Raw genomic sequence first — 144,179 nt, forward strand, 5'->3', positions numbered from 1 at the left:
TTGTTTGCCTTTAAATTATTTCCCTCATAGCAGTTTTCAAACTAGTTAGGATGACCAAACACTCGAAGCCATGATGCCCTTTACATAGCACCATGAATTACTGAGATACTTAATTCCAACATAAAATTATACAAGCTAGGAACGATTTTACCGGCAGAAAATACAAGTTTATTATGGCTTCCACATCTCAAAAATACTACTACTATCCATAAAACATTTATTAAACCACATTTCATAGCAGGATAACAAATAGCACAATTTGAGCCAAGCCAGCCATCTAGAAAGGCATGACTCAAAGACTAATGGGGATTTGAGACAACTGCTCAGGTTTAACTTCCTCCTCTTCCCTGTAATTTGCTTTTGTCTGATCTTAGCTCCCAGGGTCTGACTTTGCTGACTTGAAACCTGTTCAACTTCACATGGCCCAACATGATCCGAGCTACGCACTCCTGTCTCTGCACGTGCTGGCCAGCCCCAGGAGCGGGGAAAGGGGGTCTCCAAGTGCTCTAGAAATCTAGGCCAGGTAGGGATGCAAGGAGGCAGGGTTAGTGCAGAAAAGAGGAACAGTGTCCCTTGCTCCTAACTCTGACATGCGATAGGTGCTCAATAAAGGTACTGATTGAAAAAGGCATCTCCAAAGGTGAGCTTGGGAGCAAAAGGGGCAGATCAGATTAAGAAAGGATGTGATGCCAAGTTATGAGTTATTAGGTTGGTGCAAGTCATTGTGGTGTTTGCCATTCTTTTTCACCTTTTAAGCTGCCATGACTTTTTGCACCAACCAAATAAATGGACAAGCAGGCTCTCCAGAGTTGCCTCGGAGCCTGGCAGGGCACTAAGCCAGTTTGGACAATTTGTTTATATTGTATCTTATTCCACAAAGACTCTGAAAAGTTAAGTGACGGTAGCTTAGAGTTTAAAAACGTAGCGCATGCGACTCCTTTTCTAAACCCTAGAAAGTTCTCTAGGGTTAAGGGAAGTCTTGGACACTAAAGGGCACGTTTTCTTTTTGTGGCTGCAATTTAGTAGAAAGCCAAAAACACAGGAGTCCTTCCGTCCTGTAAACTTGGGTCCGTTTATTTCATCAACATATCTCTACACATAGGGAATGATTTTGGAGAAAATTAGCGACACACAGGTCCACCAAAAAAGTTATTGAACAACAGATGAGCAGCTGTTTGTTTTTCACTAAACCGTTTGCTTCTCGTTCACTTGTTTGGCGATCTCTATGAGGGAGGCAAGTGGTGGTTGGAATTAACCTTTTCAAATTAGTAAATAACTAAGGTTTGAATGTTACATTGTGCTTAGCCATCATATAATTTGGACATAGAGCACACCGAACTAGATAGTTTGAAAAAAATACACAGTTGAATCTAGAAATTCCCACTGAAATTTCTCCTTTTCCTTTATGGGATGTTGAGAATGAACTTTTCAATGTCTTGTTGCCCATTGTCAGAACATTTCAGCATTGGGCCAGCTAGGAAATATTCTCTGCCCCCCACCTTTTGGCTTAACTTATAATTCACCATAACTTGTATCTATTGAACATTATTGTATTAGGGGCTTCATAGAGTTATCTTATTTGACTCTCTTCACAGACCTATGAGGTATTATCCCCATTTTGGAAACAAGAGAAAAAAGGTGCAGAAAGGTTCATTTGCCCAAGGTTGTGTGGCTACTAAGTGGCCAAACCACACTCCTCTGCCTCCCAGTTGGTGACCCGTCACAGGGCTTTGCTATTCCCAGGAGATGGACCCTCTGCTTTGTAAGGAGGCCTTGGCACTCCAAGGACACTCCAAGGACACGGCCCACAGGGCTCACAGGATGCTGCGGTACCTCCACCTCTGCGCCTCCTGCCGTCCTCCTCTGTGGCCCCTGGAGACTGTTGAGCAGCAGCCATGGTCCAGTCTTGGGCTCATCCCTTTGGCTGGATTCCTCTTCCCACAGCTGCCCCTCGGATATTGATTTGCTCCTCAAGGCTTGCTCCTCACTTCAAGTTTTGCTCAGACATCACTTCAGGGAGGCTTTCCTGACGACTTGAATTACGACTGCAGCCCCAGCCTCCCCACTGCCTTTACCGTACTTGTACTCCCATGTCCCTACCACTTCCTAGTACACGTGAACTCCGAGAGTAGGGATAGGATTTTTTGTCTTTTTCTGGGTCTATCTCTGACACCTGGATTAGTGCCTGGTACAAAGTAGACACTATCTGCTCAATAAGTGGACAAACTATGAACCTACTAGTCATTGCTATTGCTAACTCCTGTAACAATTTAATGTTCAGAAATAGGAGGGCTAGATAAAAATGTAGTTTTAAGGAGACCACTAGTACAAATCTTTATACAGAATTTATAATAGGCCATGTGTGTACATTTAGGCCTCTCGGTAACTTCTTGTGGGTTTTCTTTTCAGCAGATTTAAAAACAAAAGTTTTATTTTGAGGTTTGAACTTCCTAATCCAACTCAAATGTTGTATGTATCTAAAATGTTACACATAGCATATATTTGTTATCTATATAAATCTACTTATTTTATTAAAATATAGAGAACAAAAAAAACATTATGTTTCCATTGAAAAAAAATTTTAAACAGTGCCAGTTATGCAAAAGCATTATTGTTAATTGGGGGAGAAACACAGCTCTTGTTTCCTTGAAAGAAATGTATTATAAAATAGTTTTCATGAAACATTTCAAATATCATAAGCTCACATGAAAATTTTGCTTGACTGTCACCCAACTGGGGGGACTTCACTAGGAAATGTACAATGTACTTAAGAATTGAGTATCTGTACTTAACTGTGGGCAGAACAGCCGTACATAATTTATCATGAAAATACCTTTTCTGTTTAGAGAATAAATTTATTTCAGTATGGTCTCATACAATATACGTATTGCTAATTCAAATCCTTATTGTAAAGAGTTGCTATATGTGTACATGCATACATAAATTGCATTTCTGGGCCAAGGTATTACAAATAGCATATTATTTCTTTTTATACATGAAAATTTGGAGGATTTATTAAAATTCTGAAATCTAGTAAACCTATTAATTGAAACACTTTTTCTTCCAGGAGAAATTATCCTAGCATTTGTCAAACTATTACCTTAGACAAAAAACAAAACAAAACAAGGTTTACAAGCACTTTCTCCCTCCCTTCTTCTTTCTTACTCTTTTGTGCTTGAGATTACTCTCAGGTATTCAAAAATAAATTACTTCATTGCCACCTGTGACTGAGAGGAGCACAGCCTAAGGCCTATGTTAATTAGCAAATTTTAAAAGAAATACAAGCCTTAAATATCCTGCTACATAATTACAATTTGGTTTGTATATTAAACAGACATTACCGTTTGGGCAGTAAATATAGAAGAACATGATTCAGATGTATTGAAGAATAAAGTATTTCACATTTCTTGCACACATCTGAAGTCTCTGCACCCCTTTCATTAAGCATCTGAACTTTTACAATAACTACCTATACTATTTTTTCATGGTTTCTTGAATGTTGTCATCAGGAACAGTTTTTGTAAACCACACTGTATTACTATATTAGTATTGCTCTTAGCACTGTTTCAATTTCCTTACACCATGGCTTTATTACACTAATAGTTTTATGTCAACAATCTATAATAAAGTGAAAAGCTTTACTTTTATGGTGTTCTCTTTGATTCATTCTTGTTCACGGTTACGGGGTTCCTAGAAGTCCAGGAATCAAACTGGTATTATTATATTAAAAATAAAAAACCCAACAAAATAGTAATTTTCTAATTGCTTTACCCTCCTTTACACAATTATCATCCTAATGCTGCCAAATGTAAATTTTTCAGGTAACTGAAATATATATATAATACATCTTTAGTTTTCACACATCTTTTGAAAAATTTACTCCTTACTGGTCTTGTTCGGCAGAGTAGCATCCATTTAACTATTTCTTGATTCAATCATCTATGGACACCTATTACTACACTAAGTTATAACATAAGCATGTCTGTACCTTAGGGCTTTGCGGTACAAGGCAATCTACCCATATGCACCATACAACCCCTATCACTGCAGATTTAATCAAGTTCTTCGAAGTCTCCCTTAAGGGGCCAGTGTACTTCCCCTGCTGCCTGACACCTCCCACCCCTCACTTGGTTGTGCCTAATCTGGCTTGGGCTTGGACATGTGATTTAAGTGGAGTAGTTACGATAATGTATTCATTATGTAAGGTTCTTCACGAGACTTGCAGGATTATCCCAGGAGGAAAAGACAACAGCTTTTGCTTATAGACTTTTGTGGCATCTATGTGGCAAAGAGACTTCTTAGAGTTTCTGTGAGCTTAAATTATATTTTAATTATGTTTGCGTTTTTAGTTCTTCCTACAATTTCCTGAACATTTATTGCTTAAAAATATTTAAGTAAAAAATGTTCCTAAATCAAATTTTAATTTCCATAAATGTCTAGAGCAATGGCTACAAATAACATGAAATTTGAATTGTGTTCTTTGGCAGTCTGTTCAGAGAAATGTGGACCAGATCTTAATACTGGGAATTATGAAGAGTTGCCAATACGTTTTCTAGTGAGAAGCATTTACTTTCCAGTGTTCATGGTGATAAGAAGGTTGATAGTTCAAACAATTTATTGCTGCTTTATAGTATACATAATTAAATGAAGAAACATGTTAAACTCAAGGGAATTTTTATAGGTTACTTGCAATTGTTATTGCAGGCAACAACTTGTACATGATTTTATTTCCAAATCCACAAAAAACAAATTTTATACAAATCAGCACTGTAAAAATGTCAATTACAGCCCCGGAGGCTTTGCTGGCAGAATAATTGTCTAAATTCTAGAATATGGGAAACAGGATTTTTTCTGAATTCGTCTTTTTTTTCCATTTTCTTTTCTTTTTTTTTATAAAAAATTTACAAGTGAAATGTTACTACAAAACTTTTTATAAGGAATTTTTGCAAAACATTTACATTTTACCATCAACTATTTCTGTTTTAAAATCATTATGTAGATTTAATACCCTATGCTGCACATCAATTTATGTGGGATGACAACCTAGTGACATGCATAAAAAAACACCACAAGGCATTAAAATGAAGACTTAAATACAAATATTGTTGCAATAAAACAGTTATAAAATTGAAAAATAGGACCTAAACATCATGCTTATCTAAGTTTGACAAATTAAGTTTTTCTCCTAGATTACACACTTTTATTACTGCTCTCATGAGAGTGTGATAAATAATGACTTAACATCAAGTTCTAATGTAATCAGCAACACATACACAAACCTAACCAAAAAAAGAATACTGTAAGAAAAAACTATTCTAACACTGGAGTTCTACCATGATAAATATATAGCTTTGCACTGATAATTACAATAAAGAAAAGTTTTATAACAGTGGCCAAGGGAATGAACAGTGAAATGCCATTAAACAAGACTACTGCACATCTGTGCCCTATTACTTATAACAGCTATATCCCACTGAGTCAAATAAAGGACAGTGAAATTTACGATTCATATAAGACAGAAAAGTGGATTCAGAATGGTATGCAGAACAGACTGTCAAAATATTTCTAATTTCAGTGGTGAAATGTGCACCTGCTAACACAAATTAATATATTTTATATGCTATAAAGCTATCCAGACTCAGTTTGTTAAATTTATAATAGGCCTCATTGTTGATTAAAAAATAACTTCCATTTCTGAAGAGCATACACAGGTATGCATTAAAACTGGTTCATGGGATAACGGTGCAGAGAGCTCATACTTGCTATTATCAACAACACAAAGTGTCACTCTGAGAAAACATGATTCGAACATTAGGAAACTTTCTTTGCATAAAAAAATTTATAGCACTGATTGTGTAGCATAATGATAGATAAAATATGTATTTGATGTTTCAGCTCCTATATAATAAAATTAAAATTAACACTACCAAATGCTCCTCTGTACCAAACAAAACAGACTCTGATGTTTTAAAGCCAGATACATCAGTTGTTAAGAGTACATTAAATAAAATATACAAAACAATTTACAAAATCCAACTAAAATTTAAAGACTTTGTTACAAGTCTACAAAAGCTTTAAGAAACTTGAAATTTATAACCACAGTGTAAAAATTTTTTTTTCCTTTAATCTCAAAGCTTTTTTATACAAACTGAAAGCACAAAAGACCTTCAGTTTTATATAACGCTACAAAGGGCTGGCCTAAAGTGTACATAGTGTAAACAGTGATCATTACAGTATTTCTCCTTCATCAAAAATACAAGAAACGTCACAATTTTGGAAGAGAATTCACATGAGTAGTACTTTTCCTGAAATAATAGAGAACACACAAGAAAACATGTACCTAAAACAGTCCCCAAACTAATGATGTTAATAAACAAAGTAGTTAAAAACTTCAGTTTTCAAATGGTCAATTTCAATTCCACTATGATTCTGTGTAAACACATTTTTAAAATATGAAATATCTTACTAATATTTAAGCTATTGATATAATCCAAACTTTTTTTCATATGAAACTTTTGGCCATCTTTCCTATAAGACCCTTGCATAAAAGAAATACATTGTTTTCTTTAGTCACTTACTTGACTAAAAATTATTCTGATTTTTAAAAAATAATTTTTGTTTCATAATTATCACGTCTGTTATACATTTGTTAGGTTGTCTTTTTAAGCAAAATTCAGTTATTAACGTAACAAAGACATTACTGTGTTGTAAATTCTTCATCAGCCTTCTAACACAGTACTAGAAATAAAATGGAATTGGCTAGTTTTTAGTAGAAAGGATAACGAAAATTATAATGTAGTTAAATGATAATTTTCTGCTAGCCTCAAAAAAAGTATGATAATTCTCTTTGGCTACCCAGTCAAAGCATAAAGAATTCTGCACATTGTCAACATAACTCATATTTACAGAATATGAAACTACAGAACAATTTATACTCTATGCAAATATTTCCAATATAAACATTTAAAATGAATTTTGTGGTACAACCGAGGGTTAGGAATATCATCAATCCTAACTTCAAAACCTTACATGTTAAGTTGCCTTTTATTTTTCAGAAGCTTTTTTGGGTTCTGTTTTAACCATTTCCCCCCCTCCCAGTATTTTCTTAAGGTTTCAATCTAAAATTTAACCTAAGGTTTAGCTCTAAGTTCCTCTTGTGTCTCCAAATGGAGAAAGTAATTAAACTTCACTGATTGTCTGCATACACACTACTATAATGTAGTGGTAATAAAGATCTGAGATGCATCTCAGATTACTTTTTTGGAACTTAACTAATTTAGCTGTTGAAGAATTCTAACATTTAGAAAAGACGGCCAAAACTACTTTCAGTTGATTTTCCAAAAATCAAGGTAAGGGAATAAAGTATTGTTCCTATCATCAGTTAGCTATCTTGTTTTCTGTGCTATAGAAAAAAAAATTCAAGTAAATTATTACTGACTGAATTAATAAAAAAGTATTTCAAAGAAAACAAGTCCAATTAAGGTCCAGCCTGCAAACTACTGAGATCTGTCTTTCTCAACATGTTAACACATGATGTTACAAGAGGGCAAGATTCATTTTAAACATTATGTGACACATTTCCAAATAACTACAACTTACAGTATGGAGGAAATACTTTTTTCTCTGTTTCCAGTATCAGTTTGCTTTCTGTATTTTTAAAAATTCAACACTTCACATGTTAATCCCAAATCTTGGAATAAAGAAGCCAAGAATGAAAATATGATTTCCTACTCTGTAATCCACTTGACCAGCCCATTTCCAGATTTTCAAAGGCGTGTAAACTTAAGTGCAGCACTAGAGGTCTCTGTTATAAATAACTTTTCAGAATTCTTCCATGTTGGCTGAAACATTAGGTGTTGCTGGGTTTGAATCTTGAGAAATGGCTGCAACTGTGACAATTCTTGGGGAGCCAAGCACCTCTGTAACAGATGAGTCCAGTTCTCCCGAGGTAACAATGGCAAGAGCTGTCCCACCACCTTTCTTATTCTGATGCGTTTTGACATGTTTGGAGAGATGATCACTCCGCATAAACCTTTTAGAACATTCTGGGCATTCAAATCTCTTTTCACCTAAACAGAAAAATAGTAAATAAGTAGTAATTCACTTTTTAAAAATGAAATCATAACTTTAAATTAATTTCTCTTCTAGTCATAGTACACTTTCGTTTAACTTTTGACTAGTTGCAAAATACTTCATTTTTATTTTAAAATACTATCAAACAAGTAGTGCAGTGTGAAGAGCATGTGATTGGGAATAAAAGACCTGAGTTAAAGTCCTGGTTTTGCTAAGCACTGGAAATAAAAGTGGGAACAAGTAAAATAACCACTCTGGGCCTCAGTTTCCCCATCTACAAAATAAAAGGATTTCTAACAGATGATCTCAAAAATCTCTTCCAGGTATAATAACACATAATATTCAAGTTTCATGTCTACTCTTCCTTAAAAACTACTGTCTGGGTTTTGGTTATAATGCCTAAAGAAATGAAAGTATTTTAGAACTATTTCAAATAAAATCAGTTAATAATTTAATAGTGTATTGAGTTTCCTCACAAGGCAAAACATTAGAGTCGGACAAATACTACATTTCAACCAACAGACTTTTTAGGTCTCATTGAATAAGACTGTCAGGTTCTACTACACAATGTGATGCTTAAATAGGTCTCTTTAAAATATAAGATAGTTCTACTGGAACTAACCACTTCTATACTCTGGAATAAAAACTAAGTAAATGTTAACCAAAAAAAAAAAAAAAAAAAAAAAGCCATTTCAATTTTGTGTAGAATGGGACACACAAAATTTGGTCAACTGGTATATAGTGATGTTCACAACGGATCAACTACTACGTTTCCTCCTTCCTTCTAAAATTGTTACTTAAGGGAATGAAACGTTTTCTCAGTCTGACAGTAGAACTTGGATAATAAGAAAGTTCAGTTCAGCTGACTTCTTTACTTGGCCCTGCTTTTGACTTACCAATAGAAAATCTATAGGTTCAAGTTTGTCCATGTCAGATATTTTCCCCTCTTCTTTATGTGTTTGCTTTTATTTTTTAAAAAATTGCATTTGCAGTATCTCATTGAACTTTTCTTTCTTTCAGTCTTGAAAAATTAAATAAAAGGATAAATAAATGGTTTATACAAAATTCTCAAAGACATTAAAAATAAAGGCAGTTAAGCTTTAAAGTAAAGTGACTTGCATTTTATGGATGCTGACACCTACATAAGGACAAAAAAACAATTAAACGAGGATTTAAGTTTGGGATCAATTTTGAACTCCTTTATCTTTCAAGTTTCCCATCTGATTTCAAAAGAAAAATCTCTGTTTACAAATTCTGAAGCTGGAAGAAATCTTAAAGATCTTATTTTACATTTTCATTTTATTGATGAGCAAGTTGAGGCTCAGAAATTAATTTGCTTGGGAGTCATACAACTTATTAATATCAGCAGGATTCAAGGCACCCGATTTTCAGGTTGGGCTTTTTAATGCTACATCACAAGAGTGCAACTAGAGACCTCTGTTCTTTTACAGCAACAATGACCAAGAATAATCAGAACGAAATCAGGTGGTGATGGCCTGACGGTATAAGATCATTCAGCAAGCAGTGAATCAACTGGGGAATCAACCTACATAGTGGCTGTTTAATAAGTATTTGTTAACTGTGATGTTCATGAACTCAGTCATTTTTCAACAAATATTTGTGGAATACTTGTAACGTGCCAGGCACTGGTGATACAAAAATAAACAAGTGAGAATCTCTGACTTTAAGAAGCTTCCATTATCTTAAGATAGTCGTAAGCAACCATGTGGAGCTATGGATAAGCTTGTTAAGAAATCTAATGAAAAAAAGAAAGGGGGGAGGAGGAGGAAGAAAAGGAAGAGGAGGAGGAGGAGAAAAAGGAGGAGAAGGAAAAGAAGGAGGAGAAGAAGAGAAGGCGAGAGGGAGAGGAGGAGCAAAAAGGGAGAGAAATCTAAGTGCTGAGCCACTCCATGGCAAACTGTAAGATAAAAGAGCAATGACGGTGACATGGTTTGTGTATGGATTTTCTATTGTCTACTCCTAAGTGGTGTGGCCAATAAATTTCAAACAATGAAAGTTGGCTAGAATCTCAAAATAAGTAAATTATGCTGTACAATTAAACTATCATTAGGGGAATGACATTTTAGTTTATTATCCTTTTCCACAGAGAAGTGTGTTTTCTGTGGTGTCAGACAATTTCTAAATCTCCTACTCTAAGCAAACATTATCATTATATTTTATCTCAAGGAGGAACAATTTTTGTACTATTAGGTTGGTGCAAAAGTAATTTCGGTTTTTGCAATTATTTTTAACCTTTTAAACTACAATTACATTTGCACCAACCTAATAATTATACATACTACGGTATCATTTCATTATTTTATAATTATTCTTAGGTTAATACATTTTATAACTAATGCAATTAATTACTGAAACTTGGTATGAGTTTATTTATGGTAGAATGGCCCCCCAAATATGTCCACACACTAATCCCTGGAACTTGTTTTATTACATGGTAAAAGGAATGTTAACTAAGAGTCAGAGGTTAATATAGGGAGATTATTCAGAAATAGCTGGGTGGGCCCAATGTAATCACATGAATTCTTAAAAAGCAGAGAGCTTCCTTCAGCTGCAGTCAAAGAGTTGAAAGAGAAATCAGAGAAATTGGAAGTTGAAGAGAGACTTGATCTGCTGTTGGAGGGGGGCCACATGGAAAGTAAGAGAAGGAATGTTAGCAGCCTCCAGAGCAAACACACCAGCTCCAGCTGATAGCTGGCAAGGAAAGAAGATGCCCCATCCTACAACAGAACTGGGTTGGCAGCGTGAGTGATATGAAAGCAGATTCTTCCCCAGAGCCTTCTATAAGGAACACAGCCCAGCCGACAACTTAATCTCTACTTTGTGAGATGCTAAGCAGACGCAGGCCAAGCTTATTTAAACTTCTGACTTAAAGAAACTGTGACATAACAAATGTGTGTGGTCTTAAGCTGCTGAATTTGTGGTAACTTGTTATGGCAGCAGTAGAAAACTAATAGATATATAAGATATAACCTTGAAAAAATTAAACCCTAATAAGAAAATAAATTATAGCTGATACATTTAATGGTTCAAGATCTGTGAAACATCTTCATTAAAGTATCTAAAGCATGTGAAGGACAAATTCCAAATTTTATTTCTCACAGATGAAAAAAGTAAAGGGATTAAGAAGCACAAATTGGTAGTTAAAAAATAGTCATGGGGATGTAAAGTAAAGCACAGGGGATACAGTTAATAACATGGTAATAATTACGTATAGTGCCAGGTGGGTACTAGGCTAGTCAGGGGGATCACTTCGTAAATTATATAAATGTCTAATCCTACATGGTACACCTGAAACTAATATAATATTGAATGTCAACTGTAATTTAAAAACATTTTCAAACTGGGGGGTGGAGGGGAAGGTGAAGAGGAATAAGAGGTTCAAATTTCCACGTGTAAAACAACTAAGTCATGGAGATGTAATGTACAGCAGAGGGAATACAGTCAATAATATTGTGATAGCGTGGGTACAGTGTCAGATGGTTGCTGGACTTATCATGGTGATCACTTCCTTAGGTATATACATGTTGGATAACTATGGTGTATACCTGAAACTAATATAGTATTATGTTAGTTAATAAATTAGTTAACATAGTTAACATATTAATAAAAATCTTAAAAAATACAGTATTTTAAAATAATTTAAATAGAAGATTCACATTTAGAAACTACATTAGATGACTTCCTAACATGATATTCTTAACAGTACTTTCTCTCAGAAAAAATGTGCTGAGATTTTCAAGTGGAATCATAGATTTAAGGGATGACTGGACCTAATCAGATCTTTTAAGCTTTATTTATAGGAAGTAACCATCAAGAGCCAATTATAGCTATCATAGTTCTGCCTATAACCTGGTTTTTAAAATGTTACCCTCAAGCCTAAGCTAGTACAATGTACAAAGCATTTTTTGAATTATTAATGTTATTTCCAAATCTGTCATTTGATAACATACTTCCATATTTATAAATTAAAATTCATTTCAGGAGCGGACTAAGGGACTGTACTCATTTCCTAGGGCTTCCAAAAGAAAATACCACAAACTGGGCAGCTTAAAGTAACAGATACTTATTTCCTCACAGTTCTGGAGGCTAGACGTCTAAAATCAAGGTGTCAGCAGGGAAATGTTTCACCAGAGGCTCTAGGGAGGAATCCTTGTGGGCCTCATGCTAGCTTCTGGTGACTTCTGCTAATTCCTGGCACTCACTGCCTTGCAGCTGCATCTCTCCATCGGTGCCTCTGTCTTCACCTGGCCTTTCCCCTATGTCTCTGTGTCTTCTCTCCTTGTTATACAGTCATTAGTCATTGGGTTTAGGGCCCACTAGGTCCCAAAATCTAAGTGCCAAGCACAGTATCACCTCATCTTAATTCATTTAATCTGCAAAGAACCTATTTCAATTAAGGTCACATTAACAGACACCAGAGTAAGGACTTGAACCCATCTTTCTGGGAGACACCATTCAACCCCATTCACAGAAAATTGTAAATGTCTGCAATTTGTTATAGCCAACTGAAAAACACCTTTTGCTCCATAAGTAACTTTCACCAAATGCCCATGTGTAGCATATATACAATTTCTTATGAAAAATAACCAGACTTACATATAATTTACATTACAAAAATCAATTTTTGATTTGTTCTAAGAAACCTAATTATTCACACTGAGAGACCTGTAGGCCCTGGATCCCCGCCACCCCCCAACGCCCTGAACCCATCAGTCCCTACTGCATGCTCTTAGTAGGCCCAACCTAGAATATCTAAATGAATCGCTTCATGAATACCCTCAATTCTCTTCTATCATTACCTGTGGATAAAGGTAAATTAAAAGGGGGAAGGATGATAATTTGAGAGAAATCATTTGGCTTAAATTTTCTTGAAGTAAAAGACTGGGAGCAAAGGAAGATTGAGTGGGAGTTACAAAGTAAAAAAGACTTAAGAAGGTTTAGGTAATTATTAAAGTATTGAGGAAACTGACAAAAAAGAATACAACTGATAGGCTATTCTGAGAGACTGGCCAACATATGAGACCATGAATTTACAGGGACATCGATTTGCATAATGAGTAATTTTTCATTTCCTCTTTCAGCAATTATCTAGTCAAATACAGAAGGCCTTTGGCCATTTCATTATAAATGTTTTCTTTTTAAAGCAATCTTACCTAGGCTAATAGTTTTAACTATCATCTATAAATACCGTTTCCCTGAAGATAAGACCTAGCCAGACAATCAGCTCTAATGCGTCTTTTGAAGCAAAAATTAATGTAAGACCCGGTCTTATATTATGTAAGACCCGGTCTTATATTACAGTAAAATAAGACAGGGTCTCATATTAATTTTTGCTCCAGACACATTAGAGCTGATTGTCCAGCTAAGTCTTATTTTCGGGGAGACACGGTATGTGCCTACATCAAGATCCAAATTCCTCAACTCAACTGTGAATTTGACATCTCCTTGATGTGCCACAAGCAGCATCATTCAACATGTCACGAACAGAACTCATCAACTCTCTTTCTAATCCTTACAATTCTTTAGAACTAAAGGCGGGGAGGGGTGTAGGGTACAGCATCAGGAATACAGTCAAATACTGTAATAACTATGTGTAGTGTCGGATGGGTACTAGGTTTATCAGGGTGAGAGATGGGAGGGGGTTGAGGAGCAGGGTGAAAAATGTGAAGGAATAAGAAGTACAGATTGGTAGTTACAGAGCAGTCCTGGGCATGTACAGTAAAGCATAGAGAATTCAGTCCATGATACGGTAATAACTATGTATAGTGCCAGGTGGGTACTAGACTAGTCAGGGGGATCACGTCTTAAATTATGTACATGTCTAACCACTTCACTGTACACCTAAAATTAACATAAAATAATACTGAATGTCAACTATAATTGAAAAATTGTAAAAGGTGGGGGAAAGGTGAAGGAAGGAGAATAACAGGTTCAAATTTCCAGGTATAAAACAACTAAGTCATGGGGGTGTCATGTACAGCATAGGGAAAAAATCAATAATCCTGTGATAGAATGGTACAGTGTCAGATGCTTGCTGGACTAGCATGATCATCACTTCTTTAGGTATATAAATGTTCAGTAACTATGGTGTATACCTGAAACTAATATAACATTGTAGATTAGTTAATTTTAATAAAAAAAAATCTTTAAAAATTAGGAAAAAAAAGAAATGGGGGGTGGGGGGGACAAAAACCATGAAAAAGGTAATGTCAGCAAAGACGGTGATCTCCAAAAATTCCTCCTCTGTGAAAAGAATCAGAAAACTGAACAAAAACTATCAAAATCAACCCTCTCAAACTCTGGAAGTTAATAAAGGCTTACAGTACCTCAGGGAGTGTTTATTAAAGAAAAATGGCCGAATCTTAGTAAGAACAGAAAGCTCTGTGGTGTTTTAATTTACATAATTCCATTTTCTGCTCTCCAGCAGCCTGGAAGCCACCAGAGGAAGCAGAACAGAGCTGGAGCTTTTTCAAAACCTCATTCCCAGAATTATCATTATTTGATCTGCTTAGTGGTTCTTTGAAAGACGCCATGTATAAGACTGTTGTATTTAACCTGACTTGAAGGTAGCCCAATGGGAAAAGTCGTCTTCTGAGTGTGGAGAAGGATGTATTTGTCTAGAACAATTACAAGCAAGTGTTTTAACTTCATGGATGACAGAGATAATAAATAATACTTGAGACTAACAATAAATAAACTAAACAAAAGCTTAAAAGGAAAAGCTGGGAGATACGATATCCACAGGGGCTTTGAAAAGCTCTGGCATACTCCTAGAAAAACACATACATGCTTAGGGCTGTGAGCCTGCTCAGTTAAGGCCCAAGGCCAAACTCTCACTTGTGCCTAACCTTTGAGGTTCTATGTAAGCAGGAAGTGAAGGCTCATGCAGAGTCGTCAACTATCTGGCTGAGTGTTGAAGGGGGCCCCATCATTCACACAGAGCCTCTCAGCAAAGGAGATTTATTGGTCCCAGGCATTTAAAGAAAGAATATTTGAAGAAATGTCTGAAAACTTCTCAAATTTGATGAAAAACATTAACCTACATATCCAAGAAGCTCCATTAATTCCAAGTAGGTTAAATGCAAGTAAGACACATAATAATCAAAACGTCTAAAGTAAAAAACAGAAAATCTAGAAAGCAAGAAGAGAAAAGTGGGTCTTACCTATAAGGGATCGTTAAATAAGAATAATTACTGATTTTTCATCAGAGATCACAGAAGCCAGAAAGCAGTGGGATGATAGATTCAAAGAGATCAAAGAAAAAAACCTGTCAACCAAGAATTCTATATGCAGCAAAATGTTCCAAAAATTAAAACAATTAAGATATTCCCAGATTAATAAAAAATGAAAATATGTTCTGCTAGCACATCTCCACCTATAAAAAATACTGAAGGAAGTCCCTCAGACTGAAATGAAAAGGCACTAGATGGTAACTTAAATATACATAAAGAAATAAAGATCACCAGGTAAGGTAATGATATGTTAAATATAAAAAACAGTATAAATGCATTTTTTATTTGACTGATTTTTTTTTCTCCTTTTTATCTGGTTTAAAACACAGCTGCATAAAGCAATGATTATAAATTGGTGTTGATGGGTATATAATGTACAAAGATGTAACTGATGAGAGTAACAGCAAATGGGGAGGCAGAGCTATACACGAGAAAAGTTAGTATTAATCCAAACTAGATGATTATGTGATGTGAATTATAATCCCCAAAGCAGGCAACCACTAAGAAAATAACTAAAAAATATGTATGTATGGTAAAAGAAATGACAAGGGAATTAAAATAACATGAGAAAATTTTATTTAACACAAAATGTCAGTAATAGAGGAATACAGAAACAAAAAAGATATAAGACATTTAGAAAATAAATACCAGAATGGCAGAAGTCCTTATCGGTGATTGTATTAATTATAAATGTATTAAACTCCCCAATTAAAAGGCAGAAATTGAAAGAATGGATTTAAAAACATGATCCAACTATGTGCTACCTAAACGAGGCTCATCTTAAAACTCAGACACAAATAAGCTAAAAGGATGGAAAAAAGATATACCATGCAAACAGAGAGCTAAAATGGCTATACTAATATCAGCCCAATAAGATAAAAATTGTTACCAGAGACAAAGAAGGACACTTACTGTGATAAAGAGTCACTCTAATAAGAAGATATAACAATTACGAATATATATATATATATATATATATATATATATATATATATATATACCTAACAACAGAGCCCAAAACTATAAAAAGCAAAATTTACAGAATTGAAGGGAAACTGACAATTCTACAATATACTTATTCTTCTCCTGTATTCTCCATTTCAATTGGTAGTAGTTACTATTGGTACCCAATTGTCTTTTCTATAGGTCCCATTAAAAATCCTCTAGAGAGTAAGTTTTTGTTTCAGCAGGCAATCAACCCATTTAGGTTCAGACTAAAAATTCTATCTTGCCTTCTTTGAGTAGTAATCCCAATATTAATCCATTTTCAAAGACTTTGTTATACTGTTTGGGTCTGTCCACCACATGCAGGGAGTCAGGTGGTAGTTTATAAAATAGTTCAGATCTTGAGGCCTCTGCTATGGTTCTTTGGTTCTGTTCTGTGCATGGGCAGCTCTTATGTTGTTACATGGAGAAAATTAGAGCTCACCATCTATAAATCTCTCCAAAATTTCCTTCATGTTTTTCAACCCCCAGGTGTCCCTTTTCATCATTTCTCTGGCCAGAAAGCCAAAATTCTTGAGGCCTCCTGTACCATCATGTATATACACCACAACCTCCATCGCCTTTAGAATAAAATGGCAAGAGAGAAAAATAATGGTGATTCCCCTCACACTCCCTGGTAAACAAGGGCCCCATTTCCTGGTTCCCCTGGCTAGAGATACAGTCTTTTCTCAGGTTTTAGATGCCTGCACTGCTACGGCAGTGCAACCTACAAACAGAGTTAGTTGGTCTTGGAGCACAGGGGCCTCTTCTCCCAGTTCTCTGGCAGGATATACATGGCTTCTCCTAGACCATTTGATGCCTACACCTGCTATTCAGTGAAAGGGTCAAAGCTGTGGAACAACTGAGGGAAGAAACTCACTTGTGTTATGCATTATTGTACAACACTGATTGTGTTAAATTTCTGCAAACTAAAATCGAGATTATCACGGAAGAGGACATATTCTAAAAGAGAGCTAATCTGTCTTCCGTAGAACTCAGCAGGAGTCTGGGACTCAAAATGGTGGGAGAAACACATGGAGCATAAAACAGTAAATTAAAGTCTGTACATGGAACATTAACTCTATTATCAAAAAACTGGGGCAAGATATTTGAGGATTTGTGTTTAAAGAAATGTGGCCTAGCACTTTATTACTGTATTTTGGTAATTAGGTGTCTTCCAGTGTAAGATACAGTGCCCCTATCCAAATTGCCTAAAATAAAAGCCACCAGTTCATAAAACTCCCATAATCCTTCACTTAAACATATTCACCAATCATCACCAATTTGAACAAAAGCCAAGAATTGCTGCACAAGTCAGAAAAGCCTTGATACAAAGAAAAGGTAAGATACAGACAAAAAAATCCTGAAGGAAACATACGTATTAAAATTTTCTAGCTGGAAAACTCAAAAGACTCTCATCAAGCTCCTGCATCCATACAATGAGTAGAGGATGCAATGAAAAAGAAACAATAAAAAGCAAGATGGAATCTAAACTCAATAGACATATTTGAAGATAAGTTAAAGAATCTCTTAGCAAATAAAAGAAAAAGGTAAAAAGACAAGACAAGAAGACAAGGAAAGCTGTAAGATATTTTTAAAAAAATCAACACAGGGAGTCCAGCATACATCTAGTAAGAGTCCAAAAAGAATAGAAAATAAAAAGGAGAGAGTGAGAGTTGAGATGGGGATGGGTGGGAGAGAACCCAGAGCTGACGAGTCCAACCAGTCTGTACAATAAATGAAAACCACTGACTACATACAGAATTATAAAATTAATAGAACATCAAAGGTTAAAACAAAGCTCTAACAATTAAAATTGAATGGTGGCATGTCAAAAGGACAGAGGAGACGATCTAAAACAACTTCCATGGCCAAAGATGGAATGATTTGAGCAGGAAAATAATAATAGTATTGGATTATAACCCCAAAAATACTCACAGTGATATAAATGACCAAAAACCCAAATAATTGGGAAAGAAGGTATAAACCTTCCTTCCACAAGAACTAAAACTAAAAACTGTGCAAGTAATGAGAGAATAGAAAATGATCTTTAGAACACCACAGTAATAATTGCTGCAGGAAAGATATAATGAAGAATGCTAAAAGTGAAACCTTGGTATTTTCTTTAAAGAGAAACAGGATATTTAGGCAGACTCAAAAAAAAAATCTCAAAAATATTTACTAAATTCTTACTAAAAAGTATTTACTTTATATGAAAACTGGTTGTTTACATATGAAGCCACAAAATCTCTGATACTCCTCCAGCCAGAAGGTGGAGCTTACTTTGCCTGCCCTTGAGCGTGGACTGGACTTAGTGATTTGCTTCTAATAAACAGAGGATGGAAAGAATAAAATAACTTCACAGTGGAGATAACCTGGCACACACTATCTTAACCAATTTATCAAGGTTAACGTCACCAATAATAAGACATATTGATATCACATCCTCCCTGATATAATGTGATGAGAAGGGAAATAATGTCTGTGATATTCTTCCCAACAGCAATTCATAACCTCAATCTAATCATGAGAAAATATCAGACGAACCTAAATCGAGGGATACTCTACAGAATACCTCATCCTCAAAAGTGTCATGATAAGAAAGGTCAAGGAAAGAATAAGAAAATTTTAGATTGCAGTAAACTAAGGAGTCATGATGGAAAAATGCAACCTAGTATTCTAGACTGAATCCTGGAACAGAAAAAGTATGTTTGTGGGAAAGTCTGCAGTTTAGTTAATAGTATTGTTCCAATGTTAATTTTTCAGTTTTTTTAAGATATTGTGGTTATGAAAGACGTTAATTTTGGAGGAAGCTGGGTAAACGGAATGAGAACTCTATACTATCTCTGCAACTCTTCCGTAAGTGTAAAATTATGTCAAAATAAAAAGTTACAAATAAATATATCAAGCAAGCAAGCTCTTAAAAGTTGAAGGGGAAAATTAGGTCACCTATAAAAAACAAGAAAAGAGTAACGACAGACTTCTTATTAGTACAACATGCAAGAAGACAACAGAGCAGTGTCATTAATGTTTGGAGTGAATTTTCAACCTAGAACTCTGCATTAGCCAAACCATCAACTAAGCTGAAAAGCAAAATAATGACATTTCAGACAAACTTACTTCCCCATGCATTTTTATAGAAGGCATTTCAGAATGTTTTCCAGCAACCGAGGCAGTAAACTGAGAAAAATGAAGATATGACATCTTGAGAACACTGGCTCCAAACCAAAAGAGCAGGGAAGAAAAGTCTCAAGATTATAGCTGTGCAGAAGCCCTAGAGTGGAAGTCTATGTTTGATCAGAAAGCTGGAGGCCTCTAGGAATGAGGAAAAAATGGATGAAGTTTATACTGTTCTTGAAAAGCTAAAATAAAAGTTGAAATAACAATACAAGGTGGGGGCGGGGGAAGACAATTAGAAACTTCACACACACATTCACACACACACAAACACAGGAAAGAATATGTAATCACAGTACATTGAAGTCATAACATAATTATTGTTCACTAATTTTCAAACCTTAAGAACAAAGCCTATTGAAAAGAGTGTAAGTATTTTAACATTCAGAGAAAGAGAAGGTAGTACAAATTAAGGTGAGAGAAGTGAAGAAATCAAAGGGATGGGGAATGAAGAACAGACATGGTAATATCGTATCACAGAGCAGTGAGTCAAGAGACAATGTCAGGCCTGCAGTTAAAAAAAAAAATTTTTGTTTTGAATGTCATCAGATGGTGCAAAGTGAGGTAAATTCTTAACTCTTAATACAAGAGTTAATAAACAGATAGTATTTAAAATTGATAGATCAATAAATAACAGCATAAGCATATTATTTAAATATATGGCAGCCATCACAGGAAGAATAAAAATGTAGTAGTTAAAAGATTAAATATCGTTTTCTCTGGGGAGAAGCAAAGAGTCACAGGGGTGAGGCAAAGAGTCTCCTCAACACTGTAAGCTCTTCTATATGATTTGATTTTTAAATACCATATGCTTGGAAACTTTTAAAAAATTTATTTTACAAAAAACAAGAAAGTCTGTACTATTTTCAGCAGTGAATAAAAAATAACTCATTTATTAATTCATCGCCAAGGTATTGATGAGGTTCTCCATAGCATAGTGGTTGGATATTAAATTAAACATGGTTCTTGCCATGAATGGTGAAGGCTTTCAATTCAACATATTAAATGTTTAATCAATACTTATTTATGTCAAAAGATGTTGTTTCATATTCTTTTCAACAACTTTAATAAATAATACTTAGAAGTTTCTATATTAAATTTTTAAAAAATACATACACTGATATTAAGCCTAACATTTTTCAGAATAGCATTTAATTAAACACTGAGAGTAAGCTTCAAGTACGTTCAATTCTGAATTATTTAAGCTAGTAGAAAATGATAACGGTGTATATCATTTTTTAAAAAATGCCTCCATATCATTAATCTTTGGTTTTGAAGTGCATGTGTATATAAATCCTTGGATAAATCCGTTCTGTGCATCTGTATGAGTGCGCATGTGTGACAGAGAGGGACCCTAGAAAGTCCCTGTTTCTCAAACAAAATGATGAAATCACAATGTGAGGTTCCAAATTAAAGAAAGCAGGATTTTTCTTCACTTCCCTAATCTGTCTTACTGCTAAGTCAGGGTGGAAATACCACATCACCTCATATTTTTCTAAAACAGAAATCAGCATTGTTATGGGATTCATTTTTAATCACACCATATTGGCCAATATGAATGGTGAGGTGGCATTAGAAGCCCCAATGCAATACCATACAGAAAACTTTTTCAAATTAAAATTCTTAGTTTTAGCATAATGCTAATTAAGGGATTAGGATACTAAGACTCATCTGTGTTACTAATTTTGTGTATATCAAACTAAGTAACCTTTTCCTTATCACTTTTAATAAAATTAACAACTATTTTTTCTTCTCTGAGTCTATTTTCTAGTCTGTTTAATGGAACTGATTTATATCTCAAGTGTTACTGTTTGAACCAAATGAGATAATAATATATCTGAAACATCTGCTATATGGTAGCTGATCAATAAATGTCAGTTCTATTTCGCCTTCTGTCCTACATGTACCTTGGTACAAGTTAAAGTTTAATTCAAAACTCTATCCAAATTATTAATTTATTCAATAATTATTGAGTCCAAAATGTATATTAGACATGTTTAAATAGAGAGGGTCAGTGTTCTATGCAAAAAAAGAAAATTGCCCTACCAGATTCAAGACTTAAATAGGCCTTTGGTAATTCAATCGTGTAGAAACTAACAAACAGATAAAAGTTTAAAAAACAGACAACCCTGAAACTGAGCCACTGTTGAAAGGGACATTAATACCGGGGGTGCCAAAAAAATGTACAGAAGTGGACACTTTGGTCAACGCTGCTCAAGCAGTGGTTTGCCGTAATCAGAAGTGTCTAGACGTGATGGTAACCACTTTGAGCACCTCTTGTAATTGCAGAAGTTAAACATGACTTGTATTCATCTTTTGTTATCGGTATATATTGAATATTACAATTTTAATCCAGTTTTTTCCTTTCTTAAAATGTATATACATTTTTTTTGGCAACCTCTGTATAAGAGAGAGGCCAAATCAATGAAGAACGGGCTATTCAAAAAATGGCCTTCCACATGGAAGTAAAAAGTACATTCCCATTTCATTCCATCATCAAGAAGATTTTGACTGATAAAAGACCAAATTTTTTAAAAAAGAAAAAAAACACCTTAAAGCCATTAGAAGAAAATGTTTTTAGAAACTTGATGATCTTGGAACAAGACAGATTTCATTTTTTAAAAAAGCAAACGACAAAAGAATATACTTAAATATTCTACTTGACTTAATAAAAATGTAAAACTTCCATATGACAAAACATAGCACAAAGACAAAAGACTGGCAACATATGGGAAAACTGCAATATATAAATCAGTAAGAAAAAGGAAAACAACAAAAAGAAAAATGAGCAAAGGAAATAACAGAAAAAGAAATATAAATGACCAATAAATCTATAAAAAGATGCTTAATCTCAGTAAAATTAATCATTTTAGATTGACAACAACTTTCAATGCCTGACACTACTGAGTACTGGTGAACACACAGCAAAGTAAAACCTCTCAATCACTGCTAGTGAAATAGAGATGGTAACAGCCACTTTAGATTCTTTAGTGAGTATCCAACATATACATTCTTTATGATCCAATACTTATACTTCTCAGCCTGTGACCAGCAAAAAACTAGCAATAATCTAAACAGTGTCAAAAATGGATTAATACAGTGTAGTAGTCACGGGACAGATACTGTATAGCAGTTAAAAGAAATACACACATATACATACATATAATTGTGTACATATATATGAACTTGGATAGATCTCAAAACAAGTAAAATTATAATACTGTAATATATCAATTACATAAATCTTCACAGTATACACAAAACAATGTTACATATATATCCATGAACAATATACGTAAGAGTATTAAAACTGTACTATCTATAAACTTTGAGTTCATATAGTAGCTGCTGTCTTTAAGAGGTACCGTTTCCCCGAAAATAAGACCGAGCCAGACAATCAGTTCTAATGCGTCTCTTAGAGCAAAAATTAATATAAGACCTGGTATTGTATGGTGTGGTGTGGTGTGGTATTGTGTGTTGTGTTGTGTTGTGTTGTATTGTATTGTATTGTATTATATTATACCGGGTCTTATAGTAAAATAAGACCAGGTCTTATATTAATTTTTGCTCCAATAATGCTCCGAAAGACGCATTAAAGCTGACTGTCCGGCTAGGTCTTATTTTTGGGAAAACACAGTAGGACAGATGATATCAACTTTATATGATTTGTTTTATTAAAAAAATAACACAATATATAACATATTAACAGTTGTCAATTCTGAGTGAGAGTTGGGTGAGTATTTTGTTCTATTACTCTGGATACTTCAATTTTCAGGATTGCAAAAAAACTAATAAAAGTCACCAATAAGATCATAATTCAACTCTACTCATCTATTTAAATACTGAAAAAAATAATACATGTGAATTCAACATGCTGAGAATACAAGGTAAGTGGAATAAATTCCAGGCCCTGTAATTATGCTTGATAAAACTTACAAAAAAATGGAATAAAATATATCTCAGAAATGAGGTAAAGAATCTTAATCTTAAACATCTTCCATATAATCGCTAAAGTGAATCTCTCTTTTAATTTCCCTATTTCCAATCTGATAGCTAACTATCACTAAAATTTTCATCTGAGCACTGAAAAAATAAGCAAACAGTACAAGTCCTAAAATAAACCAACTAACCTGTATGGGTTCTTCTGTGTCTCTGAAGCTCATCACTTCTTGTGAATCTTTTGCCACAAAACATCCAGTTGCACACAAAAGGTCTTTCTCCAGTATGCCAGCGAAGATGTGCTCGTAGGTGAGATGTTTTGCCATAAACTTTTCCACATCCTTCAATATGACAGATATGCTGTTTCTTTTTTCCTGGTTCATTACTGCCTCTAAAAAAATAAAAAACCAAACATTAATTACACACTAATAATTATGGAAAAATAAAAGGGAATCAAGGTAATTAAATGACGCTTTTCTGAATGTTTTTTTTTTAATCATGATGCCTTGACTGTAGTAAAAAATCAGAAACATTTCAATTAAAAAAAAAGAAATGGGGTTGTGTACTAAACTCAAAAATGCTATGAAAACACATTAATCTCAGAGTTTATGTTCTGCCATGGACTTCATATTCATTTCTTAGTAAGCTCTTCCCTTGGGGTAAAATAAAACTCTAAGCCTTTTAAGACACTTATAAATTCTTCTCTAAAATACCAAAGGGTGGTATCCCCCCATTTAAAAGTATAAAATTCAGAATTTTAATTTTAGCAAGACAGTGTGACAAGCTCCATGGACCTATACCCCAGTGAAACGGGTGAAAATTATGAAAAGCAAACGAAACAAATACCATTTAGTCCCTGGATATGGCCCTTGGCGCATGCGGCAAATAAACATTCATTCATGAAAACCAAATAGAACTTGGTATGAGCAGCAGAAGAATGGAATTTAAACCAAGACACTCCCTCTCTCCCTCCCCTCTTGCGCGTCCCTAGACCTAGAAACACTGCAGACTGGTGCAGCCAAGAACAGGGCTGCTTCTCCTCTCACCTTCCAGTCGGAGGGTTACCTCCCCAGGAGAGGCAGGACGTCCGCATTTCTCATTCTACTCCCAGCTACCTGTTGCTGAGGCTAAGTTCCAGGTCAGTGCGGCTACAGACAGGGAACACCCTTCTTCCATACAAACCTAACTCCTGAGACACAGGCTCTACCTTGGATAGGGCATGACAAAAATACTGGGGTCCAGATCATTCTTGACCCAGCTCATCTGCAGTTCATGAACCAGAGGTCCTGAAGCAGGGCCTGGTTGGCATCGCCATAGTAGAGGCCTCGCAAGTGCCTGGCCTCACCTTGCCTTGACCTACCTACAGCTGAACAATAGATCATCCCCTTGTGGTTTGAGCTTGGAATGTCCCCTGTCCCAGTTCCCAGTTTTAGAATATTAGCCTGAAACTTATGACTAATACCCTTAGACTTACTGATCACAATCTCTATGGTCTAGCATTCTTTCCAGGCTACTCCCATTCTTGTCCCTGGGAGAAGCACGTTGCCAGAGGGAAAGCTCCATGCAGACCCCCAGAACCGCCGGATTTCCCCTTAAATATCCTAAGCCGCTCTGAGAATGTTAAAGCAGTTTTTGAAGGCATTAACCTGCGGACTTCTCAGATCACCGGTGCTCTGACAATAAACATTTATCCTATAATATTTATCATATATCCTATGTCAGTCTACTGAACGGTGCAGGCAGCACAAGCCCCGGACTTGGTTGCCTTCCGGTTTCAGTCCCAAGCCAGGAAAGGCAGCCAAGAAAACCTAAGGCTACTGCTGCCTGCCCCTCATCCCAAGCCCCCTCCCCACCGCCACGAAGTGCTCAGCACCTAGAGCACGGATGTCCTTTATAGAGAAATGGGCCAACTGTCTCAATCCCCAGTTCAAGAGCTGACACAGATTTGGGCCAGAGGGAGAGCACGCCATAAAACAGAGCTCCAGATGCCTCCCCCGACACCCAATGACTTCATTTGCAACAAAGTGTGGAGAAGTTTGAGCCTCAGGGAGACTCTTAAAAACAGTGGAGATTGTTGCAAAAGGCCAAATGGGAAGAGACTAACAGATTCATTGGAGAAATAGGCTAAACTACGGGCTGGCTTAGGCTGACAGAGAAGCCAGAAAAGAGGCAGCTGGGAGGAGCGTTCCAGGGTCAGAATAAATCCCAAACACAGACCTAGTGGTCCAGCACTTGCACTTAAAGGAATCTGACTGGATCAGTCTGTGAAGGAATATATGCTCCAGGGCATTGGTGAAAACAATAGAGCAATCAGCTGGCAATGAGTGGACTTGAACAGCTGGGTGTGGTCAGGGAAAGAGACAGTCACCAAGATCCCTGCCAAAACCACTGTCATCCCAGAGTCTCCATTAGAATACTGGTCTGCATTCATGAAGGAGCACCGTGCTTCATACTGGGGGGATATTGAGGGGTGTGGGTCTATAAAATAATCTAGTCAGTCAATAAATAAACAAAACAACAAGAAACTGGGGGTGGGGGATGGTAGGGGGGCAGTACTAAGAGTTGCTATATTATCTAAACTGTGCAGTTTCCAACCAAAAATTATGAGATGCAAAAAAAACAACAAACAAACAAACAAAAAAAAAAACAAAACAAGTGTGTGACCCATACACCAGAAAAGCAGCAGGGAGGAGAAACTGCCTGTGAGAGCAACCAGATTTAACAAGACTTAAAAGTTTCCATTTGTGGTGACAGAGCCCCAGAGAGTAGTTTACAGGCTCTCGGCCTCATGTGGAAGGGTGCTGGCTCGCGTAGTGGATGGCCGTCGGCTGGGGCTGGTTGGCCGTCAGCTGTAGCCAGTTGGCCAACTGGCTGCTAATATAACTGCTGCGGCTACAGAGGAGAGCTGAGGATTGCCGAGGAGAGCCGAGGAGAGGAGCAGAGTCGAGGAGAGTCGTCGGTCGGTTGGCAGAAAACGGACAGCAGGTCGTACGTCCAGTGAACCCAGCCTCCAGTGAGACCATAGTGGTATGACTCCCCTACCTATGGCTCCGTGGGTGTTCCTTTTTGGCCTCACCATATCCTGTGTTCTTATGTGGGGAGCGGGACCAGAGACCCCGCAGGCTACCCCGCACGACACCATTATTAATATGTTCAAAGAACTAAAGGACACCATGATTAAAGAAGCAAAGCAAGGTATAATGACCATGTCATATCAAATAAAGAATATCAATAGTTAGAAATGGTTTTAAAAAGAACCAAGTGGAAACTCTAGAGATGAAAAGTACAACTGAAACGAAAAATTCGGTAGAGGTATTCAAGAGAAGGAAGAAATAGAGCAGGGGCGGCAGGATGGCTCAGTTGGTTAGAGCGAGAGCTCTGAACAGGATTGCCGGTTCAATTCCCACATGGGATGGTGGGCTGCGCCCCCTGCAACTAAAGATTGAAAACAACGACTGGACTTGGAGCTGAGCTGCGCCCTCCACAACTAGATTGAAGGACAATGACCTGGAGCTGATACGCCCTGGAGAAACACTCTGTTCCCCACATTCCCCAATTAAAAAAAAAAAGAAAAAAGAAATACAGCGGTTGAATATAGATCAACAGAGATTATGCAATCCAAAAACAGACAAGAGAAAGAACAAAGAAAAATGAATTGTGTCACAGAAATGGTAGGGGAGGGCAGGGCGAAAGGAGAGAAGGGGAGGAGAGGAGAGAGAAGAGAGGAAAGGAGATTGAGAGCAGAAAAAAATATTCAAAAAAATAAAGGCTGAAAACATGTTGAAGAACATTATTCTGCACATGCAGGAAGCTCAAGCAACTCCAAGTAGGATAAATGCAAAGATTCACAAATAGACACTTCATATTAAAACTCTTGAAACATAAATAAAAGGACAAAATCCTGAAAGCAGCAAGAGAAAAATGTCTTCTTACTTACAAGGGAAACCTACCAGGATTTAAAACCGACTTCTAAGCAGAAACAATGGAGTTTAGAAAACAGTGGGAAAACATTCAAAATACTCAAACCAAAAAACTTCAAACAAGAATCTTATATCCAGCAAAATAAAGATATTCCCAGATAAATGAAAACTGACAGAATTTGTTGCTAGCCGACCTGCTTTGAAAGAAATACTACTGAAGGAAGTTCTTCAGGTTGAAAGCAAATGAACCCAAAAAGTAATTCAAATGCAAACAAAGAAACAAAAGAGCACCACCAATGGTAATTATGTAAGTATAAAGAACAATATAACTGCATATTTATTCTCTTAGCTGATTTAAAAAGCAATTTTATAAAACAATATGTATAAAATGTATTGTTAAGCCTATAACATTATAGAAATGCAATATATGTAATATCTTTGCCAATAATAGCACAAAAGAGGTGGATAGGAGCAAAGCTGTATTGGGCTAAGGAAATGACTCGATGGGAACAATTCACAAGAACAAATAAAGAGAACTAGTAGTGATACGATAACATAGGAAAAGCTATATATACTTGCTTGCCTTCTCTCCACTTGTTTAAAAAGATGTAAAATTATATAAAGTAATAATTATAACAATGCATTGTTGGGTTTGTAATCCTTATTGATGCATAACAATACCACAAAAAAAACGTAAATGAATAGACCTATATAAGGGTAACCTTTCTATAACTCACTGGAATTAAATTACTATAAATCTTACACTGATTATCTATTAAGATGTACACTGTAACGCCTAGAGCAACCACTAAGGAAATAAAATAATAGTGAAAAAGTCATTAATTAAATTAGAATGCTAAATTACAAATTAAAATGCTAGCTATATTATATTCACACACTGCAGAAGAAAGTGAAGGAGGAATAGAGGAATAAAAAAAAGAAATGACATGGAAAACAAGTAAAATGGTGGACTTAAATTCAACTACATCAGTAACATCAAATGTGAATGGATTATACAATCCAATCTAAAGGCAGATTTTCTCAGATTGGATTTTTTAAAAAAACAAGATCAAACTGTATGCTGTCTACAAGTAACACACTTTACATTCAAAGATACAAAGAGATTGAAACAAAAACTGCAGAAAAAGGTTATCATGTGAACAACTACCACAAGAATGCTGGAGTGGCTACACTAACATCAGACAAAACAAAAGATGTTACTAGACATAAAGAGGGAGCTTTGATAAGAATAAATGGGTCAATCCATCAGTAAGACATAACAATTATAAATATACATGCACATACACAAGAGTAACAAGACAGCACCAAAAAAGACGAAGTAAAAACTAACAGAAATGAACGGAGAAATAGACAATTCAACAATAATAGTTGGACATTCAGTACCGGTACTTTACTTTCAATGATATTTTCATAGAACAAAAACAATTCTATGCCAATCACTTAAAAAATTTAGATATGATGGACAATTTCCTAGAAAGACACAAAGTACCAAAACTGACTCAAGAACAAATAATAATAAAAAAACCCGTAATAAGAGACTAAATCAGTCAGTGCCAAAAAACTACCCATGACCATAAAAATGAAATCTTACCATCTGAGACAACATGGATGGACCTGGAAGGTGTTAGGCAAAGTGAAATAAGTCAAAGATAAATACCGTATGATCTGACTTATATATAGAATCGCAAGAACATTTTAATACATGAACAACAGAAACAGATGCAGGGAACAAGCTGATGGTTGCCAGATGGGAGTGGAGTTGGGTGGTGGGGTGAAAAAGGTGAAGGGATTAAAAAGTACAAATTGGTAGTTATGAAATATTCATGGGATGTAAAGTAAGGCATAGGGAATATAATCAATAATGTGGTGATGACTATGTTTGGTGCCAACATAACATATTTGACTATGTTGACTAGGTGGGTACTAGTCAGAGGGATCACTTCATCAATTATATAAATGTCTAACCACTATGCTGTACTTCTGAAACTAATATAAAATAAACTAAACATCAACTGAATTGAAAAATTTAAAAGAGGGGGAGGAAGGTGAAGGGGAATAAGGGATTTAAATTTCCAGGTATAAAACAAATAAGTCATGGGGATGTAATGTACAGCATAGGGAATATACCGTATTTTGTCATGTATAACGTTTGGGTACTTTTTTGACCAAATTTGTGAGGGAATAATAAGGATGCGCATTATACATGGGTAGTACTAATTCCGTATCTATATAAATGTTTTTAATTCTTTTATTTATGCTTATGAGTTAAAAGTGTAACTCTACAAACCAATAACAATATCCGTATGCAAAATAGTACCCTGGAATACAATCATCAGTTTTGTTGAACTTATGAACTTGCAATGAGAAAGAGTTCTTAGCCTTCAATGATGCATAAGTATCGCAAATATATTACCGGTACATAAAATTTCTTGTACCTTGTATCTGTTCTTGTGTTTTGTAATTATTTATTATATAAAATTTCTTGTACCATAATATGTTAAAAAATAAATGCTAAAATTCCTTTACAATAGAAAGTAACAACACAAAAAACAAGCACCTGAAATGTAAACAAACAAAAATTTGAATTGAAAAATTAAAATGAAAGATTTTATTTTTTTTGCAAGTTTGGGCCAAAAACGTGGGTGCGCATTATACACAGCAAAATCAGTAGTCAATACTATTGTGATAGCGTTGTACATCGTCAGACGGTTGCTGGACCTATCATGGTGATCATCACTTCTTCAGGTATATAAAGGTTGAATAACTATGGTGTACACTTGAAACTAATATAATATTGTATGTTAGCTATATTTTAATAAAAATCTTTTTTAAAATTATAGCACAGTATTTTGCAGTTGTAGCTGTAAACAAGATAAACTTGACAGGAATTCAACCAGGTAAGCGTAGCCAGCTGCAAAAAAGAAATCAATGTTAATTAACCAATCAAATAGTGTATATAAGCAATGGCTAAACCTCCCTTCTGGGAGACAGAGCTTTGGATGTGAATCCCATCTCCTTTACTTGCTGCAAGTAAATAAAACTATTGACCAAAAAAAACACACAACAATAACATGAGAAAAGCCAGACAGCTTCACTAGTGAATTCTTTTAAAAAATAAAACTGGAGGGAACACTTCCCAACTAATTATATGAGGCCACTATTACCCTTAACAAACAACTACAGACCAATATCTTTCATGAACACAGATGCAGAAATCCTCACCAAAATACTAGCAAACCAAATCCAGCAACATATAAAATATAAACCGTGACCAAGCCGGATTTAACCCCATGAATGTAAAAGTCCTTTAACACCAACAATCAATTAATATAATATACATATTGACAGAATTAAACAAAAACATGACCATCTCAACAGATGCAGAAAAGCTTGGACACAATCCAACACCCTTTCAAGATAAAAATATTCAACACAGTAGGAACAGAGGGTGCTTCCGTAACTCAATTAAGGGCATATATGAAAAACCCAGAGCTAATATCATACATAATGGTAAAAGACTAGATGCTTCTCCCCTAAGATTAGGAACAAAAAAGTGATGTCCACTTTCACCACTTTCATTCAACATGTACTGTAGGTTCTGGATAGAACAATTAAGTGAGAAAAAGAAATCAAAGTCATCGAGAATGGAAAGGACAAAATAAAATTGTCTCTATTTGCAGATGACATGGTCTTACATATTAAAAACCCTAAGGAATCTACTGAAAAACTATTAGGACTAATGAAAGAGTTCAGCAAGATTTCAGGATACAAGATCAATATACAAAAATTAATTGTATTTTTATACATTTGCAATGAACAATCAAGAAAACAGTTCCATTTTCAACAGCTCAAAGAAAAAATATTCAGGAATAAATTTAACGAAAAAGCGTAAACCTTATACTCTGAACACTACAAAACAGTGTTGAAAGAAATTAGAGAAGATCTAAATAAACAGAAAAACACATACCACATATACAGAAGACTCAATACTGTTAAGTTGGCAATATTCTTAAACTGATCTAAAGATTCAATGCCACCCCATCAGAATCCCATCTGCTTCTTTGTAGAAACTGACAAGTTGATTCTAAAAATTCACATATTGCAAATGTCCCTGTAGAGGCAAAACAATACTGAAAAAGAATAACAAAGTTGGAGGACTCATACTTCTCAATTTCAAAAGTTATTACAAAGCCAAAGTAATTAAGACCAAGCGGTACTGGCATAGCTAGATATATAAATCAATGGAATAGAATTGAGAGTCCAGAAACAAACCTATGTGTCTATGGTCAACTGATTTTTAACAAGGATGCCATGACCATTCAATACATGGGGAAAGGACAGTCTTCTCAACAAATGGCGTTGGATAAAAACTTACCTCACACCATATAAATAATTTAACCCCAAACTGATAAAAGACCTAAAGGTAAGAGCAAATGCTATAAAACTCTCCCAAGAAAATTAGGAATCTTTGTGACCTCAGATTTGGCAATGGATTCTTAGATATGACATGAAAAGTAGAAGAATGCTAATACATGCTATAATATGGATAAACCTTGAAAACATTATGCTAAGTGAATGAAACCAGTCATATTACTATATGACTCCATTTATATGAATGTTCAGAATAGGTAAATCTATAGAGACAGAAATAATTTAGCGGTTGCCTAGAGCTGGGAGGGCTGGGAAATGGGGTAGGTGGTGGCTAAAGAATACAGTTTCCTTTGGGGGGGTGACAAAAATGTGTTAAAATGAATTGTGATGATGGATGCACAACTCTGAATATATGAAAAACTGAAATGTATACTTTAAACGAGTGAAATGTATACTTTAAACGAGTTTTATGACAATAAAGTTTAAAGTTTACATGATAAATGAAAAAAGTAAACCATTAAAAAAAGCACAAGGTACAAGGTAGAGGACCACTGAAATCCCCTTCCGAGAATAGCTCAATTTAATCTGATTCATAACAATATTATATCTCAACTTCTGGACTACAAAGCTAGTGATGTTCTAATGATCAAAGTACCCAGCCAATGGCGTGGTCGTAACTATTTTATGCCCTCGAGAGAGACAAAGTTGGTGACAGCATTTACCTTCCTTCTCCTTCCCTACAATTAGGACAGGAACAGGCCACTCTCCGAAGCCTCTTGCCAGGCTGTACCTCTTGATCAGAAGCTTGCTGGCCTTGCTGCAAATGCACTTGTGTGAGTTGGTCAGGACTAACAGCACCTATCGTTGCATTAGCAATGCCTCCCACTGCTACAGTTACAGGAGCTATCGTAGCTTGTTGGACTTTTACTCCATCTTGTCCTTGCTGCTGACCTAAAAATGGAGGGGGAAAAGAATATTATAATGGTTTCTATTCCTCAAGAAAAGATTAAAGAAAAAAATTCCATGTGGACATTTTAAAGCTACTGTATTTGTTCTGATATAAAATCTATGTAAAGTACAAAAGCAAAGGGATTAATGATTTTATACTCTGTCAATCCTCCTAAAACATAATAGTCTTACTTGAGTAGCTCAGGCTGCCTCTCTTCTGGTTGGTGGGACCACATACATAAACATTTAACCCTCTTGTGGCTTAACTTCTCCATCGTAAAATGAAGATAATAATACTTGCCACCTACCTACCTCCCCGAAGTGCTGTGAGGATTCATGAGACATTATTTGAAAAGCACTTTGAGATCCTCAGATGAAAGATGCTATACAAATACATAGCATTATTATTACCGTTTCCACAGTAAGTGGCGTATCTCAGTCACTCCAAGAAAATGAATGAAAAGTCACTAAAAGGATTAGGTTTTACGAACATTTCTCCTTCTTAAAATACTTCAAATTTAAGCAAACATCTCTTTACTGATGAGTCTTTTTTCTTATACACATTGAGTTAAGTAAGTTTTTTTAAAATGCAAAATCACCCATGATTATCACGTATGGTTACTATCTTCATAAAACACATTCAGGACATTATACTTTGGTCACTCCTGTTATAAAGCTTAGACTTCACCTCTCAGGTTAGCACATATACCAACCTGGCTTCTTCTTAGGGGAAAATGTGATAACTAATACATAATAGCTGTTTCCATGACTTAGATGGATCCTGAAGCACACGACTATGCCTTATAATTAATTACCCTTTCTTTTAACACCTCTGCTTTTCAGGCGTGGGGATGTTAAGCATGTGAATGGACAGAAAAGAAAATAGCTCTTTATGAAGGAATGCTCCCACCTCAGAGAGTTGATATAGATTAAATAAGTTAAATTTTACAAACCCCTTATCACAGTGCCTGGCACAGAACTGTTCACTATATGTTAGCTATTACTACTACTAATTCCACCGAGTTGGGTGGCAATACAAGAATAAAATATGGTAACAGAAATAAACATGTGAGTACTGCGTATCAAAAAGGGGCTGCATATGTAGTACCTTAAACGTGTAACAACCAAGAAGAAACAATAAAAATTAGCAAGTGAGAAAATAACACATATTTTCTAAATAAAATTAAACCTCGGCCTCTGCCAACCAAAGTCAACCTCACCCTCTGTGTATTCACAGCACTCAAACCTTTGGTAGCACCGATAACTCTAATACCAATGAAAAATAGATACTGTGTCACTGCTTTAGTAAGGATACAGATTTTAGTTCTTCTACTGAAGTTTAAATTTTGGTTGATCTTTGAATTAACAAGGTGCGGTGGGTAAAGCAAGGCAAGGTAAGTCCTAAGTTGTGAATTCATGTCCCCTTCGGTAACCGTGTACTTAGAAATCCCGTTTCCTTATTTCTAATAATGCTGCTGACCTCCCTCAAATTCCTGTCTCTTATCTACCTTAAAAAGTTGCTTATGGAGTGATTCCCCCGATCACTATATTGTTTTGTACACCTGAAACTATTTTTTAAAAAAGTGAAAAAAGAGTTGTTTATAAAGATCAAGTTGATTTCTGGGGGCAGCCAGATGGCTCAGTTGGTTAAGAGCGCGGTGCTCTTAACAAGGTTGCCGGTTCGATCCCCACATGGGCCACTGTGAGCTGCACCCTCCACAACTAGATTGAAACAACTACTTGACTTGGAGCTGATGGGTCCTGGAAAAACACACTTAAGTAAAATAAAAGTTATAAACATCAAGTTGATGTCTTAGTGGGTAAAGACTTTGTAAGTTGTAAAGTGATACATAAATGTAAAGTATAATGCCTCATTGCATTGTTTGAGCACATAGGAATTTTTTTTTACACATCCAGTAAACCCAGATGCCTTAAGGATGACCTTGGCTAAGCAAACTATTCAAACTACTTGTATATCTGGAAGCACAGTGATACACATACTCAGTTTACCACAAAAACATGCACTGCTAGAAACAGAAGTTCTTTCTGAACCAGCACTATACACGGTCTTGTTTTTTAAAGTCTTTATAGCACGGTCCCTATGGAGAAGCAGGAAATTTAAGTTAGCAAGTATTCTTTATATCCCCTGACGTCACGAGTTATTTCTGGCTATAATTCTTCCAGCTACTTCATACAACAGCTGGCCATTCCTTTCAGGATGCAATGATATTTACGATAGCCTTCATGTCAAAAAACTGCTAGGGATCCCTAGCTGATCATTCGCCTCGGATCCCTTGGCCATTTCCTCAGGCCTCCATACTGTGAGCATTTATCTGTTCAATGCCTAAACACTGCAATGAATGATATTCAGCAAATGATATTTGAATGTATATATTTAAGCCTGACAACTCTCTTGACTTCTTTACCTAGATGTCCCAGACAGTTCAGGTTCAACACACCTCAATACTCCTTTTCTCTCATTTCCACGGTTACCAGTCAAGTACAAGCCACCACCCTCCTTACCAAGGCCCTGTTCAAGTTGAACTCTACCAGCCTCTCAGACCTCATCATGTAGTGTGAGCCTCTCCCCCTTGCTCACTATGCTCCTGATACACTGGGCTTTTATTCTGGCCCTCAAATAAATCAAGCTCATTTCCTTCTTTGGGCCTTTGCACACACTCTCCAGGCTGGGTGGGGATGCCTTTGCACCCAGATACTCACAAAGCTGACTCCTTAGTAATATTCTGCTCTCAGTTCAAATCTCTCCTCTTTAGAAATGTCATTCCTGACCACATCATCTAAAATGATTCCCTTTAATCCATTTCTATAGCATCGCCAAGTTATGCCTTCTTTTCTTTAAATTATCCTTTTATTATTGTTTTCTGTCTTTTCCTCTCTTCTGAATGTTGAGTATCCTGAGAACAGGGACATTGCCTGTGGTTGTTCACTGCTGTATCTCCAATATGTGGAACAGTGCCCAACATACAGTAGCCACTTAATAAGTTTAATAAAATTTAAAAATGAATGCACCTTCAAATCTTGCTTCTATTAATGTTCCTGTTTTGGTAAATGCTATTACTACTCTCCTTATTACCCACACTCAAAACCCTAAAAAGTCAACTTTTAGGCTACTTGTCCTTTACTAATTATATCCATGTGACAGCCAAGTTAAAAGGTACAGAAGAGCATAACAGCTCTTGCATCCATCTCATCTTTCTGTTGTCAGGACAATCACCCTGGTCCACGTCGGTCCTTGTTACTTTGGGCCTTTACCGGCCTAAATGAGGGCCCATGCCACCTAGCTCACCCTTCAAACTGCTGCCAGAAAATTTTTTAAAATGCTGTTCTGATTACTTCACTTCCATGCTCACTAACTTTCCATTGTCCCCTGTTGATCAAAGTCTGGTATTCTAAGGACTCCAGCACCAGGACTTGGCTCCTGGCTCACAGACTTTCTCCTAATGGCTGGGTCCAATGTGCCTTTTCTCAGCGAGCAGCACTACAGGATAGTTGCTCCACTGACCGCGCTGTCCTTGAAAACTGACTGAGCTAACGCGCTTTTCCGGTGAGCTCCTTTTATCAGCATTGAAATCTAAACCTACCGTCACATTCTTCAAAGATTTAACTACACTGGTTGCCTTTACTCCTCATTTCCCACTTTCTCCTCAAACTTCTGAAATTAGGAGTCCAACCCATCACTCTGCTAAAATCATGACAGCACTAACAATTCCTTTGCTAGGAAACTCAAAGATGGTCTTCCCTTTGACCTTATTTCACCTCTCTGGAGCAACTGCAGCTGCTCATCTCACTTTCTTCCTGCAGGGTCCCCTTCCTTGCGTTTCTGATACTACTCCCCCTGGTGTTCCTCCTACTACTCTGACCACACCCACATCAGCGTCTTTCCTGGGCTACTCTTCAAGGTTCTGACTTCTCTTATTCTAACTCTCTCCTTGGGTTATCTCATCCACTTTCATAACCTTTACTACTATATGTATATAGTAGTAAAGCTGTCGTCTCCCAAATCTACCTTCTGCTCAAATACCTCTCACGAGTGTCAAACTCTTAATGTCATCTGCCAGGAAACATCTCCACCCAGATTTCTCAAAGGCAATCCGTCTAGAAATCAGACAGGTCATCCCATTTTCCTACACTAGCTCTTTGTCACTGCCCAAATGGAAGTCGTTCTTGAATCCCCTCCATCTCTTTCATCCACCACCACAACAATAACAATAGCTATCATTTTATACTTTACTGGGTGCCTCACGTATATTACTTTATTAACTCCTCACGTCCCTCTGCGTTGAGTATTGCTGTCCCAATTTTAAGTTGAGAACGCTGAGGTTCACAAACACGTAAGGTCACAGAATAGCTAAGTGACAGCTGGAACTTGAACCCAGTTCTAGATGACTTCAAAGGCTCCTCTTCCCACTACATGTATTACTCATGCTGATCAGTAGTCCTTATTGAGTCTAGCTCTTCAGAACCTCTCAGATGTGTGCATGTTCTCCATCCCTGTTGCCTGTGTGCGTTAGGACAGGTCCTTACCACCATTACACCAGCTCTGCCCTTTCCAATCCCCACACTGCACGTACAAATCCAGTGCCCCCCAAAAATCAATGGGCCCTCGATGCATTCGCAATGTCAACATTTCTTAGCACAGTATGCAAAGCGCTTCATAATCTACCTCTTGCTTACTTTCATAACTTCATCTCTTGCCACTCCGCCTTCATTCCCACTGTCAACATGAGCTCCTCATGTATTTCCTTTAATGTTCCATGCCTGATTGTTTCTGGGCCTCTGAATACTGTAGCTGGAATCTAACCCATTCTCCCATTCCAAAGCTCCCTCTCTCTTGATCTGACAAAAGCCAACTCATCTTAAAGAAATTGGTGCACGTGTCATTCCCTGTGGGAAGTTTTCCTGATAAATGCCTTTCTAAATCTATCTCAGATATCTCTTTCCTAGTTTCCAATATCCTCTGCATAATCTTATCATCTCAATGGACAAACTATATGGTGAATTCACACTACAAATGCCTGCTTGTCTTTCCAATTAGATGGCATATTGTTGTCTTTGAGGAACTAAGTACATCTCCCTTTGTTTTCCATCCCTAAAAGTATCCTGCCTGGGTATGTTAAGACTGATGAACAAATGATTGGGCCCCTGTGGTAGCGGATGCTGTCTCAGTGTTGAGCTAAAATTATGAGTATAGGAATTTCTCCTAAAGTGTGACAGTTTTTACAGAATGAATTGGATATAGCGTAACTTATTAACTAGACAATGAAATGCACATTACTGAGATCACTACTAGTTATAATTCAATCAGGAAAATTAGGACTGAAATAAAAAATAAGCACAGGGAAAAGCTGTTACATTGAAGAAGCAGCTGGCTTGTTGGAATGACTTTGTGTTCAATTTTTCAAGTAAAAATTGATGATAAAGATGTTAAAGATGTTAAAAATATATAAGAAGCTATGCCAATGATAGTGCTGGTCATAATGGGAAAGATTAGTCATTATAGAAACAGTGTTTTTATAGTCATAGAACACCTTCAGTATTGAAATGTCTGGAAGAAAACCGTTATTTATTAATGCTCTTCTAAAACTATACTCTCTAACCTCTCTCTTACCACTGAAACTGTTTTATAACATAATTTTATAAATAACTCAAAATTTCTTGGTAATGTAACCTCTTCCTTCCATGCTGCCAGAGTTAAAAAACACTCCAAGGCTGCTTACAGAGACCAAGCCATCTTTCTTATTTCTTTGTTTTGTTCTGTCTCCCTTTTTCAAATACAGAAACTGGGCCAAGGGTAATTGGGGGCAGTTGGTTAGTAGGTGGCATATTAGATTGCTAGATACTCAGCAACACTAGAAGGGGTATTCAGGAGAAATTCTGTTTCTTGCATATTTTCCTTTAGCACCAGCTGTAGTGGTCCTTTGCCCAATACAGTAGTAAGATCTGAGAACTGTATTTAAGCTAAGAGGAAGAAGAGAAAGCAGATTTGACTAAAGGAAGATAGTATTTTCCATACAGACTAACCTAGTTCTCTGGATTTTTGAGGAAGAGGACCCCTAAGCCAATTCTTGACTTGAATTTCAGTACACTTAACTACGAGACCTCAGGGATTGGATGAATTAGAATTTGAGTATTCTTGGTTTCTCTAATCAGATACCATATCATTCTATCACAGTATTAATCAAATTATTTCTAACAAAAGCTGCTCAGGACAGAGGACCTCTGTGTGTTTTTTGTGTCCTTTGGCTATCAAAGTTCCTAGCACACTGGAAGTATTCAATGAATGTTTCTTAAATAAAGTGAATGGTAATCTAAAATGCACATAAACACAGAAGATTACTTACAAAAGTAGGTCAGCAATAGATCACAGGACTACTAGATGATTCCCAGCCTGCAAAAGACATGCTACATAGGTGGCAAGACAGTAAGACATGGACACTTCCCACAATCACAATTCTGCTCTGCTTCACTGATCTGGAATTCAGATCACTTAGGAGTATGTTCTAGAGTATAAATCACAACCTGCCACTGAAACTACTGTTTCTGTTCTGTCAGGTATCAGATTTATCCTATAACATGTGTTACCCACATTCAACAATAACTGTTTTGAATAGTATTATAAAGTATACTTTTTAAAAAGTACAACTAAACTTGCCACTTAATAAGGGAATGGGATAAGATTTCTCCATTTCCACTTATTTTGAAGAAGGTAAATACAGCTTATTATCTCACACACACACACACACACACACACACTTTTTTCCTTCTAATGTTAACAATGTATGATCACCATAGAAAAGTATGAAGGGGCAAATAAAATTATCCATAGATTATCACTATTATTATCATTTTGGTATATTTGCTCCTAATCTTGTTCCATGCATTTTGATAATGACGCAATTCTACTACATAAACAATTCTATGTCTGCTCTGTATTTATTTACTAAATACTTCCAAGTTACTATAAATTCTTTTAAGATAATATAATGGTTGCACAATATTCCATCATATGCTATACCATAATTTATAAAAATTACCCTAGTATTAGTTTATTTTGAAACACTCATTACTGGTAACATAAAAGCTATAAATAATGAGCAACTTGAACAAAAACATTTTTCCTTATTACTTGCAAAGAAGAGTCCTAGAAGTGAGATTACTAGGTCAAAGAATATGAAACACTGATAAGACTTTACATACAGATTACAAAATTATAGTAGATAAATATATGTGTGTGTGTGTGTGTGTGGAGAGAGAGAGAGCTGCATTAATTTGTATTTCTACTAAATGTATGTGTACAAAGAAATTCAGTAAGATTTTTAAAAAATTAGTAGACAAAAAAATTGGTATTTCACTGTGATTTTTAATGGAAGTGATTCTACTCTCACTTCTAATATTCTATATATCCTGAAGGTATAAGCCAATGAAATAAGATAAAGAATAGATCTATGTAAGGAAAAAAACTTCAGAAAATCAGAAAGTTTTTAGAGTAAATAAGACATTTCAGCAAGATGACCAAATACAAGAGCAACTAAAAAAACAAGTTTCCTTCTATACCAACAAATTCACAAAGTCAAAGAAAAGATATTCCATGTACAACAGAAACAGTAACCACAAATACCCAAGGATCAATCTAATTAGAAATGTTGAGGAAGAAGATTTAATAAAGGACAGAAGACCCGAATAGAGAGAAATACATATTCTTATTTGAGAAGAATCCTTATAAATGTGTTAATTTTTCTAAAATTAATCTATATAAAGTGAATGAAATTAGAAATTAATACATTTTCCACAGAACTCTACTAGCTGATTCAACATGTGCAAGATCGGCCAAGACAATTTTGAAAAAGTAGAATAGTACAATAAAGATATGTTAAAAGCCATAGGAATTAAAACAATGTGGTAATGGCTTAAAAGTAGGGTAACAGAACTGAATACAGGGTGTAAAGTAGACGCATGTATGCATGAAAATTTAGTGTATGATAAAAATGACACCCTTGAAATCAGAAGGAAAAGAAGGAAACAAGTGTATTGCCTTGGGATGATTGGCTATCTGGGTGTGCACAGGGGTGAGGGTGGGGCAAAGAAATTAAGATAATCTCACGCCAGTCACAAAAGTAAACTGCAAATAGGCTTGTACTTAAACAACAGCAACAAAACCTAAATGTAAAAATAAAACTCGTAACACAAAAACAACAAAAAAATATTAGAAGAAAATACAGAATAAACACAGGATCTTTTAAACAAGACCCCAAAACAAAAGACAAAATACTGATAAATTTGACCATTATCAGAATTTAAAATTTCTTAAGACAAGTATACAACTCCACCTATCAACTGCTTAGATCAAAATCTTCGAGGGTAGCTCAGTTGGTTAGAGTGTGGTGCTGAGAACACCACGGTTGCCGGTTCGATTGCCACATGGGCCACCGTGAGCTGTGACCTCCTTAAAAAAAAATCTTCGGAGTAACCCTTATTCTTGATTCCTGTCTTTCTCTCATACTCTATTACCCACCTTGCTACCGGCTCCTTCAAAGCAGATCCAGGATGCATTTCTCCACCAGCTCCACTGCTCACCCCTTAGTCCAAGCCACCATTTCCTCTTACTTGATTACTGCCTAACAGGTCTCCCTGCCACCACTGCCCTCCTTTTTAAGTTCATTCTTAACACAGTTCCCAGAAGAATCATTCTAAAACGTAAATCAGATCATGTCATTTTTCTGCTTAAAATCGTACCAAGGGGTCCCATTTCATTCAGAGTGAAAGCCAAAGGCCTTATTCTCATCCACAATGCCCCATATAAACTGGCCACCCCTCACTTCTCCAATCTCATCCCCCAGCTCACTCTCAACTTCAACCACACTGGCCTCTGTACTATTCCTTGAAGACACCAGGCCTGGTCCCAATTTAGGAGGCGTTTGCACTCTGACCTCTGTATCTCTGCCTAGCCATGACCTTTCCCGGAGCATGTGCATGGTCGACTTTCTTCCTTCAAGTCTTTGGTCTAATATTATCTTCTCACTGTGCCCTGCTAATCCTGACTGCCCTATTTTGTTTTAAATACAGCCTCTTGCCCCCAGGAGTCTCATTCCCCGTACACTCTGCTTAATTTTTCTTTTCCATAGACCACCAAAGGATGGATGCACTGCAGTAGTGTTCAACAGTAAAAAATCAGAAACAACCTAAGTAATGTGAATTGGGGAACAGTCGAATAACAGTGCACGAGTTACACAATAGGAACGTTCTATAGTAGTTAAAAAGAATGACAGAAATCTTTATGTACTAACCTAAGATAGACCTCTAAAACATATGGTTGAATGAAACAAAGTCACTGATGTTTACACTGTGATATATACCATTACACATATTATGTATTTCCTACAATGACATTCACATGTAATAAATAAATGGGAAAAAGTCTGAAAGGATATATAACAAACTGATTAAGAATGCTTCTAAAAAGGTGTCTGAGATTGGAGTGTAGTCAGCAGAAGCTTTAGACTTACGTAAACTGGCTGCACTTTTTTTTAACAAGAAAAATGTTTCCATATATTACTAGCATACCTAGAGATTAATTGTAAAAGGAAAAGATGTTCCTAATTAATAGACCAATATGGCATTTTATTATTGCTTTTATCTGCATTTATTTATGCCTAATGGAGTTGGACATTTTTTCAAATATTTGTTGGCCATTTGAATACTCTTTCTGAATCATGTGTTCATTTCATGTCCTTTGCCATTTATCTACGAAGGCTCAGGTCTTTTCTTTTGAATACTCCATTTATTAAGAAACCTTTGCCTCATTTGTTGAAAATATTTTACGTGGTATATAAATTTTAACCATATACATTTAAACCAAAGGAAATATGGCTTGGTCAACCCGTTAAGTCAGCTATAAATGACATTTTTAAAAATTCTGATACCTTAATAACATTTAAACACAATAGGAACACAGGTGGTAAAGTAGAAATAATAATAAAAGATGAAGGTAAAGCCTTATTGTCCATTTCCTTCAACTGTCTCTGACTTGACTCTTTTAGCACATCACACCAACACTTTGAGGTAAGTAGGACAGCTAGTATTCCCATTTTATAGATAAGAAAAATATAATCCAACTGCTCATTTCTTCTTATGGAAAAAAATGATTTGCAAGATTTTCCTTACACTGAATAGTAGGTAACATTATTGTGTATGTAAAATAGACCCACAGATTTAAAAAATGAATCAAAACCAACTATCTATCTGTAAAAAATTAACCCAACTACCATTCACTGAAAATGACCTATTTAATAATAGTAAAGTAGCAGTAAAATAGTACTTTAGGTACATGTGTTTTTTGCACATAGCCTAGGAAATAAGGTTATCTCATAGCATTGATCAGAAAAAAAACAAAAACTGTTGATTTCTGTAATATAAAACATGCCATGGAGGGCTAGGACTGCTTATCATTCTGAACAATCGCAAAATGATTGTTAACTCAGCCTATTTAGGTTTATTTCCTCTACAGAATAAACTTGGGGAGTCTGCCTGAACAGATGTCTAAGGGCCTCTGAAGATATATACAGGAAAGCAAATATGTCTCTTCACTGAAAATAAATTTCAATAAATACAGTCTGAAGTAGAATTTGGTTGGCTTTATAATCTGACTTAAAACAATGAGGCTGTCTATTCCTAAACGTAAAAAGATAACCAGGTATGCCTACGGCTGGGGGGTACTGGGAGGAAAAATGGGAAGAGATGGTTAATGCGTCTGCAGTTTCTTTGTGAGATGATGAAACTGTCCTAAAATTAGACCATGGTGATGGTTGTACAACTCTGTGAATATACTAAAAGCCATTGAGTGTAAATTTTAAATGGCTGTATTGTATGGTACCTGAATCATACCTCAAGAAAACTGTTTAAAAAAAAAGATTAGAAAAAAAATTCTACTTTTGTTGATTCTAAATCTCAACTAGTGGTTCTCAATGGAGGTAATTTTGTCTTCTAGGGGACATATGGAAATGCCAGAGATAATTCTGGTTGTCAAAACTTGGGGAACTAACACTGGGCCTCAGTCGGGAGAGCCAGGGATGCTGCTAAACGTCTTACCATGCACCAGACAGGCCTCCAAAACAAAGAATTACCTGGACTAAAATGTCAAGGGCGCTTAAGTGAAGAAATGCTTCTTAAATGGAGCTTCCAAATAACTACTGATCCTGGCTCTCATTTATTCATATCTTTATAAACAATTGTAACTAAAATCAAATATATGAAAAATTAAAATGTAGTACACTTGTATGAATGATAATCTATATAAACTATAAACTACATGAGTCTCCATTAAAAAAACAAGAAACTATATGACTATGAAATAACAATTTTACAGAGAGTGATATAAATTTAGGAATAGGCTTTGACAGCTTTGACAGATATATGATTGCATAGATTCCACAGTATAGTGGTAATAAAAAGTAATATTCCGAGTTTGGAAATCATACTTATTAATTACAAAGTACTTCTTTACCTTATTCAAGAGCTATGTGTTTTTCTACACATGAACTATAAACTGAGAATATTAAGAAATAACTGAGTGCTCTCTGCACTTCTTAAATGAAGGTGAACTGTATTAGCCAATGACGTCCAGGACTGTTTACATCCCCTGGGTCATGTTAATTTGTAAACCAATGCCGAGTTACTGAGTAGGCACAACAAACAGTTCAGCGGAGACTACAGAGTAAGCAGAGCCTACAGAGTAAGCAGAGCTTTGGCAGATCTAAGTTCTAATTCTCTCTGCAGTTTCTTCCTTTGAGGACCCAGGAGTGGTGGGAATTAACTGAGATAATACACTTAGCACACTATGTCTAGAATAGGATACATACATAAGAAAACACATAAGAAATTGAGTAATTTATTAAGTACAATACTTAAGAACATTCTGATTTCTGTAAGTCTTAGATGTCTGGATGAAAATCTAGTGTACAATTGAGATTTATTCATTCAACAAACATTTCCTGAGTACTCCCTATGTGCTCAGCACCACTTCACTCAATGCCAAGATTGTTCAAAACCCACTTCACTGATATGGTTTGATGGTTATAATTTGACTTGGAGACGGATCTATCGCTCTATCTATCTATCTAATCTATCTATCTATCTTTATCTAATCTGTCTGTCTCTGTCTGTCTGTCTGTCTATCTATCTGTCTATAATGCTTTATAAAACAGTACTACAGTCGTCACTAGGATTATAAACTTCCCAAGTGTCACACCAAGATTTGAAGACACTGCTAATAAACATCAGCATGTAAAAACTGTTCCTGACAAAAAGGAATATTAAATATTATAGATTAAAAGTCATTGCACAAATAATTTTCCGTATTATTGTAACTAAAGTTTAATTTTAAGATGCTCTTCGCGAGGAAACCCAATGACATTTAATGTTCAGCATAGAGTATGGAAAAAAGTAAATGGTAAGAATTTATCACCATTTATCTAGAACTATCATATTTTCAAAAAGACACTAATTAGAAAGCAACAATATTCCAGTTTAGAGAGATAAACTCTACAGTAGTGGACACAGCTTCAATCCCGAGGAAAATCATAATGACCACCATCAGGCACCACATGAGGCCCTTTTACCTGTCTCACACGTAACCTGCTGAGATAGGTTATTATTCGGAAAGGCAATCTCCTTCCTGATGCTGATTCCATGTTCACCAATTAATTTGATTATTATTTGGTTTCTCAAGTACCTTGACACAAGAAATAGAAGATTAAGAGCATTCCAGTAACTGGAAAGATTTATCTCTTAGTTTATATTAAAAATAAAAGACAAAAGAAACAAAACAAAAACCACTATTCTAGTTTATAAATAAGCCTCTTGTAAATCCTAAATTTACACAGCAATTTGTCTAGAATTTGAACATGAAAACCAGTTCCTAAAATTGCAAAGCTAAGAACTAAATCACAGGTCTATTCTGACCCTATCAAAGAACACTCCAGGGAAGCCCTACTCTAAAATAGGAGAACTACCTAACCATATTAACTTCAAACAATTATACACACACACACTTAACCATGCAATAAACAATTTAATTTAAAAGCATGTTAACAACTTTTAGAGCTTATATAAGCAAATAGCTTGCAAGTTATGCAAAAACATATAAAATATACATTGAATCATAACAATTGAATGTGCCGATATAAGACTGCGAAAGCAGTGGCAGAGACTCCCAAATAATGCCTCAGCGATCGGTGATAGCCTGGTGTCACCGGGAAGTTAACAGACCTCTACAAATGCCTGTTTAAAAAATATGACATTGCCTCTAAAATAAGTTTAAGTATTTAAGTGTGTCCCAGTCATTTTTTAGAGTCCATGTTCCACAGAAAATCTTGTTTATTTTCTTACACTTTACTTGCACCAGTATTGTTCCTGACTTTTTTATGATGAAAATATCTGATGTTAGTTTGTAATAAAAGTTCACATTTTCCTCCAAAAGTACTGGGCTATAGCATAGTATTAGGCAATTCTCAAGGTTACAAGTTAACAACTGGCACACAAATAAAAGGACTCAATGTGTATATATTTTTCCTCCTCATAATCTAGACACACAAATAATCCAACTTGTATAAAGCAGCTCCAGTCATGTATTCAGTTCAATTTACGATATAAGCATTTACTGAGTGCCCTCCATGGGTTAGGAATATACAGACAAGTAAGGCAGGAGCTGGAAAGAAAAGCTCAGTCAAAACAAAGACATCCACTTCTCTCTGACTTCTCTGACTTCTAGTTATTGCTATTTATTCTGGCCTTTATCCAGATTAACGGTCAACTCTTCTCAACTCTTTGTCCATATAGGGAAAAGTTTATGTTGTAGAAACCCTTCCCAGTAGGCAAACGATGGCACCCAGAAGAATCTGAATATTTCCTTTAAACAGAATCACACACCAAAAAAACCAAAAAAACTAAATTCATTTCCTACATACCATTCATTCTTTAATGAACTATACTCATTTAAGATGGTGGTGGAAAATATCAAGGGAAAACCTGACTACATCTATGTGGAATTTTAATATACGGTTTCCGAAGATTTAAAGCTTATTCTAGTTCTTTGGAGGTAAACGGAGTCACCCAGGTAGTCCTCAACTAATGTGGTCTCTGTCACAAACTTTATCCTACGTTAGGCTTTCTCACTTCTTGAAAATGAAATAAATGTATTAAAGTTTTTAACAACTTGAAAGGTCTGCAACTGGAAATCTATGGAAGTTTTGAGGAAGCGAAAAGGAATGCATAATCAAATCTGGGTTTTAGGAAAACTCTGGAATGTCAGGCATGTGACAGAAAAGCACAGGGCAGAGAAGCCAGGGAAGAAGTAATTTTACCTTCTAGATGATGAGGCCCTGAAAAAGAATACTGACAAGAGAAAGGAAAAACTGGATATAAGAGTAATATTTATAATAATAGTAAGTAGCCGCCAGCACTCAGTGAAAACTTTCCTGTGTTCTAAGCACTGAGCAAAGCACTTTACATGTATTATCCCACTAAAGTAACATGATTATTGAGATTGTACAAATGAGGACATTCATACCCAGAGAAACACTTGATCAAGATTTAAGTGGCAAAACCAAGACTTGAATCAAGATCTAATTTCAAGATTTAGGCATAAAACTACAAACTTTAGTTAAAATCACTGTTATAAATATCAAATCAGACTATAAGAATAGAATTTGGGTGTGGGTCACAAGCAGGAGGATGAGCCCTCTGACTGAGACAAAGGAACCCAGGAGGGGAAGCAGGTTTGGAAATAAAAAATCAGTCCTACACTCAAGACACTTTGAACAGCAGAATCCCAGCTCAAACTCTCCCCAATTAGAACTGCTCCACCTCCAAGTCAAGCTGGCCACTGCCTCTTCTCTGACCTGTCATTTAACCTTCTGCCATTCTTCCTCCCGATGCTTCTTCATCCTCACCTAGTTCTCTGGTCATGTGACTGGACATACACTAAATCCAGGAACCCTCCTCCGGCTTCCTTTGGCACCTTTGCTAATCCCTTGCATCTTTTGAACTTCTGCCATATCTGCTGGTAATTCTCCTTAGAAAACAATTTGATTTAATCTACTACTGCTTCAGAAAACACGTTCAATTTTCCCCTTAGTCTCCACTCTCTCTCCACACTTCCCTCTCTACGACCTCTGCGTTCCTACTGAACCAATCTCCTTGGAACTCGATTAGCCTCCTCTCCTCTGTTTGCACACTGTGCATCTAAAATGTAAATGTGACCGCGTCAGTCCACTTCTTGAGGTCCCTACAGGTTCCCCACAGCTTTCACGATACCGTTTAAATTCCTTCTTATGGCAAGGGAAAAATCTCCATGACCTGTCCCCTTGCCATCATGACCACAGCACATGAACTCTTGGTCTGAACACGAAACTACCTGTAGGTCCCCGATCACGTCATACTATTATGGGTGCCTCTGACCTTTTGCCCGGAAGATCCTTTTCTCTGCCAACCTGGCTAATTTCTAGTCATCCTACCTGAGCTATTCTGTATCACCTCCTCAAGGAAACCGTCCTCACAAATTCCCTCCTCTGATTATACCATACACGTCTGTGTTCCCACAGAAGACAGGTCCTTCTACTTAAAGCATTATCACATTGTATCATAACTAACTTGATTTCTAAGCCCAGCACCCCTGCTCCAATTACATACTTACGTACTCTTTAATGCCTTCTTTAGCATCCCGGTGGACGTACCTAGCACAGTACTTGGCAAAAAATAGGCCCCAATAGATATTTAGTAAGTGAATGAACATAATCACTGTCTTGAAAAGCCTTTATCAGCCCCCATGATACTGTCCTCTTCCTGTTTTCATCAAACTTTTCCAAAGTGTATCCTACACTTGCTAGGTCAATATTTTCACCACTCACTCATCCATTTCAATGCTTTCAGTCTAACTATAGCATTCCCTAAGCTTTATAAAGAAATATTGTCCTATAGAACTTTCTGCAATAATAAAAATATAGTGTATCAGCCCTATCTGATATGGAAGCCTCTAACCACATGTGGCTAATTAGTTATTGAAGTGTGGTTACCGCAACTGAGGAAATAAAGTTTTGATTCTAATTAATTTTACCTTAACTAGTCACATGTGGCTGTTGGCCTTCATACTGAATAGCATAGTTCTCAGGTCGTATCAAATGATTCAAACACAAAATCTAGTGGACTTTTCTCAACATTCATTCTCCAAGTCTCTTTTCCAACATTCAACACTCTGAGATTGCTCTTAGCTGTGGACATACCACCATTTTCTTTTCCTCTCTCTAACTGCTCTCACTTTTTTTGACTCAACTTTATCCTTTTGTCCCCAAAAGATTGAGTGTAACCCTAAGGCTAGTTCTCATCCTTCTGCACTTCAAATAAAAAACCATCATCCTCATCTATTTCAAACTGCCGTAATGTCAACACCATCTATCTCTATGTAGAAGACTTCCACATCTAGAATGTTAACTCTGATCCCTCTTCTCAGATCCAATCTCCAAGTGCAAACTGGACACCTCCAACGGAATGTTTGACAATTAACTCAAATTTAACAAATATCAAATTCATATTCATCGCCTTCTTTTTCTCAATGTCATTTATGTTAATGGTACAATCATTCTCATGGTCACCTAGGCTCAAACTCTTAAGAATTATGCTTAAGTTATTTTTCCTCTCTATATCCATGCATCAAATCCTGTCAATTATTTTCTTAAAGTCTCTTGAATCACACACTTTATACCCAAGTTTATATTTCTCATTAGTGATATGTGAACTAACTCTATTGTCCCACAATTGGCCTTCCTGTTTCTCCTATGTCTGCTAGATAATAAAACTAAAACAGCACGTTATAAATAAAACTTCCCCTCCCCTAACCCGCCAAAAATACATTCACACACTCCTTCAATGACTTGTCACCTGTCCTTGATCTGACATTGTCATTCTATAACCAGACTCCTACCAATCTTGCCAACTTCATCTTCTACCATGTCCCTCAAAGTCTCCACTAACTTAAATGGTCTACCAATCTTTAAGTATGCAAAGCATATTCCAGCGTCCTCTGTTTTGCACCTGTTACTTCTTCAGCCTATAATGCCTTCCTTCTTTATTTATGTTTTTGCTTTTGGCTTTCCTTTCCTTCAAGCCTCTTAGGCTTCACGAAGTCTTTAATTTCTGCCCTGGATCTCAGTGACATTTTCCTGCTCTTAATTTCAATATAATTACCTTTTACCATTCCTCTACTTTTGGTTAATGCCATTGTACTATTATTTCTGTGTACTGTCCTTAATTTTAACGAATATTCTGCTTCTTCAACTAAGACAGAAGCTTTTAGAGAAAGGCAAGGGCTGGATATGTCTTATATCATCTTTATATTCTAGGAAATTAGCTTTGTTCCTACACTTACTAGGAACTTAAGGAATAATCACACACATAAAAAAACAGATAAGTAGTTGAGAGGTTGCAAGTAATAAGAAAAAAGAGAAAATCGGCATCCAGTGATGCTAACTAAATGGGTAAAACAGGAAATAATAGGGGAAAAAAGCAATCTAACATGAGAACAGAGAATATGGGGAAAGGCAATCACAGAATCAGGCATTAGTGTACTAACAACCATCTAAAAATAGCAAAATCTAACAATAATCATCAAATGACTCTTAGGATTTTTGTTTTACAGGTAGCAGTTCACCCCAATAAGCAATCCTTGAAATAAATAGGTAAAACATAAGGTTTGTGGTTTAATTCTTTTTTGTTCCCTACAATGGTTTTTATTTTAATGAAACCTGTTATCACGACAAGCCAGTAGCTCCTGTAGGTGAATATGAGGATGCCCAAAACATTAGAATGATCGCGTCAATTGCACAGACTATTACAATTGATCTGTCCAGCCCTGGAAATACAGAACCGGCATTCAGTGCTACAAGGGTAGAGTATGCTCTGTCAGTTCTTAGGGTCACAGCTTAAAATAGTTGCACAGTTCAGGGCCAAGGGAGGCCGGGCCGCCACTGTTAGGCTGTCATGTCTAACCCCATAGATGACTATTTTAAGCTACATCTCTCTACATAGCAAATGGAGCAACCAGGAAATACTAGCTTTCTTCTTTTAAGGGTAGATGAACTAACCCCTGATTTTCTCTAAAAATGTGGAAGGGGATTATTCTAACCACATATGAACCATCCTACATCCTCTATCATGCAATCCAGAACCATCTTCTATTGTGGGGAATTCAGTTCTAGTCATCTCTTTTCACTTCCAATTAAGATGAGAAGAGTATGAGCACATCTTTAAGGGGACAGAGGATTTTTAAAAAAATTATATTGACTTTCTTGGACACAAATATTTAGCATATTTGGGGGCAGGAAGTAATTAGAACATTGTCAAGGAAAAGGTTTTATTCACTTACATGAATTTACAACCTGATTAACTTTTTAAAAACCATTTATAAAAATAAACCTTAGAACTCCTACAACTAACGATATAAAGAAGAGGCCACGCTGAGACTGGAAAAAAGAAACAGACAGGGGAACTGTCTGTGCATTTGATGGAAGAGACTAACCTGAACAATTTAAAGACGTGTGCAAAGAAAGGAATAAACTTCACTGTAAAATTGTAATCAAAGCCTAATTCTTTTAACAAATGATCTCTAAATTTCCTCTTCAACATACTTATAAGAATTCTTAAGTTTAATTATTTGGTCTTTTTAATTTCTTCATCACCATAAAGCTCCAAAAGGCCATGAATTTACAATACCTATATTACTATTTTGCAGACTAGTGGTTTATTTCATTAATTGCTCACAACTAAGATATCTGTCAATATTATTACACACATGTGCATTAAACCATAAAAATGGCAACTGACAGGAAATAAACGATATAAAGTAAAAGAACTAATGGAAAGAAAACTAGTGGATCATATTCATATCCCTTCCCCCTTTGTCACATAAGAGAGTTTAATTATTATTTTACATGTCTATTTTGCTGTCCCTTGAAAAAACTCAATGTGCTTTATCAGCTAGAGCAGACAATGATCTATTCATGATCAAATACTCTTTGACCTGCTTGCTGTGGATGATTCTAGAAAGGAAATGAATATGCAAGTGTTCTTATTTCTAGACCTACTACATATAAACTTAGAGAATGTCTTGGAAAACACAAACCTACATTTAGTTATATTTTTTAGAAAACCTAAAATGTTACTAACTTAAGGTCTCCTAAAGGCTACCAGTGGATTTGCATCACATAAAAATCTTAGTTTTAATTAGTCAACAAAGAACTGAATCATTTAAAAATCCTAAATAGAAAACTATAAAATTTGACAGATTTACAGTACCTGGAGTATGGCTGTCCAGGTGAATATCTAACATCTCAATATGAAAAGGAACTATAATGCTAAAACACAAGAAAAAAATTTAATTGTTTAATGTAACTTTCAGTACCAGTTACAAAACACCAAGTCAATATAAAACTGATACATATCATTAAATAAAATCAGAAGATTTTATTTTACAGAGTATTGAACTTCTCATGCTATCAGGAGAGTAATAAAATGATCATCTTTTATTCAATTAACAAAAAAGGCAAAGCATTCCAAAAGGTGAAATACAAAGTTTCTGTATGCTTACTACAGCTGAAATAAATATTAGTCCTTAAAATAATTGCCAAGTTTTGAAAAATTCCCACATATTCATGGGAAGTGGAATCAAATAATTAAATACAAAGCAAATTCTTTCAATAGAGCTGCATCTATTCAATCAAATATTAATTAAGTACCAACTATATACAAGGTACTGTCAAAGTACAGTGGCGGAGGCCAGGACGATCAGGGTACTATTAGAAGTAGTACAGTGGACCATTGCTTAGTTAGCTCCCATTTATAGCTATTTATTTTCCATTACAGAAGCTGAAAGCTGTGGCAGTAACAGACCAGGTAATAAGAGCTGGCAAGGAAAGGATAGATAGTAAATCTGGCAGGGAATTATTTTTTATTTATTTATTTATTTTTTACACCCATGAGTTCCCAAACCAGAGTATTCTACATCATCCTCTACGATTTAAGGTTATATTATAAAGAAATTGCTAAGTGCTTTATTCTATGATCAAAAATACAATTTTTCTTATGTAGAAAATGAAAAGATCCCTAAGCAGCATCTGACACGCAATTCTAGAACAAGATAGGAGGTAGTACATGAAAGATTTTCGTGGGAAGAGATTTAACACCTTTCCTCAATAAGGTATACCCTATTGAGAAATCATGATTCAATTCAGTTTGTAATCACTTTGACCTTTGAAAGTATAGATATAGAAAAATTCACCTAGGACTTGATTTTCTCAGCAAACTTTCAGCAAGAAGCATAACAATGGTTAATAAAATAAATAAATAAATAAGGTATACCCTGCTTAATTACTTTCTTCAAATGTGGGAAAAAATCAAACTTGATCTAATATTTACAGAAAGACACAGCAATACAGAACACAGCAGAAAGCTATTTCACCCCAAATCTTATATATTTACCTCTTAATATTACGGCTACCAAAAAAATAAAGTGCAAACCAACAATCACATGAAGAAAAACCCACTAAAATTCCTAACTCATTTTTTGGTTAACTATAATCCACTGATCTCTCAACAGCTCCTTCCCATATTATCTCAGTTAAGCATATGATCCCTTGACCCAGTCAAATTTATCATAAAAGTACACATACTGGAAAATGATTACAACAAAGTACCTAAGTTATAAAAGGCCATGACAAGTTTCTAAGTTTGTGACTCTAATACCAAAAACAAAACTAAGAAAAAAGCTGAGATACCAAAATGGGTGAATTTTGGACATAAAATATCTACATTCTACTATTAAAAAGTTTATACAATAAAAATTAAATAATTATATTAAATTTTAGTTTTGCTAGATGAAAAAAAAAAACTGTTCATTGGAACAATTACTTGGCAACCAAACCACTGCCACTTGGGACAGGAAAAAACAAAATTAACTTTAAGACCTATTCCCCTGAGAAACTGAAGAAGCAAGAAAACTTGCCTGTAATTTCTTCCTAATAAAAAAGCTTATGACACTTGCATGTCTACTTAAGCCTCAAGGAGTTAGACCTGACTTGGTCAACAACTAAAAACGTGAACTACATATGCACTTTGGGCCTCAGTTTTTTTTTACTTATAAACAGAAAGAGCTCAACCAAAGATGATCTGTAAAGACAGCTCAGAGATCGGAATTTCTGTAATCTTCCATTGAGGTTAAATAAAAATTTATTTAACATGCATGTATTTATATATTTACCTAAATAAACATTCATATTAATACCATTCTGAAATCTCTATTCAAGTTCTAAAGAAAACTTTAAATTTAGCAATATTTAATTAATACTCTTTCTTAATAAGACTCTTTGCCATAAGAATTATAAAATGCATCAGTAGCCCACTGTTTTAAAATACAATGTATTAACAGAAAATCTGAGACACAGTAAGGCTAACAGATGAGAGAATGCTACTGAAAAGACAGTCTGTTGTTCAGTTCCCAAGAGGAGGGGGCACACCACGCCACAGGGGCCGCATAGGGAGCACCACGGTTGGGCAGGAGGCAGAAGGAGGGGGAGGAATTGTGGGCGAGAGCCATTATTGTGGTTTCCACATGAAGGAAAAGGTGAGGCAGGGGAAACAGGCTTGGGATTGGCTAGTTTAAATAATTTCAGGGGTGGCCGGGTGGCTCAGTTGGTTGGAGCACAGCTCTGAACACCAGGGTTGCCGGTTCGATTCCCACATGGGCCTGTGAGTTGCGGCCTCCACAATTAGATTGAAGACAGTGAGCTGCCGCCGAGCTTCTGGAGAGGTGGCCGATCGCTCAGTTGCTTGGAGCGCAAGCTCCCAACAACAAGGTTGCCGATTCGATTCCCGCATGGGATGGTGGGCTGCGCCCCCTGCAACTAAGGATTGAGGACGGCGACTAGACTTGGAGCTGAGCTGTGCCCTGCAGAACTAGACTGAGTGGCAACGACTTGGAGCTGATGGGCCCTCGAGAAACACTGTTCACCAATATTCCCCAAGAAAATGTATTAAATAAGTAAATAATTTCAGAGGGCTCTGGGACATAGGGACTGTCCCTAGTTGTTCTGGTACCTGGCCTTGGGGTGATTAAAGCAGGGGAACAGTGGCCTGAAGTGTGAGGGAGATAAAGAACGTGGTTGGAGAGTGAGCTCTGGATTGGTTGGTGTGTATCTGAAAAGCACATTCAAGGGGGAGGTATTTACTATCTCTAGGAATTGGTCAACCCTGGAAGGGACAGTCCCTCCAGAGTCAGCAAGACACCAGAATACAGACAATAGAACCTGTAGCTAACACTCCCAATTAAGCTAATAGAGAAGTCTCATTTCTACTGGATATTTATTGAACGTTCACTATATACCAGCATTGCACTATATACAAAAATGACCATGTGATAAAAAATGAGACTGCAAAATGCTAAACACATATTAATTTAAAAGAATAAGGGTGAATTTATACAAATTAACAATGGTTTACATTTGCTTTGGCATTTACAAAATATTTTCACAAGTTACTCCATTAATCCTCAGAAAAGCACTATGCATAGGCAGTTTATCTTCATTTTACAGGTGATTACGACCAACGTTCAGGAAAGGTAAAGGACAGCCCCAAATCACAGGCAGTAACTCGCAGACCAGAGAACTGAAAGCTTGGTTTTGATTCTTGTTCACCGCTATTTTCACCAGCACCACAACATCTCCTTCATTTTAAGTTAAACCTATAGTATTATTATGTACAAACAAATAGCCGTGCTTAACCACTGAGGATTACTCAATGGCCTTTACTGTAACAACTGGACTAACATATGGAAAAGTATGTAGGATTCTTAATAACTAATAAAATATAAATTCTTTACTAGGGGTACCTGTAAGTGGTATTTGAAGGCACAATTATCTTTGGTTTTTGTTTCGTTTTGATTTTTTCAACTTCTGTGTAACAGTAGAATGCTAGTCCTCACAAAACTTTTCTAAGACATGATTTCAAAAACAGCTCTTTTGTTTCACAGTAACCACACGTTATTAAATGTATGTACTTTTAAAAGTGTTTCTATAAATTTGAATTAACTTACCAAATGAAATCCAAAAAAGCGTATTAAAAATTCTTTTGAAATTCCTGTATTTAAAAAAACTCTGGTTTTATCATTAAAAAAAAAAAATTCTTCACAGAAGTAATCCTATAAACGCATCTTGACATTAGTGCAAGCCAGTATTTAAAGAAGTACTTTCTTCCCAAGGTAGCAGCTGGAATCTAATATTCAATCCTATTTGTGCCCATAGCTGTGAGGCTGAAAATGGTGTTCTCCCTGCTTTATAGCTTTAGCAGAAAGTTCTAAAGTTCAAGCAGATGAAGATACTACTGCTCTTAAGAGATCTCTCTGGACTACTAATCAGCTGTCATATTTTTTATGTTCTAAAATCGGAGTAAAAAGTCTTCTCCTTTGCAACTGAGGTACAAAGATCCACCTAACTCCTCTGCTTCTAAATTTCTGTATTTTACACTACTGTCCCTGGGGCAGGCAGACTAGAAGTCTAATTCATGAGATGCCAATAAAATGGATAGGCAGGTAGGGATGGACACTGTAAAGTTGGAGGGCCAGAAGGCAGCAAAATCTTTGGTCTGGAGATCAGGAAGGAATTAGCTTTTGTAAAAGATAGGAGGTAAATTCAACCAGAGCACTCTCTGCAAAGTTACTCTTCAGGGCTATCTATGCTGCTTATTAGCTAAAGAAGCTCTGGCTTAAGCAAGCATACTCCCTGCCTTAAAGGACAGCTGGTCTTGACCAGGCATCTTCAGTGTCTATACCTCCTGGCAAGGGCACTCTGAGTAGTCAGATGAGGTCCCAGATGGTAATCTGAATGCCCAAGGGTTCAGGGCCCTGGCCCTCATCTTTGCTGTTGCTGAAGGCGGGGCACGTGCCTACTTAAAAGGATGGTGGCGAATCATTTTCTAAAATATGCTGTGAATCCTTAAAAATGACTCAAACCTAGATGACTGACCTTCTTTAAAGGACGATAGAATTAGATTCAATATTAGATCTGGCTTCAAAGATTTGCAAAAACAAAAACAAAACCTTCCTTTTTTGAAATACTGACATCTCATTCATAGTTTTACTCCAAAAGTAATCAATTTGATTTAAAAACTAGAAATATTGTTTTCTTCTTGGCTCACTGAAGTAAAATTTAAGCTCAATTGGTTTCAAACATTTGTGCTTAAAATTATAGAATTTTAACACTAAACAAAAATATCTCGAAATACGTCATTTTACAAAATATATATGGCATGCAATCAAAACGTACAGTGAATGGCTAAATCAAAAAAATCTACTACAAAATATACATTGCCATTAATCCGCCTTAAAATACTCCCTCTCGCTTCGAACACACTAATCCCATCGTTCTTGCCACTTTCCGAAGCAGTTCTGGAAGTCCTCTTTGAGTGTCTTTAGTTGCGCTGTCATGGCTGCCTCCGTGTCCTGAATCGATTCAGAACGTTTACCTTTCATGGTCATTTTGATTTTGGGGAAGAGCCAGAAGTCGCACAGTGCTAGATGTGAGTAAGGTGGGTGAGGACACACCGTCATGCTTTTATTTGACAGAAATTGCCATACCAGAAGCGATGTGTGACACAGAGCCTTTCTGTTGCGATCAAAAAATACGGTGAATGCTGCTTCTGAATGCCATCTATGGAAAGGCAGGGATCTTCAATACAGGAAACGGTACATCGAACCTTAGTAAGTGTGTGACAAGTTTCAACTTGTTCGGTGCAGCCAGTCGGGTGTGAGCTATGGTTGAGAGAAGGTGTGTTTTAAAGTGTGCTGTAAATCATCCTCCATCATGACAACGTTCCATATCACACATTGTTTCTGGTATACGGCAATTTCTGTCAAATAAAAACATTACAGTGTGTCCTCATCCAACTTATTCACTGGATCTGGCAGTGTGACTTCTGGCTCTTCCCCAAAGTCAAAATGATTCAGGTTATCAAGGCAGCCACGACAGTGCAACTAAAGATACTCATGAAAGAGGACTCCAGAACTGCTTCTGAAAGTGGCAAGAATGATGGGATAAGTGTGTTTGAAGTGAGGGGGATTATTTTGAGGGGGAGTAATAGTAGTGTGTCTTTTACTGTAATAATATTTTTTATTTAAATATTCATGGTATTGTTTGATCACACCCTGTACATATACAAATACAGCGGTACCTCGGTTTTCAAACGTCTCTGTTGATGAACATTTCAGTTTACGAACACTGTAAATTTTATGGATCTATGGTATCATTAGATAGTAAAATTCATACTAAATTTGCACTTTTAGGGGTTGATTTTAAAGGTATGGAACGGATTAATCCATTTTGCATTACTTTCTATGGGGAAACCATGCCTCGGTTTTCGAATGTTTCAGAACTCTAACAGTCTTCTGGAACGTATTACATTCGAAAACTGAGGTACGACTACATTTCACTGTTTAACAGGAGGAAAAAACCAAGAACTCCATTTCCAAAGGTGACGTAACTATTTAATGATAGCGATAACCTGTACAGATAAAGAACACAGAGCTCTTTTCTTAAATGTCTCAGTTATTTCTGCTCATCACAAACTGCTTATGGAAACATGTTTGCCTTCTAGTATGAAAATTATACATAGTCAGCACCTAGAACCATGTCTGGTATATAGTAGCAGATACTCAAATATTTCTTTTTTATTGTTTATTCACTAGACAACAATAATAAAGTTATAGCACCATCTCTGACAAATGAATTAATGCTACATAAAAATGACATGCAGAATTATATGAAGAACACAAATTCTTATGGCCTTTGGGTTTACATAAAGTCATTTTTTAATGATATTTCCTTTAGAAAGTAAATACATTCCTATCTACTGACATGTAACATACTTATCAAGAAGCAAGTCATGAAATACAGGTCTCATAAATTAATTTGACAATTTTATTAATTTTATCTTAATGTAATTAACATAAACATTAATGTATAGAAATATAAATATTATTACTATATGTTGGTTATATTTAATAAAACTATATTTAATTATATTAAATGTTAATGTTATTGTTTTACAAATGTTAATGACAATAAAACATAAGACTTCTCTATGGCTTATAATTCTGGAATCTCTTTTTAAAAACTCATTCAAAATTGGTTTATAGTACACACATATACTTAATAAAGGAAATGTTATTAGCCTTAAATTCCCATGGTGGATACCAATCAACACAGGATACCACAAAGAAAACTTTTTAAAACTCTAACTCTCTCTGTGGCATATATACCCCGTGCCCCAACAGAGATAAAGAGTAGAGTGCTCAGCTAAAAATACAGGAATCAGTGCCTTATTGAATATACAACAGCAATTACCATAAGATACTTAAGTACTGCTCAGCTGTAAGAGTAAGTGATAGTCCTGCTCAGCTAGACCAGCCTCATACAGTCTTCTCACTTACTACCTGCCTAACATACTGTATGACCTTATATGACCCTAGCTAAGATATTAACCTCTGACAGCCTTGGTTTCCTGTTTTATAACCCATTGTTACATTCTTCACAGAATTGCAAAAATTAAATGAGTTAATACATATAAAATGCTTAAACACCGTAGTGTCTGATACATAAGAGACAAACAATGAATTAATACCACAAATAATCAGAAAACACAGACATAGAAGCATATGGGAGAGACAGTAAGTGGTAATGGTTAAAGCATGGGGCTCTAGAGACAGAATGGGTTTGGTTTATATGGTCTTGAGCAAGTTCTTTACCTCTAGGCCTCAGTTTTTGCACCTGACAATAATACTTAACTTTATAGGATGCTCTGAAGAGTAAATGAATATATCAAGTGCTGCACACAGTATCTGCATACTATAAACATGCAGTGAATGTGAGCCCAAATAGAAAACAAATGTAAGGGTTAAAGAACCCCTTTACTTCTGGTTTAATTCATGAAAGAAAAACTGAATGGTTTCTTTCCTATTAGAACAATATGGAAGTGGGAATTCAGTCCCATGTTGTTCAACCTCACAATGAACACAAGGAGCCTCACAATACGGTGCTGAGTTCCTATTTGCTGACTCAATTGAATGGGTGCAGTCTGCCAGCAGGGAGTCCATGAAATGGATGCAAGTCTATCAAAAGGCTACTGAAACCATTTACCTGCCCTGTCATTAAAATCAATATAGGCACTCACATCTTACCAATGAGGATAAAAGATGCGAGAAATTCTGGAAATAAAAATACAATGCACTTTAACTTTATAAAACGATATTAATAAAACCACTAACTAATCCAATTACTGCTTCAATAAGCGTGTTATAGTTTATAGTATTTATGACAAATATCTGTCCAATGTTAACGTCTCAAATTGGCTCATACGTAGATTTACATATATGGGAGACAAGCAGGATTTAAGTATAATTATTTCTCCTACTATATAAATCCAGTTAGTACTTGTCATCATATGCATCTCGTCGTCCTCTTCCCTCTTCTCCTCAACTCCCTGGCCTAGACACCCTCAACTACAACCGAACAAGGACTTCCCATCGCCTCCCCAAACCCCACACCAGGCACAGGTACCCACTTACCACAGCACAGGTCACTATCTGGGTCCTACACTCCTGTGCAAAAGCAGCTCCGCTTCTGTGGACAAAAAGCTCTGGTAACTTGACTCATTATTTACAGAACTGTACTAAACCCTCTCTTACTGGCCACAGTATGAGGCACCTACATCATAACTTCAGAGGGACAGAAACGACCTGGAAACTTTCAATAACTTTGATTTTTCTCATCAAAACTCCTCTCACTGTTAAGACTCTCACCTGCAACTGTTTACCAAACACATGAAACAATCAGATGTAAATTCCTTTTATTTCATTTTACTAATCACTTTTCCTTTTATGATCATAAACTCTCTCACTCCTTTTCAAGTGTGCATCTCGAATCTATTCCAAGGGTCCGTCCATCCCAGTCTCCTACGAAATCAAAGCTCTGCACCTGTTCACTGTCAGGACTGTATGTACTGAGCGATGTTCAGTGTGTGAGAAAAAGGTATATATGTACGGCCCAGGCCCTGCCTGGAGAAGGTTCACATCCAACTTGAATGTGTACTACAATTTCTTCATCCACGCCTGGACTTTGCAATGCATATAGAAGGCTCTTTAACTGAATTTGCAAACTGCATGTAAAATCCAACATAACCTGAAATGACCCTTCTTGTCCTGACCTAGCAAACTTTTAGTCATTCTTCAAGTCCAAGCTCAGTTACCACCCTCTTCATAAAAACATTCCCACAACCCTACAAGCAGAACTAGTTTTTCCCCCCCTCTGGGATTCTATAATACCTCACTCACAGCCTTTATAAATCAAATGCCACACTGTAATTTAATTAATATAGTTATTAATCATATTCCATTGAATCTAAGATGCAAGTGATCATAAGAAAGAAAAAATTCAGCTAATTAAACTGTGACATGCCTATGATTATAGGGTGTATTCCAATTTCAAAGATATTAAAATGAAAAAAATAGACAAAGTACGTCTTAGAAGCGAAGAAATGCAGTATATCTCCCACAACAGGTAAAATTCTGCGAGGGCAGCAAATACATCTTATTGTTCTTCAGTTTTTCAATGCCCATTACCATGCTGGGTACAGAGTAGAGGAAAAGAACAAGCAAGCCAGATGTTTTCACCTAATCCCTTACCCTTTCTTTCATGTCACCATTCTGTGTACTAAAGAGAAGTTTGACAACCTGTCTTTTATATTAAGCAACTTCACTGTCATACTCTTTCTAGAGGCCACTGTGAATTCATGACTAAATTACAGCAACGACATTCTTTTTATTGGGCTCCTGGTTTATAACTTTTCCATACTTTTATCTACAGAGAAATACTCGAATATTTGCATAACAAGTCTTTCCATTCAATTCCTTCCCCCTACTAGATTCATGTTTTTCAAACTTACTTTTATTATTCTGGCAAACTCTCTTCTTCAAACCAAATGTTAGGAAACAATCCCATAAACACACAACTTCTCTGGCTGAAGCAGGGGCGACAGGCTGTTCACCTGGGGTACGCTGAGCCTCTCTGTGAGACCACTACGTCTCTATGGAGCAGAGAGAGAGAATACCACGCCCTGTGTTAGCTGCAAGCTTCAATGTGAGGCCACCTGGCTCAAGACACCCTCTGTCCTCACCTCTCCACCTGACCCAAAGTCTCAGATGTCCACTTTCCAAACCAACCTTCAAGGCCTTGTTTCAAGTCCTATCTCCAAAACAAAAAAAGCCTACCTTCTTTCCTTCCATCCTTCCTTCCTTCCTGTTTATTCAAATCCACTGATTTCACTTGTCTCTGAGCTTTCATACTCATTTTCCATACCTTAAAACCCAGTACTAAAGTATAAATGCTCACATGCAATTGCAGCTACCATGTAATTGTTTCATATATGCAAGCCTTATCTTCCCAATATAAGCATCCTTTTAAGACAGATTAGTACATTCAGAGCCTAACAGACTGAGAGCACACAGCAGGCATTTAGTTCTCACTACACTGAAACCTACTGCTTCTTTTCCACCTGCACCTCTCCCCATATCCTTGGTTGCACTCCACCGAAACTTTCAGATAGTCCTTTTACACAACTCTCTCTTGTTTAGCGCTGATATTTAACTCAAGCTAATATCCATATCTAAAACTAGTCATTCCCTCACTTTACTATTTCACATTCTTCTAGTAGGTGTTGCTATGTAGAGATTTTAGCAGGTTACCAACTTCCACATACAGTTTTCTTCGTAACATTCAAAGCCTTTTTATACATATTATCTGATCTTTACAACTCTATGAGGTAAAGAGGGAAGGAATTAATACTACAAATTTTAAAGTGAAGAAAGGAATGAGGCTCCTATTGTAACTTGTTTGCTCAGGGTGAACAACTGGGAGTATCATCTGAACAAAAATGTAAAGGTTTGAATTCTTAGTCCTGTTGTATTATGAATTTTAAAATGTCACTTTTTCCTGCTGCCTCAACATCCCCACAAGCAGGCTATGAGCACCCCGCCCAGGGAATCAGATGCACGGTGTGATACGGGTGGCTCCTGCCAGGAGTTTCCCTTCCTAGCTTCCCCTGACAGTGACCTAGTAACAGTAATACACACCAATGAACTCCCCCACACCTTTTCTTGTGTACTCCACCCTGACCCCCCAGTAAAGGCACCTGCCCATGGGTCCTTGCTCTGTTCTCTGCTTCCACCTGTTTGGTTGTGGCAAGTCCCTCCCATGTGACCCTTTCTCTGTGGATAGTGACTCTGTCTCTCCAGGACCCATGAGTATGATAAACTTTTTTTTCCTGTATTTCCTCTTGTGGCCATACCTTGACTGACCAACACAAAACACAAAATACTTGTACTGTAGGAAGCCTCTCAGTACACATGTGTGCAGTAATAATAAACCTACTACTTGAACCACCCCTCCAACCAAGCACAGAGTTCCTGCTCCTAATTTTATTATACCTAAGGAAAGGAGACCCTTCATACACCTGAATTACTACTTTTTCTGTTCAAGAGTCTCAGGTCTCAAATTTTGTTTTAAAAACACCTAGATGCTAGATATTCTGAGCCAAAATGACAGGGATAATGGATTCGCTTACTCCACAGTGTAAATTAACAAATTTGAGGCTGTAAATGCTTCTCAGAGTTTGTAGTCCACTGGGATCTTAGATTTTCCAACTGCTAATTCCACTCAAGAAAAAGTAATCACATCGTTCATACCAAAGTGACAGTATCAGAAACATGACCATGGTTAAAGAGCTACTGACAAAATGTCCTAACTACAAATTCAATGTTGGACACTGAAGTATATGTTTAAAATACTAATGCTTTGGTCATCACCATATAAAAGTGCACATGACCCATAAAAATACAACCTAAGAGCAGTCAGTAAGTCTAACAAATAATGAAGAACAAAAATCTATTAATTTGTGAATTCAAGTACTGCATTTATTCTTTAATAGAATTCACCGTAATCATACAGCTCTTATAAGAAAAATGGTAAGTGTGACCCTCAACCCCTCCCCTCCAATATGTAAACACTTACTCATCTAAGTTTAACTGACTTATAGAGAGCACTCTCACCATGTGATGGATGAAGTACCCCGAACAGGACCATGGACTCAAACATTCACAGAATCTTAAATTTTAGAAATAGACGAAGACTCAGAGTTCATCTAATCAAACTCTCTATACAGTACAAAAAATTCTTCTATATTCTATACTGTCTTTGATAGATGGATATCCAGCCTCTAATGATAGGAAGGTCATAACCTGACGAACGAAGGCTTTGTATTATTGTACAGCTCTAGTCCATGTATATACACAAACACATCACATTCCATTGTTTTCCCAGGGCCAGACAAAACAGAGCTGTTTCAATTTCATAAAACCCAGCCCTTCATATGTCACACTTTCTCTTGTTTTCTTTTAACAACAAAAATGACCAGTCTTCAGTTATTGCTAGTATGAAATGTTTTCTACACTCTTCATTCTGGGACTCCTCCTTGCCCCATTTAAAATGTGCCATCTAATACAGTACACAATAGTACACAATGTTGCAGAAATGGCCTGACAAGCACAAAGTCCAGGAGGAGCTTTATTCTACTCTTAGTTCATATTAAGGTCAATATGCCCCAAATCGTCTTTACTTGTCCTGCTGCCCAGCCAAGTTTTTCATCTTGTAGGTATTCAATGCCCGCAATCCCTTTAAATAGAGGCTCTCACCTGTTGTATTTACCTTGCTAATTCTGGACCAGCATTCTAGCCTATTAAGATCACTCAGAATCACAATTCTATCCCTCTCATAATTATTAGCAGCATCTCCCAGTTTTGTCTCATCTTTGAATTCAGTAAATACACCATCCTTCAAGTATGGTATTTGCGAAAAACGTGAAACAGGACTCTCTCAAGGATAGACTCCCATGCCCTAATACCAGAAGCCTCAACTGAGGTGGACAGCCAACATTTTTCATATAACTGAGTAAGCAAGTGTGAGCCTTTAGAGAAATCATGACTATCAGTACTGAAATCCAGATACACTGTGTTGATATTATTTCCATTGGATCTCATCTGAAACCTCTCAGTAATTCATTCAAGGGACTTTGCTAAGGATGGTTATCAAGCTGATTTGTCTGCAGTTTAGGATTTTTTTTTTAAAGTGATGTGCTTATTCATGCTCAAGTTTTCCATGATGCATAATTTTCAAGTTCCTGAAACTGGCCTGAGTTCCTGCTGATCTCTAGGAGAGCATTCTTCTGGATGATCCAGACTTCCGAAAAGCCTCTGAATGTCCTTCCTCTCCTCACTTACCTTGAACAAATATCTCCGAGTGAGTTACAGCTCTAGTCATTCCCGCTGGAACTGTATTTTCCTTGCTGGTTAACAGAAGAAGAAAGAAGCTCTGCCTTCTCTCTGTCCTCTCCACATTATACCAGTTTGCTCAAGCAATGGGTGTCTCTTGCTTTGACTTAAAGCCATAAGAAACTGTTTAAAATAATTTTAAAAGCCTGACTTTTTTATGGGTTTCTGTTTTCCTGACATTATTCCTAAAATGTCAAGCTGCTTTTTGTTTTCATTCTTAATCCTATGTGCCTCCTTCTATTTTCCACATACAGTATTTTAAAATCTGAGCTTCACACAGAGGTCTCCATGCAACCACACTAGTTTCTACTTACCACTTCTTTTACTACCTTTGGTCATAATTGTCTGTCAGTGCCAGAATATTAGGGCTAGAAGAAACCGTAACTGCATAGTCAGTATTTTAATTTTCAAAATTGCTTACCTTTTAAAGGATTTAAAGTATGCATCAGACACAAAAGGGTGAAAAACAGCCTTTCTCTGTGGACTTATCCTTTTACCTTATGTCACATGAACAAAAGCCTCAGAAGCAGAGATGATTTTAAATCACGGGTCTACCACTTACTGGAGGGCAGATCTGCGTACAGCAATTAGAGCTCAGTGAGGCTCTCTGTAAAGTGGGCACAGTAATACCAATCTTACAAGGATATTGTAGGTTTTAATGAGTTAATATAAATGTCCAGCCCAGCGTTTAACACACACTAGGTAAAAAATAAATGTTTGTTTTCTCCCTCCATAAGTTTCATTTTTTTAAAAAATCCATTTCTAACTATAGTTTGGGAAAAGATACAATATTATCTCAACAGCCTGAGGATTTGCTTACCTTCACAAAGAATTTACTCATCTCTTTAGTATGAATTTGCTCTTTCAAGAAAGAACAAAATAATACCACTTAGGTTCCACCATTAAATTCAATAACAAGGAGACATAAGAGAATTGTACTTTTCACCGGTATCGTATTCAACATACTAAGGCAGAATAATATCCAGTGAAAATAAACAGGCAGTCTTTCTGGAAGAAGACAAACACGCTGGATACTCCCCCTCTGGTCCCTAAACTAAACCTCAGCTACATTTACACACTTACTAGCAAAAGATTAGGATAACAAAACTCTAAATACAGCAGAAAGACACCGAGCACAGAAGCCAAGTTTCTAGCCCTCACTTTGCCACAAAGTACCAGAAAGTCATTCAACCTTTCTGGGCTTCAGTTTCTTCATTTCTAAAATACCACTAAGGAATGAGGGACAGGAAGAGATGGTCAGTTATCTTTAAGTTACCTAGTTAACTACAATTTCATTAAGCCTTTATCTCGCCATATACTTACATGAGCAATTTGTGGTTCAACAGGTTTCCTTTGCCACAATTTGCTCATTCACTAGGTAGCAAAACGACAAGCACTATGAACATCCACTCTCATTTCACACCTAGATGAGAAGAGTACAGAAGAGCCCACACATACATATGCTCTGGTATCAGGCCAGGTTCCCTCTTTCACTGTTAGTCCTTACTATGTCATCCCTACAGTACTTCATGGAGCCCTGCAGAACCTCTGACCCATATTTCTGCTTTTACATAACAGTAAAAACACAAAATTCTTTTATAAATAGACTTCAGCAGCAATACCAAAAGGCTACAACTGGTGAGCAATGACCTCAAAGATCCTTTCAAACTAAAATTCCATGATTTTGTACGTCTGTTATTTCTACAAAATCTATGTATAGCAACTTTATCTTCATTCTTTATCAAGCTTCCTTTTTCTTCCTTCAATTGGCTTGTATACCTGCTCCAATATTCCTTAAGTATTACTTTTTATTTATTCTGATTCAGATTTGAAAAGAGGATGATTAAAACTGTTTCTCTTGCACCTCTCTATCATGAAATCCCTCTCAAAGATGCCCTTTTAAAAATTAATGTGGCTCTACATTGAGTACTTTTTCATCTTCCATGAAAATCTTAAAAATAGGCAACAATACTGTTTTGTCATCGTCAACAAATCTTAAAGGTGATGCTATCCATCATCTAATGGGTAAAACCAACTTGGTAGTTCAGAGCCTAAATCACTTCACAGGGTACAAGACAAAGTTCCTCATAATTAATTCCAATCTATAACAAACAGAATTAGAAGATTTTAGAAAAACAAAATTAAAGGAATAAACCTGACTTCTCTGAAAAAAGAAACCACCACCAAACACAGGGGCATATGTATACATATACAAACATATGTGTGTGTGCATGTAGATGTGTGTATATTTGTATAACGTGTATATATTTTATTAAGATGCCTACTAGGGATACCCAAATTAATAGACTATGTATAGCAAAGAAAAAACATATTTGTATTAAACTTTAAGTCAATTTTCTATTCTCAATAGCTCTAAAAAAAAAGTTTGGTGTAAGAGGTTGCTACTACTGGACTAGGTTTTTAAATTAAATGTAAATGTCAATTATTTTCTTTGGTCCTCATGGTCACCAATAATGAAAAACTGGCCTTCCCATTTCTGGTTTTAGGACATCCACAGGTCTCATTATTTAAATCCCGAACGGAGTAGAGTAACGTAAGAGAGACAAGTTCTCGAAGAGCCAATTTCTTATCCTCAAGTCTGAAGTTCCTTTGTGTGAGAATGAGCATAAAAATGTTAATTGCGCCTAAAATTGACAAAGAAATATCCACACAGCAAGCAAAAGCATGATCTGTTACTGTATGTGATGATTAGGGCCAAAACTCAATCAAATTGCTGGCCAATGAAAGTTAATTACAGATTTAGATCAATGGTTCCTACATATTCTAAATTCTTTAGGAGACAGAACTCCTAAAGTTCATTTATCTAGGGCTGCCAAAGTGCACTGAAGAAACAGGTAGTTCTTTTTGAGCAAACATCGTCCACTTTGCTCACTTAGTTAAAAGAAAAGATGTTTTTAAACCAACAGTACAATGGTTGTTACCTCTGCTCTTATAATAGGATTTCTGCTTTTCCTTTAGTTAAAGTCAAACTCAAAATCCCAACAAGGAACAAACAATAGCATGTAGGGAGTACATGTATTTAGTTCCTACTATAAGTCTAAATGCTAGATGCTCAGCCTGGAACTCAGGATTTCAAGCTGAGACCAAACCACACAAACACATTATGAGGAATACATTATTAAGAAAGCGGTAAAGCGGTTCCCTGTAGGTGGTCACTAACATTCTCATTTCATAAAATCACGTATGAAGCTCCCCAGCTTCAAGAACTGGTTTTACTTAATTTACCTTGTACAACTTTTTTTTTTCTTTTCCGTTTTCAGCCCTTATCATTCAGACCCTTCCCTACCTCCTGAAAAGTATCTCTGAGGATGGATGGTGGAAAACTTCTAGTGCCTTGTTCTTGAGCTAGCTGTTATATTCTATTAAAGCTAACTACTATTAATTTTTTCAAGCCCTGGAAAGGGTTGTCATGAATATTTAGAGCAAATTTTCGCCCATAAATTAAACAATAATGTTCTCCTGGGGGAAGGGACCTAAAATAACCAAAAAGTACTAAATAGTGAATGGAGACACAAAGTTAAAAGACCTGCATTCCCAGGCCTCATTTATAAAGGGACACCAGATGCACCTGCTCATTCTCTCCCTTCTAGAGACAGAAAGTACCCCAGGTCACACTCTTAATGTCTTAAAACTCAAAGTCAAAAAAAATTAATGAAAACAGCTATTTCATTAGCTTCATTAAAACTACTCCAGGGTATTGCTCTCAATTCCAAATTGCTATCTTCTCCATCATCTTCTACACCTTAATTCAGCAAAAATTTGTCAAGCCCCTAGTATGCTAGGAAATAAGGTAAAATCTGCAAACTCGGCCCAGATTAACTGCAAAGATTTGTAGAAATCAGGGTCCAGTTCTGGTCTTTGTAACATGATTGAGCATATCTATTAGAACATAGACCCCTCAATGTCAACAAAATTCAAAATCTTTGGTTTTACGAGAAAAAAACAATTATGCAAAGTTCAAATTTCCTCATATACTTAAGTGCCCCCTGCCACATCATGTAAACTCTTTAAATAAAAAAAATTACCCCTGAAAATGAAGGGCTAAACACACCTGTTGGAAGCAAATGCTCAGCAGGCAGCCAGTCAATATATGTTTGTGGAATAAAAACTGTAAATTGTATCTGCCATCAAAATCCATTCTCTGAGAAACACTTATGAACGAGCTCCACACCCATCTGCTTCCACATTTTGCCTTCTGGTTCACTGCTAATGACTATACCCCTTGGTTTTCACATTTCAGTGAGACTTAGAATCACCTGGAAAGTTTGTTTGAAAAGGCAATTCCCTGACCACATCCCCCCAAAATTACAGTTCTAGAAGCTGGACCCTGTGTTTGTAATAATGCATCATTCAAGTGAATCAGAGTTAGGTGGTCAGATCATACTCTTAGCACCATTGGCTTACCAATGGGCAAGGGCAAAAACTCTAGGTTGTGACTGATGTTAAAGAACAGAATTGATTATATCTAATGTAAATTATAAATTACTCAATTCTCTTAATCAAAATTCACTAACTGATCTTTAAGACAAGACAAAATACAAGTGAAATAACTTTTGCTTTGACAATGCAAACTGACATTCAACCCACCAAAAACACAATTTTCTGAAATACTGAAGTTATTGTCAATGTTTAGAAAAAGAGTAGGAACATAGAAAACTAAGGACCGTAATCCACAGAAACACTTATATAACTGTGCTGTAATAGTTTTAGGGGAAAAAGTACCACACACAAAATACTCCTTGACTAGATTACGGTCCTGTCAACACAGGAGCCATTAGCCACATGTGCCTGTTTAAATTAAAAGTAAACAAAATTTAACATCAGTTTCTCAGTTGCACAAGTCACATTTTAAGGGCTCAATAGCCACACATGGCTAGTGGCTAATACGTTGGATAAAACAGATTAGACCATCTCCATCACCACAGAAAATTCAACTGGATAACTGTGGTTTAGAGGTAATGGGTTTACACGAAACATGTAATCTCTGTTCTCCCGAATCAGAGAATTCTATCCAGCAATTTCCAATTTTAAATATATACATCTACTTTAGGTATTAACTGTAAAACAAGAACCTGAGCATAATTTTTCTAAAACTTGTTTCAAGAAAGGTCATTCAAAAGTGATATGCTTATTCATTGCAGATTATCAAAATACAAATATTTAACTAAAGAGGTCTGGAAGTACCAAAGGCACTAAACCCACAATGAGGTTTTCACCAAGTTAGAATCAATGAAAAGTGTTTAATTACTAGAACACAAAAGGTATTAGATAAAATAAGACCAATACAGAGAGATTAAAATACTTGACTAGTTTTCTAAATACTTCAGAAGTATTATTTATATGCAGAATAAATAACTGCTTTATAACTGGTTTTAAAATGACCACAATTAATTCTAATTGGTGACATTTTACTATCTTCATTTTTAATTGCTTTCCATCAACTTCACATTAAAAACACCTATAAACAACATACGACCATAAGATGTACTTAAATATAATTTTATAAGTGAAGGACTATTAACTCAAAAGCCTAAGCAAACCCTGGTTTTAGCAGAAAAGGAGACAAAAGTTAATTTTCAACTTAAAATCATCTCTCAACTGCATCAATATCTAGTTTAAAACAATACTGTATAATAAAACACAAAAGCATGGGCAACAGGATGCTGAAGCATGAGAAGTTAACTCTCAAATTAAGATAATTTAAGCCAGCCTTATTACAAAGTAGAATTAAAACTACAACAGACTCACAAGTGTATACTAATTGAAAGTTAGAACTACTTTCCCTTAAGGAAGATATAATCATTTTGACTAGTTCTTTCCGAAGACTTCAAGTGTACTCCAATATGATCTCTAAATTACAGAAGACAATTATGATTCTAACCAGGAAGTTTTGTTCCATGGAAGAGTTTTATAAAACTAACATATTCATATTTAACACATAAACCTAGCACTAAAATGTACAAATGTGAACAGGTCACATAATGATTACTGAGCTATGGTAGTTGGTATGACATTCCTGTGTATTTTAGATTCCTTATGATTGTTTACTTCAGAGGTCTATGTCAAACCTAAGAATTAGCGAAGAAAAACAGTAACTGATTATTAAAAACTGTATAAATGGATCTTAAAGAGAAAACTGTAGTAACTTACCTGCAACACTAGTGATTGTAACTGGAACTCCTTGCACTTGAACGCCTGCAGCACCCAGATTGGCAACGCTCACAGTCTGAAGGTTAGGCACTGATGCAAGCTGGGCAGTATTCAAAGTTATTGGGGCACCAGCAACAGCCACGGGAGCAATCTGAGCAAGAGTTGTGCCACCACTTGAGGACACTGGGGTGATGGTTAACTGTTGGGATAACCCAGCATTCTGAACTTGCAAATTGGAAAGACTCTGAATATTCTGAACCTGTACAGTTTGCCAACTGATTTGCCCTGAAGGTGTTAAAGTTGGAGCCCTGATAAGCACCTGAGTCGGATTTACTGCTTGAAGTTGAACATTCTGCAAAGGCTGCTGCTGGATGGTCTGAATTGTCTGCCCTGGCTGGAGCTGAAATGACTGTGGTGGAATAGCCTGAATTATCTGTTGCTGAGGCTGTTGGATCTGGATCTGCTGTAAGATAGGCTGGCCTACAATTTGCACCTGCTGAAGAGAATTTGATTGATCCTGTGTGTTCTGTATTCCATTAGACTGAAGCTGACTGGAGCTCTGGGCTTCACACTCAGTAGCAGCAGGTGTTTGAGATTCTTCAACAGTGCGTTCAGAATTACTGGCTGATGTGCTTGCATACTGGCCCGCATCTGCTGAGCTCACCAATGTGTCACTGCTCGTTAGAGATGTTGAAGCAGTGGTTGTGCAGGTAGTGGAGGAGGAGGGCGATTCCGGCATAGTACTGGCGGAAGCAGTGGTGGTGGTGGGTGTGGAAACTAACTGACTCCCATTGGAAGTCCCACTATCAGTAGTAGTAGCAGGCTGGCCGACCTGCCCAGTCCCTCCTCCTGCAGCCACGTTGTTTATCACTGGCAAAGCTAAAGTCACTCCTCCAATGTTAATTGGTAGGGTTGTTACAACTTGAGCCTGAGTACCAGGAAGGGTCTGTAATTGCAGTGGTATTGAAACACCAGGTCTAATTTGGACTGGAACTGTCTGATTTGCCAGGTTTTGAGCAAGAATATTCCCAGAAGCTGTCCTGTTAGCAGCTGTGAGTATAGCTTGATTACTACCTGCAGAAATGAGCTGAATTTGACCCTGCAAATCCTGTAGAGATGAACTACTGGTTGGATTGATCTGAATTTGCTGACCTTCCACTGTCTGAAGTTGTGGAATCACTTGGTACTGTACACTACCACTTGGGTTTTGTACTTGTATGACTTGAAATTGACCAGGGGTGGAAGAATTACCTGATTTAGTTTTTGTAGGAGATGCACTCCCGTTATTACTGCTGGAAGAACTAGATGAACTAGAAGCTGGTTGAGAAACGTTATTTTCTTTTGAAGCAGGAGGAGTGGAGGCAACAAGTTGCCAAGCGTTCCCAGCAAGTTGTGTTGTTACCAGTTCTAGCTGTTGTGGTTGGTTTTGAAGCTGCACCAATCCTTGGCTTGGATCTATAATAATTTGCTGTTGTCCAGTTGCTTGATTTTCACCAGGAGTCCCTATTTTGCTGCAAGTAGCTGCCAGTAAAGCCAGAGGAGAGGGCTGAGAATCCTACCCAAAATGGGATGGTAAAGGAGAGGGGGAAAAAAAAGTGGGCGGATTTAGTGGAGGCCAGTAGTTGGGAAGGGCTTATTTATTTACTTTGACAGCTCTACATTTCAGAACTCACTCAGGAAGTGGCAGAAATCAAAAAAAGAAATATTAACAAAAACAGTTAAGATATAGGAATAAGGTAGCAGATCCTCTAACATAAAGTTTAAATAAAAGGAAATGTCTAACCAACTTGCTTAAAGTGTTATTTTCCTAAACTCAAAATGCCCTTGGGAAAAATACACACCGTTTTCTTATAGGCTGAGTTCCTGATGTAATTTTAAACAACGTTACCCCAAAACGTGAAATCTTTATGAATTTACAATTTAACTTCCTCACTCGCAGAAAGATGCTTTGAGTGGATAAACATTTTTATTCTGTTTTTCATTTCTGGATATTTAAAGGACATAACTCCCTCTCTCCCCTTACAGTTTCGTGATGAATTTTTTTTATATGTTTGCTTTTACCTGGGAGCCTGAGGTTTTGGGTTTTTTATTGTTACTCTCTGGCTCAGAGGTTTTCCCTCCTTCTGTAGCCATCGCCACTGCCGCCGCCGCCTCCTCCTCCTCCTCCTTCTTCTGATCTGCAACAAACCCCCCATACACACGACAACAGGTTATTAGGATTATTACTATTCGTCTGCCCCCTCTCCTCTTCTCCCCCTCCCCCCGAACATTAATCTCCATAAACCCGCGATCCGCGCACACCGGCAGGGGGTGGGGGAGAAGAGGGAAGGGAGGAGGGGGATATCACAAAACGTGGTTTGAAACCCGACCCATCCGCTCCAGAGCAACACCCAGAAGGAGGTTGTTCTCAGACATTAAGACAAAACACAACCCTCCTTCCCTCCCCTTGATTCCCTCCCGCCCTCTCCTCCTCCCCTTAAAGCATCTCAGCGGCCCCGGGGGAGGGGGAGAACCAAGCAGGGTCTGGGGAGGGAGGGAGAGAGGGAGGTGGTGAAGGAGACCGAGGGGGGTGGAGAATACGTACCGCTCATCCCGCATTAACAGGACAAACCCTCAGACGGAGACACTGGGATAGAGGTGGGTGGGGGTGGGGGCGAGGCGGGAGGAGAGGCCGGTCCCGCCCGCCCGCGGTGGCTCGGAGGAGGCTGTAGCTGGCACAGGCTCTGCCTCTTTTTCCGCGAATGGCCGCCGCTGGGCTGTGGCGTAGCAGCTCCTCTCTCCGCCCGAGCCCGGCTGACTCGCCCTTGATTGACAGCGGCGGCGCGCGGCGCGGGCGGCGGCGCGGGCCGGGGGCGGGGCCAGGGCGGTGCGAGCCCGGCCGACTCCCCACCCCCCTCGGCCTCTCTCCGCCGGAGCCGCCGACTCTCCACCCCTTCCCCCAGCGGATTGGCCGCCGACCTGCCGGGGGCCGGGGCGCTGGGGCCGCCTCCTCTCCACCCCCTTTCTCGGGGTTATTCTTTCTGCAGCTTTTCTTTTCCTCCCTTGGCTCCTCTAGCGCTCTTTCTCTCGGCGTTCTAGCTCAGGCGCGCTGCCGGTAGGCTCTCCATACAGCCAAACTTGTTGTCTCAGGATATCCCGCCCCCTACTCATTTCCCAGCGCCCTCCCCTCAAAAACCTGCTCCAGCATCCCCCGGAATTGCCACTAAAGAAAAAAGTAGGGCTATCGCTCAAGAGAAGCGAGAGAGGCGGGTGAGGATGCGCACCGACCACCGACGGCTCGGCGCGCCGTGTGAACTGCCCGCTGCCCCCGCATAAGGAGCATGCCTTTCCTGAGGCGCATCCGGACCCGGGCGCCCTTTTTCCCTGGCTTGGGCCCTATTGGCTGAGCCCCTGGTGACGCGCGCTGAGTGGTAGGAGTAAGGGGGCGGGGCACTGCCGCAAAGGCTGTCGGCCTTTGTAGTTTCTCGCGGCCGCGGCGGCCCCTCAATGGCACCGCCTTCCCTCCCGCCCCCGACCGAGGCCGGGCTGCCAAGCGGAAAGCTGCCCGAGGGGGCGGTGGCGGCAGGGCGTGGCCGGGGCCGAGTGGGAGTTGAACTGAGCGAGGAGGAGGGGGAATGGGTGTTGTTTGCCTGGGCCTATCCGCCGCGCGGGGCTGCCCAAACCACCTCTGCCACCGCCTCCTCGGCTTCAAGCCGCTCCCCGCGGGGCGAGCTCACACCCGAAGCGCTCGGCGATTGAGCGGGCGGCGGCATGGGGAGGCGGGGTTTGCTGTCCTCCGGGTTTGAATGAACCCGGCTTCTTGGAGAAGCGCCTTCGCCTTTCCTGTCTTTGCTTACCTCCCTCCCTGAGGCCCCCGCTTCAAATCCGAGGCCTGCTTTCCCGCAGAGAAGGAGCTTCCATTTTATTTGTCTCTGGCTGGCTGCTGGAGCAGAGCAATGACCCGCCTTCTAAGGTTGCATCGTGTTTTGTCCAATAGCCAGAGTGGTTGGTGGACTTCTTATCTGCCTCACAAGATTCTCGAGGTGAAGAAAAGCCCAGCTCCATTTGGGCCAGCACCAGTCACTGTTCAACATAAGCTTATGGGCAGGTGGAGTTTACATCTAGCTGTACAAAGCATTTTATTGTCAAATGCACTGGAGCAGTCTCCTGACCCCAGCTTTCCTCCAAAGTCCATGATCTCATGGAATATAATCAGCGTCTGGTTAAGCGTACCAAAGGTGGAAGTGAATTGCTAATGTAAACATTGGCGTTGGGGACAAGGCCCCCTTATACACCAGGCTCACAGCCACGCACTTAACTTTTTTACCTGGGCTCCACACACAGCCTTGAGCGTTTTCTGTCTCCTGCCTGAGGCCTGACAAGTTGCAACGGTGAGGAGGTCCCAGGTGCTGCTGCACTTGACTGGCATATCCTTTGCTTGTTAAACTAATTGCAACATCCGCTGATGACAAAGCCAGCAGTGCAGCAAGACAAAGCAATTCAAATAATTAGTGTTGTCTACCCCTTCTTTTAAAAATGAGCCTAAGATCCTTTAAAAACCTGCTTCCCCCCCCCACCCCCCCACCCCCCGACTATATACAATATAGAAAGCTCAAAAGTGCTCTTGCATTTACAGATACACTGTGTATCCTCTGGTCTGTTTTTTTTCCAATTCATTATGATGAAGGAAGGAAGACATTTTGTAGTCTTCTGAATTGGGGCAGTCCCTGTAGTTTTCTTACCTTACAAAATCTGCTTCAGAGGGGCAATATCAGTAGCTCTGAACCACAGGTTTAAAAAAAAATGCTTATTCATTCAGTATGGATCTACAAAGTGTCCTAAATATTCTGCACCCTATAGATAAGTGGTAACACTGGTATTTTTGAAATATAATGCAGGGGAAGAAAATTAATTTTCCCTCTACCCATTTCAGCTGAGACCCCTGTAATAAAAGATTAGCAAGAGAAAAACAAACAGAATTTTATTAACATGTACACCTCATGTATACATGCCAGATACCCAGGGAAAAGGGAATGACTTCCCACGGTGACTTAGAATTTATCATCTTAATAGGAAAAGGGGAGTGGGGATGTAGGCCTCTTAGGGGAGACTGCATAATTTTTAGGAAAGATGAATGGGCTTGTAGCAAAATAGATGGGAAGTAGGATAGTTTGTGACAAAGTTGTCTGGATGTGGTATAGACTTCTAGTCTCCTCTGCTGTGGTAAGAGTCAATTGTCCCCTGGCTGATGAAACTCCAGGCAAGGGGATTTATGACAACTGAATTCCTTTTGGAGGATCTGCCTTTAGTCAGATAAGGGGAGTTCAGAGAAAGCCTGAATTTGCTGTTTTTCAAGTGCCTACAGCTCAAAACAATGTGCCAAAGAGGCGTATTTTAAGGTGGCATATTCTGCTGCCCTTCAAAACATAGTTAAGAAGCCCTGCTTTTCATGATGGACCAAAACCTTTGATCCTTGCCTGAGCCATGAGACCTGGGCAGGTGACTAATTACTTAAACTTAATCACTTCCCAAGCACCATCATTTTATCAATATAATAGAAGGTTTCGCTAGATAAGCTATGATATGATCCAAAATTACAATCATATACCACCTTCCTAATCTAAGCTATGTACCATCTATACTATGATATACTTAATATTTTTCTCGAAACCAATTTACTTCCATTCCTAACATAATTAAGAAGTTAATATCATCATGGTAAGTGAAAATCCAGTATCATCGCTATAGCGGTAACAATAAATATAAAATCAACAAAATTCTCAGCCTCAGGCCTGTGAGGGTGGTCTCTTTCCAGAGGAAGCAGTTCATTCAAAATGGTTTCCTCCTAAGGTTTCCTCCCACACTCTTATTGCCTATAGAACAGTGGCTTTCAAACTTTTTTTTATCATGACCCACAAGAATAAATATATTTTATATCATGACCCAATGTATATACACATACGGAGGAAATGAGCATTTTTATTCAAAATGTTTAATAAGCACTTTGAGCACTGACCACTTAGACCAACATGGCCTCAATGCTCTGACAGTGTCCTAGATGACCCTTGCCATGCATTATCCTTGTAGTTGTTGGGTGGAGAACTCCAGAGAGTGGGAAAAGAGTGTTGGCCTTGGGGTGGAGACTCAGACTCTAGTTATTTGTCCAGGGGTAATAGCTTTTAGAGCCATAGCAATATGCATTAGTTGAATATCAACCAATTACGTTAACTAAAACAACGCTTCAACAAAAAATACTAGTTTTTCTACTCTCCCCTCCATCCCCCTTTTTTAAAAAAATTCTAGTAGCAACCTAGAATTTGATAAAACAGTGTCCTATGAATTTTAAACCTCCCTCCCACCTTTGTGGAACAGCAAGTTCATATTTCTATTTACACCACAGAACAAATCTAGACTCTTAGGTAGATTTCTTATGCATAGCTCTATATACCTACATCAACTCTCAGTCTACATTTGGAAAAATGCTGATGGAATTTTTCACAGGTCTTTATCAGGTATAAAATATCTCATGGTCTAATTTTCTGGGGCCTGGCATTTCTCAATTGATCATTCAATCAAGTCTTGAATGCTAATATAATCATACAGACGCCACCACTCCTTCTCTCCCGGTACAAGCCCTTAGCTCTGTGAGGGCAAAGGCCAGGGCTTTTAATTCCCCCACAATGAATGCTGAGGATATACTTAGTGAGACTCTAATAAATATGCTTATGGATGATTGTCATAGAAGTAGCTCCAGAGGATACCTAATATTACAGAAGAAACTGAGGACTAGATGTGACAGGTGACTTGAATAGAAGAAAGGGACCAATTTTGATTGTCTCCGTCAGGGAGCTAGTTGTTGAAATAACTGTTAAACTGCTTCATTTTGTCTTTGGGAAGCAGAAAAAAAAAGATCTGGAGAGGCCACAAACCAGAGAAAGGTCGAAATTTAACATCCACCTCTGCTCCAAAGTGCATTAACAGAGTATAGCCAGCCAGGAATTTTGACACAGGGTCAGTGTATAGTGCATAGTTCCTATCATTAAAAAGCCCTAGTGGTGTTCTAAATTACATTAAAAAGTACAGTTCTGGGGTGGCCGGTTAGATCAGTTGGTTAGAGCATAGTGCTGATAAACACCAAGGTTGCTGGTTCGATCCCCGCGTGGGCCACTGTGAGCTGGGCCCTCCTTAATAAATAAATATATAAACAAACAAACAACAAACAAACAAATCAAGTACCAACAATAATTGTTTTCAGGAAACAGAGAAAGTTTTCAAAACGTAATTGTAATGTAATTGGGGCCCAAATGTAGAACACTGATATGGAAATAGGTAAAAGAGGTAGTTGTACATGCCTTTTGAGAATTTTAAATACTGTGTGTAACTGACGCTAATAGTGAATATAGACCCTCAGACTGCTTGGGTTTCCCCAGCAAAAGTTAATGACAGTGCTATTCCTCATATGCACTTAGCTCTTTCATGGATTGTTCATGCACAACTTTCAGAACATTTAATTCATGATTTTTAAATGTGTAAAGTTTTTTATTTTAACCAAGTTACATTTACTGTTAATTCATATTTGAACATAATGAATAGCATTGGCAGTTAATGGGGTGTAGTATAAATATTCAATATTTTATATCAATTTATATACGTAAAGGAGTATAATGAGGCTCATTGTTGCCACAAAACAAAATATTTGGTCAGTGTGTAAGCTATAACATAGATAAATTAATTTTCCTACAACTGTATATAAAATTAGTGGTTAAACATCATGAAAATATAGAGCACCAATTCCCAGTTTGTTTGCAATTGTAACTTTTTAAAGCATGTCAATTGTAACTTTTGAAAGCATGTCAATTCCATATGCTTATTATATTTTTTACTAATAAAGGAATCATTGGATTATCGTTTAAAGAGTATAAGCACTGGAATAAAACTACTTGGATTTAAATCCTGGTCTGCTTGTCACTAAAAGTACAAACTTGGACAAGTGACTTTAATCCCTGTGAGTCTCATACCTTTGTCTATAAAATGGTGAAGATGACAATATTACCATCTCATGGGGTAGTGTCAAGAATCAAATGAGATTAAAATATTTAGGATAGTCTCTGACATGTGGTAAATGCTCAGAAATGTTACCTATCATTTTCATCATTATTAATATTATTAAGATATATTAGTTGCAATAAGCCAAACACAGGGGTATGTAAGTAAAAACCCTCTCTCTTTCCATCCACCTCTATTCCAAACACTAAATTCATCAATAAAAACTGGCAAATTCTCTGTGTTTTATCTGGTTTACACAGATTATTTATATATAATGCACATGTGTGATTTTTTTAAGTAAAATTTCACTCACACGCTCACGTGACTGTATTGACAAATACATGCAAACTTGCTTTTTTTTTTTAACCTTAATATATAATGGCAATGTCTCCAGGTCAAAAAGTATAAATCAAAAATCACTATTTTCATAGAGTTTACTACTCCATGGTATGAATATATTTTATTCAATTAAAATACTTTTGATAGTGATTCAAGTTGTTTACTGTTTTCACCCTTCCATAAATAATTTGCAACGAACTTCTTTGTACTGGTACTTGCAAAGATATTCTTTTATGTTAGTATTATTTTTAATAGAAAAATTTCCAACAGTGGGAATACTGTCACAAAGTATATGCATATTTAAAATTTTAATACATACCGTAAGATTACTATACAAAAAGTTATTTTATTTCCCATATTTACCTGGTATGAGAATGCCCATTTCCCTATAATTTCACCAACACTGTTTATTCCCGGCCTTGTAAATTACTGAAAACCTGCTAGGTGAAGGGTGTATTTACCTGACTACTACTTTGCATTTGCTTAGTGGACATGTGCATTTCCCATTGCAGTAAACTGTTCTCTCATTCCTCCTCTTGCCTCTTTATAAGATTATTTGTCTTTCTCTTACCAATTTCTAGGAGCTCAGTGTATGTGATAATATTAAGCCTTTGCTTCTCATATCTATTGCTAATATATTTTCCCCAGTCTATTGTCTTTGGTCTTTTGCCATATATTCTGTATAATACATTTTGAATCCTACTTCAGAAAGGATAATACCAACCTAAATGCATGATTTTCTTTATTCTTATTTATTTATTATTGGTTTCAGGTGCACAAAACAATGTAATAGTTAGACATTTATCATTTATATCCCTCACACTGTGTCAACTTCCCTCCCCCCATCCACTATCTCTCTGACATCGCACACAGCCATTACATTTCCACTGTCTCTATTCCTAAATGCATGATTTTCATGGTTCATTAAAATATGTTTATAAACAAGGATAAGACACCTTTTGTACTTTTTAGGTAGAATTGTTTTCTCTACAAGAGTAGGAGTGGATTGTTATCTCTTTACCCACACTCCCTACCCCTCTCCAACCGACCCTCCCTCTGTCCTAAATGCCCTGGAACATCGTAAGCATTCAATACATATTTACTGAGTCAATTAATTTTAAAGTTTCAGTCTATAATCTACACAAATAAAGTTCCCCGGTCACAAAAAAAAATGAAATTATTCTTTATCAAATTCACAAGCTACTATTTGGAATGGTCTGAATTGAAACATAGACTATCAAATGCACCAGGGGTAGGAGGAGAGGCACGTATACCCAGGCAAGCACCCAGAATATTATAAGTCATTATTCTTCCTGGCAACTGCAAGCTTCGATTTTTAATTACGGTTATGGATTCTCTCAACTATCCTGAGGGAAGACAGTAATAATAATATTCAGGTCTATTTCCTTATTTATTTTCACTGATAACATTTTTCTTTTCACAAGGACCTAAGTCATTTGTAATAAAATAGTGAAATAATAATAATTAATAAGGTGAAACAAAAAATCAGGACCAATGAAAAGAAGAAAATAAATATGGCCATCAATAGTGTCAACAGATAGACTTTATCTAAGCTTTAATTTTGATTCCGAGTTTCCTAGTGACCAGAGCAAGTAAAGAAACATGATTAGTTGTATAGTTCTCATTATCAGAAAGAAGAAAAATATCATTTTCTCAGAGAAAACAAAGCTCTTCCTAGCTCCAACGATTGCTGACTATTTTGTAAATGCTACTTGCATGTTAGGGCTGCGAATTTGCCATTTCAGGCATTAAAATGTTTGGAAGAATTAATTATATTGAATTTAAGAATGTAGTTTGAAATATGTCATGACTCTAAATTAATTTCCTAGATGAGATTACTTAGAAAAAAATTAGGTGTTTATTTTGGGATTAATAGAACATCAGTCAAATATCAGGTAAAAAAGCAAATTTCTTATTTTATTCAAATACTCCTAGACTTAAAAATTGACCAAGAAGATTTGAAAATTGGACTTGAAGGGTTGAGGGAAAAAAATGTGACTTTAATAAATTGAATGTTAATTTAAAACCCAAGAATCTATCCATTTATTTTTCCAAACTGTCTAAAAGTCTCCCTTGAACATTTAACACAATTCACACTAACACCTCTAAAATAACTAAATGAATCAACTCACAACTAGATATCTAAGAATTTCTGTGAATGCCAAAGATTTTAGTTTCAGTCCTTCTTTCAAATATCAGGAATAATTCTTTTCTGAGGCCATTCTGTTTTGTGATACACCAAATCCTTAGTCGAAGTACATTAGCCAAACAGGATGCAGGGGAACAAACAGCCAGTTCATCCAAGAGTGAATCTGATGTTTAAAGATACAGTTCAGAGAAGAAGGGAGGGACGTGAACCCCAGCATGTGTTTTAAATTGCTCAGGATGGTTTTCTGGTTTGTCAAGCCAGTTCCTTTCCTACCTACTCAGATTCTTGTGGGGCTATGAAAACGCAGACTTATGAAGACGGTCAATAATGAGTTCATGCAGCTTGGCTAACAGCCAGTCTAGAGTGAGTCGAAGTAGAAGGAGCCTTGGCTGCTTTGGAACCTGGAAAGCAAATGCTCCCATCTTAGTTCCCAGGCAGGTTACTTACCACTCTGAGTTTCCTTCCCTATATGTAAACTCTTCATCACAATTCCTACCACATAGGTTATTAGGAAAATTATGTGAGGTAATCTCCATAGCAGGCACCTCATAATTAATTTGCATTTCTTTCCTTTCTGCTTCAGTGTTTTTATTATCTTTCATGAAAATTACGTCTTCATTTTGCTACTCTCCTAATTCTAAAATGTAGTGAGCAATCTCTACAGTGAGTGAAAGGTGCTATCCATGAGTAAATGAGAGGCTCTGGAATCATCAACGGCCTTTTTGGGGTTTCAGCATCTATATGTATTTAATTTTTTTAAAGCAATTTGCTATAAACCTTACAGAAAGCAATTTAATAAAAATTTAATGGGGGGAAAAGTCTCCACTTATCTCGAAGAGAATCTGAACTCTAAAGTTTATTAACATCTCTACTTAAAAGACTGAGTAAAGAGTTTGTCCAACAAAAAGGAAAAGGCCTAAGGGAGTCGTGAGGGACTCTGGTATATATAAAGCAATATGGAAGAAAAATGGAGGGAAAGGAGGGGCAATGAGAGTCGCAAGGCTGAAACCTGCAGAGAATAGCCTGTTGGGGGCATATCACCTGAGAGTGAAGTGCTTATCGGTGTAGAAGATGCATGGGTTTAGGGCCTTCTCTGCCCCTACCTCACCAGAGAAGATGATGCGCTGCCAGACAGGACAGAGGGTTGCGAGGAATTCATGTAGAAAAAGTATAAATGGCAAATGTAACAAAAAAGAAAAAAAATCAGAATTATCCTGTTTTATGAGCTCTTTCTATAAAGATTTTTTTTTTCCCAAATGTGCTGAGTGGCTTGAGAAAAGCTAGATTAAGAGTGTGATCCTGGAGGAGGAAACGCCCGCCAAGGGGTATAGACATGGTCACATTATATGTAAGGACAGCTGTATGAGTGCTGTTTTCCTGAAGTACATATCTGAAATGTGCCAGGGAGCCTACTTGCTAAGCCCTGCCAAATCCAGTTCCTGACAGAGCATGTGATGTGAACAACATCACCACAAAAAAAGCAGGAAGCATGTCCCAGGACTATGAAGTCTGGGGTACGAAACAGATATGGGTACAACCTGATTGGGCAAGCAGCAACGGTGAGTCAAATGTAACAGCAACGAGAAATGTCCACCGTGATAAATGCGGTCTTCAACAATTAAGTATAGCAAGGGGGTTGCTTTGTTCTCTGTCAAACCAAACCTGCAATGACTGGAAGAGAAGATGGGCTAGGATGGCAAGAGATGAGGAATGGTTGTAAGCCCTGAGAATGATCTGGGAAAGGGTGCTTACTGAAACAGCCTTCAAATACTTTCAGGCGTATTAGATGGAGAAGGATTAGGTTTACTGTGTGTAGTTTCAGAGGGCGGAACTAAGATCAATAAGTGGATGTCGTCAGGAGGTAGATTTTGGCACCGTATAAAAAAAGCTTCTGAAGAATTAGAACTATCTGAAATGAAACAAAATCCCTGTAGGGTGGTGAGCTCTTCTAAATGAGAGATATTCAAACACAGGCTGAACTACTAGTACTTATTAGGAATGTTACAAAAGAGGATTTACGTATCTGATAGCAACAGAAGCAGATCCAGATTTTGTGGAGCCCGAAGTTTTTAAATTAGAGGAGCCCTTTTTCAGAACAAAGTATACAAAGTTATGAATAAAAATTAGAGACCCTTGGAAGGAACGTATAATTGAGGAATCCTCCAAACTTAAACTTCCTTAGCTTTGTCATTAAATTTGCCTCAAGGATGTCAGTTGATATCAAATAAATGCAAGATTTGAATTAATTTTTAAATAATTCTTCTTAATTTTAAAATAATTTTTCTTTTATCCATAGGACAGCATGTAGATAGTAGAAAGAGAAAAGAAATAAAATTAAATTCACCTGGGTTCCTAGCTTACCTCTTTTTTTCATAGCTGGGTAACCTTGGAAACATTACTGAACTTCTCTGAGCCTCAATTCCTTCATCTGTAAAATGCAGGTAATGATCTCTATCTTGAAATATTTTGGGGAAAAGTTAAATAAAATTATGTATGTAAAACACTGGTATATAGAAGTTACATAATTGATGACAGCTCAATTGAAGGCCTAATAAGATTTGGGTAGTCCTAAGGAAAAGGTTATTTCAAATGCCATTTGGAGTTATCATCTGTCACCCTGAACATAATGAATGACTTTGTTCCACGTCCCCCAATTTAAGACATAAGCCAAGAGTTCATGAAATGTCACCAAGCCGCAATATTCACATGAGGCTTATTTCAGACAACTCTAGCTTGGGAACAGACTAGAAAAATCACTCACAGAACAGACTGGCCAAGATAAACACCTTTGTCTTCCTTCGCCCATCTTCACTCTTCCAAAGTCAGAATCAAGGACTAGGACATTTCTTGTCACTCCGTCCCCTAAAAAGCAGATCGGCCAAGTTCAAGTGTACACAGATGAGCCACATTATCTTGAGGGTAGTAACTTAGCAGGAGTTCCTGTGTATTACACCTTCCAGATTACCATTCATCTAGAAGATTTGCTACTTCAAGCGAGGTCCTGGGCTAGCAGCGATAGCATCACCTGGGAGCTTGTAAGAAATACAGAATCTCAAGCCTATTCTTGCATTTTAACAAAATTACCAGTTCATTTGAATCACCTCCAAGTTTAAGAGGTGTTGATCTACAATGTAACTGGCTTTTAAGAGACTGCAATGTAACTGGCTTTCCCTCCGGTGCTGTTGGTGCTGTCGGTTGAGAGGTGAGGTCCCCTCTGTTGGGCCCTCGGAATGCATTTTCTTTTATGAGGTTAGAGAGGTGAGGGAGCAAGGAGCCTGCCTGCTATTCCTGGGGAGAAGGCCCAGTCCACCTGATTCTCAACGACCTTTCATTCTTTGGATTGTTTTCCTTGCATGCCACTCATGAGACAGGACAGTTCAAACCTGAGATGGCAAGATAAACTTAGCAGAAGGTCTAGCCATCTCTCTCGCTCTCGGGCTGCCACATGTCTTTCTAAGAGATGAAAGAGAAAAGATGAGACCAGGGATTGGCTCCCACTTCAGAGACAGGCCCAGTCTCTCTGAACCACTTCTGTTTCCCCCTCCCTTTTCCCTACTTGCTATCCACTGGGCAAAATAAGCCAGGGGACAAATTTTTGGAGCAGTCTCCTCCAGCACCGGGAAGACCAAGGTGGCAGGCCCAACTGGCACTGGGACTCTATCTTTTTCTACCTAATTGGTGGGTTCTGGATCCCCCTTTGGCCTTGGCCGTGGCCTTGCAGATGGGGGAAAGAAGAAGAGAAACCTATTAGATTAGGCCTGTATTACTTCTAAACCTCTAGCCTAGACAAAATGCGTCCTCCCTCTGTCCCAGCGCAGCTTCTCCGGGAGGCCCTGGCGTGTGGGAAGGTTTATCTAGTACTGGAGGACATGCCTTTGCTGCCATCGACTCTGTACATATATTAAGAGTAAATCCTTATGTAGCACTCACTACGCTACATGTAGGCATTTTACATTTATCGACTCATTTAATCCCCCAGTAACCCCATAAGATAGGCACTATAGTTGTTTATATTTTACAGATGTAGAATCAGAAGCACTCAGTTTAAGTATTATGCAAGATGGCCTAGAAAATAAGCAGGAGAGCTGTGATTCAAAACTAGGCAACTCGAGCCAGAGACTTTGCTCTTAACCTGCCTCTGACACGTTTCTTCCAGGAACCCTGGAGGGAGGGGTGCCTGGTGTGAGTGTTCCCACTCCCCCGCCAGTTACCCTCCTAATCGCATTACAGTTCCCTACAGAGCTCCTTTGTCGAATCACGTCAACAAATTTTAAACCACAAAGATGTGAATGATCAAGGTGGTTTGTTTAGTTGACCAACCAGGTTTACAAAGAGAAAAGGAAGCATATCATGGGTTTAGGAATACTTCCCACAGCACTGGTAGTTTAAAAAAAAAAAAAAAAAAAAAACTTAGGCCACATAAGATAATCAGGATAATCCAGTCAAAGTGAGACAAAGAGTTACTCTTTTCCCAAAGCCAATTTTCTAAGGGTAAGATTTTCAAAACAGAACCAATTAAATTAATTTCCGGTTCTCAACCACAGTTCTTACTTTGGGTAACACAAGCATGCTGTTGACAAAGTACTTTCACAGATGGTTACTCCCTGATCTTTATTTACAGCACCCCGAAGAGGTTGAGTATCTTGCCTAAAACAACTCCCAACTAAGTGGCAGAGTTCAGACTGCAGCCTGGTCTCCGGAGGTGGAGACCAGAGCAGTCAGTCTAGTTTCACCAGCTGCCCTCTGTGCCTTAGTGGTATAAGTGGGGTGGAAAGAGGTATGAGAACCTCATACTTTAGATCTGGAAATTTCTAGTCACTCAGAAATAACAGCTAGCAAGTACTGAGGGCTTTATCACGCACCAAATGCTGACCAAAGAATGTCACGTGGTACAATTTATGTAATCTTCACAACAAATCAATGAGAAGCATGTTATTAGAACCCCATTTTGTAATCCCCATTTTGCAGATGAAGAAAATGAGGTATGGAAAAGTTAAAAAAACTTGTTGACACTCACCCTTCTAGCAAGTGGAAAAGCTCACATTTAAACCAGGACATCTGATTCCAGAAGCTGTTCTCTTATCCACCAAGCTCTCTGGCCTCTGCTGAAAAATTAAGATCAAACTGTGTGACAGAAAACCCAGCATCAGTCCTTGGAAGCATCTGTGAATGAAAACGGGAGCGTACACAACACATTTATAGTTAGAAAAAACAATATTACAGTACACTCACTACGTTAATAATCATTTGACGGTAAACAGAATTATCATCTGGGTGTCGGCATGGAATATTAATGATTAATAAATGAAAGCACATCAATTTATAGGGTCAGAATACCTTCTCCGTGTAAGGGTCTATGTCAGGTAATGTGGGGGCTCCGGAGACAATAAAACTTGCCCCTGCCTTCAAGAAGTCTACAGGTATGAACAAGAGTTCAATGCAATCACTGAAGAGATAGGTGTCACAGGACCATAGGTGATTCATCACTAAATGAATTTGATGGTTAATAACTGCTAGGAGTTCAAGGCAGGGAGCAACTCTCCAGGCTGGGGCTGTAAAGGAAAACTTTGCCAGGGAGACAGAGTCTGAATAGGATCTTAAAGGATGCCAAAAATGTGAATAGCTCCCAGGGAAAGGAAGGGCGTTCCAGAACGAATGAACACTGTGAACATAGGTGTGGAGGAAAAAAATGCTGGAAGTATACATTTGGGGTGGGGACAGTAAACATGAAGCCTGATAGGACCTGACATTATTTCAGTGCCAACCCCTCACCCCTCAGGGCTGCTGCTGTGGAGAACTCTTGGTAAAGTGCCCTGGTACTAACCAATATCTAACTCTGCCCCTGTATCCTGCGGCTACGAAGCCCTTGGTGACACATCCACCCACAGGATGGGCAACCCCTTCCGACAGATTTTATGCTCCTCCCACACGCCCGTGAGTGCTATTGTCTCTCATGTGGCTTCCTTCAGCAGTACAATCACCCAGAAGGACAATCGTGGGCTGTTGGTGCTACATCTTTTGGAAACTCTAAAGCCAGCAATGTCACCACACTGCCCATGCTTGTCATCATCTTCAGAGACTTCCTGAAGGGTAAGTTCCTCCAATCATCGAGTCTCGCTGTCTTTGTGTCCCCGTACTGCTCCGGGCTTCCTATCAGTGACCTACAGCCACTGCTCCAGCAACGCTTCCCAGAGTTCCCAATGGAGCACCATTGCGAGGCGACAACTCCCCAGCACGCTCACACTCTTCCCTCCGTACCTTTCCCTGAAATTCTCTCACATACTTCACACAGTTAGGATCAAGATTGTTCTCACAACCCACTGCCACGGCCTTCATTCAACAACATATTGATTTATGCCTCCTCTAGGATATAGCAGTGAGCAGAATGGCCCCAAACCCAGTCTTCAAGTAGTTTCTATAATTGGGAGAGAGGTGCTAGGACAAAAACAAAACAAAAGTAAATGCACGTAAAGTTAGATGGTGAACGTGCTATGTGGGAAAATGAAGCAGGAGTGTAGGATGGGAACTCCCTGGAGGAGTGGGGACAGGAGGATTTCAGGAAGGCCTTGCTGAGCAGGTGGCAGTGAAGCAGAGATCTGACGGAGATGAGGGAGCAGGCCACTGGGGGAAGAGCTTTCCAGACAAAATAAAGAGCAAGTGCCAAAGCCCTGAGGTGAGGACAAGTTCTATCATGTGTGGGGATAGCAAAGAAGCCAGGGCAGCTGGAGCAGGGTGGGCAAGTAGTAAAGTGGTGAGATGAAATCAGAGAGGAAAGGTAGGCAGGCCAGATAGTGCAGGCCATGGTGAAGATCTTGGAGTTACTCAGAGGGAGGTGGGAAGCCAGGGGGAGGGTTTGGGGTAGAAGAATAACATGATCAGAAATACACTTTTGAAAAATTAACCCAACTGCTATGTGGAGAATAGACAATGGAAGCAGGGAGATAGGTTCTGGATCATTCTTCTATTTTTTTAAAAAAAATTTTGGTAGAAATTCTGCACCTTTAAGGGTCATATCATCCAGCTGTAGCATCCTCTTCTCCTGACCGTTACCTTCCTAACTCTGCTTCCTCCCTATCATTCCCTGAAGACCTGGACTCTTCTTACGCAGTTTCTTCTCCCTAAGACTTCCCATCAACCAGGGGAATTTAATGCACACGATGCTCCACTTAAATCATTGGATTCTCAGCTCACAGACTTCCTCACTCAGTCCCACTCAGTCCCACTGCTAGGTCAAGATCTTATCAGCATTGCAATTGATCTGCTTCTGAAACCATAAAATAGCACATTTCATTCTCAAATTCCTATCTTCCATTTTTGCAGTTTCCTTACTTATTTGCTCCTAAGTTTTGGTGGTTTCCAAAATCATAGAAAACAGTCTTTCCTACTCAATCCTTCTACAGTCATGGTTATTTCAAACATTCTTCATATACTATAAACCGTCTATCCTCCCATTTGTCCCCTCACTGACTTTGAAAATGAAATCTGTCCAATTCCTGCCACCCTATCTGCCACACCCATCTTTGCTTCTTCCTTCAAACCCCAGTACATGAGGCTAATAAAGCCTTCACCTTCTCAGCCTCTCCCACATCAGGCATCTTGCTCCACAGCTCTTCCCTCAACCCACTCCCGACTCTGGCTTCTTCTCTTCAGCATTTAAACCTGAGTCTCTCTTATCATAGAAACACACACACGTAACAACCCCAAACACTCCCCCTAACACACACTCCCTTCTGCCTCTTGCCTTATCTTTCTCTCCCGCTTCACAGCCAAGCTTATTGGAAAAATGTTCAAGCCCCTTTTGTGTCCACCTCTTCACTTCACATTCAACGTGGCTCCTACTTTATTCACTGAAACTTCTTTGTCTACATTTACCAGATCCCCTCTCCAAGCCTCACCTCTCTGCACCCAGCATTACTGAAGGGGCCCACAGCTTGGCCAAGCTCATGCCTGGGATACTCTTCACTACACTTCTCTCATACTATTGTTTCAAGAACTGTTCTGGCCTCAGGAAAGCCATTTCAAACACACTCTGTGCTCTAGATGTACCCCCGCACCCCCCTTACTGAGTAAGCCCTATGTGCTGGCATAGCATCTCGTACTTAATCTTTACTTACATTTATCACATTGTATGGAAATTTCTTGTTTACTAGTGGGCCTCCTTTGCTAGCGGAGGTCAAGGTCTATATCTGTATCACAATTCCTCATATGTTGGAAACATGCTCTTTTCAGTTAAATTTCCAAGGAAAGCTGAATTACAAGTAACAGCATATAGAAGTTGGGTTTTCATCTCTGCACATTAAAGAATTGAAAGTTGTCAACCAGATAATTTTTGACAAAGAAGCAAAAAACAAACAATGGAGAAAAGACAGCCTCTTCAATAAATGGTGCTGGCCGAATTGGAAAGCCACGTGTAAAAGAATGAAACTGGACTGCAATCTGTCACCACGTATCAAAATTAATTCAAAATGGATCAAAGACTTAAGCATAAGACCTGAAACAATAAACTGCATAGAAGAAAACATAGGTACTAAACTTATGGACCTCGGGTTCAAAGAGCATTTTATGAATTTGACTCCAAAGGAAAGGGAAGGAAGTAAAAGCTAAAATAAATGAATGGGACTATATAAAACTCAAAAGCTTCTGCACAGCAAAAGAAACCATCGACAAAATAAAGAGGCAACCAACTGAATGGGAGAAGATTTTTGCAAACAGTGCCTCTGTTAAGGGTCTAATATCCAAAATATACAAGGAACTCATGCAACTCAACAACACAAAACAAACAACCCAACTGAAAAATGGGCAGAGGACCTGAAGACACATTTCTCCAAAGAGGACATACAAATGGCAAATAGACATATGGAAAAATGCTCAACATCACTAATCATCAGAGAAATGCAAATAAAAACCCCAATGAGATATCACCTCACCCCAGTTAGAATGGCTATCATCAACAAGACAAATAGTAACAAGTGTTGGAGAGGCTGTGGAGAAAAAGGAACCCTCATACACTGTTGGTGGGAATGCAGACTGGTGCAGCCACTATGGAAGGCAGTGTGGAGGCTCCTCAAAAAAATTACGAATGGAATTACCATAGGACCCAGCAATCCCTCTCCTGGGTATCTACCCAAAAAATCTGAAAACATTTATCCATAAAGACAAGTGTGCTCCAATGTTCATTGCAGCTTTGTTTACAGTGGCCAAGACATGGAAACAACCAAAGTGTCCTTTGATAGACGAATGGATAAAGAAGTTGTGGTATATATACACAATGGAATACTATTGGGCGGTAAGAAAAGATGAAATAGAACCATTTGTGACAACATGGATGGCTCTTGAGATTATAATGCTAAGCGAAATAAGTCAAACTGAAAAAGCACAGAACCATATGATTTCACTGATATGTGGTATATAAACCAACAACAAGAAACGAACAAGACAAACAAATGAGAAACAAAAACTCATAGACACAGACAATAGTTTAGTGGTTACGAAAGGGTAAGGGGGGTGGGGGGTGGGGGGTGGGAGATGAGGGTAAAAAGGAACAAATATATGGTGATGGAAGAACTGACTCTGGGTGGTGAACACACAATAGGATTTATAGATGATGTAATACAGAATTGTACACCTGAAATCTATGTAACTTTACTAACAATTGTCACCCCAATAAACTTTAACAACAACAACAAAAAGTTGTCAACCAAAGGTATGACTTGATCAAAGGAGAAATTTATTTCTAAGAGTCTCTTTCACTTCCCTGCTCTGCTTACATCTATAAACCTCATCTCATTGGGTCTTATGAAACTACTATTGTACTGTGTGCAGAATTGACCTGACTCTTTCCATTTGACAAGACGGAATACAGGATGATAAGCTGGATGGAGAAGGAGCAATGTTGGGCCTTTGAATAGGGACATATGTGGGGCAATCAGGTGGCAGTGTCTAGTGGGCAGCTGAATAATGGGCTGATGCTCAGGGAAGGTCTGAGCTGGGGACATATATTTTGCACTCAGCATAATACACATGGCAGTTGACATGACAGAGTGTGGGCTCACCAAGAGAGAGCACTCAGAGCAAGAAGAATAGAGGGCTGGAGTGGGAGCCCTTGAGGACACAAACATTTGAAGGATGGACAGTGAAGAAGGATGACGAGAGAAAGAAGACCATGAAGAAATGGTCAAACAAGAAAGAATGAACCCAGGAAGGCATATGGTGGCGAAGGTCGGCGCCCTGACCTTCAGCCTCTGTGCAACTCCTCCAGCCTGTTCAGTCTCCCTGCCCTCCAGACTCTGGGTTGAAGCATTCTGCTGTTACTGGCTTGAAATTTCTGCATATGCACACAATCTACTTTTAATCGGTTTCTCACCACGGGACAGAATCAGTTTGTTATCTTTGGCTGGTACCTACCACATTTACCCCAGCAGCTAGCTATCCTAAACTTTCACTCTCCCAAGGACTCTAATCATTCTCTACACTCACTCTTTTCTCCAGTAACAGCTTTATTGAGATAGAGATAGAAGCATTCACCCATTGAAAATGTATAATTCAATTTTTTAAAATATGATCCCAGAGTTGTACAATCATCACCAGAATCCATTTTAGAACATTTTCTCACTCCCAAAAGAAATCCTATACCCTTTAGCCATCACCACACAAACAATATCCCCCAGTCCCCCAGCCCTAGGCAACCACTAATCTGCTTTCTGTTTCTATAGATTTGCCTGTTCTAGACATTTCCTGTAAACGGAATCACACAACATGTGGTCCTTTGTGACTGGCTTCTTTCATTTAGCATAAGGTTTCAAGGATCATCCATGTTGTAGAACGAATCTGAACTTGATTTCTTTTTATGAAGACATGTATCTGAATAATATTCTATTGTGTGTATGTACTATATTTTGTTTATGAATTCATTAGTTGACAGACACTGGGTGTTCCTACCTTTTGGCTATTGTGAATAATGCTGTCATAGCATCTGTGTACAGATGTGTGGACATATGTTTTCTTTCTCTTGGATATGTATATACCTAAGAGTGGAATCGCTGCGTTATGTGGTAACTTTATATCCACCTGTTTGACACACTGTCAGACTATTTCCCAAAGTAATTGCCCCATCTTAAATTCCCACCAACAAGGTAGTATACATTGAGGGTTTCAATTTCTTTATATCCTTGCTAACCTTTGTTTTCTTTTTTAGCCATCCTAGTACATATGAAGTGCCGTTTTGTTGTGGTTTTGATTTCCCTGATGACTAATGATATTGAACATATTTTCATGTGTTTATTGGCCATTTGCATTACTTTTTTGGAGATATGTCTATTCAGATCCTTTGCTCATTTTAAAATTGGATTATGTCTTTTTATTATTGAGTTGTATATTAGTCTGCTCAGGCTGCCATAACTAAATACCTATAGACTGCATAGCTTGAAAACATAACTTTGTTTTCTCACAGTTCTGGAGTCTGGAAAGTCTAGATCAAGGTTCTGGCAGGGTTCAGTTTCTGGTGAGAGCTCTCTTCTCGCTTTGTAAGCAACTGCTTTGTATTCACGTGGCCTTTCCTCTGGAGAGAAGGGGAGAGAGAGAGAGAGAGAGAGAGAGAGAGAGAGAGAGAGAGAGAGAGAGAGAGAGAGAGAGAGGTTTTTTCTGGTGTTTCTTCTTCTAAGAATACTAATCCTAGCCGTTCAAGGCCCCATCTTTATGACCTTCTTTAACCTCAATTACATCCTTAAATGCTCCATCTTCAAATACAGCCGTATTAGACATTAGGGCTTCAACGTAAGAACTGGGTGGGGGATCACAAACATTCAGTCCAGAACAAGTTGTAAGTGTTCTTTATATATTATAGATATATGTCCCTCATCAGATACATGATTTTTAAATATTCTCTCCCATTCAGTGTTTCTTTTTCCACTTTCTTGATAATAATGTTCTTCAAAGCACAAAAGGTTTTAATTTTATAAAGTCCAGTTTATCTATTTTTTGTTTGTTTATTTTGGTTGCTTGTGCTTTTGGTGTCATGTTTAAGAAATCCTTACCTAATCCAAGATCATGAAGATCACTTCTTTGTTTTCTTATGGGTTGTTCCGCTCTCATAATTTGGTAGTTAGGAGCACCTACTTGGAAGCAATGAAGCACTGGGTTTGAGCCATGGCTCCTCATTTACCAGTTGTCTAAACTTAGGCAAATTGTGTTAACTTTTCTAAGCCTTGTTTCCTCTTCTCTGACGTGGAGTGAGACAATAAAAAGCAACCTACTGCATAGGAAAGTTTATAGGCTCTAATGAGTTAGTGTTAGTTAAAGTTCCTAATACAATGTCTGGCACATGTAAGTTCTCTATAAATGTTTGCTGGTAGAGACAACCAAATGTACCTTCTCAGTATTTCCTCACCTGCATCTTAAACATCTCTGTTTTTCCTTCACTTCTATATCAGAGCAAAGGTGTGACTGACTTTCGAGTTATTTATTACTAATAATATATAATCACAATTGTATTGTTTAAGGTACATTCTGTGATTTAAAACTATGATTAATACTTTCCAAGATTTAACTTTTGGGTGCATCCCTATATTTGTGTTATGCAGGATGTCACATTATATTGATCTTTTCAGTATTACCATACAAGCCGTGTTTTTCATGAAATGCAACTATGGTGATTTTACAATACATTATATAAATCAGAAGGTATTACAACTATTAATTGGGATAATAACAATAGTCCATTTATATAGAATAGTTGAAAAAAAAAAAAAAACACCAAAATATTTTATTGCCATATAATTATATAGTCCATTTATTTATGGAACAAATGGCTAGCTAACAGCATAATCTACATGAAAGCCATGATAATTCTTCATGAACTTGGTTAGCAGTTATCCAAAGCTCCTTGGAGCTCTTCTGGATAACAACTCCATTTTCTTCTGGCAGATCAATGATGTAAACCATCATAAAGTGTGTTTCAGGAATCTGACTAGCGAACTTCATTTCCAATCTGGTCTGGATCAGTGGTTCTCAAACTTTGGTTGCATGAGAATCACCTGGAGTGTTTGTTAAAACACGATGTTTGGCCCCCATCCCCAGAGTTTCTGCTTCAGTAGTCCTGGGGTGAGAGACTGAGAATCTACACTTCCAGTAAGTTACCAGGTATTGCTGATGCTGCTGGCTGGGGTCCACCCTTTGAGAGCCAGTGCTCTAGTACACAGTGAAGAAGCACTGAGGATATCTAGTCTTATCTAGACTATATTTCTAAGTTTGCCAGCATGCAGGGAATTCCTTGGGTCTTTGGGATGCCATCAAATCTACTGGCGCTCCCTAGAGGATCCATGGAACTTCAGACATCTCACACATCCTTTCTTTGAACTTTTAGATAAAGATGGGAACATTTGGAAATTTTGAGACATAGTACTTCTTAATTTTCTAGGAAAGGAAATTTTCTAATAGAAAGTACTTCTATTTTCAGGTCTTTGGAGGCTGTGCTGACTCTTGAGTCCAGATCATAGGGTTATCTTGCAGCCTAATTAATTACATGCTTGGTCCAGTTTTTATTTTGATTTTTTCTCCTCAGCAGAGCAGACCCCGTAACTGGTTTTTAGTGTGCCATCCCTGCCCAATTATCATTAGTGATATTACAGGTCTTTTATATACACTCCAAATGTTACAGTCATTTCAGTGAGTTTTATGATGATTTGCTTTTTGGTCCCTCTCATACTAACATTTTTGGTGGACTACCATGTTTTTCTCCCTTTCCTCCTCTTCAACAGTTGGTTTTGTTTTCTCTGCCAACAAAAGTAGGTGTGTGACTGATACTTGGGCAATTCCCTTGACCATGCTTTGGAGTTAGAGTACAACCACCTCAAGCAAAAATTCGTGGGGCAAGTTTCTTTCCTATGGACCCACAATGTGGAAAGTTATAACGCTGGGGTCAACATTAACCATTATCTCTGCAACATGGAAAAGACGGTGCCAACATACACAGAGAAATAGAGCCAAAAGAAGAAAGCTTGATGATACCATTTGAACCTGAATTAAATCATGCCTGATAACAGAAATAAACTTGTCATGGGAATTATTTGAGGCATTAAATTTCTATTTTAAGTAAGCTAGTTTAAGTTGGGTTTCTGTCATTGCCAAAAAGTTCTGGCTATATAGTTCCCGACATTAACTACTGTATAGGGAAAAATACTGTCCTGTGTCTTGCCTCTCCTCTCAATATTACACTCTACTCACAGGATACTTCACTTCTGACCCTTCTGGTCACCAAATGTGTGAGGATTTTTCCTCCATACCAAACAATTCTCTGATTCTCTAGACACCAGTTGGGTGTCTTACAAGTTAACTCAATTCTGACACTATCTCCCTGGAGTTGGCATCAGACCCCACAGATTATGGGTTCAGCCCGTAAGACTGCTCCTATCCCCACTTCACATGTCAAACACAAGTCCAGGGTGTCACCTAGTCTTCTGACCTTCCAAATGGCTATAAGTCAGAGGTTTCCATGATCCCATCTTCAGGTTCAATTATTTCCTAGAATGGCTCACTGAACTCAGGGAACACTTTACTTACTATTGCCTATTTATTACAAAGGATGTTTCAAAGGATACAGAGGAACACCCCAATGGAAGAGATGCTTAGGGCAAAGTATGGGTGAAGGGGTTGAAAAAAATTCTTGGCTTGACCAAACTTTAGTCAGGCTCCCCTGAACCCTCCCTGTCTCCAACAAGGCCCATCCCTGTTCTTCCTTATAGAATCCAGTTTTAGCAATAATCCTGCTACATCAGTTTACTGAGAATTCCCCACCCTTGGTAGTTCATCAATTCCTAATCCCCACTGTCCTTCCAGGTGGTCTGATCACCCTGGCTTGCCTTCAGCAAGAATTCTATTAGGTCAATTAACTCAGAATCCCCCAAATGTGATTTTGGGGGGTAATCCCTCAAATGTGATTGGGGGGATGGAAATTTAGTAATTTTCCATCCACCAACGCCCCAGCACCCAACTTGTTCCTTGGTTATAAATCTCTACTTGTTCAGATTATAATTGGAATTGAGCCCAGTTCTACATTAGAGATTCCCTTCCCTTATTGCAATAGCTTTTGTGAATAAAATCTATCTTTACTGCTTTAACTTCTGTCTGGTTCTGGTTCTCTTTAACAGGACACAGAGCTCCTACGGCCTCTTCAGGCACATCACTCTCCCAGCACCTCCACGTGTTCAGCAACTCAGAAGCTCTTGGACTCCAGTTCTTTTGTGTTCTTATGGAGGCGTCATTACATGGGCCTAATTGATAAAATCTTGGTTATTGATGATTAATTCAGAACACAGTCCCTCTCCCCTCCCCAGAGATTAGAAGGTGAAGCTGAAAGTTGCAACCCTCTAATCACATGGTTGGATCCCCTGGCAACCAGATCCCAGGCTTAGGGGATTTTGAAAAGGCACCTTACACAGGGGAGCTATTCAGGAACTGAAGCTGTTTTAGGACAAAAGACCAACTATTAAAACAAAAGATGCTCCCTTGGTCTAATCACCGAAGGAATTCCAAGGGTTTTAAGAGCTCTGTGACAAAAATGGGGAATTTAGACCCAATATATGAGGTGTGATCACAAAATATGAATGTTTAAATAAAAATAAAATTTATTACAGTAAAAGACATCTTGCCATTAATCTCCCTCAAAATACTCCCCCTGGCTTCAAAGACACTTATCCCATTGTTCTTGCCACTTTTTGAAGCAGTTCTGGAAGTCCTCTTTTGTGAGTGTCTTTAGTTGTGCTGTTGTGGCTGCCTCGATGTCCTGATTCAAAATGTTTTCCTTTCATGGTCATTTTGACTTTGGGGAAGAGCCAGAAGTTGCACGGTGCCAGATCTCATGAATAATGTGGATGAGGACACACCATATTTTTTTTATTTGACAGAAATTGCCATACCAGAAGCCATGTGTGACATGGAGTGTTGTCATGATGGAGGATGAAGTAAAGATACTCATGAAAGAGGACTTCCAGAACTGCTTCAGAAAGTGGCAAAAAAAAAAAAAAAAAAAAGGAATAAGTGTGTTTAAAGCAAGGGGATTAATGGCAATGTGTCTTTTACTATAACAAATATTTTTATTTAAATAGTCACTGTATTTTTTGATCACATCATATGCATTTACATGGTGGAATGTTTGTGAACTTAATTGTCTGACCTCAGGGTGTGTGCGTGTGTGTGTAATCATATCACAACCACTAAGTGAAGAAAATTTTTCATGAATAAATGTTAAATTTTGTACATATAATATCATGTTATATTCATAGTCTTCAAATGAAATATTGGCCATCATATTTTGAGACTTACTCATTTACCACTATTATTAAAAACTGTTAAAGAAATCTAAATAGCTTCACCATAGTGGCATGAGTCATAAACAAGAAGCAAAAGATGTCAAGAGGGTCACTAATTTATTATCAGACCTTTTAGGATAACTATTAATATGATTTTCTTAATAGACAATTGATAATTAACCCAGAATAGTGTTGTAATATGGAATTCCTCATAGTTAAAATACATACATATATATATATATATATATATATATATATATATATATATATCCATAAAGCTCTCAAATTTACATGCCACCATTTAACCAACATAAATTCATACATCTCATGGATGTGTCATTGGGATATTCATATTTATCTCCATGATAGTTAAGTGTTTAACTATATTCTGAAGAAATTAGAGAGAGTTAAGCTATTTGGAACACTTAGAACAACCAAATGGCGTCTATAGATGGTTCATTTGAGACTGACAATAGCATCTCTCTTTGCATTTGGCTTTTCAAGTTCTGTTTCATGAACTGCCAATATTAGATCTGTAAATAATAATAATAATATAGATGGAGTCATTTTATAATGGAGTTGGAGCTGCCATTCCAGAGGACCTGCTTTGCACATCTTAAGCCTCAAACCTTAACCTGCCTAAAACAGCTTACATCCTGGACTGAGTTACCTAAGATATAGATAAAGTTAAATCTTCTATAAGAAAATGTAAGATTTTTGATCTACACTTTGCCATAATGATAGTATACAAGAGTAGCTAAAGTAGTGTCTTGTTTTGTTTTTGTTATTATTGCGGTTTTAAAGAATCAGTAAGACTTTATTGAAGTTCTCAAGTAAACCAAAGGTGTAATCTGTATGTGGCATAAGAACTGCAGGTATAGTACCTCAACTTAATTTTTGCCTATTAAATTCTCAGTAGTCACTGATTTTTTTTTCTCCTACAAATACATATTTAAACGAATAATTTAAATAAAGGGAATCAGTTCATTATACGAAATATTACTTTACAAAGGGCTTATCACAAATGTATTCATTTCCTAAATTGCAAAAGTGTCTGTAATGTTTTATAAATATAACATTGCTTGTATTTAATTATTTTAAGTAGCTCTGTAAAATATTTTAGAGCTGAATACCATTTGCTGCTTTAAAATGTAGTTGCTTTCTGGATGATTTCCTTCTTACATTTACTAAGATTGTGCTGCTAACTATAATATCAGCCTATTATTATTATTAATTTTTTAATCCATAATATGTGTCTAGGTGCGTACTCTTTCCTTTTTGATAATATCTGTGATTTTCTCCTGGGTCCTAGTTCTAATCCCTAAATTTTGGGTCACAAAACACAAATAATTAGTAGGATTATCAGTCAGAAGAGGAAAACGTAATAATTTTAGTCACGTAAGTTTCTATTTAATAAGCATACTGTAAATTTGGTACTCTTATGACTGTTATCTAGTTGTCAATAATACCATCATCTAACCTGGATATTTCCACTCTACTTTTTTTATTTAGGTTGATGATTTGCGTAATTGAACTGAATTTATCCAAGCTAGTTTGTGTATTATTTTACTTAACAAGTGGGTGAGTTAAAGGTCAAAGAGAGAAAGCAATCACTTACTCATAGTTACAATAAAACCATAAAATCATTAAGATAAGTAAAGTAGGTTCAATGCAAGCAACAATTGAGGTGGCTGAGGAATAATTAGGTGCTAGGAAACCTAGCCTAAGAGTAACTATTTAAAGTCACTGCTACACTTGACTTTGCACTTTGGGGACATCCAGTAGCAAATGGAATTGTGATGTGTTACAGATCATAACTGTGCATCAAGAGGAACAAATATCCTTACCTTGTACTTTGGGAGGTATATATCCCAAAGGGAGCTTGATTGGCATAATAAAAGGCATTCAGAAACATTTTTAAAGGCAGGATAATTTTATCCTGCTAATATTTTAATTCCACTAATAAAGAGTATAAAATATTAACTCATGGTCCTTTGGAATTTATATGGGGAACTAGTGTCATCCAAGTTGACAGATTACCAATGAATTGCCTTGTACAGGCAAAAAGCTTAGAGAATCTAGAGCCTTGGCCTTTAGACATTTTTTTCATATACCCATGTCTTAAAATAATTTTGAAAAATCATATGCCACTTGAATGTTTTAAAGTTAATACCTAAAAATTTCACGAGAAGTTTAAAAAGTTAAAAGAATATAAGTTTTAGCATACTTTATGGCATTTTAAAGTTGAAACTTTTATAGCACATTTAAAACTAAAAAAGATAATTCAAATACCATATAAATTTGATATCATCATTATCCATTTAAAATACACAAACAAGATTTTTTTCAATAGTCAGAAATTTTACATGGTGTTTATTCTTTTTGAACTCGTACTTCCATTCTACACTCACTGTAGAATTATCTTTGGGGATGAATTATCATTGAAATAACTATTGAAATTCAATTGTTTAAAACAATTCAATTGTATACATTTCTAGACATTATTTTTAATTGTAATTGGTAAATATGGCTGTCTCTTTCCATTTAGACTCTCTTCCCTCACACTTCCCGTTGTGTAGGATATTTTTGGAGTCTTTGTGGGCATTTTTGAGGAACCAGCTAAAAGGAAGTTGAGTTGGGGACCAGTTTGGTGTGTTTGTAATGGGTTACGTATTTATGAGGTTGTCACTTCTGTGCATAGTTAAATAACAGTTAGCTATCTCCAAGTAAGAGCAACACCTACACAAGTACGTCAACTCACTTAGAATCTTGCCACAAAAAATGCAGGGCTAAAGTGAATGTTCTGTAGCACTAGCACAAGACACATGTGGGTGGTAGAAAAGAAACAAAGCTTAAAATTAATGGAAATGAAAGCTAGTCTGTGGCAAATTGTCAGCAAAGGATTTAGTTTTCATAAACACCTGGTCAACATGGAAGTTCTCACTTATCAGGAATATACTTGCTATCACAGTGGGTATAAGTACAATTTTTTCCCTCTTTTGATATATATCACCAAAAATAGTATTTCTTTGTTAGTCACAAGTCTGTAGCAATACTACAAGCAGCATTTATGTCTGTGAGTAAAGTCACATATTTTATGCATCTACATGTCAATAATAATTTTTCAAATTGATGAAGCATGTTAGGGGAATACCAAATTGTATTCCTATTTTTTCTATAAAATTAATAGATTGAAATCATTATTCTACCAAGAGGTTATTAAATAATATACAGGCAAAAAAAAATCTTTAATAAGGTAAGTTAGAAGATGTGTCAGGCACCTGCAGTCTGAATATTTGTGACCCCCCCAAATTCTCTGCTTCAATCCTAATGCCCAATGTGACGGTATTAGAGGTAGGGTCTTTGGGAAGTGATTAGCTTATAGGGTAGAGTCCTCATGAATGGCTTAGTATTCTTATAAAAGAGAGCCCACAGAGCCACCTAGCCCGTTCTACCATGAAAGGACAGGGCTAGAAGCTGCCAGTTGTGAACCAGAAGAGGGCTGTCACCAAAACTTGGCCATGCTGGCATCATGAGCATGATCGTGAACTTCCCAGCCTCTATAACTGTGAGAAATAAATTTTTGTTGTTTATAAGCTACCCAGTGTGTGGTATTTTGTTATACAGCAGCCTGAATGGACTAAGACTAGGACTTAATTAACATATTATATTTATAGGTTAGAAATAGTTGTGTTACTTTTTATCATTACGAAATTTGTAATGTTTTATAATTTTTCATTCTAAATAAATATTCACATTCGTATCTAAATTTGTATTCCTTTCCTTAAAGAGCTTACCCCCTCCCCAATTTACATAAGTTTTCAATCCTTATAAAAGCTACCTACACTTTGCTTTGATTTTGTGGGTCTCTGCCCCAGTGGTGATCACTATTCTTTTCATTTGTTTTTAATTATTAGTAGTATTTTTAATTTCTAAAATTCACATGATGCAAAAGTTTCAAGGATCTCAAGGAGACAACAGTGTGTTACAGCTTCCCAATTTCTTTCTCTACAGGTAACACTAATTATTAGCCCTTTTTAACCTTTCCAAGGGTATTTTATTTGTAAACATATTTATTTGAATGCACATTTGGCTGATTTTTATTTATATAATAAGAAAGTTGTGTTTATTTTGGACTTGCTCATGTTTGGTCTGTGTGCATTCTACTTGATATTTTGTGTTTTCTCAAAAATTGGTAAACATCATCTGTAAATTTGTGTTGACAAGAGCTCAGTCGGAATTTTCTGTTAAAATTTGGACCCACTCTTAAAAAGTTCTCAGGCTGCAGTAAAAGAGGCTCCTGCTCTATTCTATTACACATCTTAGTCCAGAATATCCTAAAACACACCAAAATCACCTGTTCTAACGTATGATTTGCTCTTAATGGAAATATGATTAAATCAAAGAACCAAACATCGTAGCGCCTTGACTAGCCTTGATCGTTACAGGTATCAATTGTTTTGGGCTCATGAACTTTTTCCCCCTAACTTCATAATTTGAAAATTTTCAAATGTAGGTAAAAGTTTCAAGTAGTGTGTGATGAATATCCACTTGTCCTTCAGCTAGAATTACCAATTGTTAACATTTTACTGCAATTGCCTCTCTCTTTCTAATTAAAATAATAATGATAATAATAAGTGTGTGTGTGTGTGTGTATATATATATATATATATATATATATATATATATATATAAAATTGCTGAACATTTGAGAGTACATTGCAGAAACATACCACTTGAACAAAACCCTTAAAATGTATAAAATTATTGAAACAAACAAAAACAATCACAGAGTGGGCATTAGGCTTTACTGGCTTTTTCCTGCTATTCTCTGTCCTCTGTGTATTTAGGTCATTTACATATAAAGTATTGATATGTTAAATTAAAATCTACCATCTTGCTAATTGTTCTCTATTTGTTTCATGTGTTTTTTGTTTCTTTTTTCCTTGTTTTTTTTTTTTTTTGCTTGTGTTTAGATTAGTAGAATACCTTTTATGTTCTATTTTTATCTCCACTATTGGCTTATTATATATAGCTTCTGAAATTATTTTTTTTAGAATTTTTCCTAGAGCTTATAATGTACATCTTTAGTTAGTCACCGTTTACCTTCAAATAATATTATACTGCGTGTGTGTGGTATAAGGACTTTGCAACAGTAAACTCCCATTTCTTCCTCCCATCTTTCGTGATATTGTCAGACATTTTACTTTTATGTATGCCATAGACTCCAAAAACATTGCTGCTACTATTTTTTGCTTTACAATGATCTTGTAGAGTGTTTTAAAAATAACAAAAAATAGCGAAATATGACTTATGTTTACCTTCATTTAAATTGCTTCAGGCAATTTTCATTTCTTTATGTAGATCCAAATTTCTGCCTGGCCTTATATTTTTTCGGCCAGAAGAACTTTCTTTAACATTTCTGTAATGCAGGTCTGCTGGTCATAAATGCTCTTAAACAGATTTATTTATCCTTCATTTTTGAAAGATTTTTTTTTTTCTGGGTATGGGAACTAGGTTGACAGGTTTCTTTTTTTTTTTCTTTCAATATTTTAAAGGTGTCACTCCACTGCTCCTTGGCTTGCATAGAAGCTCACAGGATGACAAGGAGTCTGCCATAATTCTTATCTTTTTTCCACTACACATGTTATGGACTGAACATTTGTGTCCCCCTAAGATTTATATGTGGAAATCTTAACCCCCAATATAATATATTAGAAGGTGAAGAAGAGCCCACGAATGGGTGTGGATTTCCCTGTATCTACAGCTTCTACAGGTTTTATAATATAATGCTAGTCGATGCTAAAATGAGCATTTTGTTAAAAATTCTATATGAAATTTTCCTACCCACTTATATGACAGCCACAAAAAGCAAACAAATATTATAAAAAATCTATCGTCCCTAGTAATCAAAGCGACACTTTAGTACCCTTTAATGTCTATGAATTTTCCCATAGTAAAGAACAATACTGACACACTTGTAATCAAACAAGGTTTTTGGGAAGTATTAAAGGCAATACCTATCAATATTCAAAACTAAGTCCATCTGCTTATTGAGTTATATTACTAGTGGGAATTTTTTCTAAAGAAATAATACAACAGGACAACAAGCCTCTGTTCATGATCAAATACATGATTTTATTTATAATACTAAAAATCGAAACAACCTCAATTATCATAATAGGCAATAGTAAATTAAATATTGTTATGCTAATTTGGTGGATGATTATAATTTCTATTAAGCATCTAACTGAGACAGCTTAGACTTTCTGAAAAGAACGATAAAAAAGAGGTTAATTAGGTATCCTGTGGTGGATTTACAAAATCCTACATTGTTATGAGTAATATTTCATGCTTATGTAGAAAAGATTGTTATTAGATGATTAACTTGGGTGGGCTATGGCTAGCTTTATGGGTCGGTGTCCAGATGAACTAGCTGCCCCTAAACAGTGACCTAAATATAATTTTAATAAATTAACATGGAAATCGTATTTTCCTGTTCTAGAGTACAGATCTAAAGCAATGTATAAACATTTTGGATCTATCTACATAATCTATAAGTATCCTATTATACTGTTAATAGAATAACTATCAAATAGTTGCCAAGGAGGTAATGAGTAACATATAAAAAGAGTTCTATAACCATGAAGAGGGTACAAAATTAAATTAACTCTGAGGAAAAGTAGTAGATTCCATATGGGTGGTCGATAAATTCCATCTATCTAAACCAGTCAATAAAAAGTTGAAAAAATGTACATAAAGGTGAAATTTGAAATATACCCAGTGAATATGTTTTAGAGAGTGTAAAACTACATGGCAGGTAAAAGCATGCTTTTGAGTTCCCCTGTTGATATGGCAAGCAGCAATGGGTTAGAACGTGAAGCACAGAGCTGATCCCTTGTTCTAGTCGCCAAATTCAGACCAAATTCCAGATCTGTAGCTGTACTTAGTTTTGAATTTCTACCCAAGGAACCTGGCACTGCTGGAGATAGCAGTTTTCACTCTTTAGTTGGATAAATGACTTCGTAGATCCAGAAAGTTGTAGAAATAAGTACAGAGATCATGAGTAAATCTATAGAATTAAAACTGCAGTAGTCAGTTTATGTGGAATATATTTTAAGTTGCAATAATAATTTGTTTCTTATATGTAGTTTTGAAATGTCCTAGAGATACCATGTTAGAGAATGTCTGCCATGTTTGCCTTGTTCTTTTATTAGAAATGTCTGATTGATACTTGTGACTTAAATTTGGTATGCATTAGAGAATGTGATTAATTATACTTATAAACAGTATTTGAATGCTTGCTCAAGTTGTAAATTGAATTTGTTTTGTGTTTTAACAATGCTTAAGAACATATAAAGACTGCTTTAGTTTATAAGCTGGCCTTATTATGAATGTTATGTATCTAAGGAAAAAAATTAAGTTTGCATTATGTAATTTAAAACATTTAAGGGAATTTAGTGAAATACATTTTTTTGAATGCGTTTTAATAATATGAGAACACCTACCTTTTTAAATGTATTAGTTAAAAATTAATCAAATAATAAGTAAAAGTGATTATACTTAATTTTAGTAAAACTTACTTAATTCATAAATCGACTAGCAAGAATTGTAAGTCGAATTTAGACGTTAATAAAAATTCAGTCTTATAATTATCTCCAGTTACAAATTGCATATTTAGACAGCTTTAAGTGGTTCATTTTGCATATAAAAGCCCTCCTTTGGACATTAAAATATTCACTGACATGCTAAGCCCAAAGATAATTGTCAATTGAACTTGACAACATGACAAAATGTCTAAGTCACTGGAGAAAACCCATTCTATTATACCATTTTGCATTAGTGACATTTCTTGCATCTTAAATAAATATTAAATTTAAAAGTATTATGTTTATTATAGAAAATTTGTATGACAAAGTATAAGAAACAAATATTACCAGTAATCTGCCAAAAGATAACCACAGCTAATATTTTGGTATATTAGCTCTCAGTTTTTTAACTATATGTTAATTAAAGTAAATTAGTGACCTACTAATTTGCCATATTAAAAAACCATACTGTATATGTGGGTTTTTCTTTTTTGTGAGTTGCTTTAAAATTTTTAACTTTTCCCATGACCATGTTTTCAGATTCTGCACATCAAGAAGAAAGAACCAGGAGACTTGGGTGACATTTGATGTCATGTGATGGAGGGAGCACGGAATTTGGTGTTAAGAAAGGAGGTTAAATCCTGATCCCAATGTTTACTAGCTGGGAAGATGTTGGACAAATGTCCTAACATCCCCTAGCCTCAATTTCCATACCTGTGAGGTGGAGATGATAATAATTACCTAATTTGCCCGTTGGGGAAATGAAGTATCTATTACCTAAAGTATATAGGGCAGCATCTGATACTCAAAGTAATAGCTATATTTGTGCTTAGAATCCTACAGCTTGGTGTCAGTAGTGATTTTTGGCTGAATCTGTGATCTGAGGTGCATCTGAGGTTAAGGAATGTCTGAGACATGGACGAATTCTTTGTTCTCTCAATTCCACATAGTATAACTAGTTAGAGCTGTTCGCTGCGGTTGCCTGCAGAGTTGGGAGTGTGCTGTAATAGCTACACAAAGACAGTACAGGTTCCCTCATGGTAAGAAATTCAAAACCAAAGAAAAAAAGGTTAGGCAGGGCAATAAGACCTGGATTTATATAAAAGTATTTGTTCTTAACTACTTTCATGCATAGTCAGAGACAAATAACTAAAAGGGACAAAACAGGTACTTTGGAAAGCTCAGCAAGCATTCAGGGCCCTGGAGAGTAATAGTTATGAAGGGAAAGTACTAGCAGGGTGGTCCTCAAGTTTCAAAAGGAAAATTGGAGGCTGTATTTGTTTGAGTCCAATTAGTGCAGCTAGTCAAATTTTGTCAAATTGCTGAATTATAAGTCAGTTTTTAAAAAGAAATTCTTTATGTAATCCTAAGAATTATCCATGTCCTCTTGTGATTGGGAACAACCCTTTCCATGAATGGTTCTTCTCAGAAAAGAAGCATTTTGCTTTATATGTGGGACATTCTGCCTTGTTATAAGAGAAATGAGCCTCACAAAGAGACCTCCTAGAAATAATCAGGAGAAGCCAACTTTTTCTCCACATATACATTCTGATTTCCAAGTATTCACAACCACCACTTTTGCTTAGAAACTCTTCTGTACTTCACCTGGGGCTGCACTCATGAAGTTCTCTGACAAGCTTTTTGTTCTTACTTATTATTGTACTGATATCCATCGTCAGAGCATTGTGGATTGTACTGGAAACACCATGTAATTACATGGGCTTTCTGTGCTCAAAGTTACCTCAGCTATTTCATCACTATACTTTTCCAACAGGGGAAAAGAAACCCAAGATATAAGACATCAGTGGGAAATTGGCACTGTGGATATTGGAGAACCAATGACACTATATTAAACTTCAAAATGAAAGAAGGATACTGATGGCAAAATTCACTTGCTTCCACTTTCAAAGGTCAACAGGTAACATCCCAGAAAGTACAGTGATTTTTCAAGCGATCTGTAAATACTTCATGTGCTTAGAAATGAATGTTGTAACCTAATCATTCTGGTGGCTATAAATTTTCAGACATCATTGCTCTCCATCTTCCCCCTTATATCTGAGGATCTGCACAACGGCAGACAACAATAGGTTTACAGCTAACGTAGATTATCAAAGTGATGCTTCTGCAGTTTTAACTTATTCAATATTTGAACACAATTTTTAATATAGGCAGATTAAAAGTCTTTAAAGAGAATGTAGTTTTGAATACAAACATATTCTACTTTTTGATTTGAAAATAATATTCATTCTTATCAGTTGTCTTCAATCAATTAGTGTTTTATTGGTAGCAGGGCCAAGTGTTGGAAGGAAAAAAGTGGAAACGGCATTAAAAATTTACAACAATCTATTTTGGTATCAAATGACATTGTTGAAGTTATCTGATCTCTGCACTTATGAAACGTCTTAAAATCAATGTCTTTTCTACAATGACATGCAAAAGCTCATTATAGAAATTAAGCAAAACATAAAAACACTAGGAATTACTGAAGTGTGCAAATCATACGATCATAGAGTCTTTTAAGCAGGTAATAGGGTGCTTTAAAAATGTCCATTCATTAGTAACATAACAAAAGTAATAGATTTTTTTCCTTAAGGAAAAACTCTTTGGAAATCAAAAGCTTTGTGTTCTCTCTGATCAGTAAAAATTTTTACTTCATTAGTTAAAGATAGAGAATTTATTATTCTCATCTGTCAAATGTAGGTCACCCTGGTCAACTTTGGGGTCATCACTTGGTGGACAAGACTCTGAAGTGAACTGGGGATTCTAACCTTTAAGAGCTCTAGTCAGACTGAGTTGGTCCACTTCATGGTATCTTCAAATAACAATATGCATATTTTCAAATATTCATTTTTCAATAGGTTCTCTTTCAAAATTGAAACATTTCTGTTTTCCTGGGTTTCTATTTTGAGGAATCTGGTTTGTCCTCAGAGGTCAAGCACTCATCGCTGTCTTCTGAAGGTGATTAACTCAGTCAATGTCAACTGACCTACTGGTTAGAGCAGAGAGATGAGTCAAGATAAGAAGAGTTTCAACATGTGCAAGAGCCAATAGACCTTCACGAGGAGAAAAGCTTTATCGACAGCCATAGCCTAACACTACTACCCTAATCCATGCTATTGTCCACTAAGATACTAGGGAAATAAAAGTGGAGGTTTTGTAGATCCTACCAGAAAGGGTGGAAACCAGCTCAAGTCTAACCCTAGATGTTTTGGGGTCCCTATGGTCATTTTTGTATGCACAGTCATATTTAACATTTCTAGATCTACATATGCTAAAGCTGTGGGCATCAGGATGGACTACTTCTAGAAAGAACTGTAGCCCCCAAAGAATGCAAATGGTTTTTTTCCTCCTTTGCACACAAGGCAACATTTGGGGTACACAGCTTCATCAAGGAATGAAACAAAGAGCAGGCAGCAGCTACAGCAGCAACAATAGCAAAGATGTATGAAGCAGAGAAAGGGTGAGCCCTTTCAGCAGACCAAAGGAAAGTTGAGGTCAGGGGTTGGAAAACTGTGGCCTGAAGGCCAACAGCCCGTTTCTGTAAATAAAGTTGTTTTTTTTAAATTGAGGTAAAATATACATAACATAAACTTTCCCATTTTAGCCATTTTTAAGTGTACAGTTCAATGGCATTAAATGCACTCACAATGTTGTGCAACCATTACCACTAACCATTTCCAGAATGTTTTCGTCAACCCAAGCTGAAATTATATACCCATTAAACACTAACTCCTCATTCCTCTCTCCCCGAAGCCCCGGTAACCTTTATTCTACTTTCTATGAATTTGCCTGTTCCAAATACCTCATATAAGTGGAATCCTACAATATTTGTCCTTTGGTGTCTGGCTTATTTAATTTAGCACCATGTCTTCAACTGTCATCTATGTTGAACTATGTATAAATAAAGTTTTATTGGAACCCAGCCAGGCCCATTTGTTTACATATTATCTACAGCCACTTTCAAGTTGCAGAGTTAAAATAGTGTGACAGAGACTTTACGGCCTGTGAGGGGTAAGAAATTTACCATCTGATCCTTTACAGAAAAAGTCTGAACCCCCAGGTTAGATGAAAGAACATTGTTTTTTAAAAGCCCCTTTAGTTTGCCACTTGCCGATGGCAATTTTGGGTATCTTACCATCTGATAAATAGGATTAATGAACTGTTGATCATGCTGTTGTCATTAACAAACAGGCCCAAAGGTCAAGATTTAACATTTTTCTTTCCTCAGGCCAACGTAAAGTGAAGAGGGCCCATTTTCACATTTCACTGACATACGACTATTTTACATAATAGGGACATGTGAGAGAGGGCTGATTAGTCAACCTTGGTGCAGAACGTTCTAAAGCATGTTGAACAGTTGCAGAACCTAAAACGTTTAATGTTTCCTTGCCTTTGTCGTCTTTGATTGTGAATTGGTGTGAAAGATCACAATGTTCATGCACCACGTAATGATCAAAAGCATGTGTTTCTACTTGACAGTCTGAAAAGTAATCTTCTACTTGAAATACTCGGTATAGTTCATTATTTTATTGTAATATATTAAAAACAATTTAGGACTCCCTTCATTAGTACCACTAAATTATATATTGGAAAGTACAGACCAACCTGAGAAGAACATGTTCTTCTCCGTTATCAAAGCAACCAGGAAGGAAATTTGTATCGCAGTTGTAAAACACAGATGGAATGGTAGATAACACTATTTCCCATGAGGTCAGGTTTTGATGTTCGGTCCTAGGTTAACAAAATGTAGCGTGGGTCAACATTTCAGATAAGACAGCACCCAATTCTCTCATACGTGAGAAAAATGAAAAGATCTGAAGGACACTTTATGGAAACCATCAAGGTATGAATAAGCAAATAGCAAATATTTATATGGCATTGACTCTGCCAGGCACTATTGGAAAGACTTTCCATATATTAACTCATTTGATCCTTAGGCAAACCTATGAAATAGGAATGCTTATTATTATCTCTGTGTTACCAATTAGGTAGTTGAGGTATAGAAGTAAATATTTCTATTTTCACTGTTCAGTTCGAGGTGAACGATGGCTATAGACGAACTGCTGTTTATTTTGTTTCAGTGGTCGCTTCCTCTATCCCAGATGACACATTTCACATAGGGAGGGCCAGGTAATGGGGAAGATCCTGACTGAAGTGCCTAATGATGCTGTAAATAGTTCAGATCCACCCGCAGAGCAAATTAAAATGAAAGAACAGTTTTTGAGTGTCTGTTGCTTATCATGCTAGGTATTATTGGGGACTTCAAGATTCTAGGACAAGATTCCTGCTCTAAAGCAGTCTACACTCTAGCTGAGATATAAAACTTACACATAAAAAAAGACATGTAACACCACAGAGTAAATGTTAGGTATTTCATGGATCATACAGATTGTGTATAAAGTAAGAAAAGGAGAGAGGAGGAAAGAATGGCAAGAGAGAGAGGAATATCATTTAGATGTTGATGCTTACCAGGGGCCCATTACTGAACCATGCCTACCTGGTTAGAGGCAGTTAGAAGACGATGCTTCAGCTGACAGGTACAAAGAATGCTGTCCAGCCAGGAAGCCAAAGTGGTGGCCAGTGGCATCCTGATATATGATCAGATTCAACATCAGGGATTTTTCCAGCAAAGGCTCTGGGCAACACCAAAGTCTGTGATTAAGACGAAAAGTTTGTGGATTTTTCAGCGGGTTGCTTGGGTACGTCTTCACAGTGATATTAATGTGGCAAATATTGTTCTGTCCACGTTACATGCAGTGATAAGGGTGCTTTTTGTGGCAAAAGTAGGAGTACATATGGGCAACCAGATAATGGGATTGCTTGCCAGGTGGCCTATATAAGAGAGAAAGCCAAGTTGGTGGAGGGAGGTATGCAATAAGAATCTTCAAGACCAGGGGACCAAAATGGATTGTGATATGAGTAAGGGTTAAGGGGGACAGGATGTGGCCAAAAACGTATTCATCCGTTAACAACAGTCAAGTCGGTCAGAAAAGGAGTACATGATTTAAAAAAAAAAAAAAAAAGATTAGTCCAGGAAGACAGAAAGACTTCAAATGCAGAGCCTCTACATTTTAGAAGAAAACCACTATGGCTTGGATGATAAAATAAGTCCAGAGCACCGTGAGAAATTCTCAAGGATACTCAAGTTTCAGGGTTGGTAGAGTGACCAGTGGACAAGAGGAAAAGAAAAAGAAGTACACTGCAAAAGGCGGAGAGGTGTGTAAAGCTACAAGAAGAACAGGAAAATGAGACCTCACCTTTGTAAGTTGAGCACAGATAGTTTATTTCCCAAATGGCTGGACACCAGCAATACGAGAATCTCTGATATCTTGAGAACCAACCGATAAATGCTAACACAGAGAAATAAAGGACAGCCTGAAAAGAAAAAGTTCGTATTTCCATGGGAGAGATGTAATGACAGGAAGTCTTCTATTGGCGACACCTGCTTATTTATTCATTTAATCTGTGTATAAGTCAATTACACAAATATGGTTTTTCACTTTGCTCATATCAAAGTGGTCCTTTAACTCTGAACCCCATACAAAACTGGAGACTATGACTAGAAATTTCCTTCACATGCCATCTAGCTCTGTGGAGCACAGCTAAGACTCACGCTAGATTGTTTCTCTGATGCTGGGGCCAGTGTGTTGGGAATTACTGTAACATGATGGAGAGAGCACAGGTTTTAGTGCCACAGAGATGAATTTGAAGCGAGCACCACCAATTACCAGCTGTGATGCTCTTGGATACATTTCTGATCTTCACTGAGCAACAGTTTCCTTTTTCGTAAAATGAAAATAGCAATATAGTAACACTGATTATCAGTTGGTGGTTATTAATAGTGATAATTTACAGAAAGTCTCTAGGGTAGTGCTTGATACATATATAGTATTCAACAAGCAAAGCTGTCTTTAGAAGTATCTAAAGACCGTTATTACTGCAAAACTCATTATTGTCTGTTGTTTAAATCTACTATTTTCTCTTTTCCTAGGAATCAGTGGGGAAAAATTTCTCTTATTCTTCACATTTCTTTCTCCATTGAGTACAAGGTGATATTTCCAAGACAACTTATGAGTACATTTTACTGTTTTTATGGTTTTTTTTTCTTTCCTCTGGTAGCACTGAAGCTGGCTGGATTTTCTCATTTTTTATTTTGAGCTTATTTCTTCCAGTTAGGTAGGAGCAAATTTTACTCCCTCTACTTGAAATATAACAATAGACAACAAGTATTGTTCAACTAAGGACTATATTAAATTGTCCTTTACGTTCATCTTGGGCATAAAGTATAAAGGCAGTGATAAAAAGTATCTATGAATGACAATAGAAAATTTTCTCTTCCCTGTTCAAAGAGACCTCCTGACGGTAAGAAATCTCAACCATCCAATCCTATTAAAGTTTGTCAATCCCTCTTGTTAAAGTAATACATGTCAATTGCTTCCATTTAACTTTGTCCCTTTTTTGATCAAGTTTTTCACTTTTAATAGAGTGACTGTGGCAGAATTTTAATGATTTTATGAATGTCTTCTTGCCTTCAAGAAAAGGACTGCCGTTTTATGCTGGTCATATTTCTGTCTTCTTCTTTAGCAATAGAATGATGGTTAGTGTTTAGAGAGAGTTGTTATTTTGAGTGCCTCATGCAGATTGCAATAATTCACTTGTGAAGTGTTTAAACAAGGCAGCTGATAAATCACAGAATTCTTCCCTTTCCCCCAGGGATTAGCTTTTTAAAGCTTCTGAGGAAACAGAGGAGATTACTTCCTCATATCTCTTGGAAATATGTGGTATCATAAGGTGATACTTCTCACGAGAGTAAAACAAACAAAGCTCAACATATTTTGCGAGGAAAAGAGCAGATCCATGAGCAGACTTCAATCTAGTTGAGAATACACCTTGATTTATCACCGTATATACATATATATTTTAAAAATTTCATTGCACACATATCCAGTTGCCTGACATTGAAGGAGTTTTTCAAGGAGTCAATTTACTGTACTTTGCAGGGCCCAATAACTTCACTTTGCTTCAAGCAGTCCCACAGCATTGCACAAATAGATGTGACACTGAGCAACCCAGATATTTCAGCCTTCTGCTAAAGAGCTGCTGAAGAGTTTCCACGTCAAGGCTGAGTCTCTTCTACTGGTGGTTAACGACTCTTCTCTAACTAGATGTGGCCGTGGGTTGCTGCTACTCTGAGAGCGAGAAGCAAACCATAATTCATCTGATGTGGCTTTTTTTTTTTTTTTTTTTTTTTTTTTTTTTTCTGAGGAGCATGTTAGCATTGACAAATGGCAAACTATTGTGCAAAATCCTGAGTAAGTTGCATGTAACTAGAGAGCCATTACTTCCTCTGACACATACTCCTCTTGCACTGTTGAACACAGAGCATGGCAAAACACTGAAAATAAGGAACAGGTGATTGATTCTTTACAAATGGAGAAATGTCACTGTACAAATCGCATTGTGTGTGTGTGTACACTATATATACACATACAGAGGGTGCCAAAAAAAATGGGTGCCAAAAGAATGTATACACATTTTAAGAAAGGAAAAAACTGTATTAAAATTACACTGATGGGAACCACTTTGAGTACACCTTGTAATTGCAGAAGTCAAACGTGACTTGTATTCATCTTTAGTTATCAGTAAACATTGGGTGTTACAATTTTAATACAGTTTTTTTCCTTTCTTAAAATGTGTATACATTTTTTGGCACCCTCTGTATGAAAAATGTATACACATTTTAAGTAAGGAAAAAACTGTTAAAATTGTAATATATACACTGACTCAATATAGACCGACAACAAAACATGAATACAAGTCACGTTTGACTTCTATAATTACAAGAGGTGCTCAAAGTGGTTACCATCGGCGTCCAGACACTTCTCATTACGGCAAACTACTGCTTGAACAACGTTGACCAAAGTGCCCACTTGTATACATTTTTCTGGCATCCTCGGTATATCTATATGTATATATGTATATATATATATATATATATATATATATATATATATATATATATATATAAATATAATATATAAACTACAGTTGAGTATGGTCAATTTGACCAACTACATTCAAATTATAGGTACCATAACTCTTTAATTGGAATGCTTCCTAATTCATTCATACATATAGGCAGTACACAACTAATATGTATTAAATCCCCACTATGTGTAAATCACTGGACAAGGAAGTCTGTGGGATATAAAGATGAATCAGATATAGTTCCCCGACCCCAAGAACTTGGGAACAGGTTGAGAGAAGAGCTAAAAAACATAGATACCCAAAACTGTAACATAAGAGAGTGTGTGGTAAGTGCCATAATAGAGCTTCCGAACTTGTCAGGCATGAAGCGGTTGCTCCTGATGAGGCTGGTCCAGGAAAGCTTAGAAGAAGCTGGTGGGAGGAGTGTGGATCTTGCAGCAAATGTGTAATGTGGAAAGTCAGAGATGATTCCTGCAGAACAGGCAACATGGAAACACATAGAGAGATGGGTAACTGCCATGCCTTTGGGGGGACAAGCAGCAGACCAGCTTTACCACAATATAGAATCTGTATAAAATGAAAAGCCAGTTTTGTCCCAGGATGTGGAGGGCTCCAACTACTAGAAATTTATTATATTTTTAAACAATAGAAAACTGCTTAGGTTTCTGAACTGGAGAGTGACACACGTAAAGAAATGTGTGAGGAAGATTACTGTGGTGGTGGCATACAGGGTGCATTACACGTTTTCCTTTTTGAGAGGAACGTGCTTGAAGAAGGCCCTGAGGTAAGGATCTGCTATTGTTTTTGTTTTCTGATCTAACATTCTTTCTTTTAGCTTGAAAAATCAGAGTTCACTATACTACTCCTAATTAGCAACTCACATTTATCATTCATATTTTTCTTTCTTAAAGATTTCACAAGTTTCCCTTTCTTTTTGATGACTACCCTCCCTCCTTTCTTATTCTTAGGATATCAGTGATTCTCAAAATTTTTTTGAGTTGAGTACCTTAATAATCTTTGATTTCATGCATTGGCCTCCTGACACTCAAAGGAGGTTTGGAATTAAATATCAAGTAATTTTGAAACTTTTACAGTAATCTCCTAGAGACCTGACAATCAGTGCTGGTGGTCACTGTTTCCTATCTAACCCTGAAGGATGGTGAGTAAAGTGACATTACTGTCAAAGTCCTTCAGATCAGGGGCTACGCTAAGCTCAGAAGACCAGATCCGTTCTTTGACTCTGTCACTGTTTTCATGGAGGAAGCATGGAGAGTGCTCGCTCTCACTCCCATGTGGAGTAGCACTTCTACCACACGTGGTGGTTGAGTATATAATAAGAGTTCTCTGGTAGGTCAGTTTCTAGAAGTTGATGTATATTACAACTACTAGACACTAGCATATTTGATACCCTTTCAAACCCCCTTCCACCTGATCTCCTGCACTATAAAGACTGGAAGGCTAAAAACTACATTTCCCACACTCCCTTGCAAGTAGATTTCTGTTTGTGATCTAGGTTCTGCTGACAAAAACCTTCAAAGCAAAGGAGAGCAACCTGAGGAGACAGTCACATATGGGGGAATCGGATCTTCAGACAAGCTCGATGATGGAGGAGTTGGGTTCTTTGGCAACAACTGCTGTGAAGAGTGTTCTCTCCAGTTCCCAGCAACAGGGGTGCTAAGCATCTGTGGGTTTTGCCAGACCAGCCTCATTGAATGGTTGGTTGATCATTTCTTTTGGCTGCATCCAAACTTAGTTTTTCTCTTACAAGTTTGGTTCACTATCTAATACCCTGCAATAAATACTTTTCTGCTTAAAATAGGTAGAATGAATTCTGTTGTCTGCAGCGAAGAACGCTGAATGATGAAGCATGAACGCTAGCTGACCATGGAGCTTTTCCATGGGAGCAGGATGGCCCAGCAAACCAAGGAATGGGCTGCTGAGTCAGAATTGTGTAGTATACTTCTTCTAGATAGTCCAGAAGTTAACTTATTTTCTTTCTCTCAAATATGCAGATGATAAGGAATAAGGCTGTTTGTTTTGGTGATACTCTTTGGATTGCGAGAAACTACTCAAATTAACCACGTCACAGGAGGTGGGTGGCACAGGGGAGATATTGTAAGCATACATAAGTAACCATGGCATCTGGGATGTCAGGGGATTCCAGAAACAGGAAATATAGTCAAGTTGAGTCTTAACAAGAGTTGGCATTTGATCCATAGCTGCTTTAGGGGGCCTAGATGAAGGATTTTGAGGAGTTTCACTTTGGTTTTCTGCTATGAACATGACCGAGCCACTCCTAGATGTCAGCTAGTTAGTTATCCTCTCCCCGCTGAATTGCATATTCATTAAGACTCCTGATTATTCATAGTTTCTACTGCCACATAGTTTGGGTTCCTCATAATTGTTTACGACCACGAACCTGCCTACCCATGGCTCTGAGTATATCCTTTCAGCCTCAGCTCCTCTTCTAAGAGCTGGATTCTCTCTGAGGTTCTAAAACAAAATTCCTAAGAATGAGAATCTGATTAATCATGTCAAGTTTTTTTTTAGGCCAAGTATGAGATCACTGCTCAGCCTGGACACATCAATGAAGGTTGGGAGGTCAATGCAGCAGAAATGGCAAACTGTCCAGAAAAATTAGTGTTCCCTTTCCACGACGTAGAACTGTCATCCGAAAGCACCAGTATCTACTCATTTATATAGTACAGCCATGTAACCAGTTCTTGCCAAAGGAATGTCAGCATAAATTTGTGTCACTTAAAGCAATTAAAAAGTGGGTATCTGTTCTAAACTCTGTCTTTATCTTTCCACAGACAACAGAGGAGACACAAGATCAAAAGAGCCTGGGTTACTGAATCATCATGTGAAGGACAGCCACCGATATACCTGGAAATTTACAGGAGGCTACAACTACTGCGTCTCAAACTTCTTTTAATAAGCTACTGAAAATTTGAGGTGTTTGTCACGGCACTTAGCATTATCACCAGCCTAAGAAGTTATAGGAAAGATGATTCGATTAGTTTCCCAAGAGTGCTGTGATAAAGTACCATAAACTGGATAGTTTAAAACAACAGAAATGTATTCACTCACAGTTGTGGCGTAGAGAAGTCTAAAATGAAGGTGTCTGCAGGGCCATTCTGCTTCCAAATGCTACAGGGAAGGATGCTTTCTTGCCACTTCCTACTTTCTAGTGGTGGCCAGCAATCCTTGCTGTTCCTTGGCCTGCAGCGGCATCGCCCCAGTCTCTGCACCCATTGTCACATGGCTTGCTTTCCCCCTATTTCTACTCTGTCTCTGTGTCTGAATCTCTCTCTCCTTTCTCCTATAAAGACACCAGTCATTGAATTTTTGGGCCTACCTTAATCCAGTGTGACCTTGTCTTAACGAAGTCCACCTGCAAAGACCCTATTCTCACATTCTGAGATTATAGGTGAATTTTGGGGGGGACACAATTCACTCCAGTACAGTCATCTAGTACAAAATGAGGCTCTGTAGAGTGCCCCTTACCAGATAATATAGGCATGGAAAGCATGGTGACTGACATATTTAGTGTAGTAATACTTAATCCAAAACCTTAAGAGAGTTTTTTTGTGTGTTTGGGCAGGTCGGACACTGTACAACCCTAGGGGGCATCTTTTACACTGTAACCTACGTGACTGGTGCTCCTGGGTGCTTTGCAGAGCACAAACTATAAAGCTGAACATGGTAGCCCTGCTTAATAATGGGTAGGCATTAGATGAAGACAGTTAAGCAGATGCGTGTGGGGGTGGAGGTGGTGACAGCGTTGAGAAAGAACACAGATACTCAAGGTAGAGGGAACAGTATGTTATAAGACTCGTATGTGGGAAGGTGCTTCACCTTCCCAGCTACTGGACATGGGGGAAATTATCGGCTCTTACAACCTGAATTATTTTATTGGTAAAACTGGAGATATTGGTTCTCAAACTGGCAGAGTTATTGTGAGGCATCGGTGCTAAGCGAGGAAGCAGAACCCAGCATAGAGTAATGTTCAGTATCTATGTTTTCTTTTTCTTTTCTTTTATTTCCTAGAAATGAGATAAACGTGGGGTCACCAACTTGACATTTAATAGGTAGCAGCTGCGTAATTCACACCTCTACCACCACCAATTGAGGTTCTGGGACAACCAGTGATTACTAAATAAAGCTTTCAAAGCGGCCTGTGTGAGACAGAAAGGCCATATCTGGACAAAATTAACAAGTTATTCTAGGCTAGAGATGACCAAAAAGAGAACTGAAATTATGACACCACACCTCTGCACAGTACACACCCTTCTCCTCTCCCACACTCGTCTGTTCTTATCTCCTGCCCAATCTGACACTTTGATCTTTCAGGAGGCGGATATGCTGTTCTTTCCCTATGCCCCACTCTATTTTTTCAACATTTTAATTTACTGTGGCAAAATAAACATAATGTGAAACTTACCATTTAAACCATTTTTAAGTGTACAGTTCAGTGCTGTAAGTACATTAACAATGTTGTTCAACCATCACCACTATGTATTTCCAGAATGCTTACATCATCCCAAACAGAAACTCTGGCCCATTAAACAATAATTAAACAATATCTCCCCCTTTACCCTTCCCCCAGCCCCTGGTAACCTTTACTCTACTTTCTGTCTCTATGAATTTGCCTAGAATTCCACATAGAAGTGGAATCCTACAATACATGTCCTTTTGTGTCTGGCTTATTTCACTTATATAATGTCTTCAAGGTACATCTATGTTGTAGCATGTGTCAGAGTTTTCTTTTCTTTTTACGACTGAGTAATAGTCCACTATATGTACATAGCACATTTTGTTTACCTCATTCTCTTTTGTACAGTTATCTTTTTGTAATGCTGTTGTTTGCCGATCCCCACTAGATTAAGAACACCTTGATGGCAGATGTAGTAGGAAGAATTTCTACACAGACCCCCCACAAACATCCTGCCGAAGTCCCTGAGATCTGTGAATGTGATGAGCTATCACTCCTGAGATTATGTTTTGTTATACAGGAAAATTAATGTGGATTAGCTGAGGAGGCCCAATGTAATCACATAAACCCTTAAAAGTAGAGAGTTTCCTCTGCCTGGTGGCTGAAGAGGAAGCAGAGAAATACAAAACATGATGGCTATTTGACACACTGTTGCTGGCTTGAAGATGCAGGAGGCATGTGGGTGGCTATAAGAGATAAGAGAGGCACTGGATGACAGACAGCAAACAACCAGAACCTCAGTCCTATAACTGCAAGGAACGGAATTCTGCCAAGAACATAAATGGACTTGAAAATGGATTTGTCTTCAGAACCAACACTTGAGATCCCAGCCTGGCTGACAGCTTGACTTTGCTCATGTGAGACCCTGAGCAGAGCTTCCTACCATGCCATGCTGGACATACAGAGTTGGGAGCTAATAAATGGATGTTGGGTTCAGCCACTGAATTACTGAGTAATACAAAACTACTATAGCGGCACTATGCCTAAACAATCCCCATTGGTTAGCCCAGTACCAGGAACCAATTAGCTTCTCAGTAAATACAAACCAAATAATTGATTGAAGGAGGAGGTGGGAGGATGGAATGATGAAAAGAAGGGAAAAGAAAGGAAAATTTAAAAAGAATGGAAAATGGAGAGGGATGAAGGAAAAAAAAACACAGAGATCAAGAATAGGGAGGAGAGTTTGAACAGGAGTCTTCACGCAAAGGTACATGATGGAAAAGTATCCCAAACATATCTGGATTACCTTCACCTTCTCCAGAAGTTCAGACTTGTCAATGATCTTTTTATTTTTAATAGATGCTTTGATTATTTAATTGTGTAAATAAGCCATTTGTTTAGTGTCCTGTTGGCATATCTTGTGACCTGAATGAACAGAAATGATAAACATGATTTTATTTTAATTAAGAACAGTTCAGATTTAAGGCTTGAACGTCCATTTTTTCTGATCTCTTATGTGCCTATAAGTAAAGAATAGCCTGCTGGTAAAAGTCCCTGAAGGTGGTAAGTCAAGGGGAATTGGGACATTAATGTGTTTAGATTTTGAAGGGACTTGGTAGAAGTAATTGTAAATTATTTTTGTAAAATTACATGCCTTATTCTACTCTAAGAAACAATGAGTTGATCCCCTGCATGACCGCATATCTGGATTCTGAACAATATAAAGCGATGCACAATCTTCTGATATCTAAAATGTCAATTTTACAGCTCCTCATGTAAATAAGAGAATAATTTCCTTGACACAAAATACCTTTTTCATCCACATACTACAGTCCTTGTAATTTCACCATTAGACACTCATTTCTTTAGATTAAGCATGTATATTAACTGCTATGAAATATAACTGTATTACTAGAAGGAGTAAAATGTAAGTTTATTAATGTTTAAATATGAATAAAGTATATCAGGTGATTTTTGTTTCCCTTGCACGAACAAGAATCAGTATGGGAACACACTGCAGAGAAATTGCATCAAAGTCAGCATTACTTTTTTGGAGTTCTCTGTAGAGAACTAGATGGAAAGACTGTAATTGAGTTCCAGTTTAGATTTGACAATCTGATCTACCGGATGGCCAAAGGCATGTTCAAATGTCAAGGCAAGCAAGTGTTCTAATAGAGCTTAGTTACTTTCTTTATCTGTTTAGATATGTAACGTGAGCAGGCTCTTCAAGACATTAAATTTTTTTATCATTAATGCCATTCCTTTATTTCTTCATTAAAAAATTGTAAATCATATTCCCCCCCCCCAGCTTTATGGAGGTATAATTAACTAATAAGATGGTTCTTTTTCACGGTGACAGAATGACAACCTCATCTAGCTGAGGAAAACTAAGAGTATCTTTGGACATGTAACTGAAGAGTCCAGAAGTGTGCAGATTTCAAGTAGAGATGGAAGGTTTGTCTGTCGAATGTTCATAGAAACCCTGGCCTTTCTGGCCTGTTCTCTTTCTTCCTCACTCTCTCTAACTTTCTCTCTTTTTTCACTCTTTTTCCTCTCCCCATCCTGTCCAGTCTCCTCTCTCCATGTCTCAGATTTGCTCTTCAATGTGTTGGCTTTATTCTCTGGAAAATTCTTTCCTCTAGCAAAATAGATAGCATCCTACAGTGTTCCCAAGGATATATTATGCTTTTATAGCCTATAATTCCAGAGAGAAAGGATGCAGCACAAGTCCTGGGAATGACCCTGATAAGCCAAGATTGGGGGTTTTTTCCCATCCCTGAACAGGAAGATTGGTTCCCTGTTTTTCATAGGAGAGAGAGGGGGAAAATGTCATAAGCAGATGAATCTACAGCTTCTACAGTCTAATTTCTCAGGTCTATTTGCACTGATGAAATTAATCAACACTGACTTATGTCTTTACATCAGAGGGCCAAGTTTCTCTTTCACATTGATGTTATATGCTTTCTACAGCAGAGGGGGAAGTGAAAAAAGAGGAAGAAGGGAAAGCAATGTTGAAATTTTATTGTTATCTCTTCTAAGAATACAACTGCTGAATCACTGCCCTTCAAATTATGAGAAAATAATGTCAAACTATAAACATGTGCTATTTTTGATGAAGCGGGAGATCCACATTCCAATACGACTGCTGCATTCTCAGAGTTAAAAGGTAGTTATATCTGGTCAAAAATTAAGCACTGGAATAAGATTTTTAAAACAAAATGAAGAGTTCTGGGTTTGGGCTTGACTCCAACTTTTTAATGGGTCTTGGTTGCTTAACCTTTATTTTTCAAATATAAAATATATAAATATTAGTGGCCATTTATAGGATTAATGAGGGTCAAAAACCTCTACTTAAATAAGACTAGCATTATAACATTTCTAATGTAGAAGAAAAATGGATTCAAGTCTTCTCTTTTTCCACGTAAGCATGTTTCTTGTAGACTTGTTGAGGAACGTGGTTGGTACACTCCTGGTGTTGGGTACAAATTCATAACTGGAGAGAGGGCAGGGCTGTCCCCAGGAAAGATGAAGTGATGTCAAATCTTCCTAGAGAAGACGCAGCAGAACCCTTCCCACCACTTCCTTAATTACCCTTTTTAAAAAGAGGCCCCAATTAAAAAATAAATAAATAAATCCAATAGACCTAAAACTGCTGCCAAAACAGTTTCTAAATGTTTACTCTTACATACTTTAAATTATATTGACAAAGGGCATTGCCCTCTCATTTTTAAAAATACGTTCATTTGGAAAGAATTTTAAGCTCCCCAAAGTTGCAAAAATAGTACAGATTTTCCATATATCTTTCACCCAGTTTCCTTTAATGTTAACATCTTACATAACTGCAGTACAATGATCAAAACTAAGAAATTTACATTGGGATGATACTATTAACTAAAGTACAAATGTTATTTGGATTTCTCCTGTGTTTCCTCTAATGTCCTTTTTCTGTCCAGGATCCAACTGAGGATTCCATATTGCATTTTACTGTCATGTCTCCTTGCTCTCCTCCAATCTGTGAGGGTTCCTCAGTCTTTCCTTGTCTTTCATGATCTTGATACTTTTGAAGAGCACGGGTAAGTGATTTTGCAGAATGTCCCTCAATTTGGGTTTATCTAATGTTTTCTCAGGATTAGACTGGGGTTATGTAGTTCGGGGAAGGATGCGACAGAAGGTTGTCCTTCTCAGTGCAGCGTGTCATGGGGCACATGATGTCACTATGTATTAATTCTGGCAATGTTATCCTTAATTGGTGAAGGTGGCATCTTCTGGGCTTTTTCACTATAAAGCTACTTACTATTCTTTCCTTTACAATTAGTAAATATTTTAAGGGAGGCATTTTAAGACTCTACAAATAGCCTATTGCTCGTCCAATTTTGTTCCCTAATTCTGGCATTTATTGGAGGATGTCATCTACAACAATTATTACATATTATTGATTGGAATGCTTCTGTAAAGAAGGGCTGCCCTTTCTAATTTATCTACTTGCATATATTCAATTATTTATCTGCATTGGCACGGAGTAGCGGGCATTTGTTTTATTGTATGGGTTATGATCTGACACTCTCGTTATCTATTTTGCTGCTCAAACTGTCCCAGCTTTGGCCATATGATGCTCTTTCAGGTTGTTCTGTACTTCAGTTCTAGTGATGTGGAGTAAAGGGAAGGAGAGGGTCACATGAGTTTTGAACATTAGAAGGCCATTTGATAAGCATTTTACGTGAGTTTCTCATGTAATTCTCACAACAGCCCTATGAGATAAACATTAGTATCCCTGGTCGACACGAACTGTAGATCTAACACTTAGACAGGCTGAGCCACTTGCCCAAGGCCACATTGTAAATTTGGAGTACAAACAGGATTTACACCTGGGTTTGTCTGACTTCAGAGCCTCTTTCTGATACAATGCACTGTCTTGCTTTAGGACTCAGGTCTTGCCCTGGGGTAATGCTGCAGTGACTGAATGCTTGGTATATGCATATACTGTCGCTCTATCTGTATTGATTCTGCCAAGCCTGGACTCCCGTCTCCCTTTTCCTGAGCCTCTTTTCCCTCTTCCCCTAGAGGAACTAAAGTCATAAATCACAAACTGTGAGGGCTCTAGAAGTTCTTAGAAAAATTCTGTTCCAAATCTCCCACAATGTGAGTGAGTAAAATGAGCCTCAATCTGAGGGACATAGGTAGGTAGTGAGCTGAGACTGGATCCCAGATCCCCTGACTTATAGTCCAACGTTTTTCTCCTTCACACGATCAGAGCCTGGCTCTTTATAGACAATCAATTCTGTGTCTCTGAGTTTGGAGAAATAGATTCTGGAAGCTGAAGGCTTTCCAGAGCACATCAGGTCATAGAGAAATACCTGTTCATTCATATCATTATACCAGCAACTCTGTAAGATTGGGCCCATAAAAGAACTCCAGCACTACGTTTCTTTGAAATAAACAGTCATGGTTTTGATCAAGAGGTATCAAAGGGACCTTTCCAGACATCAGAGAAAATTGGTTCCCTAGCATCTTGGGATCCTTCTACTCCATTTGAGTCTCGGAGTCCCAACTGGATCAGATGCAGCAAAACAACGAAAAGAAAGAGGAAACCAGAGCGGTATGCATGGGGGAGGGGAAGAGAGAAAACTTTTCTGTCAGTTAAATACTTGAAGACTTTGTTATGCTTTATAGATCACCTACATTAAACCCGTTAAAAAGTATTTCATAAAATATTGGCTCTCCAACCCTACCCCCAAAATGGAATATTTTAAAAAAAAAAGTTAAGTGACGATATTTAGAAAACAGGAACTAGTCTTAACAGTTACTGTCTATTATATCCCAGGGTTTCAGAATCTGGGTGATGCTTTTTCCCAGTAGCAGAGAATAAACACAGTCAAGGAAAAAACTCGAGGCTGATGTGATACTCAGTAACTTAGAGCAGGGAAATACAAGTCCAGTGAACTGTAGACAAGTAGCTAGTAGCCGCACAGGCACAAGTAAGGATGGTACCCTTCATCGATGGACCACCTAGGAACCGTCTGTAATACTGGAGCAGGGGATTTACACATTTATTCTCTGTCATCTATATGACAAAAGTGCATCACTGGTACCATTATATTCATTTTATAGAAGAGGAAGCTGAGGTCAGACAGGCCAACTTACTTGTTATGTTCACATGGGTAAATGCCAGCCTTACCCAGTGTCATGCAGGAGACCCTGCTCGCTGCGCCATTTGTCGTGCGGGGCGGCCTGCGGGGTCTCTGCTCCCGCTCCCCACCTAAGAATGCAGGATATGGTGAGGCCAAAGAGGAACACCCATGGAGCCATTGATAGGGAATCATATCACTATATTCTTGCTGGCAGCTGGGTTGGAGAAACAGGAAACAGGAGCCACACAATTCTCAACCCTCACTGCGCCGCTTGCAGGCTCAGTCACCATCTTCTTGCTAGCTCCCATTTTTTGCTAGCGTAGCCACAGCAGTTATATTAGTGGCCAATGGCTCACTGGTTACAACTGACGGCCAACTAGCCACAGCTGATGGCCATCCAATCACAGTTGATGGCCATTTACTACCTGAGCCAGCAGCTTTCTACGTGAGGCCGAGAGTCTGGAAACTGCTTTCTGGGGCTCTGTCCCCACACCCAGTGTGACTCAAGTTGCACTCAGCATGGGAGGCAGGGTGTTCTTAGAAGAGACTGTGTGGTCGCAACCAGATGGACGATCTTGACAGTGGAGTTAAGGGACAGGCAGTATGCTAGAGTCTATTGGGCTCGTAGTGCTGTCAGGAAATTCTGACTTCAGCTTGTCCTGGGCTGGGGTTCAGGATAAGGCTTTCAGGCTTCAAGAAAAGTGACAAGAAGTGGAAATTATAGCATGGGGGATGAGCGCTGGGGCTCATGAGTGAGCCACATCTAGGCTAGAGATGAACATGACAGTGACTTGTATCCATGGGCAAAGTACCTGATCTTTTTAAATTGCAACATTCTCACCTGTCAAATGGGAATAATGGTCATCTTTCTTATAGTGTTTGGTGAAAATTAACTGAGACAACAATATATGTAAAAAATACAAGAAAGCCCCATAATAATGCAAATTCCAGATGTAATGCAATTGACGATTTTCTGCTGGGCCCTGGAACTCCAGCTACCTGGCTATAACGCAGTTTGGCTCAGATCCTTTCATCAACCTCGTAATAGAGAAGCTCGCATTTTACGTGGCTAAATTTTTGAGACTCCATTTATAATCTTGCAGTGGGGATTTACCCATTTCGACGATGCCTGAATCTGTAAACCTTGAAATGTACAACGGTAATAATAATAAAAATAAAAGAGAAAAGGAAGAGAGGAGTCCAGGAGCCCAGGCCTGAGTTCATAACTATGGGTCCCATTTAGGGAAAAGGTCTTTCCTATTTGCCCAAGGCCAGAATTTTAATTTACGAGGACTACAGGGCCCCAGCAATCAGTAGTGGGATGGGAGGCTGTTGAACCCTCTTTTTTTTGTGTCAAGAATGACAGAGGACATGTTGCCAGCTGACCCTTCAGGAAGGGGAGTCAGTGCCACAGTGGGGAGTTAGAAAATAGATCTATGAGAAATGAAGATTGATAAGTCCATCAGTGCTAAAGACATTTTAAACTGGAGAGACATTGACAGGGATAAAACTACTCCATATATCACAGCCCAAAGCTCTCCTGACAGTATTTTTGAGGATCCTTAACAATTGCTTGAATAGAATTGATACTTGATTGTATATAATCTGCGTAATAAAACCTATTTGAATTGTGACATTTAAAAAGTTATTTCAAGTACCTCAAATAGCTGAAAAGGAGAATTTTCTTTGTACTGCTAAATCAAAATAATTGGCTTTAAAAACGAATGGAAACGCACTAATTGTCAATTAAGCAATGGGAGTGATAAAAATGCGGCACTTGGCTATTTGTTTTCAAGCTTTTTCTTTCTTCCTGATATTCCGCATTTACTTCTATCAATCTAATGATTAGAACAACAAAGTTCTGGTAAATGCTGAAAATGCTATAGAAATAAGAGCTATGGAGCAAAAACTGTATTGTACCAAGTAATGACGCTCTGTTCATTTCAATGTGTTTGTCAGCAAGTGCACACAGCAATTTTCATTATGAGCTTTAACTAGAAATAAATAAGGACCCAAATTTAGGGAAAAGCCATTGCTGATTTCCTCTTCCCGGGAATCCCATTTGGCGGCATCTTCCAATATGTGACTTCCACATTCTGTTGATAATGTTAGAGCCAGAAACCTACAGAGTAATTAGTTGAGGTTTTGTCTACACAGCACCAACATAAGCAACTGGAGAGTGAAAAATTCAGCCAAATAACTGGGCTTTGTGTGTGGAGGTTCCTACATGACTTTAAATAGCCAGTTAGCTCTTTTTTGTTCAGTAAAATGAAAATGCATTTGGACTAATGGGCTCTTTCATCGCCATGTGGACCACATTATCAGTAATTGGCCTAGGAGAGTTAAGTGTGCTGGAGTGTTTCTCTATGATGGACAAGGGAAGAGAAGGAGGGAGAAAGTTGCTGGGAGACAAAGGAAAGGACTAGCAGGGTAGCTGAGGAAGACCAGAATGCAGGTAGGAATGAAGGTGTACAGGTGACAGGTAGAGTCTACTCAAAGTCTATCATGTATTAGCCGTAGAATTTTTCTAAGAACCTCTAGAGCCTTCACAGTTTGTGATTCTATGCCTCTAGTTCCTCTGGAGGAAGAGAAAAAGGAGGCTCAGGAAAAGGGAGACGGGAGTTCAGACTTGGGGGAATAGATACAGAGAGAGTACATATATTAAGCATTCGGTTCCTGGAACATTGGCCCAGGACAAGACCTGAAACCTGAAGCACTTGCATCTCTTTTCCTCATTGCACCAATTCCATAGCTCCACTGTTCTTGAACTTTAGTGTGTGCCAAAGTCACCTGGCAGGCTTTGTAAAATACCCTCCGGTCTCTGGTTCCATAGATTTGGGGTTGGGCTCAAAAATTTACACTTCTAATAGGTTTCAAGGTATGTCAGTTGAAATACTGAGGTCATCTCATTTACAAACATATAAAGCAATGGTAATAAATAAAATACACCTACTTAATGAGAGGATTGCCAAGAAAAAAGACACTATTGTGGTAGGTAGAGACACAATCTGTCACAATGAACATTCAAGGAGCCCAAAAGGACCCTGCTTCACCTCTCTGGGGAGAAAAGAGGCTTAAAAACAGCAAGGTAAATTTGAAATCATGATGTTCCTTACCGAAAAGTATGTTTCAGCCCTTTACTCATAATTTAAATGAGTGTTTCTCTGAAGAAATGCCGTACAAAGTAGACTTGTGATTTAGAGTCTCTTGTCATGTGACACTTTGATTTAGGATCGAGCTAGGCAGGGAAAGTAGCACAGGGCCAAACATCCATTTCGCTGGCACAGATTGTGGCAGAGGCTATGTGAACCCCGAGCTGGCATCGGTGGGGGCTCATCATACGGATTCAGTAGTTTCCCAAGTGTGGCAGGTGTAGTGACAATTTAGGGGGCTTTCTGTAGGATGTGGCTCTGGGTATCACTGCTGGAACATGAGTCTTTAGTCTCTTTCTAGAACCCAGCTCACTACACTTGTCATTTCTCCATATGTCAGCTAGATCTAATCTGTCATTCATTTATAACCTTGACACATATTACTGGAAATCATATAGCTAAGCTTGTGAAGGCAATATGCTTAATATATTATATATTATATATAAATATATAATATATACGTTTATGCATCAAGTTTACTGAAATGTTAGTGTTTCTCTATTTCAGAGTAGTGCACAGTTTTTTATGTTGTTTTGTACTCTACTCTGAAATAGATTATTAGGGGCATAGTTCATGAGACTGATGGTTAAAAACATCTGGAAAAACAGAAATTAATACAAATTGCAGATAGAATCAGGAAATATACACACTAAAACCCTCTAACTCTAATAGGTAAGGAAGTGCTTATATGAAAAGAAAAATTCAAAATATCCAAACATATTCTCCAGTTTCTAAAATTATCTACATGATTTTAAAATCTTTTCTCATGAAACATATCCTCTTTTAAATAGCATTATTTATATTGTTTATCCCAAATCTCATTCTAAGTCACTGCCTATCAGGGAAGTTATATATAAGCTATACTATGGGGTCAATAATGAGACTTAGGATTGAGATTTAGGATAAGATCCTAAATCCCAGGTATAGTGGCATTAGTAGCTCATTATAAAATTAGAGCTGTCTAGCTTTCTAAATTCTGATTGAATTTGAAAAACAAAGTAAACATGGAACAACAGAATATGTGGTCAACCAATGTATAAGCAATGTATAATAATAACCAATGTATAAAGATTAGGTATGAGTATTTGTATTAAAAACAAAAAGGAACAGATAAATAGAAAACTTTACTATATAAGATAAATCAAAACTTTAGGTAATTTTAGATTTCTTTTTTTTTTTTTTTAAGAAATGTAAGATTAATGACAGTATGAAAAGTGCAGACAGCTACAATTTACTCTGTGATATGTTTAACTCCAGTATTTATTCTATAGTTTTTGTTTATTTTGTTTTTACATGTAGAAATAGTATATGGGAATTCTATGAGCTATTTCTTTCACTTAGTTTTATAAGCATATTGTTTTCTTTTTACACAATTTACATAATTTTATGAGTATATAGTATTGCCAGTTAACAGCCAATGGTTTTAAGTTTTCCCTCTATTAACAATTACCAAACTTTGTCCTATTTTCAGTTTTATGGTAATATAAATAATTGCATAACAAACATCTTTGTGCATGCAGTAATTTTCATATTTAGGATTCTTTCCTCAGGAGAGATTCACAGAATAGTAATCAGTGGAACTTCTTGATTAAAATTAACTAAAAGCTTTCTAAAATGAATATTCCAAATTATACTCCATTTGAAGTGCCATGTCTTTTGATTAAAAAACCCAAGGAACAAACCAAACTACTGGGAGATAACTCGGGTGGTGGAGGGGCAATTGTATCACATTAATTTAATTTCAATTTTGTAATTACTAGTGAAATTGAACATTTTCCCATATATTTGTTAACTAGTTGAGGCTTCTTCACAAATTATGCTCTTTATACATTGAGAAATTGGGGTCTTTGTGATCTTTTTTAAAAAAATTTTTTATGGAGAAGAAATTTCAATATGTGGCCTTAGTCAAGGTCACAGGTAGTTGAGGGACAGGCAGATCCCAGAGTCCAAGAGATAGCCTGAGACATATATGCTGATTAAATAGAAGTCAGAGCAGCTCCCAAAAACCAAAGAAAGATGCGAGGAACGAAACCCTATGTCAAAAGCCAGCTTATTGGTATTCGTGTGGCCTCATAAAAGACTTAGTTGAACTAGTTCATATTTTGGGGTGCTTCGTTTTGAATTGGCTGTGTAGTATGATGGAAAAAGTGTGAAAGTTGAAAGACAAAGTTTCAGATATATCTTTTAGTCACGTGTTTATATGGGGTAGATGGCAAAATTGGCCATCAATTCTTTCTGTCTCTTTATACATACCCTATTGCAATGTGCTTTTCCTTCCATCAGAGATGGAATCTATTTTTCTAACACTTACATTTGTGCTTTGTCACGTGACTTGCTTTGGCCAATGGGCCATTATTAAGCATTAGCAAACAAATATGGGCAGAGGGAATCATTGTATGTTTTTGAGTAGAGCAGAGACGGGTGAACTGTGATTTTTAAGGCAATTCTGATAATGGTATACAGGTGAGATTATGGAGGGGGAGAGACTGGAGACGGGGACACCCATCAGGAGGTAGATGCTGGAGGTGTAGGTAAAAGTTAAGGAGGATCTGAAATGGGAGGTGTAGACGGCATTACCCGTGAGGGAAGAGATAGAAATTATTTTGGAGGTAGGGTTGAGTGGGGCTTAGAAAGTGTTTACATATGTGGGGTTAAGGAGAGAACCGAGCCCAAGACAACAGCAGTTCCTAAATAATGGTACTGGGAGGGTAGCTCTGCAGGATTAAGGTGCTGGCAGGACACTCATCTGGAGAGAATGATGAGGCGCTGAAGATGGCGTCATGGACATATTTTAGCCCCAAGTCAAACGGTTTCCCATTTTTCAGCTGGCTTGCTTCAATCAGCTATGTGCCTGCTCCATGAGTCTATGCTAGGATTCAACATGATCCAAGGACATTTGTGGGAAAGGAAACCATCATTATAACTTTAACTTATATTTCCAAAGTGTAGGGTTAATTTGTTCTATGGTTCTGACGTTATGGCTAATTTCTTTTCCTCATTACTGTATAACACTAATCACTAGCATATTTCCTGTTCCAATAGTTACATGGAATAATAGAATAAATAAAACTGTACGCATGCTTTAGAACTTCTTACATTTTACCATTCATTAGTACCTACAGAAAAGGAAAGACAGTAACCAGTAAAGACCAAGGTTACGGTCATGAGATTTTGCAAATGAAAATACAAGACACCAGTTAAATTTGAACTTCAGATAAAAGGAAATAGCAATTGTTCTAAGTATACCCATACAATATTTGGGATACACTTATACTCTTAAACAACATTTTTAAAACCTGAAATTCAAATTTAACTGGCAGACCTGTATCTTACCTGGCAGTGCTCCTTTACTTGTCTTTTATGGAACATTTCTTTCTGAAATGTTGATGCATATTAAATGGGAAAATTGTCCTATAGACTAAAAAGTTAGGGACTTCCTGGAAAAAGCAAGGGAAAACAGATTCCCTTTCCTTCGGGACTTCTCAGAACATTTCATGAGCTGCTAAACATATTAAGTCTCCCAAAGGAAGACAGTCTAAAGCATTTCCTACCTTTCATTTGACCAGCTGTTTCCTTGATGCTTTGTAGATATTGTATGGAAGATGGTGGTTGATCTAGTTGTGTCTCCATCAATGCAAGTAACAGGTGGTGTGATGTGGTTGACATGGCATAACACATAGAGTCAAAAATCTGGGTTCAAGTCCCTGGCCTATCAATCACTAGGTATTTGAACCCGAGCAAGTCACCATACATGACTGTGCTTTACTTCCTCCACTGGGGACAACGTAACACCAAATTCATAGGATTCTTCTGGGCTTAGAAGACACAGCACCTGGGAGAGCCATTTGCATGCCAAAAAGCACAATACAGATGCCAAAAACATTATAACAAGAGGAGAGAAACAAAATGAAGGGTTAGACCCAAGGAGGAATTTCCCAACAGGGGCTGGAGCTACACACCTGTCGCAGAGGTCCCCTGGCCATAAGATTCTAATTTGCAGCTGTCTGATTCACTGCATTTTACTCACAGAGCCTGGCCAACGGCTGGGTGTTGGCTGATTGTGCTGTCTGGGGGAGCTTCCATCTCATGGTTATGACTGAAAGTTGCTATCTGGTACAGATTTCACCCAGCTCTGTTCCTGAGCACGTAGCTGTATCCTATGAGGATTGATAAGAACACAAAGGCAGCAGTTCGTCCGAAAGCCAATTTAGTTCATTTACTTGTTTCCATTAATTATTTAGTTCCATCTGACTGGTTTTCACTGGCATAACAACAGTAATTGTTTCTGTAAAAAATTCATAATGAAAATTTGAGGCATGTTCAGTTTGTCCTGCCCCCGCTTCCTACTGCAGCTGGAAACTGGGATGGGGGTGTGTGTGTGGGGAATGAAAAGGGAGAGAAAAGACCAAGTGAGGGGAGGCAGAGGGGCACACTTGAATATGAGGGGCCCTTATGGAACTATTTTTCACTAATAAATTATTATCTTTAAACCCTCTTCAAACCTAATATTGGAAAATCAGTCATTTGTTACTGGCTTTTAGGAAATTGATCTAGAACCAAACAGAAGTATTAACAAAGACTGTTGGGGGTTCATGTTTTCTTCTGTTGGAAAGCCATCGAGGCTTCCATTTTGGTTTTATCAAAGCTGGAATAAAGTCTAGGGACTCACCAGAGGAAGCTTCCTGGCCCTGAGACAGTGAGTTATAGCAATTCATATGTATGCACATTCTTACCCTTTTATATCTAACCAATACAAAATCAGGAAAGTGACAAGGAAACATTGATTCCCAAGTACATTTCTAAAAGAGAAATGTGGGGCTTTCAGGCTTCTTTTGATGGTTAAAGTTTATACTGCTTATTTCTTGAAACTTTTCAGTGGGTCGTACTGCCTTCCCATCATTTAATTTTGACTCTCAGATGATTTTGGTCTCTGGTTTCATTGTCTGTGAAATGATTTTTAATGGTGATGCTCGGAGGGGCTTCCTTCCTCTGAATGCTATTAGTGACCTAACAGAAAAGGGCGTGATTTAACTTGCCAGCTAAATGCATAACTGTAGCTGTGCAGAATAAATGAAGAGAGCATATGCGGCAAGCTGGTATTCATACGACCTTTAACATTTTAGTGATATATGGCTGCTGTGAACATAACTGAACTATAATCAAGAGAAAAGAATTCATCTTCTCTCTTCAAAGTATCATACTCCTAAAAGCATTCTCTCATCCAATTTGTTAACAGTCAGAGCTTAACAGTAAGAACTTGCAAAAGGACAGAATGAAAGACTTTCAATGTATTTTGCCAAAGGGAAATTTACCATCTGCCTGTCTTCATGAATCACATATGCTGAGAATAATATTTTAGAAGATACTGACAACAAGACGCAGTAATTTGTAAATGAATATTACTGATGCTGCCCTTTTCAAAGCAATCTGTGAAATAAATCAGTACAGCAATCTATAGGATTACAAGTCAAAGACTTGAAATAGGAGAATAATAAACTATGTTATTGGCTTTTTGTAATTGTAATAAAGATCCCAAATCTTTAAAATGTAATTACTTTGATTCAAATTTCACTGTTCCCATAAGTACCCTCTCAGTGTGCCCCCCGAGATAGGTAGGATAGGAAAATACATCATTAAGCCAAGACTACAATAAAGTCTTATCGGCAAACATTGTCAGACATGCAATTAACGATGATAGAAATATGTCATTGACTGGTCTGATTTCTCAGAAAGCATTCCCTATGGCACAAATCTTAAAGGTGTTATCAGTGGAAGACTTCAATTTTTGATGTGTAAAGCTAACTCAAAAGACCTGAGTTTAACTTTTGGAGAAAGCAAAATGTAATTTAAAAGTATGAAAATTTAGTTGGGAACTTGGGAATAACTAAATATTTTCCAGCAATGGGGTAATAAATGCTCTTGCTTTATATGTCATAAATTTAGAATGAAAACTATTCACAGGTGATGAAAATTAGGAAATAGGTATCCTCTCTTAAAAATCTGTTTGGAAAGAGTATTAAAGAAAATGGAAGAAAAGAAGGGTTGTACAGACAGTGACAATTCTTCTACCATAAATCAGGTGATTTAAGCCTCATTGTATGTGGGCTGAGAAACCAGGTTTTCTTTCTTCTCACTGTGTCAGTGGTGGTACTGATACTGCCATACTTCTTTGTTGACTAGTAAAGGATCTTAAACAAGCCTTTTTAATGAAAGAAGGATTACAAAAAAGGCAAGTCTGTGGTCACTGAAGAGAAGGAGGACCATGACAATTGCCATTTCCCAAAACAAGAAGTAAACATTTTTCTTCTTTGAAAATTGAGTAAGAGGAAAGCTTCTGCAAGGGAAAATATATACATTCTGTCAATATTTATGCATATTTCTTTTCTAATTTCATTCTTCCATAAGGGTAAGTTTTTTTCAGAGTGACAGTATATTAATTATATTTATCTTGTGGATCTGGTAAAGTCCTGCAGTTTTATAATTATAACTGTAATATATGGTAGACTATATGGTGTATATTTATCGTATATTGTGTATAATTATGGTTCATTTTGAAAATAACCATTTGTATGACAATTAAGTGATACTTTGAGAGCTGTTTTCTGTTTTCTTAGTCCCTTGAGGTATACCCTCAAGTGATTTTTAAAAAAGTACATTCTCATTTTAGCTTTTTTTTTTTTTCTCAAAAATGTTGGGGCGGCCTGATGGCTCAGTTGGTTAGAGTGCGAGCTCTCAACAACAAGGCTGCCGGTTCAATTTCCACATGGGATGGTGGGCTGCGCCCCCTGTAACTAAAGATTGAAAACAGCAACTGGACTTGGAGCTGAGCTGCGCCCTCCACAACTAGATTGAAAGACAACTACTTGGAGCTGATGGGCCCTGGAGAAACAAACTGTTCCTCAACATTCCCCAATTTAAAAGAAAACTTAAAATAAATAAGTAAGTAAGTAAGTAAAATAAATAAATAAATAAATAAATAAATAAATAAATAAATACTGACATTTAAAAAATGTTAACTTTAAGGGGGAAAGATACTTAATAGCATCTGAATGTGGAATTGAAACGATATGAATTCCAAGCTGTCAGAAATTCCAAAAGGTGTCAGTGCCTGTGGAAACATTTTGCTTTTTCTCTGAGATCTAAGAAGCACCAGAGGAATGTTTTGAAAGCTTCCCCACCCCAAAGAAATTGGGATGGGGGAAGTATTGTCTCCACAGAAGACTGTAACTATTAAGTTATTGACTGAGATAATTTTATTTTTTTAAAAATTGTAGGAACAGCGTAGGCAGAGGAAATTCAAATATTTTATTAATTATTTTTATTTTTTTAATTTCCGGTGAGTGTGAAAATATGGTCACAAAATTCATTGAAGAACAGGCTTCTCAAACATATGTGAGTTGTAGAGTAAATCCTCAGCCTGGTGAATTATTTATGCTTATCTAAATCAGCAGTGACAAGAAGTAAAGATTAAATACAGAAGAAACACTACTTGGTGATTAATCTGGCATGTGACAAGTATGGGAAGAAAAGGTGAAGAAAGAGCAATGTAAAGAAATTGTGACCCAACATGTTGTAGTAAATTATAAGCTATTTATGATTTTTGACATTAGAAGGCATGACAAATTGTTCTATTATAACTTTTAAAAATCTGCATAAGTGTTTCAGTGTAATAAAATTTGATTCTTATTTGAGTCCATGTAATAATAAACTGTATTTTACTCAGTAGACCATAGGACACAATATTTAAAGTTTAAGTTAAGTATAAAGTAATATTTTGATGAAGCCATAATAAAACTTAAAGGAAAATTAAGAGAATATTTGATAGTTTTTATGACCTTGAGGGAGGCAAGGGCTATATATACATAAATGCAAAGGAAGAAACCCCAAAGGAAAATATCAATGATTTGGCAACATAGAATCTTACACCTGTTACAAATCAAAAGATATCATAAGTAAAGTTTAAGGCAAATGACTAATTGGGGAAAAAAGAATATATAAACATGAGCCCATGATGACCTGGTTCATTGATGTAACCTGGTCAATTTATTTACAAACTCCTCTATGTAAGAAGAGGGTGGCTACTAAAAGAAGTTGGCATCATCAGAGGCTGAGTCTACCCGACTATTTGATTACTGGCCATCCTCCTTGCAGCTATAGTCACATGAGACACAAATATTCTTACAGTGTACCCATCACTACTGTCACCAATTCGCCAACTGTGTTTTCTTCTTGTTTCTATTCATCTGAACCTTAGCCAGTTGCCAATACTATACCCCATATATTTTGATATTTTATGGGGTTTTTTCCCTCTAGTTTAAGATATTTTCTAATTTTCCTTGTGATTTCTTTTTTGGCCATGAGTTATTTACAAATATATTATTGAATTTTTAATTTGGGGGGATTTCCCAAATGTCTTTCTGTTGCTGATTCCTAATTTAATTCCATTGTAGTTGGAGCGCATATTTTGTATGATATCAGTTGTTTTAAATTTATTGGGACTTTTTTTTTTTTTGCAGCTTACCACATAGTCTATCCCAGAGAATGTTCATGTATGTTGGAAAAGACTGTGAATTCTGTTGTTGCATGGCATGTTCTATACATATCAAAATGTCAAATAGTTTTATTATATGTATGTATGTATTTATTTATTTTAAGGAGGGTGTAGCTCACAGTGGCCCATGCAGGGGATCAAACTGGCAAACTTGGTGTTATCAGCACCACACTTTAACTTACTGAGCTAACCCCAAAAGGTCAAATAGTTTGACAGTGTTATTTAAGACTCTTATACCCTTACTGATGTTATTTCTAGTTGTCCTCTCAGTTACTGGATCTGAGTATTAAAACCTCCAACTACACTTACTAAACTGCCTATTTCTCCTTTGAATTCTGTAATTTTTGCTTTATGTATTTTGGAGCTCTGTTGTTAGGTACATATACATCCATCATTTTTATATCTTTCTGAGGTATTGACTCTTTATCATTGTCAAATGTCCCTCTTTGTCTCTAGTTATATTACTTGTCTTAAAGCCTGTTTTTTATGACATTACAGCTACTTCTGTTCTTTTATGGATATAGTTGCATGGTATAACTATTTTCCTCCTTTCACTTTCAATCTATTTGTATCTTTGAATTTATTGATATGTCTCTTGTAAATAGTATATAGTTGGATTTCTGTTTTTCGTCCAGTCTGACAATCACTGCCTTTTGATTTGTGTTTAGCCCATTCAAATTTAATGTAATAATTTGATATGGCTGAATTTATACCTGCAATTTCACTATTGTTTTCTACATATCTCATGTTTTTTTTCTCTGTTCCTTCTTTGGTGCCTTCCTTATGTTAACCAAATATGTTTTATTAGACCATTTTACTTCCTTTGTGAATTGTTTAGCTGTAATTTTTGTGTTTGTGCATATATGTGTGTGTGTGTGTGTGTTTATTCTATGCATTAACATATGTGACTTTATCTTATCACAATTTTAGGTTCCAATAAATATACTTAGTAAATATATTTCATTCAGTAAACACAGTAAATTTATTTCAATATAATTTCATTAACTTTTCTAATCTTTGTGTTGTTATTGTCATATATATTACAGGTTTACTTGATATAAGCTGAACAAAATAGTCTTATAGTTATTACTTTATACAATCTTTTGTGTTTTAAAACTATTATGAGTAGGAAAAAAGAATATGTACACATATAGTTTTTTTAAAGAAAAAATTGATATACATATTTACGATTTCTGGTGCTCTTTTGAGTTACCACCTGGTGTCATTTCTTTTTCATCTGATGGTTGTCTTTTAGTATTTCTTGTAGGAAAGAGCAACAAATTCTCTCAGATTTTCTGTATTGGGATGTTTTTATTTTATCTTCATTTCTAAGGATAATCTCACTTGATATAGAATTTTTGATTGACACTGTGTTTTCTTTCAGCACTTTGATATGCTATTCAACTGCTTTCTGACTTACATTGTTTCTGATGAGAAATCACCCATTAATTGTATTGTTTCCTGCATGTGATGCACCAGTTTATTCTTGCTGCTTTTAACATTTTCTCTTTGTCTTTCAGCAGTTTGACATGACATATGTGTGTTTACGTCTCTTTGCATTTATCCTTCTTGAGATTCATTGGATTTCTGGGATCTGTAGGTTAATTTATTTATTTTTATTTTTTTCCCAGCAAATTGGGGAGTTCTCAGCCATTATTTCTTCAGATATATTTTCAAAAAAATTTTCTCTTTCTTGGACTCTTGTTATACTGTGTTTCCCTAAAAATAAGACCTAGCCAGACAATCAGCTCTAATGTGTGCTTTGGGGCAAAAATTAATATAAGACCTGGTCTTATTTTACTATAAGACCTGGTAGAGTAAAATAAGATCGGGTATAATATAATATAATATAATATAATATAATATAATATAATATAATATAATATGATACCGGGTCTTATTTTACTATAATATAAGACCTGGTATGATATGATATATGATATGATATGATATGATATGATATATGATATGATATGATATGATACCGGGTCTTATATTAATTTTTGCTCCAAAAGATGCATTGGAGCTGATTGTCTGGCTAGGTCTTATTTTTGGGAAAACAGGGTATGCTTTATAAGGTCTCTGAGACCTTATTTTTCTTGCTTTTTAGGTTGGATAATTCCTATTGATCTATCTTAAAGGTCACTTAATCTTTCTTCTAGCATTTCAAATCTGTTGTCAAACTCATCTAGTGAATTTTTAAATTTCAGTTATTGTATTTTTCAATTGTTGAATTTTCATATGATTTTCAGCATTTTGCCCTTAAAATTTTTTTGTTGTTGTTTACATTTTTTAGCCCAAGGTCAATAGGAAGCAGGCTAGTGACATGATCTAATTCACAGATTCCATAACCTTCACCTCTTCCTTTTTCTCTTTCTTTCTTTCTTTCTTTCTTTCTTTCTTTCTTTCTTTCTTTCTTTCTTTTTCTTTTCTTCCTTCCCTCCCTCCCTCCCTGCCTCCCTCCCTCCCTCCCTCCCTCCCTCTCTCCCTCCCTCCCTCCCTCCCTCTCTCTCTCTCTTTCCTTTCTTTTCTTTTTTTTTTGTACTGAACTGTGAAGTATGCCAGCTCCTGCAGCATCTGTTTTGTTGTAGGGAGAACATGGTCCCTTTTTCTGGTTACTATTTATTGAGATTTTCCATTCATTGGTTTATTGCCATCATATTTCCCTTCAATTCTTTGGACATATTTATAATAGCTGCATTGAAGTATATAGTAGTATATGTCTGATAATTCCTGAATCTGGACTCACTCTGGGTCAATTTCTATTGACTCCCCCCATGCCACCCCCTAGTATAGGTTACATTTTCCTATTTCTTTTTATGTCTTTTCAATTTTGGTTGAAAAGTGGACATTTTAGATAATACATTATAGCTACTCTGAGTTTTGGGGGTGAGGGTGTATTGTTGGTTAGTTTTAGTAATGTGCCTGAACTTAAACTTCAGAATGTGTCTCTCCCATATTGTTCATCTCCTTATGTTTTTTTCAGTGTTTCTTTTTCGTTTTTAGCCTTGCTTCCTAGAAGTCACCACTATGGCAACATAATTTAGTGGTGAGCCACTGATTTGGATAGAGTTGTACTCAAACATCTCAAGACCATAATGCTTCTATCCTTTATTGAAGTGATCCTGTGTGGACTGCGGAATAATTTCAAATTTGCAGTCAGTTCTTAACTCCTACTTTGTTTGCACTTTATGCCAGCCTCTCTCAAGTCTCTCCATGCATTGAGAGTATCTCAGTGATCCAGGGATATGTGGAGAGCTTATCTAAGACTATCTATGGCTATCTTATTTTCCGGATCTCCTTGTTAAGTTTTCTGGCTAGTAAACTACTCAGCCCAACTAGAACTGTAATCTTGGTCTAGTAAACCTGTGGGTATTTCTCTGTTTATTCCAATCCCATACCATCACTTTTAGCTGAAAAAATCCATGATATTTTTGTCTTTTACTCTAAATCAAGTCCATCCATCTCTGGCAGCAAAGCTTCTGCTTTTTACAGCCTGTCCCAAGTAGGTAATGTTGCATTTTTGTCAACCAAGTCAATCGCAAAAGATGACATACTATTAGGTTGGTGCAAAAGTAATTGCGGTTTTTGTATTTTTAACCTTTTAAACTGCAATTACTTTTGCACCAACCTAATGTATGATTTCATTCATATGAAAGTCCAGAATAGGGAAGTCTATAGACATAAAGTAGATAGTGGTTGCTTAGGGCTGGGAGGGGGTTGGAGTATGGAAAGGTGGTGGTGGGGGGTGATAGATAAAAGGTACAGGGTTTCTTTCTGAGGTAATGAAAATATTCAAAACTTGTGGTGATGGTTGCACATACCTGTGAACATACTAAAAACACTAAATTGTTCATTTGAAATGTGTGAATTCTATGGTATGTAAATTATATTTTGATAAAGATGTTAAAAATAAAAAGGATGAACACAGAGTTGTGGCCAAGAGCTACGTAAGATGAAAAATAGCATGATCAGAACACAGAACCCAATCAGGCAGTGAAGAAATTTGCAGGATCTAAATAAGCATTACAGGAAATTATCTGCAAACTGAATAAAAGCATAGAATTCTGTTAACAGATATCAGGTGATAAAATTAAAAGAGATTATGAATGAATACATGAAAGAACAAATGAGTTATGAGTGGTATAAAAACACAGGAGGCAAATATTATTAAACTGAAATCCAACTGTATGGTATAAACTTGGAGTCTCTTGCTGCATAATGACCTTCAAAAACAGGTCATTGTATTCATGTAACTCAGATAAAAGCATCCTAAACTTAATCCTTTGTACCCTGTTTTGGTCTTAAATCTATCACTGATGAGTTATCATAACTAACCTTCTCCATGTCTTATGGGAAATATGTATTTATAATTAAATGACCGTCCATTTAGGGAAGATAAATAAGTATGGAGATAATAGAATATAGGGTGACATCTTTGTACTAAAGTTTAAAAAATCTGGGTGGTAATAATTTGAAGACATTTTAAAAGTCTTATCTATTTGAAGCAAAAGGTGTAAGAAAATTTTATTAAGCATTTAAATAGTATCAGAATGTTTGAGATAACTTGAAATTTTAATTTGTAAATTTAAGTTTTGGTATTTAGAAGAGGAAGATTTGCTTATTTTGTTACAAGTTTGTCTTAGTTGCAGTACATAAAAAGAAAATGTTCAAACTAAATATGGTTTTAAAATGTATAACTAATTTAATTACGATTAGAAATGGAGCTGATTGTACAATGGGATTTTGGTCTATTCAGTTTGAGTTAATCAAACATTGATGAAAGAACCAGTGAAAGTAATTTTATACAAATTTTTGTACATCATTTTTATATTTCATCACATATAAACTAGTGAGAATTGGCAGACTGAGACATTGAGAAGAGTAGGACTTTGTCAAGGGGTTATGCGGCCAAATTAAGACTTTTTCTTTCAATGTCAGTGACCAAAAATATAAAGCACCCTGGGAACATATTCAAATGCACAGAGGGCAAGAGGAGAATGTATAACATCAATGCAATTGCAACAGCAGCAGTGATGTAAATAGGTAAAAAAAATCACTAGCTGTAGATGAGCTCATAATTAAGGCAGAATGTCCATACATTTCATTAGTGGAATTTGAGAAGCTGCAGAAAGAATGATTTATTGCTGTTAGTATTTTAGTACTGATACAGGAGAAAATTATCCATTAGAGTATCAGGAGGAGGCCATATTATAACGGAGGAAGACAGCTCAGTTAGAAAAGGGAGAAAACTGAGACCAGGATAAATGTTACCTGAACTACTTACTCATCCTAAGAGCTATACCAATGTGCTAGAGAGGGAGTTAAATCTAACCTCACTAGCCTGGCATATTACATACGCCTATCGCATAACTGTGTATAGTTTATTCAAGGTGTTGTTTTAGATTTTATTATTATTTTACTACACCTTTAAGGGCCTGTGAAAAAGAAAGCTTTTATACACCTAGAGGTCATTACTCTTTTGTGATTGGATAGAGCTTAGACAAGACAGCATATCGAATTTCTTCTTTAACTGGGAGTAATTTTATTAGGGTGAATCACAGGAACATCTTTATAATCTTGAAATGAGATTTCACATCAACCCCAATGAAATGTTGGGGTATCGGATTTCAGGATCCTGTCCTTCTTTTTTTTTTTTTTTAAACTGTTTAGGGCATGATGATTAACAGTGTCACCAATGTTTATAATCTTGGGAAAAGAGAGGAAAGGATCAGGATGGTGAAGATTGTCTGGAACCCAGTTTTGTGACCTTGGGCAAGTCAACTGGTTTCTCTAAACTTTAGCGTCTACATTTGCAAAGTGAGAACAATCATATTCCCTGCCTCAAGAGATTATGATGATGATCAAATGGTGCAAGACTTTTGTTTTTAAAATACTTAGTAAAATGCCTGCATATAGTACATACTAGATAAAGATTAGTTACCATTAAAGAAAACAAAAGCATGCATTAGTAAATGTTTAGAGGATTCCTTATTATCATTGTGTGTGTTAATTTGTATGGCTTTTCATTTGTCTTACATAATTTTCATGTTAATTGTCCTTCTTATTCTCAAAGGTATGAAAAGTAATACATTGGAATACTATGGGACTGACCCAAAGATTGACCCAACAATAGAGTATTTGCTTCCAGAGGAGATTAAGGGAAGGGAAAGGTGTTCAAAAGATGTCTTTAAATTGAGAGAGGCACCATCTAAAACCTGTTAGATATTGCATATACTGTGATTTAACATCACGCCATATGTAACCCCCTCCATATCCTGAAATTTCAGGCAGCCCCTTCTTATACCACTTTTCAGTTATGTGACTGGTATGGGTTGAATTGTGTCCCCCAGAAGAGATACGTTGAAGTCCGAACCCATCAATACCTCACTATGTGACCTAATTTGGAAATATGGTCGCTGCAGATGTATTAGTTAAGGTGAGGTCATACTGAAGTAGGCTGGACTCCTAATCCAATATGATGGGTGTCCTTATAAGAAAACAGCCATGTGAAGACACGGAGACACACAGTGAGAATGCTATGTGATGATGTTGGGTTGAGAGAAGGAGGATTGGAATGATAACATCTACAAGCCAAGGAACACCTGGTGTTAACCAGGAGCTAGGAAGAGACAAGAATTCCCCTACAGGTTTCAGATGAAGAATGGCCCTGCTGACACCTTGATTTCAGACTTTCAGCCTCCAGAACTGTGAGACAATAAATTTCTGTCGTCTTAAGCCACCAAGTTTGTGGTACTTCGGTACAGCAGCCCTAGGAAACTAACACAGTGACCTTGACCAATTTAGTTACCTCTCTGTGCCTCAGTTTTCTCCCCTTTAAAATAGGAAAAACAAGTCTGCCTACCTCATAGGGTTGAAGTAACCCACAAAAACAATCCAGTACGTTAGCTATTTTTCTAAAACTGGGTGTTTTATGGTTGTTGGCCTACAAAAAACTGACATGGAGGTGAGACTATATTTTTGAGTACAAGTCTGGCGCCCAAAGGCCTTAAAAGCTGTTAAAACAATATTGGTAATAATACTAGAGTAAAATCTTATGATCATGTGAATTAGAATTTTATGCAATTGGTAATTGGCTTTCATTCTCTGCCCAGCTTGCACTCTCAGATTGGGATAGATAAAGCAGGCA

General features: G+C 37.2%; 1 protein-coding gene across 4 annotated transcripts; it reads right to left on the bottom strand.

Annotated features, from left to right (window-relative positions):
* Window positions 1-4,670: 4,670 nt before the first annotated feature.
* SP4 (Sp4 transcription factor) lies at window positions 4,671-74,255 on the bottom strand. Of its 4 annotated transcripts, none has more exons than XM_019727489.3 (6): window positions 73,933-74,149; window positions 73,410-73,525; window positions 71,349-72,903; window positions 32,461-32,689; window positions 23,618-23,817; window positions 4,671-8,069 (listed from the first exon to the last, which is right to left on the bottom strand). In XM_019727489.3, exons 1-6 carry the CDS (start codon window positions 73,937-73,939, stop codon window positions 7,822-7,824), a joined length of 2,355 nt encoding a protein of 784 aa, XP_019583048.1. In that variant the 5' UTR covers window positions 73,940-74,149; the 3' UTR covers window positions 4,671-7,821. The 4 variants fall into 4 exon arrangements, with proteins under 4 accessions (XP_019583048.1, XP_074196932.1, XP_074196934.1 ...); XM_074340833.2 differs by lacking the exon at window positions 32,461-32,689 and adding an exon at window positions 8,970-9,094 and having other exon boundaries at window positions 7,944-8,069; window positions 73,933-74,255; XM_074340832.2 differs by lacking the exon at window positions 4,671-8,069 and adding an exon at window positions 8,968-9,094.
* Window positions 74,256-144,179: the final 69,924 nt, after the last annotated feature.

Source organism: Rhinolophus sinicus, chromosome 4, assembly GCF_057876585.1.
Source record: "Rhinolophus sinicus isolate RSI-liver-muscle chromosome 4, RSI-T2T, whole genome shotgun sequence".
Classification (NCBI taxonomy): domain Eukaryota; kingdom Metazoa; phylum Chordata; class Mammalia; order Chiroptera; family Rhinolophidae; genus Rhinolophus; species Rhinolophus sinicus.

Coding starts and splice junctions, on each gene's coding strand:
- SP4 (XM_019727489.3), bottom strand. Junction 72,904..73,409: donor CCAAAACCTCAGGCTCCCAG/GTAAAAGCAAAC, acceptor CATTTTGGGTAG/GATTCTCAGCCCTCTCCTCT. Junction 32,690..71,348: donor TACAATCACTAGTGTTGCAG/GTAAGTTACTAC, acceptor CTCCATTTTTAG/GTCAGCAGCAAGGACAAGAT.